General features: G+C 34.5%; 15 protein-coding genes and 1 long non-coding RNA gene across 33 annotated transcripts; 9 read left to right on the top strand and 7 right to left on the bottom strand.

The window, feature by feature from the left end:
* Positions 1–6,499: 6,499 nt before the first annotated feature.
* On the top strand, positions 6,500–13,320 carry LOC142547294 (U-box domain-containing protein 52-like). Its single transcript, XM_075655510.1, has 9 exons — positions 6,500–6,907; positions 7,320–7,433; positions 8,121–8,242; positions 8,330–8,538; positions 8,631–8,697; positions 8,939–9,236; positions 9,681–9,782; positions 9,921–10,349; positions 10,623–13,320. Exons 1-9 carry the CDS (start codon positions 6,776–6,778, stop codon positions 11,469–11,471), a joined length of 2,322 nt encoding a protein of 773 aa, XP_075511625.1. The 5' UTR covers positions 6,500–6,775; the 3' UTR covers positions 11,472–13,320.
* On the bottom strand, positions 12,867–15,253 carry LOC142545673 (pentatricopeptide repeat-containing protein At3g42630-like). 2 transcript variants are annotated; one of them, XR_012820317.1, is made up of 4 exons: positions 15,097–15,253; positions 14,408–14,539; positions 13,073–14,326; positions 12,867–12,968 (listed from the first exon to the last, which is right to left on the bottom strand). XR_012820317.1 is itself a non-coding variant. In XM_075652996.1 (3 exons), exons 1-3 carry the CDS (start codon positions 15,199–15,201, stop codon positions 13,385–13,387), a joined length of 1,179 nt encoding a protein of 392 aa, XP_075509111.1. In that variant the 5' UTR covers positions 15,202–15,253; the 3' UTR covers positions 12,867–13,384. The 2 variants fall into 2 exon arrangements, 1 of the variants encoding a protein (XP_075509111.1); XM_075652996.1 differs by having other exon boundaries at positions 12,867–14,326.
* A 3,512-nt stretch (positions 15,254–18,765) lies between these two features.
* Positions 18,766–21,873, top strand: LOC142545674 (FCS-Like Zinc finger 13-like). The gene is made up of 2 exons (XM_075652997.1): positions 18,766–19,672; positions 21,563–21,873. The coding sequence occupies exons 1-2, from the start codon at positions 19,116–19,118 to the stop codon at positions 21,720–21,722; spliced, it is 717 nt and encodes a 238-aa protein (XP_075509112.1). The 5' UTR covers positions 18,766–19,115; the 3' UTR covers positions 21,723–21,873.
* A 610-nt stretch (positions 21,874–22,483) lies between these two features.
* LOC142545675 (protein FAR1-RELATED SEQUENCE 9-like) lies at positions 22,484–25,149 on the top strand. 2 transcript variants are annotated; one of them, XM_075652998.1, is made up of 3 exons: positions 22,484–22,657; positions 23,073–24,585; positions 24,770–25,149. In XM_075652998.1, exons 1-3 carry the CDS (start codon positions 22,542–22,544, stop codon positions 24,935–24,937), a joined length of 1,797 nt encoding a protein of 598 aa, XP_075509113.1. In that variant the 5' UTR covers positions 22,484–22,541; the 3' UTR covers positions 24,938–25,149. The 2 variants fall into 2 exon arrangements, with proteins under 2 accessions (XP_075509113.1, XP_075509114.1); XM_075652999.1 differs by having other exon boundaries at positions 23,079–24,585.
* Positions 25,150–25,561: 412 nt separating this feature from the next.
* Positions 25,562–29,372, bottom strand: LOC142547305 (sodium transporter HKT1-like). The gene is given in 5 exon segments (XM_075655525.1): positions 25,562–25,970; positions 26,450–26,674; positions 27,948–27,963; positions 28,118–28,898; positions 28,900–29,372. Coding segments are annotated over 5 exon segments (1,677 nt in total). The 5' UTR covers positions 29,356–29,372; the 3' UTR covers positions 25,562–25,771.
* A 3,998-nt stretch (positions 29,373–33,370) lies between these two features.
* LOC142545678 (protein NUCLEOLAR FACTOR 1) lies at positions 33,371–50,687 on the top strand. 2 transcript variants are annotated; one of them, XM_075653005.1, is made up of 25 exons: positions 33,371–33,736; positions 33,845–33,935; positions 34,054–34,195; positions 34,500–34,627; positions 35,060–35,246; positions 36,025–36,157; positions 36,730–36,853; positions 43,047–43,147; positions 43,355–43,486; positions 43,699–43,779; positions 44,608–44,795; positions 45,304–45,373; positions 45,564–45,623; positions 45,727–45,765; positions 45,867–45,955; positions 46,281–46,345; positions 47,096–47,142; positions 47,465–47,524; positions 47,827–47,898; positions 48,187–48,216; positions 48,301–48,395; positions 48,548–48,653; positions 49,596–49,658; positions 49,745–49,816; positions 50,160–50,687. In XM_075653005.1, the coding sequence occupies exons 3-25, from the start codon at positions 34,074–34,076 to the stop codon at positions 50,232–50,234; spliced, it is 2,139 nt and encodes a 712-aa protein (XP_075509120.1). In that variant the 5' UTR covers positions 33,371–33,736; positions 33,845–33,935; positions 34,054–34,073; the 3' UTR covers positions 50,235–50,687. The 2 variants fall into 2 exon arrangements, with proteins under 2 accessions (XP_075509120.1, XP_075509119.1); XM_075653004.1 differs by having other exon boundaries at positions 33,376–33,736; positions 36,013–36,157.
* An 836-nt stretch (positions 50,688–51,523) lies between these two features.
* On the top strand, positions 51,524–52,522 carry LOC142547316 (large ribosomal subunit protein P3z-like; the record flags this gene model as incomplete). The annotated part of the gene is made up of 2 exons (XM_075655557.1): positions 51,524–51,694; positions 52,136–52,522. Coding segments are annotated over 2 exons (345 nt in total), but the record flags the coding sequence as incomplete, so codon positions are not given.
* Positions 52,523–52,699: 177 nt separating this feature from the next.
* LOC142545676 (pumilio homolog 6, chloroplastic-like) lies at positions 52,700–59,781 on the bottom strand. Of its 4 annotated transcripts, none has more exons than XM_075653003.1 (11): positions 59,554–59,781; positions 59,024–59,272; positions 57,469–58,102; positions 55,666–56,975; positions 55,450–55,591; positions 55,258–55,365; positions 54,956–55,168; positions 54,736–54,846; positions 53,988–54,182; positions 53,344–53,515; positions 52,700–53,016 (listed from the first exon to the last, which is right to left on the bottom strand). In XM_075653003.1, exons 3-11 carry the CDS (start codon positions 58,039–58,041, stop codon positions 52,994–52,996), a joined length of 2,847 nt encoding a protein of 948 aa, XP_075509118.1. In that variant the 5' UTR covers positions 58,042–58,102; positions 59,024–59,272; positions 59,554–59,781; the 3' UTR covers positions 52,700–52,993. The 4 variants fall into 4 exon arrangements, with proteins under 4 accessions (XP_075509118.1, XP_075509117.1, XP_075509116.1 ...); XM_075653002.1 differs by having other exon boundaries at positions 59,534–59,781; XM_075653001.1 differs by lacking the exon at positions 59,024–59,272 and having other exon boundaries at positions 59,554–59,780.
* Positions 59,782–62,013: 2,232 nt separating this feature from the next.
* On the top strand, positions 62,014–66,262 carry LOC142545680 (mitochondrial outer membrane import complex protein METAXIN). Its single transcript, XM_075653012.1, has 6 exons — positions 62,014–62,325; positions 63,139–63,473; positions 63,605–63,681; positions 63,758–63,818; positions 64,987–65,146; positions 65,827–66,262. The coding sequence occupies exons 1-6, from the start codon at positions 62,163–62,165 to the stop codon at positions 66,009–66,011; spliced, it is 981 nt and encodes a 326-aa protein (XP_075509127.1). The 5' UTR covers positions 62,014–62,162; the 3' UTR covers positions 66,012–66,262.
* Positions 66,263–66,383: 121 nt separating this feature from the next.
* LOC142545679 (uncharacterized) lies at positions 66,384–70,794 on the bottom strand. Of its 5 annotated transcripts, none has more exons than XM_075653007.1 (5): positions 70,679–70,794; positions 68,292–69,527; positions 67,807–68,015; positions 67,459–67,682; positions 66,384–67,194 (listed from the first exon to the last, which is right to left on the bottom strand). In XM_075653007.1, the coding sequence occupies exons 2-5, from the start codon at positions 69,394–69,396 to the stop codon at positions 66,456–66,458; spliced, it is 2,277 nt and encodes a 758-aa protein (XP_075509122.1). In that variant the 5' UTR covers positions 69,397–69,527; positions 70,679–70,794; the 3' UTR covers positions 66,384–66,455. The 5 variants fall into 5 exon arrangements, with proteins under 5 accessions (XP_075509122.1, XP_075509125.1, XP_075509126.1 ...); XM_075653010.1 differs by lacking the exon at positions 70,679–70,794 and adding an exon at positions 70,545–70,672; XM_075653011.1 differs by lacking the exon at positions 70,679–70,794 and adding an exon at positions 70,406–70,544.
* Positions 70,795–74,843: 4,049 nt separating this feature from the next.
* LOC142545681 (glycosyltransferase BC10-like) lies at positions 74,844–79,591 on the top strand. 7 transcript variants are annotated; one of them, XM_075653015.1, is made up of 12 exons: positions 74,844–75,057; positions 75,186–75,324; positions 75,836–76,528; positions 76,977–77,075; positions 77,160–77,260; positions 77,375–77,446; positions 77,681–77,771; positions 77,903–77,983; positions 78,559–78,618; positions 78,704–78,826; positions 79,141–79,179; positions 79,261–79,591. In XM_075653015.1, exons 3-12 carry the CDS (start codon positions 76,175–76,177, stop codon positions 79,387–79,389), a joined length of 1,149 nt encoding a protein of 382 aa, XP_075509130.1. In that variant the 5' UTR covers positions 74,844–75,057; positions 75,186–75,324; positions 75,836–76,174; the 3' UTR covers positions 79,390–79,591. The 7 variants fall into 7 exon arrangements, with proteins under 7 accessions (XP_075509130.1, XP_075509132.1, XP_075509128.1 ...); XM_075653017.1 differs by having other exon boundaries at positions 75,186–75,238; XM_075653013.1 differs by lacking the exon at positions 75,186–75,324.
* Positions 79,592–80,758: 1,167 nt separating this feature from the next.
* Positions 80,759–84,312, bottom strand: LOC142545683 (oxysterol-binding protein-related protein 4C-like). The gene is made up of 7 exons (XM_075653021.1): positions 84,161–84,312; positions 82,371–82,529; positions 82,015–82,260; positions 81,841–81,937; positions 81,400–81,691; positions 81,198–81,300; positions 80,759–81,101 (listed from the first exon to the last, which is right to left on the bottom strand). Exons 1-7 carry the CDS (start codon positions 84,161–84,163, stop codon positions 80,847–80,849), a joined length of 1,155 nt encoding a protein of 384 aa, XP_075509136.1. The 5' UTR covers positions 84,164–84,312; the 3' UTR covers positions 80,759–80,846.
* A 7,578-nt stretch (positions 84,313–91,890) lies between these two features.
* On the top strand, positions 91,891–97,060 carry LOC142545684 (RNA-binding KH domain-containing protein PEPPER-like). The gene is made up of 8 exons (XM_075653022.1): positions 91,891–92,074; positions 92,250–92,332; positions 92,884–93,317; positions 94,836–95,094; positions 95,549–95,697; positions 95,769–96,020; positions 96,134–96,328; positions 96,621–97,060. Exons 3-8 carry the CDS (start codon positions 92,961–92,963, stop codon positions 96,795–96,797), a joined length of 1,389 nt encoding a protein of 462 aa, XP_075509137.1. The 5' UTR covers positions 91,891–92,074; positions 92,250–92,332; positions 92,884–92,960; the 3' UTR covers positions 96,798–97,060.
* Positions 97,061–98,528: 1,468 nt separating this feature from the next.
* Positions 98,529–109,889, bottom strand: LOC142545685 (protein TRANSPARENT TESTA 9-like). 2 transcript variants are annotated; one of them, XM_075653023.1, is made up of 21 exons: positions 109,681–109,889; positions 109,453–109,504; positions 109,256–109,332; positions 109,017–109,150; positions 108,837–108,933; positions 108,646–108,703; positions 108,056–108,164; positions 107,843–107,966; positions 107,577–107,763; positions 107,144–107,469; positions 106,454–106,542; positions 106,077–106,147; positions 105,443–105,550; positions 104,958–105,023; positions 100,922–101,059; positions 100,470–100,575; positions 100,316–100,387; positions 100,127–100,185; positions 99,769–99,928; positions 99,439–99,605; positions 98,529–99,244 (listed from the first exon to the last, which is right to left on the bottom strand). In XM_075653023.1, the coding sequence occupies exons 1-21, from the start codon at positions 109,731–109,733 to the stop codon at positions 98,945–98,947; spliced, it is 2,553 nt and encodes an 850-aa protein (XP_075509138.1). In that variant the 5' UTR covers positions 109,734–109,889; the 3' UTR covers positions 98,529–98,944. The 2 variants fall into 2 exon arrangements, with proteins under 2 accessions (XP_075509138.1, XP_075509139.1); XM_075653024.1 differs by lacking the exons at positions 109,453–109,504; positions 109,681–109,889 and having other exon boundaries at positions 109,012–109,150; positions 109,256–109,333.
* On the top strand, positions 101,570–103,950 carry LOC142545686 (uncharacterized). The gene is made up of 2 exons (XR_012820318.1): positions 101,570–102,252; positions 102,293–103,950. It is a non-coding gene; the product is annotated as an uncharacterized LOC142545686 (long non-coding RNA).
* A 4,253-nt stretch (positions 109,890–114,142) lies between the features above and the next one.
* Positions 114,143–115,807, bottom strand: LOC142544604 (large ribosomal subunit protein uL30x-like). Its single transcript, XM_075651636.1, has 4 exons — positions 115,310–115,807; positions 114,559–114,638; positions 114,349–114,451; positions 114,143–114,262 (listed from the first exon to the last, which is right to left on the bottom strand). The coding sequence occupies exons 1-4, from the start codon at positions 115,448–115,450 to the stop codon at positions 114,230–114,232; spliced, it is 357 nt and encodes a 118-aa protein (XP_075507751.1). The 5' UTR covers positions 115,451–115,807; the 3' UTR covers positions 114,143–114,229.
* Between the last annotated feature and the right edge of the window lie 1,210 nt (positions 115,808–117,017).

Consider the following 117,017-nt stretch of genomic DNA (forward strand, 5'->3'; position numbering starts at 1 on the left):
GTCTTTGATTTGAAGACCTCCTGAAATGATTTTGCATCCGTCGGTTTTTATCTTTTTAGCTCTTCTTTTGTACTCGGCAATTGGTTCGTCATCTTGAATCTCTATTTCATCTTCATCTTCATGGATCTTCATGTTTCTTTTTATGTTGAATTCATTTGATATTTCTATCTTTGGTGGTACATTGCTTTGTTTAGTTGACTTGATAATCTTCCGATATCTTCGTTTCCTGATATTGACATTTGTTGTTGGATATTTTTCATGTATCTCATTAGCTTCTGCCACAATCTTTAACATTCCATCATGTTTTTTCACTGAATTATCCGACTTGAACAAGAATGTGTGGAGCTTGGAGCTTGGTTGATTTAGCAAATTTTTATATGGGTTATTTGGTAAATTCTGCATTGCAAAATTTTGTTGTTAGATGCAAAATCTAAATATTCTATTTATGTAGATATAAAATCATTTGTTTGTTTTATCTTATACTTGGTTATGAATTTGAATGAAATCTTCAACAGAACATCCAACAAAATATGTTGCAACTTTTCCAAATAATGTTATTCTTGCAGTCTCATTCACATCTTCAATTGTGATTGTTATTCTGTACCTGTAACATAAAGAAGTAAAGTAGTGATCATCTCTTTTTGTTATTGTATGTGGTCTAAAACTTGAGTTGGGTATTTGTATTTTTTATTACCTTGGAATGATGGTAATTGGATAGATTATGCAATTGGTACAACTTACTTTGTTGGTTTTTGTAGCAGCTTGGAAACAATGATCACATGCTTCATTCATACCATGGAGTAGCTTTGTTTTAGATTTTTTTATCTTGCTCCGTATCAAATAGTAGTTGTTCTATGTAAATACGCGTGAAACTAAATCTGGGCGATCTTGAGCAACTTGACCAACAAAAAGATTGTCTTTAATTTCTTTCCATTCTGGATTACAAGTCATCGTAATAAACAAATCTGGCTTCCCAAACGATTTTACCAAAGCAATCGCATCAAGATACCTCTTACGCATATCTCTAGGCCCTCCAATAAATGATGCAGGAAGAACAACACGGTGTCCGATTTCACTTCCACGAGTTTCTCCATTAACAACACTATCAACTATTCCTTGATACATTTCGGCTCGGATCTCTGATTGATTTCGTCGATGGTAGTCAAGTCGTGTTGTTTCCAACTTGATGTACATATCAACAACAAACTGTTGCAACAATCTTCCACCATACAACAAAACAAACATATCAGTATCTCGAATCTGTAACTTATAACAGTAATACTCCCTGCACGACACCATCCCATCATTTTTCCCATGGACGGCTGCAATGCAAAGTGGGGAAAAAATCAATATCCCATTAAAAAAATAACAGAGAAACAAACTATATTAAGATATTATAAGATGAAAATAAATACAAAAATATATATCAAGAAAATAAAAGCAAAGAAATCTCACCGCGTGTTTCACCAACGACAACCTCGGAAAAAGAAGAAACATTTGAATTTGGCATAACATCAATGACAACATCTCCAGAGGCTAAATCATTACTAATTTTAGGGATATACTGATGCCAACCACTATCACCATACGGGAAAAACAACGGATACTGCAATGGATCATAACATCCAAAATAATGCATTATTTGATGCATTAGCCCATCATTTCCGTGCACGACTATATCTCGATCGTAAGGAATATTCACACTATCATTACCTTCGAACCAAATAGCTGCAACTTGATCTGCAGATGGAGAATTATAACACCTTTGATCAACAAGCACATTCTTACAAATATGCAATCTTAGGCCTCTACTCGTACGATATTGATTTATCCTTTTTAGAAGCTGAGCATATGGGTTAACCTTTAATAAATCCATTAACAACAACATGATGCCCTCATCGACATCTGATACATCAACAACAGACATTCTGTTATGCAACTCATTATCGCTATCCCAGAAATAGAGTTGGAAATATTTGGGTCCGTCTTTTAATGGGACAAGAGGAGGCAATGAATGAAACACTTGGCCCGATACATGAAATGTATACACGCCATGATTCGACGAAGCTAAATTCTTATCAAGTCGAGCAACGAAAGAAGTAAACGCAAATAGACTGTTATAAAGGCGGATTTTTCGACGGAACAAAAGAGCAGAAGGAGTCGACACGTCTTTAAACAAGTCGATAAGAATTGTCGGAGCAACCGGTAAAGCCAGCCTAATCTTGCCAGAAGCACAGCAGAACGATGGAGGTTCGTAAGAAAACCTCCGAGCACCACAAAAAATACAACATGACATGGGCGCAAATACATGTAAGAAGTCCAAGTCCACCTCATTGACTGTCGAGAAGAAGATAATTTAATCAAGAGTCGAAGAATAGGTAGAATTGATATGCATACATCTTTTACATTGGTCCAATCCCTTATTTTCATAAAATAAAAATCTCGCCAAATCAGTTTGCATTTTTTAAATTGTTTTATTCACTTATATTTTTTTTATCTAATAAATAAGTTTTAAACCTCGACATATAAATTTATAATTTTTTATTTTCTGTTTTGTTAAATATAAACATTTTTGTATTATTTGTAAAAAAACTAAGATTATGAAAAATATAATTAATACATAAATTGTAAAAATATGTCCGAAACCTCAGTTAGCATAATTTTTTGTATTATTTATTTTAATAAAAGAATGTATAACACTATTACTATTATTTGTAAGGTATTTTCACAAAACGAATTAATTTTATAAATAATATTATTACATATTGATTCGAATCATTAGTTATTGAACAAATACTTTGATATATTGCCAAATAAATATTTCATATCTCGGCTATTGAATTTAAAAGTTTAGTAATTAGTAAATATGTGCTTCTATAGATCCAATCATTTTTTTCATTTCAATTTAAAATTGATATAAATATGGAATAAATGAAATATAAATGTTTCATTTTACAATTTATAAAAGCCAAATGTTTTTTTAATAATTAATATTATTATTTATGGATTCGAATCATTAATTGTTGAAGAAATATTTTGATATATTGCAAAATAAAAATTTCATATATCGGCTATTGAATTTAAAAGTTTAGTAATTAGTAATTAGTAATTATGTGTTTCCTGTAGATGCAGACATTTTTTTTTCCCATTTCAATTTAAAAGTGATAAAATTATGGAATAAATGAATTCTAAATTTTTCATTTTACATTTAACAAAATCCAAAAGTTTTTTTATCCGTACTTTTATGAATATAATATATTTTATGGCAGGAAAAATAAGTCTGTGCAAATAAAGATAACCAATGAATATAACTTAAAAGTCACACGAAGCACCGAAAATAGCGAATGAAATGAACAACATTAATAGATGACCAACAAGATCCAAACAGAATAAAACTTAGAGACCACAAAAGTACACAACGAGAAGAACAAAAAAATATCTATATAAATAGACGAGGAACAAGAGTGAACTCACAATGGGGCAGACAACCAAAACCAAGTTGCGGCAGAAGACGTGGATGGGCTGCAAGGAGAAAAAATCAAACAGAGAAAGAAACATCTGCCATGTAAGAAATAGAAGACCGAACGTGACGAGGGGAAAAAGAAACAAAGAAACAATAGACGGAGCGGGGATTAAAGATTCTCACTCGAAGGAGATGTAACTGGAACGCGAGAAAGCTCATGCTCGTGGGTATTCCTAGTAGAAGCAGAAAACATAACTGTAGCAAACAACAGAAAAACCCGTAGAGACAAGCATAGACACAGAAGGAAATTACCTTGTTACAAAACTGGAGACAAGACTCGATCTTCTTCCACGAGCCATCAAAATTGTAGACAGAAAATGTTAGCGAAATAGAACACCAAAGTGCATGAAAATGAGTGAAGAGGCAGTAGTCATGCACGAGCCATCAAAATTGTAGACAGAAAATGTTAGCGAAATAGATGCACGAGCCATCAAAATTGTAACGAAATAGAACACCAAAGTGCATGAAAATGAGTGAAGAGGCAGTAGTCATGCCATGAAAGTGAGTGAAAGAGTAATAAATAATTAGTCAATGGCAGGGCCGTACCTCCTGTGAGGCGAGAGAGGCCATCGCCTCAGGGCCCGACCCTCACAGGGGCCCAAAAAAAAAATCGTAAGTCTCATATTGTTGAGGCATGCACTTAAATAGTATGTGCAATGGACATTTAAAAAAAAAAAATTGGACATTGATCAATTGAAAACATGATTAAATATGATTATTATGTTCATTGTGGATTTACTCAAATTATGTAGAGGCCAAACAATAAATTTACACGGCTCGTTAATTAAATTTTTAAAAATTTTGTATGCATAAAATGGTAATGTTTATCCAATATATTTATTATTTTATCTTGTGTCAACTCATGTGTTAAACTTTTATACTTTACTTGTCGATTATTTGGCCTCTTTTCTTGAATTTATGTAGTTGGACCCATTTCAAAAAATAAAACACAAAAAATTGTGATACTTACCTATTTTACATATCTTTATTTTCTATTTTTTTGAATAAAATATAATATTTATTATTTAAAACAAATCATATATTTTTACAATAATGGTTCATTATATTTATCATTTTGTTATTTTGATAGTTTATATTGAAAAATTTCAATTTTGGCAACATATCTTACAATTTTTGCCAATTTCAGTCTTTTTTCAATATAATTGTTCATATGATACTGCATTACATTAGAGTCATGTTGATGTTGTGGCGCAAGAAGAAAAAAATCGCAAAGAGATAAATATATAACTCGTAAATTATATTTTCCTTATATCTATTGTTTGGTTATTTTTAATTTGCAAAATGAGCTTTATTGTTATTTATCACAACAAGATATTGTCTCAGGCCCTGTGAACCACAGGTACGGCTCTGGTCAATGGATTAATAATTAACTAATTACATAATAGGGAGACAAAAGGTCATTAAAGTACAATTTTAATAAGAATAAGGACAATAGAGTAAATTAGTCAATGGATTAATAATTGACTAATCACACAAGAGGAAGACAAAGTGTTATTAAAGTACAATTTTTAATAAGGATAAGGACAATAGAGTAAACTCACAATTCAATCTATATAATATAGATATATTAATTATTATTGGATTTAACAAATTTTTTATAATTAATTTGATTAGATAGGTATAATATGATATTTGTAAAAATTAATAATGAAACATACTGTAATTTAAAATAATTATATATTGTAATTTGTTTATTATATTTAAATGAATGTCATATCACAAGTGTAAAAATAAACAAAGAATTAAACTATGATTTTGAAATGAATTAAAAAAAATAAAACAAAACAAAACAAATCATATTGGCTCTAGAATAAGTTTCTTGTGAGACGATCTCACGAATCTTTATATGTGAGACACGTCAACCCTACTGATATTCGCAATAAAAAGTAATACCTCTTAGCATAAAAAATAATATTTTTCATGGATGACCCAAATAAGATATCTGTCTCACAAAATACGACCTGTGAGACCGTCTCACACAAATTTTTGCATTGGCTCTATTATGCTCAAATTTAATAGATGGGAAAACAAATGTGTGTGTGTTTATATGCTGGACTAAAATTTTAATGTATGGACAAATATATTAAGCCACAATACATATTTATATGCCTAAATTACACCAAAGAATTTTTTACAAAATAAAAAGATTGTGCAAACACACAGTATATGTATCAAGATATTAGTATTTAATAAAAAGTGAATGATTGGTTTCTAAAAGTGATATTTTATTAATTATATATTATATTTATCCCATTTTACTTTTAGCCTAGATGACCATTTTATTTATATCTTAGTATATAATCACTTCGTATCTTCAAAATCCAACCACAAGTTCCAGCCATTCATTTTGTTCTCTTGTAACAACAATACTTTGTGGTCAATAAATTCGTTTTCTTGTTAAAATTAAATTATATATATTAATGGAAAATCTCTTAAAAAAAATTTTGTTGATCTTGGTGAGTTTAAAGGTGATTTTTACCAATCATCCTCCGTACAATTAAATTTCTGAAGTGCCCGAATTTAACAATTGGCTCATAATAACGTTTTTAGAATAAACTCAAATACTTATTATATTCATATTTAAAACCATAAAAATAAATATTCTATACTGAAGTCGAACCAAAATAATTTGGGTATTTCATAACTTGCAAACTAGGGATTAATTTAACATACTTATTAAATAATAACAAAATTACCCAAAAAAAAAAAAAACTTATTTATAAGCTCAAGTTATATACTGAATTATTGCCAAATGGATTCAGAAATTAACTAAATTCAAATTAAATGAATCAACTTGAACTCAAACTTAAAATATAATTGTGCTAGCTCGAAATACAAAATATTAGTAGTATTTGCATAAATTCGGTCCCAAAATGTAATAAAGAAATTCCTACGCTTTCTAATGCCAGCCTCTCATGCACTGCGGGTCAAAGGAGAAGATCAAAGGTAATATTTTCAATATAATAATGGTCACAGGATCATTATAAAACCCTGTTTATTCGGAACAAAACAAAACCCGATGAATTATTATCTGCCAAAACCCACCACAAATAAATAAATAAAATCGAAATGGGGGTTTTCATTAATTTGAGGATACGTAGTACCCTCTCCAAAGTCCAATGCAAAGATTTTTCCGAATTCTCAGCATATAATTAGCACAATAGAGAGCTTCAAATTCTTGCTCCAATAATTCAAATACAAATATATGAAGAGGGAACAAATCAAGAAATTATGGTGGTAGTTGCTATAGACAAGGACAAAGGAAGCCAAGGTGCATTGAAATGGGCAGTCGATAATCTCTTGTCCAAAGGGAAAAGTGTAACCCTGCTCCATGTCAAGCTCAAGCACCCTGCTTCACGTAATGTTCTCTACATTCATTTTCTCCTCATGCAGAAACAAACTCAAAATTTTAATCGAGGGGGAGAATCGCTCTATTTTTTATCTTTATAAATAAAAGGGTCCTGCTAGTCCATCCCCGCATGCATGCATCTTTTCTATCGCTGGCATAGAGGCAAGGCGAGCTTAGGGGCGACGGAAAAACAGGATTTCACCCCCTCTTTATACTATTAAAGTCTTTAATTTTTAGTTTCGACCGTCTCAATAAATTTCTAATTCCGACAATCAAAATACACACTTTTTCAGAAGAAAGATTATTGTCTAATCCTCCAAGAAAATATTTACAGGGAAGAATGTTATGCAGTAATTTCATGATGATATTCATCGAGTATTCATGCTATAGTTTCTCTGACAATAATTTCATTGCGGATACACAGAGGGAAGTTTCTCAGGGAACGGGGATGCTTCAAAAGTATCTAAGGGTACCTTGCCGATTGATGGCCAAACCAAGGAGCTCTTCTATCCTTTTCGTTGCTTCTGCACCCGCAAGAATGTAAGGCATTCCATGCAACATGTTCATAATTCTGACTGCTTTTCCTCAAAGGCTTCCATTGTATACCCAAAAGACGAGTAATCAATAGGGGAAAGGGTGGTCAGATCGATCAATTTCAGATCACAAATTCAATTGCCTGTTCACAAAGTCTATGTTGTATCACGATCTTACAAAAACAACATATAATTAGCCTAGGAGTGTTAAGCGTAGGTAACTAAATAAGGGCATCATAATCGTTTCACAACTTAACACGCAATGAAAAATATCCACGCTAAGGTATGCATATGCACAAGTTTTGTCCTCGAAAGGTTCTAAAATAGCTAATGATTGACCTTGATCCGACAACTCACAAAATTTTGCTACAATTGCTTTTTAGATACCCAATTATACTGAATGTTAACCTATAAAAAATAATTATTATGTGTACTATATATTATATAATTATTATGTAGAAAGGTAATTGTGTTTGTGAACTCAGATTCGAAAGTCAAACTCATGGTATGAGCTCACGAAAATATTCCCAAGTTGGGTTCGGGAACCAGTCTTGAGCCAAGGTCATGAGATCGAGTACTGCTTATTGACACCCCTAGTCAAGCAAATTTAGAAAGCAATTCACCTAGTGTATCATAAACTTAAGTTTGTCAAATGTAATTCCAATCACTTAATATTAATTCTATGTGCAAACAGATACGAGTCAATGAAGTTGCAGTAGAAGACATCGATGTGTCCCGAGCCCTCATCGATTATGTCAACAACAACTTGATTGAGAATTTGGTTGTCGGTTCCACGGTTAAGAATGGTTTTATGAGGTGATAAATCTAGCTAATCTATTATCATCAAAACTAAACGATAATTTACAGACATAACGAAAGAAAACTTATAAATTTCGTTAACAGAAGATTCAAGATTGTTGATATCCCAGGCAATGTGTCCAAAGGGGCACCTGAATTTTGCAATGTTTACGTCATTTCCAAGGGAAAGATATCATCGGTCAGGTCAGCCTCCCTCCTCGTCCCGACAGAATCTCCATCTCAAGCGCAGAACCAAGTTAATCCACAATCTGGTTCAACCGGCGCAAATTTCATGCAAAATAACAACGCACGAGGTATGATTTAGACATTTGGTAAACTTACCTGTTCAGAGTCTTACTGACGTTTTGTCCTGGATAAAGAAAACCAAACTGTATCGTGTCTGTAGGAAATATCGTCGATAGACGGCTGCCGTTGGCATCCAAGACATCAATGGATGAGATTGACACGATCGAGTAAGATGTCAATGACAAGTCAGAAGAAGCTGTTCGTTTACGAAAAGGGGAAATCTAGTAAATTTAATAAAGATGTTAACTTTATTTATTGAGGAAGGACGACTCTTATAATAAGAAAAAATATCATGAAATCTGAATTTTTTTTCATTTCATATGCGTACAAAGAAATGCATGCTTTTTAGAACAGGATGAAAAGCAACACAATATCTCAAGGAACTAACACACGCTGTTACTAATACAGGTCACCATTTACTAGAGGAAATGCTTCAAACAGATCTTACGGAGATAATGCGACGCTTGATACGGACACATCATTTGTGAGCTCTGGTAGGCCAAGCACCGAGCGCATGGTTCACACACTAGATCCAGAAATGTCTATGGCCTCCCGTCTGTCAAACAGCTCAGATACAGAAAACCGATCGAGTTTTGGATCTCCATTCTCTAATGCCATGTCATCGGATGCAAATTACAGCTTTGGAATCTTGTCATCGAGTTCATATGAAAGTGGAAACTATTCATGGTCAGGATCCCAAACCCTGGTATGTATACAAGCAACATAAACAGGTGTTGAATTCGTTATTTACAAGAAAAACTAAGAATCTCAAATATTATATTTGTTATCTTCAAAAAAACGATAAAATTGATTTTATGTCCCATTCGCAACATATTTCCTTTTGAAGCATCTCCAATACAACACACAGTTTTCTTTCCATATACAATGATCCTTTGTAGACTCTTTCAAAATTATGTTCTATTACCATGTCACTTTTCCCTAACTATATTCCAAAATTTTGCCTAATATCAAAGGAAACATTCCCTAGGAACTGACAAGGTCTTAAAGTTTTTTTTAGATGACTCGGAGAATATTATAGAAAATTCGATCTAGATGGCCAGTGGCTACCTTATATGTTGTACGCTGTTAGTCAAGAATATACAATGTACAACATGCATAAAAGTTCACATCAAGTATTCCAAAAATGCAGGATGATGTAGAAGCAGAGATGGCTAGGCTCAAGCTGGAACTCAAACAGACAATGGATATGTACAGCACAGCCTGCAAGGAAGCTCTTTGTGCAAAACAGAAAGTATGGTTCACCATCCAAAATATTTAAACTTTTTAATGAAGTAATATGAAGTCACAAAAAATGAAACTTAAGAGCAAAATGGAACATTTAAAATTGAAGTATATACCGCTCATGTATGTGAATTCTGTATCTGTGTAGGCACTGGAGCTTAACCGCTGGAAAATGGAAGAACGACAGAAACTTGACGAGGCCCGACTAGCTGAGGAAGCAGCATTGGCAATGGCAGAGAAGGAAAAAGAAAAGTGCAGGGCAGCTATTGAGAAAGCCGAAACTGCTCAAAGAATAGCTGAACTTGAAGCACACAAAAGAATGAATGCTGAAATGAAAGCAGTCAAAGAAGCAGAGGAGAAGAAGAAAGTGCTGCAAAAGTTAGCACATGGTGATGCTCGATATCGGAAATACACAATAGAGGAGATTGAAGCGGCCACAGAGTACTTCTCGCAAACTCGTAAAATAGGGGAAGGCGGGTATGGTCCAGTGTACAAGTGTTACCTTGATCATACGCCGGTGGCCATAAAAGTTCTTCGTCCAGATGCAGCACAAGGAAGATCGCAGTTCCAGCAAGAGGTATGAAACTCTATATGAAAAAAGTAACCTGTCACAACTGCTTTAGAATAGTTTTAACCTTTGAACACACATAATCCAATCAGATTAATGGAATAAAAGCCATTATCTTTTGCATGGAAATAGCTGGTCGTATTGTTTCTTAAGCAAGTCTATAAATACAATGCCTCCCACAAGACTTGGCACGATTAATGTGGTCGCAAAAGATGACAAACTTCACTGAAATAAAGTGGGCCATAGTTCTTATGTCTAGCATTCTTCAAACCCTCAATGCAGGTTGAAGTTCTGAGCTGCATCCGACATCCCAACATGGTTCTTCTCCTTGGAGCATGCCCTGAGTATGGCTGCTTAGTCTATGAATACATGGCTAACGGTAGCTTGGACGACTGTCTCTTCAGGCGAGGAAACAATCCAGTGCTCTCTTGGCAACTGAGATTCCGAATAGCTGCAGAAATTGGCACAGGCCTCCTTTTCCTCCACCAGACCAAGCCAGAGCCACTAGTACATAGAGACCTAAAACCAGGAAACATTTTGCTAGACAGAAACTTCGTGAGCAAGATCAGTGATGTTGGCTTGGCAAGGCTTGTTCCTCCTTCAGTAGCTGACAATGCCACACAATATCTCATGACTTCAACAGCTGGAACTTTTTGCTACATAGATCCTGAATATCAGCAAACTGGCATGCTCGGAATAAAGTCTGACATCTACTCGTTTGGTGTAATGCTTCTTCAAATAATAACAGCCAGATCCCCGATGGGTTTGACTCATCACATTGAGAGGGCTATCGAAAGGGGAACTTTTGCTGACGTGCTTGACCAAGCAGTTACGGATTGGCCAGTAGAAGAGGCCATGAATTTCGCAAAGCTAGCCCTTAAATGCACAGAATTGAGGCGTAAAGATAGACCAGATCTTGGAACTGTGATTTTGCCCGAGCTTGAGAGGTTAAGAACTCTTGCTGAAGAAAGTATGCCTAACATTGCACAAATTCCTAGTCGAAAGACCTCACCAAATCACAGCCAGTATCAATCTCAAGTGAGTTTGCAGTTTAATATAAGATTTTTTTTCACCGAAAACTCCCACTATAATAAAGTAGAGTGCGACACTGTGAACTGTGCAAACACATAGATTGTTGTTATCAACTTTTTGCAGGTCAGTGAATATCAAATAATTTCCACCGGTTACGATGATAGAAAAGAAGGTTCAGTCGCAGAAATAGAAAGCACAAAGAGTTGATAAGCCACGGGATCCATTCCAGACAAATCAAGTGTCGACAAATTACTCATGATTTAAATGGTTGCTTGGGAGGGAAATAAATCAAAATACTAAACAAAGCTGACGATGAAGGTTACTAATTCAATTTCATCTTATTCTTCAGGGCATCATCCTGAAATTTAGTTAAATCCTTTTTGCATTTGTTTAACAAGTCTATAAACTAATTTTCTCAACAGCGTATGAGCAAGCACTGATGGTTTATGGATTTATCTTAGTTGTTAAACTAAAACAATATGTTGGTAATACAACATTATGGTATAAATAAATAATGTGCATTCTTCAAGAGTCTATGGCTTTATCTTGTTTTGATTCTTCATGAGTTTTCATTCTTAATATGCAGTAAAAATAATATGCTTGTAATACCCTAAGGTTTCCTATTTTACTTTCATCACAAGTTGCCCTTGTATTCTAGCTCAAAGATAAAAGTTAAATGGAATGCTTGTTATTTAAAAAGCAGACCAAAACTATGATCTTTGTATCGAGGCCCTATTTCACAATTTAGTAGGACAAAAGTTCTGGTGGCAGGGTGTTGACATAAGGGAAGATTCCGTGACACTGACACAGTAACATAAACTGACAGCAACTGCATAATTTTGTCCTGTTGCTACAAGAAGTAATGAAACCATTTAATAAAATAATGGAAGAGTTAATTTAAAAAATGACCTAGGTCAAACTTTTTTCTATATATAATCTTCATCGACTAAAAACACAACTCTACCAGATGGACCATGTTACTTTTGATAGACAGAGGTCATTTAAAAATAATAATAATAATTGACCGAGGTCATTTTTAATATTAATCCCATAACCGAAGGACCTTTATGGAACAAAGAAGAAGAAAATCATAGAAAATTAGATAAATAATAATACTGACATTTTTTTGTTTTAGGTCGAAAATTTACACATACAATTTACACAGAGAGTAAAGTGCGTGCATGTTTAACATGTATTACCCAATGAGCCCAACATGCATGTCCTCAAAAGTCAAAATTAATGGCGAAAGGAAACCATGGGTAATACAGAGGCGGAAAGAAATACAAAATAAAGTAGCAAAGGGTAAACTCACAGGTCAACCATACCAACCAAGATGATCATCCCATTTTATTGGTGTTAACTGTACAACCGTCTCTTTACATGGTGATCTACAAGAACATAAAGACTTCTGATGTGCTTCTTTTGAATGCATAAGTACACTATTTTAGTAAAAAGAAAAAAAAAAGGAAACCAACAATTAACTGCCAGCATCTCTTTTTGAAATCCTGTTTCTTTCCCTTAAATGTTAAACCACCATCCACTTTCGAAGAAAATACGCACAAGCTGATATGTTCCATTTCTGAAATGTCTACCCAACTAAAGATTTCACACAGCATCAAATGCTGGTGAGTTCAGGAAGTTTAATCATAGAAATGCTATAAAACCAGTGGAATTAATCTTGAAAAGGAAATTAAAAATACAATCTATTAGGTCTGATTTGTCCAGCATCGCGATTAACCTCAAACAAACTCTAAAAGTTCACTCTGGCGATAACTCCTCTCCACAGCAAAACACCGCATGGTTGCTTGGGCCCATCCTGTCTGATTATGACCAAAATTCTCCACATAGGATACATGGTTCAAAAAACTCGCATGTCTTGCATCCACGACGTGGCAATGTTATGAACTGCTTGTTCACCAAGAGTATAAGCAATAATAAAGAGGTGCTAGTTCTCCTCAGAAAGTTTATTTATCAAAGTTTCCTATCAAAGATACAGGTCAATCGTCAAGTTATTAGTAATTCCAAAATATTTGATTACTCCGGAACCTTTTCTTAAGATAAATATCAATTAGCTTTTTGTAAGTCCAATCCTTTTTTTTAACATTCCCCAAAAATAACTCAGAAGTGGAATGAAAGTCGCTTTTTCCCATTGCCTCAAAAACAAGTGGATCGGTCAATACTGAAACAGAACTGTTCCAATTCAATTTGCTAAATGCGAATTTCAAATTTCTTGCTAGTCTCCTGTCCATGTATGCATCCACAACACAACCGTAAGTCACCAAATCAGGAGCCACTGATTCATGAGTCATGTGTTCAAGACTCAGATGCAGGTCCCAAAGTAAAGACATTTTTGAGAAAGCCAGAGCTCTAATATTAAAGGTATTGAGATCAGGTCTGAATCCCGCCTCCACCATCCTCACAAACCCCCTTTGAAGGCTTTTCATTTTAAAATCTGCGGCGTAGGATAGTAATAACAGGTTCCAAATAAGATTACCAACATCTCTCCTACTAAGACCTACATCCTGCAGAAATTTGCCTAAAGCGTAAAACTTATTTTCCTTGATATAAGCAAATGAAATGGCCCTGATCCCTTCTCCCTCTAAAAGAATTCGTGACCTCTTGAGACGGCCATAAGCAACTTCCATCTCAGCCAGAGTACCAAAAGAGCTGTAATACAATACATAAGCATTTCCAGTGGCGGAATCAACAGAATATCCCAGGGAAACCATCTCTTTAATCATGAGCTCCATGCACTCTAGCTGTCCCCTCTTCCCAAAACAAGAGATAATCTGTCTAAAGATATCATGTAAAAGTTCAGCATCGTTCAGCTGCATAAGACGCAGAATTCTGGTAATCATATCAAAATCTCCTATGCTACCACAAATACTGATTATATTTGAAACTGATTGAGCGTCAGGCACAACCTCACTCTTCAATACTTCATCCCAAACCACCTGTGCTTTAGTAAACGAATCATTATTTATGGTCATAATACATTAGTAAAGATGATAGGTTAGATAAGCAGATGATAGCACCTTTAGTTTCTCAGCAGGAACAAGTTTTCCTGAACCCTTAGGCAATCCTTCCACCCTTAGTTTTTGTTTTGGTGGTTCATAGTTCCAAGCATCACACAAATCGGTATATTTCTCATCTTTTCCATGCATACTCTGTTAAATTCATACGGAGAATATTCCATTCAACATATGAACACAAAAAACTGCAGTAAAAGTTAAGAGGCACGTAATATAGCACTTGAGCAGCCATGATCATTGCGCTTCTAGTTCACCCTTTCCCAATTTTCTTAACCGACTCATGCTTATCATCCTGTTAACCACGTGATAATGCGATGATGGCAAAATAATTTTTTGGGCTCAAAAAAATTTCCGAAATTATTTCTTCACAACAAACAATGCGAATTAAATCCCTTGATTTCACTTCACCGCCAGATTTACTTTCAATATAATTACAGCCAATTTGATCCAAACAATTAACCAAAACCAGCTCATTTGTCCCAGAAGATAGAAACTAATGTAGACGAATTCTCTTAACTCAAAACACAAAAAGCAAAAACACGTCAAACCCACTCAAATTAAAGCACAAATAAACAAAAAACAAGCCAATAACGAAGTTCCATATAGAAGCACAGTCCAACACACGCAAAGCAGGAAAGTGACGAATGTTTAATTTTAAGAAAAGATTCGACAAATAACGAAATAAATCATACCATAGGAAGCAAAGAGTGGTTTCTGACTCCATTTTTCATGGGAAAACGCTGAAAATCCTTTGGTCCGAGCATCTTCATGGGAGGGTGTAATTGCAAAAATTCCATTTTTGCTGCGAAGATTGAATGCTTACTGGACCTTATTAAAATCGATATGTTTGGGTCTCTTGTGTAACTTTTTAGGCCCAAGGACAGAATGCAAACGAGAGCCGTTAAAATAGGCTAACGGGATGGGCGGTCCGGCTCGTTATTTGGGTGGGTCGAGAAATTTCAATCTAACCAAGCCAACCCAATTCGACGGGTCTAGAAGGCCAATCCATCAAAACTGAGCATTTAATTTTTAACCCAACCCGACTATTTGACAAGCCAGGTCAACTCGATGAATCTATTTAACTATTTTGATGTCTCTAGAGTTAGCCAATTGATTATAATAACAAAAAATTAAAAAAAAAATTATCCAAGTAATAGATTTTATGCTATATCTAATACTCATTCTATTATCAAAATACATTGACTTTTTTCTCCCTGGGTAAAACATTTTCCACTGATTTAAAATCATTGTAAAGTTGAACAGAAAATCATTCCTTAAGAAAACAACACGACATTTCTCAAATATTTTTGTGCGAATTAATTTTGATATTGCCACTCAAAAATAAAATTAATGAATTTTTAAAAAAAATAATATTATTTAAACAAAATTAAGTTACAATTTATGAAGCGGATTTTTTATTGATAAAATATTTGGCAAAAACTTGTGTGAGACGGTCTCATGGATTATATTTTGTGATACAGCTGTCTTATTTGGCTCATCCATGAAATAAGTAATATTTTGTAATAATAAAATAAATAGAAAATATCTTGGCAAAAACTTGTGTGAAATATATAATATGGAGATAAGCAATATCTTGTGATAATAAAATAAATAGAAAATGATAGTTAATATAGTTTTTGATTTAATTGATTTGATTGATTAAATTTGAGATAATATGATATTAACATTTTGTCATTGTTGAAAATATTAACAATATTAATAATATTATGTATTAAGCGTAATATCGTAATTTTATATTAATGATTTGATTGATGTGAAATAAATTATTACGAATTTGATTGATGTGAAATAAATAATACTTGTACAAAACAAGTGATATGATATGACTATTTATATTAGTACTTACAAGTACTTGAACCAAACAGTACCTAAGAGTATTACTTTTTATTGTGAATATCGGTAAGATTGACACGTCTTACAGATAAATATTCGTGAGACCGTCTCACAATAGACCTACTCAAATATCTTTTATTGATAGCGGGTTTATAATAGTTTAGTACTTTCGGATAATTATTTTTAGAAAGCGTGTGTATTTTGTTAAGTTTAGGTAAAGAAATTAAGTAATAATAATAATAATAATAATGGAATTTTAAGGGAAAAAAAAGTACAAATTGTTAGGAATTTTTTGACGTGAACGTTATGGGTTTTAATTGTTTTTTTTAATATTTAATTATCGTGGCCATTTATAAATATCACAATATTATGTGGTCTATAGTATTTTAACCTAAATCACTGATAATGTTTTTATGAATATTTTAATTTAAATACATAATATACTAAAGAAAAATTTCAAAACCAACTGAAATTGCATTCCCTGTTTGTATTTAGATGTTAAAATTTTGTAATATTGAGAGGGGAAACACTGCAGAACTGGACAACTGAAATATTTAATAGCAGTGGAGCTTTCAATTCAACCTTATATACAAAAGCTATAGTATTTCCAAATGTTATATTTATACACCCCAAAATCAAAAGGGGTCCAGCAATTTAGAACCACAAATTTATTGAGAAACACTAAAAACTAAATGTAAATATGATTGCATGACAATAATTTTAAACCAGAAATAACGATACACTATCATCTATATTTACTTTATGCACATGACTGATTTAACACCATTTGTCGTATGATTTTTACTTTTTTTAGAACATGGTCTTTTAATGTGAGTTTAGAATCCATTAATCGAAGAGATGCCTAAAGTCAATTTATGGGTATTTGATGTTGAATGTTTGCCACTCTAGTGACAAACGACATAAGCATGGGGGACCTCTTCTTTTGGCATAATTCATTAATTTAGAGGGGAGGAAAAAGGACTAATGTATCCAATTTTCGTGGCTCAATAAATACCCAACACTTTATAATTAAAAGCCATACTCATGTCATCACACTAGTTTCTAATTATGATTTTCAGTTTCTTTCTGCTTTTTTTTAGTCTAGATCAGAAAATATAGAGTTTTCGGATGAATTCTTAAACATTAACGAATGTTTCTATAATTTCCATCAAGATTTTCAACTCCGATTTTTGTAGTCAAAAGATCAAATATGAGATCGAGCTTGTTGCCCAACAGCCTACTCCTCCCTCCTTTAGGTGGTAGGATCGAGTTACCCAAAGAAGAGACGATGCATTGAACAAAGTGAAAAATACTGGTGACTATTTTACAAATATGACATGAACCTTAAGACATTATCCTAAGGAAATGATCGGATAAAAAAAAAAACTGCGTGAATATGTTCTTGGTGTCACCATTTCTCCCATTGAAAAGTTATACTCATCCGTATGAATAGGTTTCTTGTTTTGTAAGCCTCTGGCTTTTTGTACATAGCCTTATGACATGGCACAAGGAAAATGCCCATTCTCTTCTTGCTTTATGATAGCTACCATAGTTTAAAAGTTGTTGATTCGAGAAAAATAATAAAAATTTCACCATTCAAAGCACTGACCTAACTATTAAGCCAACCAACTTTAAATTTTAAATAATAATTTTCAATATTTAGCTAGGGATTGCTCATAAATCCCATACCAATGTTTTCACAGCTCGAAAAATTAAAATTACATCTAGAATTTGGGGAAAAAATATGAATTTCATCAAATAACATTGTTACTTAATTTTCAATGTGGACAGTGGAGACATCCAACAATTTTTAATTTGCTAATAACAAATAAGTTGAATAATTTAAATAGTAGACACTAATTTTCTTTCACCAATAATCATGTCTTATACTTTTAGGCTACGTTTGGTTGCCTTGATTAGGCAGTTTATTTTTTTTAACCCACCTAATCTTATGTTTGGTACGTTTTTTATTTAACCAAGTCAATCCCTCCTATGAATGATTATGTTATATTAGGTGGGTTAAAATAATCACTACTCACCTCCTAGGATTATTTATCATACTCTTAATCCATCATATTTTTTCAATTTTACCCTTCTCCTGAATCCAAACTCACCACCAATTCCCTCCACCGACCGTCGGACAGCAACCCCCCTCGCTCGCCGCAGCCCGCCGACCACCCCCTCCGCCTGTCGGCCGACCACCATCGTCGCCGACCGACGCAAAAGTGAAAGGAAAATTTTGTCAATTCTTCAAAAAATTATTAATTATCTTATTCTTTACCATCATATCAAACAAAATATTATTTTATCATTATATATTATATTTCTAATTCAATCATTTTTTTATCATTTATAGCTTTAGAGTTGCTTTGAATTAATAATGGAATGCAATTATATATAATATATATAGATTCATAAAAAGTTCACACTTAATTCGAAACAACGTATTATTTTAAAAAAAGAATTAAGTTCACAAACACGAGATAACTTGGTATTAGAAGTAACTTACCCATTACATCAATGCCATTGAGGCTGCTCGAATTCTCTCCATTCACCCTTAAAGTTTGCAATTTTTTGGAGAGAGAAGCAGACGAGGCTAAGATTCATCCATGGTGGTCTTCTTCTTCTTTCCCTTTCCCCGCCCTTTCTCTCCCCACGTAATTTAACAACCCGTAAGTGGGCATAATCCTGTGTATTTTCACCTCAATATCCCAAGGAAAATATTAATTATTCAAGTTTTGTCGGTAATGTCACAGTCCCCGTGTGTGTACCAGAAATACATGAGAGTATAGACAAAAGAACCCACGAAGATCACAAATTTTCTCCCATTTTTGAGCTTGTGCTTCAGTGCGGAAGAATGGTTGAAATAGAATGGAAAAAGAAGAAGATGCTATCTGTAAATTTCTCCTTTCTTAAACTTACTGAACACTACGGCTTCACGAAACAGACCAATGCATATAGATCTCCGATTAACTTTAAGGAGCCAAACGGAGCCGTGGGACTTGGTATTCTTGCAGCCCTCGAACAGCAACATGATGAAGATCCGATCTTTAGGAGTGCGTTTCTTGCAATCTCCCCAAAATCATTAAAATACCCAATCACGGTACATGAAAAGGTTGATAAGAAGCTTAGCGTGGAGGAAACGGAGTTGTGTGAGGAGTACACTTGTCTGATAACTCATGAGGGTGAGAATCTGATAAGGAAAAGGGAATATTTTTATGCTGGTTCTGTGGGAAATAATGATGGTTTTCACGGGGTTTCTGCTGTTAATGGAAATGGTGATGGTTTTGAAGTGTTCTCTGATTCTTCAGTCGGTTTTGGAAGTGAAATGGCCACCTATTGGACCTCAGATTTTCTAACTTCTTGCTTTCTTTGCAAGAAGTTCCTTCACGGCTTGGATATTTTTATGTACAGGTAAAAAAAAATTTATTCAGAATTTATCGATGTTTGGATTTGAGTAATTGTTTATTGAATGGGTTGAAGGTGATTGTATTTTATTTGGATTTTGTATGTTCTCGATATAGTATATTGTACTGCCATCGATGATCTCGAACTCATGAGACTTCGAAGCTGAAATTTTAATGATTTCCATTTTTTTGAATGTTTATGGAATCCTGTGCTAAATTTGATGTATCCAGTTAGTTTGCGCTCTATATTTTTAGCCACTGAACAAATTTTAACATCTAATAATTGATATTGTACCTGGCGGGATCCCAAGAACGTAGAAAACATGGAGTTTTCTAAATTTTTATGTAATTTATGTCTAGCCATAGTAGAATACTCAGAGATTTGGCAAATCTTGATGATATTATATTTTTCATTTTAATAGTATAATATTCTTAATCTGTATTCTTTTAAATAATATCTTATGTTTATCTTAATGGCATCCGTTGACCACAACTATAATTATTTTATGGACTAAATTAAAATGATCTAACAAGGTGAAAGTAGGTAGATGCATTTTTTATCATTTGAATCTTCTCCCGATCTTTGTCTTATTGTTACACTTTGTTTTTTCGTTTAAAGTGTCCATTGGGTAACTGGGTTAAGTAATAGTAATCTTTTATCTGCTGCTCTGGGTGCAACGCTGGTCTGTCATTTGATTCGGAGATCTCACTAGCTTTGTTAATGGGGTTCTTGAATTAGTTTTGCGATGTCTTGCTAAGGATCGAACAGGGAAGGTTGTTGTGTTATGTATTTCCCACTATTACCAATATAACAATACTTGTTCTAACCTGCTACTTTTCAGTAATGATCAGAATATCTCTTGTGCGTTAAACTGAGGTTGCTAGTCATAACTGATTTCAGATTCTTTAGTTTTATAAATTTCTCAATACCTGGAAACCATGGTATATGATCTCCCATTCACGGAGATATGGTCCGATGATTGCTATAATGGTCAAAATGTAGCCTTCTTGATCTTAATGCTTGGGACGATCTGGATATTTCAATTGGCTATAAGTGTCTTTTGCTTTCAAAAAAGAACTTTTGAAAAGCATTGGAGTATACCCTCAGTATTATCCGTGGGAATGAGATATGGTCTTTTGAGTTCGCCATTGGAAACTTCTAGGTCTCAAATTTGGCCAAATGAAATATCTAAGTAAACATTGAACCCCTTAGTATCGATCATTTTTCGGTTTTTTAACAAGGGAAACTACTTTCATTTTATTTTACTGCCATGTCATCGTACGTGGCTTGTGCATTTGGACCAGAAGCAAGCCTCGTGCCACCCCTTGTTTTAATTTTATAATGCTATCAAAATAAGTATCTTGTTAGATAGTCTTGTCGTTTTATTTGATTTTGGTAGGTTTTTAGTCTTAGTTTAGAAAACTAGACATCTTTGTTCTAATCTATTAATATGTCATTTCCTGTTTTGCTTGTGAATGTGGAATACCCTTATTTGTTGCTGAAGGGAATGCATAGATGATATGTTTTTGAGTGCTTTCTAAGATGGTGGATTTCTTCACGATTACACGGGAATTGTATCGTTCATTCTCCCAAATGTGTCTTCCTTCGACATAATAATCGCATCTTAAGTTACTCTTGCTCGAAAAGTCTTGATCTTGTATAGTAAGGCTAACTTACCGCAGAAGTTACCACATTTCTTATAATCACCAGTTTCTACGGAAGTTACCTCATTTCTTAGAATCACCGATTTCTACCTGCACCAGTAGAATCTCATGTTCTTGGGGAAATATTACTCTCAAACTATGATATCATTTTGTCTACCCGTGAAAATAATGCCATGCGATTATATTTTCCACTGACTTTTTTATTTGACATCGTTTGCTGGCGATGTCGCAGAGGGGAGAAGGCCTTCTGTAGCGCAGAGTGTCGGTGCAAGCAAATCTCGATTGATGAACAGAAAGAGAAATGTCACACCGAGGCGAGGAAGCCCATAGAGTGCTCTGCTTCAGCTGGCTCGGGTGCGTCACAGTTCATTGCTGGTGTTGCTGCAGCTTGAGTAGCAGCCATGTTCATGCATATGTATTGTGGCACTTAATAAGAGCAGTGAAGGCTAAACTTATTGAAGAATGTACTTGAGAGCGCATACCACTTTTCTGGCACTTAATAAGTAGCCATGCTCAGCCATCTTGCTTTTATTGAATATAACATTGTTTTATTTTTTTTTTTAAAAAAAAGATTGTACCGTAAAAAAAAAAAATTGGTTCCAACATTGATGCTTATAATTTGTAACTAAAAATTAGAAATGAATTATGGATTTTAATAAATCCAAAATGGACTGTATAGTTATTTAAATTGCTCCATAGAAACTTAGGCGCATGGCACATATGACCAAATATACTTGTAGATTTAAGCTAAAGTATTTATAATCACAATAAATCTATAGTTATTTTACCTGCTTTAAATATAGATTACTTGTTTTTCGCATTTACAATATTTTTCGTATATATTTAATATTTATGTAAAATAAATATATTTAATTTTTATTCCATTTGTTTGGGAAAAAATGTATGGATGGTGTAGTTGTAGACGGGCTATTTTATTTTTGAATAGGTCTCTTGTGAGACGATGTCACGAATATTTATTTGTAAAATGAGTGAACCCTACCAATATTCACAATAAAGATTAATATTTTTAACATAAAAAATAATATTTTTTTACGAATAATTCAAATAAAAAATTGGTATCTCCAATGTCCCGTTGTAAACAGTAGTAGAAATACAGTTGGTATAATGGAGACAAAATTGGATGTGGAATAAGAATTGCAGCAAACGACGACACGTCCGCATCCGCCACCGCCGCCCTCGCTCTGTATTGGATGTGGTATAAGAATTGCTGCAAACGACGACACGTCCGCATCCGCCGCCGCCGCCCTCGCTCTGTATATCTTCTCCGATCGATTCACGGTTGCTGCTGGATTTCTTCAAAGTGCCTGTGAGATAACTTTTACTTATATTTGGATCCCTTTCTTCTTCATAAATTTGCAATTTCCGGAAATTGCATTTGAACAATGGCTTAAGTAAATTTATTTTAACTTTTTTTCCGTATTTGCGTTAAGCAGCTTTAGTTTTGTCCTAACCTTGTCTGGAGTCGGATTTTGTTCTTATAATTTTCGTAGTGCATGGTGTTGCTGTTTGTTTCTTATTTTAATCTCTTAGGTTTACAATTTATTGATATCCAATATCTACTATGAAAGCTGAAGTATTTCTGTACTGACTACTGCCAAAGATTTTGTGAATTTTCAAAACAATTTAATTGGGGTTAAAATAATAGGGATTATTGATGGCGGTATTCTATCACTCCAGAAGCAATGCTTTTGAAACGTTTTAATGACTTAACATCTCTGTAGTTGCAGATGCTTCCGGTATAGATTAAAAATGCACGACAGTATTAACAAGCAAGCAAATATCGGGGCTTGGCTTCGATATGTGTCTGATTATATGAAAAGAATGCAGGCTGCGAGTCCATCTTTCTTTCATGCATTTCAGGGTGATAGTGGAAATGTTTTTTGGACTGATGCAGCTTTCCAAGCAAATTATACCAATTTTGGGGATACAGTCAGAATTGATACATCATACAGGGCTAACCGCTTGAAGTTGCCGTTTGTCACTTTCACTGGCATAAATCATCATGCTCAACCTGTTCTCTTTGGATGTGGGTTGCTTCTGAATGAGTCTGGAAACACGTTTATTTGGCTCCTTCAAACATGGCTGCAAGCAATGTCTGGGCGCAGCAGCCCTGTTTCAGTCACTACCGACCCTGATCAACTTGTACAGATGGCTGTGGCACATGTTCTTCCTGATGCACACCATCGATTTTGTAGATGGAGCTTATTAAGTCAGACACAGGAGAAGTTAGCTCATGTATATCAAACAAATCCTACTTTTGATATCGAGTTCAAGAACTGCATCAATGAAGCCAGCACAGTTGAGGAGTTTGAGTCCTGTTGGGCAGCCCTTGTGGACAGATACTTTCTTATGGATAACGAATGGCTTCAGTCTCTGTACAGGATTCGTGATCAGTGGATCCCTGTTTATATGAGAGGTGTGTTTTTTGGGGAATTGTTCCCAGGGGAGCACAATGGCGGCACAAGTTTGTTTTTCGATGGGTTTGTGAGTAACACCACTAACACTGTACAGCTGTTAATGAAACAGTATGAAAAAGCCATCTCAAGTTGGCAAGAGAAGGAATTGAAAGAAGAGTTTGATACTTCTAATGCTGCACCAGTTTTGAAAACACCATCCCCCATGGAAAAACAGGCCGCTAATCTTTATACCAGCAGGGTATTCATTAAATTTCAAGAGGAATTGGTGGAGACTCTTGCTAATCCTGCTACTATGATTGATGGCTCTACTGTAGCGACATCATATAGGGTATCCAAATTTGGTGAAGAGCACAAAGCTCACACAGTTAGATTCAATTTATTCGAAATGAAAGCTACCTGTACCTGTCGAATGCTTGAATTTTCTGGTATCATTTGTAGGCATGTTCTGTCAGTATTCAGAGCAAAAAATGTTCTTACCCTCCCTTCTGACTATGTTCTGAAACGTTGGACAAAAAATGCAAAGACAAATGGTGGTTTGTCCACGAGTGATAATGTAGCAATGTTGCCTAACAATGATCGAGAATCTATAACTACTCGACGTGATAATTTACTCCAAGAGGCTATGAGATATATAGAAGAAGGTGCAAAATCTATACATAGTTATAACATGGCGATGAGTGCTCTGCAAGAGGCTTCAAAAAGAGTCGCTGCTGTCGAGAGTAAAAATTCCGGATCCATGCAGAGCACTGATGCAGCAGATGAAGAGAATCTGGAGACGCATGCCATTGAGAATCAATCTGCAGCACCTTTATCCAAGGTTGGATATTTTAGACTACGTTTTTTGGATAGTAGGAATAGGTTAGAAGGACTCGGCTTCAGTTTCGTTCCACTGATTAATTTATACTAAACTTTAGTTCTGTAAAGTTGAAGCCTCGTCTAATTATATAATTGCCTAATATTCACCAAATGTTTGTGATCCTTGTCGTGCAAACGTTTTGCAGGAAGAGAAGGAGAAAAAAATTCAAGAATTGACCTCTGCACTGGAGAGCACAAATCAGAGGTCCGAAGTGTATCGTGCGATTCTAATCGCGCTTTTTAAAGACATGGAAGACCAGAATCTAAAGCTCTCAATTAAAGTCCAGAATGCACGGCTCACATTAAAAGAGTAAACGTGACCTGAGGTCAGTAGTTGTGTGTTCATCTTGTTTTAATCGGCAGATGATGAAAATTTCATTCTACCCTTGGGGACTCAGGGTTCCCAAGCGAATATAGTTCACTTCTTAAAATATTGTAAATGTACTTGGATATTATGAAATAAAAGGAAATAATGGGTGAAAGCCATGACAGGCGAAAATTCCTCTAAACCCATATTTTGTGCCAACTATTTCTTTTTCCCGGTCAAACTTTGCTTTGATCTGTGGCTTATTTTAAGTCATGGTAAATTGTCTTGATTTTCATTTCATGCCGATTCAGCTCGTATCAGAATATAGTTGTTTCAAAATTGAATTAAGAAAAGAAAAACATGAGAAGATAAAAAATTTACTGTAATAAAAAACAAGATCTTTAAATAATTCGTGAGCTGTTTTTTATGCGATCATCACAATTTGGTATAGAATTCTAAACTTGAATATACGGGATTAAAACGGTAACAAAAAAATGACATCACACAGCCAAAAAACACGGATTGTTCTATGCTACACATGGACTATATCTCCCATATGATTTGTAAGTTTGGATTAACATACACGTCAATTTTCATAAAATTAACGTGATCTAATGATATTGAAATAGTACAAGAAATATTCTAATTATAGCATAAATTAACCCAATAAACATCACCTCTATACTCATTAATTAGCTGACCATATTATTTACACGAGCTATATAGCATATATATCCAACAATTTTCAGGCCCAAAGTGCAAATTGTATTTATTGCATAGATGAGCATGCTCCAAATCATCTAACTCGAACTTCTGGCAAGATTATTTATTTTCCACGGGGTCATGAAAATTTCCAACCTCTGCCACCTTTTTTATTTAATTTCTTCAGTCTTCCGTAGAACATAACGACAATTAATATTAGTTTTCCCCCATCACTCCATCTTCCTACGAATCCATAAGTTGCATTCTTACAACTTCTGTCGGGGTTTATCTGCTTCTCACAACTATACCCAGTCGAGAATCCCACATTCCCATACGCACTGTGAAAAAATAATAATAAATAATTCGTTGTATGTGATTTAATGCTTTCAAAACTTAATATTGTAACATATGTTTTTTGGTAAATTTTATGTTACCTTAGGGCATTACTCCAATGATGTGTCTAAATATCTATAGCGTGCAGAGCACATACGTTGCATATGCATAGAATATAAATATCATTTAAAATTACAAGTTATTTTTGTAAATTTGATTTAATTATAATACATTTTATTTCATCTTAAAATAATGAGAAAATGGTTAGGATAATAAAACAGTGGGAGAGAATGTGAGAAGTTTTTGAGGGTTTTTACTTTTTTGCACCTTAATTATTAAATATTTTGGAAGAATGATAAGAGTAAATTTGAACATCTATTAAATTAAAATGACCAAATATAGTTTCTCTAATAGGATTACATATTATAATATAGTAAGGATTATTAAATATTAGTAGTATTATTCAGTTCGTAATCGTAATTACCTTGTCACTTCGAAGACAATGTTGAAGACATTAAAGTTGAGAGGATCCCTTTTAATCTTCTCTCTTTCCGTGACACAAATAGAGAAAACAAATATGGCCAAATAAATGAGAGGCGACAACATTATCCGCTCCCAAAATCCATCAAATCTTTTTCTTCTTGGATTTCCTCCTCCATTTTTAGGTGCTTCTTCGACTGGTACAAATCTTGCATATGGTGGGAGGTACCTGTATAAAATTTACATTAGTTAAGATAAAATTATGCAAACACTTTGTTACTAAATTTATTAATAAAAAAATAAGACAAATTGATCGTCTGATTTTATCTATTTTAGATTTTGGTAATGAGTAAGTATCTTGTGAGACGGTCTTACGAATCTTTATCTGTGAAACGAGTCAATCCTGCCGATAGATATTCACAATAAAAAGTAATACTCTTAGTATAAAAAGTAATATTTTTTCGTGAATGACCCAAATAAGATATTCGTCTCACAAAATATGACCCGTGAAATCGTCTCACACAAGTTTTTGTCTTTAGTCATTTAGATAGTCAAAATTAGGTCTTATTTAGTAAATTGTTGACAAAATTGTTAAATATGGGTTCATGTATCGGTGAATTTCTAATGTCATGTCAACGTTCTAATGAAATGGAACTACAACACAAAAAAAAAAAAAAATATTGTTAAATCACTGCATCAAGACCCGATACACGTTACTGATTAACTATTTTCATTAAATTAAATAGCGAATGATTATATGCTTATTTACAAATTATATAATTCTGTCCCCGTCTGTCCAACATAGCTCTTTGGTCAAAAATATCAATGAAATATCTACGGATTGGACTTTATAAATTTTTTTATTTTAGCTATCAAAATTGAACTTCTTTTTTTAATACGATATTTGTCTATTGTTAAGAAAAGAGATTCAAGAGTATTGAAAAGTTAATGCCTTGCGTACTTCTTAGATAGAAATTGGAGGATATGACAAGTTTCGAGATTACAAGTAAAATCTAAAAATAATTTTATTTGAGAATGTCTACGGCTCATACTTTCCTTACTTGAAAGGGCCCTTGATTGATACGACCAATTTTAAAAACTAAATTTAACTAAAATCAGACGAGTGGAAGACTCAGCATTTTCTAAAAGTAAGCAAGGTGACTTTCACTTAAGAAGCTAGTAGCATCTATAAGCTGCGTGGAATATTAAATATACTTATCCAACTTTAATTTGATTTTATTTTTGTCACATCATAGATGTTAGTAAGAAAAATCTCACTCAAAAATATATATTGAGCACGAGGAACGATTTACTATTTTTTTAAAAAAATATTTTAATATATATTTGTTTCAATGTGATTTCAACTATTTATATTATCAAAATTCAGCATAGATCAGTTATCTTTATTATTTTTGTAATTTTAATCATCTTTTTTATGTGAAACTGGTCTAAACGCATATGCAACGCCTGACTCCAATATGACGATGTATCTAATATCACACTTTCGATTAAAAAGAACTATAATTTCAAAAATCGAAAGATACATGATTAAGATTAAAATTAAATTAAACAATACAGAGAGCTAAAATCACAAAACAACGTAAATGTGAAACAAAAATTGCAGTTTTCAAAAAAAATATATGTTAAAAAAACTTACATCATTGTCAGAAACAGCAGCAACGTAACATGCCTGGAGAAACTGCAGAAAGATCAAACACGGATAGCCCAGTATGCCTTGAATTTACCACTTGGAAGAAAGAACCCACAATTTTCTCATAGAAACTTAGACCTCCGACAACCTCGGAATTCCATTGTAAACAGCAAAACACAATCATCTGCATCACTAAGAACCCTAGAAGACTGATTGCCAAATACACAGAGTCCACCCCCGACATCAGATGTTCATACCCCAACTCTCTATAATTCTTTAACATGAACTTAAATTCTTCTTTTCTTGTAGCTTTTTGCAATAAAAACACCAAGAAACGCAGACAAGCAGCGTATAGCGTGTTCCCTAATAGCATAAAAGGGATCAAGAGCAGTGACAAGCCAGAGTTCTTCTTGAAAATAATCATGTTTTCGTTGTCGGGGAGGAACCTCAACCCACAGTTTGAGAATGTGGAAACTATGGTGAAGAAAGAAAAAGTTGAAATGTTTAGGCCCTTTTGGTTAAGCACTTGTTTGGCAGATGGGGTTAGACTTAAATAGACGGCGATTGAAGTGATGCCCACTGCATGGATTACTATGAGGTAAGAAGAAACTACGTAGGACAGAACTTTTATGGATTTCCGCTTCCAAACTTGATTTTCCTCCGTGGATTCAGCCTGAAAATATTCGGGTTTATATTTACAGGTACACGATGTTTCTTGGTCGAATTGATCAGTGCAAGTAGGTAAACCTAGCTCAATTTGATCAGATATAGACTGATCGATGTTTGGGTTTGAAGAGCTAGAATAAGATTCTGTACTGCCTGTAATGGCGGAATATTCCTTTCTGGCTAATCTTGGCTTTCTTCATTTGAAGTTCAAGATATGAAACGAAAACTTCACCGCCAGTGAACATTAAAATGGTCAAAACTATGAGTTGCGCATTTGAGAAAACCTCCATTTCTAGAGTTGATATGCTTGAAACTGTAACAGCAGACACATCAGTGAAGAAAAGATCAAGATTTTGAGGTCTGAACGTGGTGATACTTTTAGGTTTTGACACCTTTAAAACCAAGAAACCAAGTGAAGAAGATGAGAGGAAGTAGAAAAGTTCAATCCAGAATGGGTTGATTTTAAACATGAGAATGTGGATAAGATACAGTATTAAATCAAGAACAGAGTTATACAGCCACACTAGATTTCCCCACAAACATTTTTTGATGTATCCCTCTATTTCTTTACGACAATCGCCAAAATTCTTCATTTTGCTAAAGCAGATTGTGTGTGAAAATTATTTCTTGAAAACATCTTGTGAATTTATATTCACCTTATATAGGCCCCTCGGGGATGTTGGGAAGAGGACACGCGTTTCTCTTGATAGAAAAAGTGAAAAAAAAAAAAAAGAGTAAAGAATTCTATGTTTTACGGATATGATATTTTTATTCACACACTAATTCTAACCAAACTAGAACATGGAGTATCAACCAACTAAACCGACTAATTTTGAATCATTCTTCAACAGGGGAAGCAAATTGTGATAGGGTGTAGACATGACATTTTAAGTTCGTTTCGTGGAAACGGTGGGGTTAATAACAGACTTGATCTTTCGTTTCAAAATCAGTAATCTAGTTTCAGAAAATTAACTCCTTGCCAATCACTGGATTGGTTAAATCCATGTGTTTTTATGGGGTTCATCTCAATTCAATGGTCTTCCTACATATGGAGAAGTTGCTCCCCGATATAAGAATCAAATTTCCTACATATGGAGAAGTTCTCCCATCAATATTGGAATTAAACCTAGCTAGAAATATATTTTGATATTAATTTTTTTTAAAAAAGTTCTAATTTTAGTTTCTGTTGATAACGAAGCCACTTGTGCACTATAATTAATGTCATGATACACGTGAGTGGTGAGCGATCACACTCATCATAAAACTAAATCTTATATATATATATATATATAGTTTTATATATTGATCGTCCATTGTGTTCATCTACACGTCCATCAATTAGGTGACCCTCATATATTAAATGTGATAAAACACATACAAATTATGCATCTAATAGATTAGTGATACATCATTGGTGAGCACAACTGTGCGAACAATTTATCAAAACATATATATATATGTATAAAGAGAGAAACCTTCAATAATTTGTAAAATCATATTAAAATTTATTAAAACATTACTTCTAAATTTACGAATCTATTTTCATTCAAAACTAGAATGGACGGTGGGCGTGGGCGGGGAAGTGAATATTATATTCTAAAATCTTTATAGTTTGCCCCCACGGGATCTTAATTAACATTAATTTGACAATTAGAAGATGTTCATAGTCAAAATTCCAGTGCTCCACATCTTATATGTTGATCAACGTGTAAATACGGGCATCATCAATATCCAACCCTTGGTCCATCCTCAGCCATAATGTAAACAAATTAACATATGTTTTATAAAATGTAAAAAAAAATCATATTATTTGTCATGTGGATCGAATATAATTGGTCAAAGTTTTGTATTTAATATATATGCAAGAGTAGATCGATCGATACGTGTTCATTAAATGATATGATATCTCTTAATTATATGTTACACTACATATTGGATGAATCGGGATTAATAGCTAAAGCAACCTAATTGTATAAACATGTGTTTGCCATGCTACCGATTATTAATAAGTCTAAAACTGATCTTAAGTATATATTAATTAATTTGGATCTCTAAAAGATATTAATATTTTGCTTAAATTGATTTTAATTAATAATAATTTATTTTATTGAAAACTAAATTAGGTTAATAAAGTTTTATGTTTATCATGACATGCGTTTATGTTCGTGGAATATTTATCATGCATGCTTTAGACAATATTGTCAAGTCCTGTCAAATATAATTGTGTTATTTAATAATGCACAAATTAATATTTGTCGTCGTGTATATAACAAAATAATTACAAATCTCACAAAAAAAAAAAAGCAACTTTGCGCAGTTAGCACTAGTATTGATTATAATGTTTGTTTCTGATTTTGGAATGTGTACTGTCCAACTTTAGTTTTAGTTTCATATATTTCATTTTTTCGTAATTTTAATTTTTCATGAGAAATACTGATTTAATAATGCACACATCAGTATTATGTCAGAGTCACGAAAATACTATGCATATATGTCACATTAGCATCACGTCGAAAAGATGACTAAAATTACAAAAAAAAAATTAATTGCAAAAAAATATACAAACTTTTAATTTTTAAGTTACATCACCATAAACAAAATTGATAGGTACAAATCACCGTTGGTGTGAATATTTCATCATAACAAAAAAAGTGAAGTAAATTAAGTGTGTGAAAATGGTAAAGTTTTGATAAAAATTTGAAGGGTATAAAAATTTGTTTTAATAGGTTAAAATGAGACATAAAACCATCACAAAAACGATACATTTACCTTATTATTGTTTTTAGAGAATGGAAAATGACCTCCCAATTTCCCAAATATATAACCATGTTTTGGGAAGAAAAAAATTTATTGGAGAAGGTCGAATATTTATACACTCGTAACAAGTCCACTTCAATATTCTAAAATTTCTTGTATTCGAGTTCGTCTTTTTACCCTAAAAATAAAGTATATATTATATTATGTTGATGTTAATATTATCTTTAGTTTATGTAAGACCAAACGGTTGACGTTTTATCAAAAATTATAGTTGGTGGTGACAGTGCAACTCTAATATTTTAAACTATACAATAACTCAAACAACACGTTTCAATTGTTCTACCAAGCAAAAAGAATTACTGCACTCCAACAATCTATATCTCAGTAATTATAGTTTTTGCAATCAATGAGAATCAGATATGTGATATTGACTCTGATATCAATTGTATGACCGAACGTTTTTCGTTTTATCAAAAGATATAGTTGGTGGTAACGATGCAACTCTAATATTTTAAACTATAAATTAACTCAAACACCACGTTTCGATTTATCCGTTAAACAAAGACAATTATTACAGGGCTGGTCGAACAAATTTTTTGTGATAAGATGGATAGTTGAGAATCAAATCTTATAAGTTCTATGTTCTTTATTTTATCTCACTTGAGAACCTAATACCACTTTCTTCAAACGTGCCCTCAATCTAACCATCTCAGCCACACATCTATCTCCCGTTTGCTTCAAATCAAATGGAATTAAACGTTATAAAGTTTTATACATCATCCCAAATTTGGTAACATAAATCATGCAAAACATGTAGGGATTCTAATGGAAAAATTCAAGGGTTTTGCTAGTACTTCACCCTAAAAAGAAAGGGATATAAATTTCATTTAAATTTAATACTTTAATCGGTAAACAATTTTTTTGGCTTAATCTTTCCATATATGAATTGCTTGCATTAAAGAATTAATTAGTTGACTAAGGGAGAAAATTACATATCTGCAATTTATAAGCTAGCTTGCCCTCAACATATGGCACGTTAGTCACAATTACTAATTATATTAACAAAATTATTTTGAAATTCGCATATTTATATTAATAATAATATTCTGATCTAATAGAAATGATAACTAAAAAAATCCTGATAACAATAATAAAAATAATGATAATTATACGATAATGCCTCAGTTTTTAATTGGAATGATTTTTTTTTTCAAAAAAAATAAATTGGAATGGTTTATGACATAACTAAGAAATTAAAACAGGACACTTTAAAGAAATAACATTTAGAGAAGTACTCAAAGTGTGTTGTATACTTGTATGTGAAAAATTGTATTAAAAAAATACATTTCATGTGTCTGGTTGGATAAAAGATTTGTCTAAAAAAATTAATATGCAAGATAGTATAATAGGAGTTTTTTTTTTAAATCATTTAATAATTATTTTTTGTACCCATATATATTTTTCAACAGCCTGCAACTGACAAAAAAAGTTCACACAAATACTCTGACGAGAATTTTTCACCCGTCAATTCTGTGAGAGTGATATCGGATCCGATTTAATTCATGAAAAAAAATAAATTTTATGCTAAAAGTATTATTTTTAATTTTAAATATGGATCAGATTAACTTGTTTCACAAAAATAGATATGTGAAACGATCACATGAAACTTGCTCAAAAGTTTAATAATGTACTAGTTCACTAAAAGTTAAATTTACCCCACCATAATTTTAGAAACATAAAATTCTGGCAATGGATCAATTTTTTCGTGATTTGATAATAATATCAATTAAATATTGTATTTGATAAACGAACCACAAATTTGGGCCTGCGGTGTGTCACACTGTTTTGTGAATGCTCGGCCTAGTTTAAAATGGTTGAATATTAGGGAAGCCCAACCTTGTGGCCAAGCCCAGTGTTCTTATTTATATATTCAACAATCTTTGAACCGAGCAGAGACGCTCCCGCCGGTGGCCTTTTTTCAAGCAACGGAAGCGGTTGGCGGCGGTTCAGAAACTGGTCTCTGTGTTTATATTTTAGGTTGTCGCAGGCTTCGGTGATCAGCGTCGGTGTTTTTATAGGCAAAGCGGCTGCCGCTATTCAGCCTTCCCACATAAGCGAATATGAAGAGTAATTTTAAAAAAAGCGCCGCTCTAAAACGCCACACCGGCCGGTTGCCGAAAGGCGATAAAGTTAAAAAATTTGACGTGAAGAGAAGCGGTGAGTGCTTACACATTTATACTGGCAGGTGTCGAATGTCTTATGTGTTTTGTATGAATAGTAGTTGGATGAGAAAATTACTTTAATCGAAAGCAATTGTGAAACTAGGGTTTAAGAGACCCCATAAAGCAGGCGTTTTTGTTGAGAGAAAAATATGTGGAAAAGAAAAGTAGCACCGACGAGGACAGGGTCGAATCAGGCAAGTTTATTGACGTTGAATGTGATTATTTTTCAAACGTAAATGCAGTATCTTGATTTTTGTCGTGTGTTTCTATGTTGAGTAGGATCATTATGTCTATTATCTTTCTTGAATGTAGGGGAGTTCTATGAAAAGCCCATGAATGGTGCCTCTTCCGAGGAGGAAGCAGAAGTTGTACATAGAGAGTCAACTACTTATGACGATTTGTTGAAGAGACTGGGGTCTCGAAATGAATCTGTGGCAAATGCTTTCAGAAGAAGGTGGTTCACTTAATACGTCGCAAATTTTTAGTTTTGGGCAGTCTTATGTAGGTTATGTACTGTATGTTAATCAATTGGTTTGATTGTAGGTTCTGTTTGTGAATTTGGATTTTCTCTTAGAGATTTGGGCTTCATAATGGAGCGTGTGGACTGAAAATCTAATTACATAAGAATATAAATGGCATTTTCTTTCTGTTGCTTCATGGAGTTTATATTTCTCAAAATTGCATGACAAGGACCAAAAGCTAAATAGTTAAAAAAGCAATTATGATTGGTTTGATTGGATGCTTTTATGCATTGCTAGGCAAAGAGAAGAACACGGGGAAAGTGAGACAGATGAAGAAGCTGGCAGTGATCCTGATTCTCAGAGTGATGCTGTTGAGAATGATGATGATCTGGAATCTCTGAGTGAGGCTGATGAAAGGGATGATGGTAAGGACAATTCTAACTTTTATAAAACTGTCTAGACATTTTCAAGGATTATTTTCTAAAGAATTGAAAAAAACAATTTTTTGGATTATGGGCATATCAGTTTATTTACAATATAAAATAATCTTGACTAATTAGTTCATATAGGCTGCTCCCTCTTCGACGGCCTTCTTGATAACTTGTTATGGACAAGGACCTAATATGCAATTAAGCCTAGTAGATATGCTATCCCCTACAAAAGTTACTATTTTTTTTTATTTATCAACACTTTTAGCGTTGAGAGAAACTCTCGATTCCTACTATCTTCTACGGAACACCAAAAGGACTTTCTATAGAAGTTGGAAAGGCATTAGCTATTCTTTGGACAACACAATCCTAGGTTAGTATAAATACATGCGTCTGTTGGACTAATCTTTATTCATCTCTTGAATCTAGGAGATAATAATGAGTCCCCTAGGAGCCATACTATTGCAAATGCCCCAAAAGGAACTGGAATTTACAGCAGTATGAAACTGAGGGAAGACATGGAACAAGATGATTCGGATGCACTGTTTGATTCGGATGAAGAATCTGACTCGGTATTGAATGATCAACCCCTTTCAGAAGCATGCATGACGACAAGGTTTTCTGAAGTTTATTTTTATGCTGCTCTTTGAATGATTAAATGGTCATCATGAAATGGTGCCACTGGTGTATCCCTGGGTAGAGGGAACCTAATGCGTAATGATTATGCATGTTTGACCTTTGAGATTCTGTCTTTGTCAAATATTTGCATTAGATCTCTTTCAGGCTGTTTTGTAGAACCATTGAGGCTCGAGCCAAGTGGGAAATTGATAATTGTAAATCATTCTTATATTAATTTATTTAACTAATCCTTTATGAAGCCATAAAAAATGGAGTTCAGTTGATGCCTGCTTGTACTGAGACTTTTCCTTCATGCAGAGACTGAATATTGTTTAATGCTTTCTTTATTTTGAAGGCAATTTGTTCTTCGATTTAAGGCTTTTTGAAAGGAATCAACTTTCATTCACCCTAAAAATTAACTATGTCTCACCATCAGTATTTCGTCCTGGGTAAATTTATGGGTAGCTGTTCTTTGACAATCCTTTAGCATTTTGTCAGCTCTACCTTGCACGAGCCTGCACCTGATCTCGTGTTGAAATCCAGTGCTTAAGAAACATGAATATGTTTAGTGTTTTAGGTTACAGAATATACGCTGTACTTGATAGAAGCTTTTTGTTTCGTGATATTGTCACCAATTCTTTTTTAAGAATCCCAAGGACGTTCTCCGTTAAATCTCATTGATGTTTTCCCATATATTCATATTGGCACACTATTTTCCATGTAATTCAATTTTGAAATTATTAACTTGTAGTTTTTACCTGTAGTACTTTTGACAGTCATATAAACTACAAATTATCATCAAGAGAGGTTGACGAATTGTTAAAAACAAAATGGAGCTACACATGGAAGATGCCTGCTCTCACCATGAAAAATTGCAATTGGAGAGGAACAGGAGAGTGTTGTATCAAGGTTGCTTCTTGTATCATTTTCTCTTGTATCTTTGCATTGGGATTTGACTATTGTTATTCAAGTTTCACCATTATCACTTCTTTTGAATTCTATAGTTGTTTGGTTATAGTTTATTTCCATCACCTTGCGTAGGGTAGATTTAAAAATAGTAAATTCTGTTTAAAATGTCTTTTATATATTTAGGATTTTAAAAGGCATACGAACTGGTCATTTGGTATTTATGACGCCACCATACACTGGTAAAAAGGGTAGTGCACCTGAAAAAAGAATAAGAGACGCTCAACTTAAAACAAGATTATTTTGATTCATCACTAAACATTTACTGGAGCTAAATGCAGTTGTTTCACATATTTCCCATATCTGTCTAAATTGTATGTGGTTGATCAAATTCGGCTCCTGAATAACAGATTGTAACTACTGTCACTTCTTTTATTTTGAATAAATTATCTGAGTGATATTATTTTGGTTCAATTTTCGCTCAGACAATGGCCATAATGGTTTAATTTATTGGTAATTTTTCAAAAAAGGATTAAGACTGATCTGAATCGTGTATTTTGACAATATGCTTATAGGATTTGGACATGACTTCTTCTTATAGCCTCAAGACAAAACTATACAAGAATTGGATGGAAATTTTCAAGGCTTCTGGAAGCAGTGAATTTCATCAGTCTAAGCAGAAAATGTTTTTCTCTTTATGTGAGTACATCAATCAACTTGTCATTGATCCCATATTTTAACTTTTTGTATGATTACCATATCTTGCTTTCAGTAATTTTCTATTTTCTATGCAAATGATTACAAGGAGATAATAATTACTTTTCTTTTCATTATTTCTCTTGGTTTTTATTATAATTCTTTTCCGGCTACATCATGGGTAGATTGCTGCAGATTTACCCAGTGTTTTGAACTATGCTTACTCCCTCAAGTTTAAAAATGAAAATAAAAATCTGATCATCCTCTAGTTATATTCCGTTAGGCTGCAGTTGAAACTGTCTATGCCATTCACTTCACTTTCGGAGAAACTTCCGAGAAACATTTCTGAAACAGTACTATCCGGCAGAGGTCAGATTGCAGAAGTTAAGTGACTTTGAAAATCTTACTCAAGCTCCAGACATGTCAGTAATGGAGTACACGTCTCAGTTTAATGCCCTTGGATCTTATGCTCCGGCCATTATGGCGGACGAAGTTTTGAAGCTGCACCGCTTCAAGAGAGGATTAAACAGTAGAATCCAGTCAGCCTTAGCAGTTTATCAGCCCGCCAATTTTGCAGATCTTATGGGCGCAGCTATCCGAGTTGAAACCGACATCCGCCGCAGGGAGCGAGAGAATAAGAACAAGCGACCCCATGCCGGTCAGTCTTCTCAGGGCGGTCAGAAGTTCAGAAAGCCAAACCAATCAGGCGGACCTTCCTCAGGGCAAACCTCAGCGGCCAACCATCAAGGACCCAAGCCATGCCCGAAGTGCGGTTTCAGACACCCCGGGGAATGTCGAAGAGCCAGTGGTGCGTGCTTCGGATGTGGGAAAGCAGGGCACAGGATCGCAGATTGTCCTACGGCCGCCAACCAAGCAGCTGGGCCCAACAAGGGAACTGGGCCGAATGTGGGAGCTAACCCCAACAAACCAAAGGAGAATAAGCCTAATGCCAGGGTGTTCGCTATGAACCAAGAAGAGGCAGACGACGCCAATGAAGTCGTATCAGGTACCATCTTACTTCAAAAAGTACCTGCTTATGCATTGTTTGACTGTGGTGCTACACACTCTTTTGTGTCTAAAATGTTTGCTAAGAAAGTAGGATTTAAGCCCGAATCTCTAACTGAACCTTTTCGGATAGCCACACCTACGAGTAAGACCATAGAAACTCATAAAATTCACAAGGATTGTAAGATCGGTATCGCTAATCAGACTTTCAGTGCCGACTTGATACAATTGGTTATGGTCGATTTTGACATCATTCTAGGGATGGACCGGTTAGCCAAAAACCATGCAATAGTGGACTGTAAAGGGAAAAGAGTTAAGCTCCGAACCCCAAATCAGGCAGAGATCGTGTATCATGGTAAATCCAAGGAACGAAAATCACTCCTTTCCGCTTCCCAGGCATGGAAGGCCATGAAATCCGGAGAAGACATCTACCTAGCAATGATCAACGAAGTGCAAAGAGAAGTCGAAATGAGGATAGAAGACATCCCAATAGTATGTGAGTTCCCGGATGTTTTCCCAGAAGAACTCCCAGGGACAGTTCCGGACCGCGAAGTTGAGTTCGAAATTAATCTGGTTCCTGGTGCAGCACCAATCTCTAAAGCACCTTACAAGATGGCGCCAGCTGAACTCAAGGAGCTAAAAGAGCAACTCCAAGAATTGCTGGACAAAAAGCAAATTCGACCTAGTGTGTCCCCATGGGGAGCTCCAGTACTCTTCGTAAAGAAGAAAGACAGTAGTATGAGATTGTGCATCGATTACAGAGAATTGAACAAGATCACAATCAAGAACAGGTACCCTCTACCTCGGATAGACGATCTGTTTGATCAGCTTAAAGGAGCCGCCATCTTTTCTAAATTGGATCTGAGGACTGGATACCACCAACTGAAGGTCAAGGCTGAAGATATCTCCAAAACAGCTTTTCGGACAAGATATGGGCATTATGAGTTCACAGTGATGCCTTTTGGGTTGACTAATGTGCCTGCAGCCTTTATGGACCTAATGAACAGAGTGTTCAAACCATTTCTGGACCGGTTCGTAGTGGTATTTATTGATGACATCCTCATTTATTCTCCCAACGAGGAAGAACATGAAGAGCACCTCCGCCTTGCACTACAGACACTGAGGGAGAAAGAGCTATATGCTAAGTTTAAGAAATGTGAGTTCTGGCTTAAGAGTGTATCCTTTTTAGGACATGTGATCTCGGAAGCAGGAGTATCAGTGGATCCCAAGAAAGTTGAGGCAATTACAGAGTGGCCAAAACCTAAGAAGGCCACAGACATCAGGAGCTTTCTTGGACTGGCAGGTTATTACAGGAAGTTCGTCGAAGGTTTTTCTTCCATAGCTATACCACTGACTAAGTTCACTCAGAAGAATTTCAAGTTCATCTGGGACGAAGGTTGCGAGAAAAGTTTTCAGACATTGAAAGAAAAACTTGCATCCACGCCAGTGCTAATCTTACCTACTGAAGATAAGGAATTCACCATCTACAGTGACGCATCTAAGGAAGGTCTGGGATGCGTACTCATGCAAGAGGGAAGAGTGATTGCCTATGCGTCAAGGCAGTTGAAACCGCACGAAAAGAACTACCCTACGCATGATCTTGAGTTAGCAGCAGTTGTCTTTGCCTTAAAAATCTGGAGGCACTATCTCTATGGTGCCAAGTGCGAAATTTTCACAGATCACCAGAGTCTCAAGTACTTGTTCACCCAAAAAGAACTAAACATGAGGCAAAGGCGATGGATCGAACTATTGAAGGATTACGACTTGACTATAAGTTACCATCCAGGTAAAGCGAACAAAGTGGTCGATGCTCTGCGTCGGAAAAATGGAGGCAAGATCACTCTAGCTTCACTCTCCGCCCAGCCATGTCTGCAGGAGACCGTCAAGTTAAATCAGGACTGAGACCCCGAGCTAAAGAAACTTAAGGAACAAGTCAAAAACGGGAAGTCTCAAGATCTACAAATTGATGACAAGGGAGTCGTTTGGATGAATGGACGACTGTGCGTACCGAACAACGATAACCTTCGCCAAGAAATACTATCAGAAGCACACAAGTCCAAGTTTTTAGCCCATCCAGGCAGTACAAAAATGTACAGAGACCTTAAGAGGAATTTTTGGTGGAACGGAATGAAAAGAGATGTGGCAGTATTCGTCTCTAAGTGTCAGGTTTGTCAACAGGTCAAAGCAGAGCATCAGCGACCCGGAGGATTATGGCAACCGTTGGAGATACCTGAGTGGAAGTGGGACCATATCTCCATGGACTTTGTGGTAGGATTGCCAAAGTCAAGGCAAGGTCAGGACGGAATATGGGTAATTGTAGATAGACTTACAAAATCTGCACACTTCCTACCCGTCCGTATGAACTACAATCTGGGCAAATTAGCTACACTGTACATGGACAGACTTCATGGAGTACCAGTGAGCATCATGTCTGACAGAGACCCAAGGTTCGTCTCGCGCTTTTGGAAGAGCTTTCAAGAGGCCATGGGAACGAAAGTAACCCTAAGTACGACCTATCATCCTCAAACCGATGGACAAACGGAGAGAACCATCCAAACTCTGGAAGATATGCTGCGAGCATGCACTCTTGAATTCAGTAGCAATTGGAGCACTCATCTACCTTTAATTGAGTTTGCTTACAACAACAACTATCACAGCAGCATCGGAATGGCCCCATACGAAGCTCTTTATGGAAGGAAATGTCGATCACCACTTTATTGGGATGAAGTGGGAGAAAAAGCAGTAGTAGGACCCGAGCTCGTACAGATAACAGTAGACAAGGTTACAGTAGTCCGAGAGAAACTCAAGGCAGCTCAAGACCGACAAAAGAGTTGGGCAGATCTGAAAAGAAGGCCAGTGGAATTCAACGTTGGCGAGAAGGCCTACGTGAAAGTGTCGCCTATGAAAGGAGTTGTCCGATTCAGTAAAGCCGGGAAGCTAAACCCCCGTTATGTAGGACCCTTTGAAATTTTGGAAAAAGTAGGCACACTGGCATACAGATTGGCGCTGCCGCCAAACATGTCTAGAATTCATAATGTTTTCCACGTGTCCCAACTACGGAAATACATCTCGGATCCAAGCCACGTGTTGGAAGTAGAACCGCTCATAATCGAAAGTAACTTGGGAGAAGAGCTGAAGTACGAAGAAGTTCCCATTAGAGTCGTGGACACCAAAGACCAAGTACTAAGGCGACGAATCATTCCCTACGTCAAGGTGCAATGGTCTAACCACACTGAAAGAGAAGCCACATGGGAGCTGGAAGAAAGGATGAGGAACCAATACCCTTACCTCTTCATAGAACTAGTCAACCCAAGTTTCGATGACGAAACTTCCCATAAGGAGGGAGGGATGTAAAATCCAGGATTTTAGATTTTATCATGATAATATTTTGTACCAAGATTTGAGAGATTTTCGGAATTTGTGATGTGGCATTTTTTTGGAACTCAAGAATTTAAATAATATCCTGTATATTTTTTTCGGAATTTGAGATATGCAGAATTTTACCAGATATAGATCTAAGATTTGATATACCTGGATAAAGATTTAAGCAAGAAGATAACCCAATCTTGGAACTAAAAATCTTGAGGATTTTATCATGGGATTTTCGAAAATAATATTGAAAGAATATCAGGGAATTTTCGAAAATCATAGATAAAGGGAAAAATTTACACGATAAATGCAGCTTGGGAAAGATTTAACTACCAGGATTTTAGGAAAATAATCAAAATCTTATTTGGGAAAAATACTACTAAATTTCGGGTTTAAGTCAGCAAATTTGTGGGATTTAAGAAATATAATTTTTATTATTTTAGGAAATAAAAAGTCTACCGAATATTGGGAATTAGACACAAAAGTTGAAACTTTGCAGGCTGGGCAAAGCATAAATTTCGAAATTTATCCTTGGGATACATACATGAATTTCGAAATTTAGGTCTAGGATAAAGAATAAAATTTAGATTTGATCACGATTTTGGATGGAGATTTGATTCAAGTTTAAACGCGCGGATGACATCTATCGAGATAGCAGCCAACCCCTATAAATAGGAGGGCCTATAACTCGAAAATTCACATCATTTTCTACTCCAGTTTTTCGAGTTTCTCTCCTAGTTTTCTTAGGATTTTCGAGAGCTTGCTCTCTCAGTGTGCGAAGAAGCGAAGCGCTGCTGCAGTCCAACCCCGAAGCTAGGGTTCGAAATTCCAGTGCAGGAATTCCCTCTATTCACGTTTCCTACGATATCTAAGGTAAGTGGGCTTGTTTTAAATGTGTAATTTCGGTGTATGCATTTTCGTATTTTCGAAATTTCGGTCGAGTACAATTATTCTTCTACCCCTTCTGGCTACGATTTGTGCATGAGTTTTATGTTGACACTGTGAGGATTCAACTTGATATGGGAAGGAATCCCAACTATGATATGACCCTCATACGGTGGGGATATAACCGATTCGGCCTCGCCCCCTTAGAGGAATAAAAATTAGGGACTGACGTCAGTAAACCATTGAAAGTAGAGGAATCTCAGTGTCAGGTCAAGGATACGAATGTGGTATGAGTCAATTTATGCATGGTGTGTGTGTGTACGTATTTCGAATTTTATATGCATGTTGTTGTGTACTCGAACGGCCCCCACTTGCTGAGTATTTCCCAAAATACTCACCCCTTACAACCTTCCCAGATAAATCCGAAGATAAAACAGAAGAACAGGTTGAGGGAGAAGAGTCGGATCAATTTTGGGGCTGGGTGAAATTATTTAAATTTCGAGAATTTTGCTGCAAGGATTTAAGAATTTTAGTAGGTTTATTTTAATTGTAAACGCTTCCGCAATTTATTCAATTTATTCAGTTGTAAAGACAATGGTTGTTTTTGCGAATTTATGAAATAAACTGGTTTCGGTTTATACTGTGCTACGAGGCTGGTTGTTTTTCGATTGTGTGATTGATGAACAACGCCGGTGTCAAATCCCGAGTTTCGGGGCGTGACATTTAAGTGGTATCATGCCATTCACTTCACTTTCGGAGAAAGTATTCATGTGGTGTTGCTACTTGTGATGGTTTTTCTTCCCTTGTCTTATTTGTGGGATGACTTTGAGAGTGGAGAATAGCATTAGTGGGCTGGGAAATTTCCAGTTAAGACTTCTCTGCATAGATAGCTTCTGTCTGTAACTAACTTATTTATGGTGTTATTTGCTTTATCTAGGCAATAGCTATTGTGATATAATGCACCACAACAAGAAGCCCTTTTATCTCAAAGGTTTGGAGGAAGATTCAAATATCATGGATGGTTACCTCATTCACTCTGTATGTACACAAACCAAATTTTTCCAGGTTTTCTTGAACATGCTTACATTTTTGTCAATCTCGGTTTCAGTATGGGTAATCCTTTTGTTACAAGAGTCTTCATTTTGTCTTTGTGTGTTCTCTCTTTTACATGGTTTGCCGATGTCCTTCCTTCATTTGCTCATTTACCAATGGTTCACTGATAAGTGAAGTTATCATGTTATGCAGTTGAATCATGTCCTTAGAAGTAGAGATCTTATGTCGAAAAATGATAGAAAATTGGCTAAGAATCAAGAAAACGTGGAGGGAAAAGACCTTAATGCTGAAGCTTACCTCGATCGTGGGTTTACACGTCCAAAGGTATTTCCTGGTTTTTCTCTTTTTTTTTTGTCAAGTTTAAATCAAGTAAACATTTAGTCTTACCAATTACCCCGAAAGCCTTTGTAAAAAAAAACATTCCACTTAGGCATGCGGTGTTCGTGTCTATGTCCTCTTTGACTCCCCATACATCTTATGTATAGATTCTTTTGTTTATTGATTCAATGTGATCACACACTTTGTTGGAAATTCAGGTTTTGATCCTTTTGCCCCTAGCAGGGATTGCACGACGCGTGATCAAGAAGTTGATCCAGTTGACTCCACCTAAGCTTAAGGTATTCATATTTTACTTGCATTATGTCACGAGGAATTGAGGGATACATGATATGTAACTCCCAAGTCAATTGTTGCTGTTATCAGAAAGAGAACATGTTTATTTTGCTGCTAAATAACCACCTCGACGAATGTAGGGAGATGGAGACTTTTGTATTTTGCTAGAGCTAAGTTACCATCCCCATAGTTTAAATTTAAATATGAAAAGCATCCTTATCACTTGGGGCTTGAGAATGTATTAGCATTTATCTTTGTTCCTTGTTTGTCACATTTCAAAATTGAGATACATACACTCTAAAAAATATCCAACTTTTGATTTTTCTACATATTAGAATAATACCCAATATAAAATTAAAAGGGTTTTGAGCTCTTGAAAATTGGTTTCTTAACAGTTTTAAGGCAGTCTAAACATCTTCTATGTCATGTACTTGATGCATCTGGAGGAATTAGATCAGCACCAAATTATGATTCAGTATTTAAATGTGGTCGCTTTAGTTTACTTTGTAATGGTGCCTTTTTGTATCAGACTTCTGTTTTTGGCAGTCTTTGACTGATCATGAGTTTATTTGCTGCTTATGCTTTATGATCAATTTCATATATAATATCTCATGCTATTGGGCTGAAGTTTAGATACATATTCTGTAATTTATTTATTTTTTTGAAATTGATACATATGCTTTTTATTTGTTGTACTAGATATTCCCCATTTTTATACTTGGTAGAATTATGTGACACTTCTCGCTGAGATATCAGTTTGATGATAATTCAGATTTCAATGATATAGTTTTATGCAAATAATTTAGTAAGTTTTGGTTCTTTGTTATTATCAGGATAAGGTCGAAAACATTCAGCGCTTTTATGAGGAGTTTGGTTCCGGAATAACCAAGGACAAGGATGATCAGAATGACTCAGAAAATACAAAAACCAAAATGTCCACAAAACCTTCTGATTTCGAAGCCTTGCTTGGTAGAGATAATAACAACGATCACTTTATGATAGGTGTTAAGTTTACCAAAAGGTAGGAGTCTCACTTTTGACTACTCTCCGTATGGAAGCTGAATTATGTATCAGTTGCAAGAGCTTTATAGCAGTGCTGCTCTGTCTCTTTAACTTGTTGCATTGATAAGTTATGTTAGTTATATTACTCGTTTATGATGCATTTCTCAAATTACACTCTTCCCCCATTCAGTGGGATTGGCCGTAGTCATAAATAGAGCACTCCTGATGTAATTCCAGCCGTTGTTTTATAGTAAGCGTTGATAAAAAAAATTATCTTTCATTGATACAAATTTTTCTTACTGTTGATAGGCTCATGAGTTTTGATTTGAAAGTTGCCTATACATGAAGAGAGCAATTGATGCATTTGTGGCATACTTGCACCTCAGTACTTAACATTCTCCATTTGACTAATATTTGAAAATTGACCAACATTCATGTGAAAACAACTTATTTTTTTTGGCGTACCGAACAATATTCAGTAATACTTGTATGTCGCTACATTAACTACAATTTTATCCTATTTGTAGGGGTATAAAGCTGTATGGTGATTTCTATACTTCGGACATTCTTGTTGCTTCTCCTCTGGGCTTGATCACCGTAAGCCTTTCCCCATTTACACTTTATTAATAGATCATATAGAACTTATCTGATCTTACACCTTTGTCAAAGCTGCACCAGTTTAAAAATTGTAGTTTTGCATGTTTTGAGTTTTAAATGCTTTCTGGTTTTGGTTTTTGTAATTGCATAGGATGTAATTGACTTTGATTATTGAATTATTCTGCTGCAGAAAATTGGGGAGACTGAAGTCAACAAAGAAAAAGATGTTGATTATCTTTCTTCTATAGAGGTGGTGCTATCATTTCCAAACTATGTGTGACTGTAATATGGTCGTCAGAATGATTTAATGTCTATCTTTTGCTTATTGGTGGAGAATGTTTTTTATGTCACAGATCTTAATCATTGACCATGCAGATGTCATGTTAATGCAGGTGGGTGGACTATAATAGAAAGTCCCTTTGTGGTCTTTTTATCATGATGAATTGCACTGATGATTTTATTTTTTCTCTATGTATATCTTAAAATTTTCCAGAACTGGTCCCATGTGAAGGCTGTTGTCGAACAATTGAACCAATTACCATCAAAACAGCGTGGAACAGACATTATGCGCATAAGACCATGGTATGCTTTTGAGCTGCTCTTTTGTTTGGTCATTTGGAACTCTTGGTCTGCATTCTTTTATTTGTTTTGGGGAAATATAATCCTTCAGGTAATGGATATCTCTTCAGCGCTTCTTTTCTCTCATTGCAATGGTACAAACCTTGGTTATGCACCAGGAAAATGTTGGTTTCTTAATTGCATTTAAGCGCATGTATATTTTATCTACATAACAGAGGTGATAAAACAGTTATAGGGTGTGGATGAGACACTGGTTGCTATTTTTTTTATTCCTTATTAAGAGATTTCTTGGTGATTTTGTTGTTTTATTCCAATATGTGATTCTCAGGTATCTAGATGGGCAAGCACGCTTCTATCGGCAGACAATAATTTTGTCTTCTCATATAAACCCAGGTATTCAAGTTCATAAATATTAGTTTTATTGTTTCAGAACTGTTCGCTGACCGACATGGACACAGCCAGAAAAGTTTTAATACAATAGAATTCTTCAAGTTGCTCTATTAATTAGTTTCAATACAGCGGTAGTATTTTCTCTGATCTTGTCCTCGTCTATGCTTGGTGTACTTTTTCCTTCCTGTTACTCGCTTTATTGACATGCCTTATTAAAGGTGCTCGAGGGGATAATGTGATAGGATTTAAATATCTTAGAAAATTTCATACTTATGATCAAGTATAATGCCTTATTAAAGGTGCTCGAGGGGATAATGTGATAGGATTTAAATATCTTAGAAAATTTCATACTTATGATCAAGTATAACCTTACAAACTATTGAATAAGAACAAAAAAATTATTGATTAGTTTGTTAGCCGAAATGAATGGCTATTATCTTGCATTCACCGTGTATTTTATTATTTATATATTTAACATATTCTCACAAAAGCACCTTGCACCTGTAAACCACACCAAAATTGGAGCTTCACGGTCAAGGTTAGCTCTTCATCGATGGGCCGAACATTGGCTCATGTAAAGGTGCAAGGCTGAGCTAGGTACATCCTTGTAGAATTTCAACATCTACGGTTTAAATATAGTTTATTTTCAATGCAAATCTAGGTATATTAGTGTGCCACTTTATCTGTTGGCTTCTATATGATATTGCCTGAATGACCATTTTGTTCTACCTTCCTTACCTATCACTGTTACAGATTTTAATGCGCTGTTCCATCAGCATTGCTTCAACTACCAGGGAAAGGTACGCTCTTTACCTCTTGAAACATTTATGTTCTAATTCTTGATGCATGTATCTACATTTCTCTGGCATGAATTTGAAATTTGTGTCTGCACTGATAATATCTTGTTTGGAAAAGATATACACTATCTCTACCTGCATATCTTTTGTGTCCCAGGAGTGCTAGTTATCGTGATATCAAACATTTTTTTGTCCAAACTTGTTTTAACATTAGTTTCTTGTTACCTGTAGATCAACATTTTTATATAATAAGAATTTTCAATATGGCGAATGTTACAATCTAAAATTTGTAACCAAGCATTTGTTTGAAAAAATATCTTTTTAGGTGAAACTGGAGTGCAAGTATAGGGGTGTGCTTCCAAAAATATTAACTAAAGTTCAGCAGGTAAGTTTCTCCTACAGTCCTATGACATTGACGTTCTCAAATTGGCTTAAGAGTTTAATACTTCAGATGTGATAAGAACAAATAATACTCTTATTGTTCTGACTGAACTTGCCTACACTCCTTACGCCATTTAAACTTACCTAACGGCTTTATATTCTTGTATGTGTATACGTAAATGTAATTTTTCCAGATAAACATTTGATGTTAATCTAGTATTTTGGTTTGTGAGATTGGTTAGTGATTAAAGAGGCCCTGTTTACTACTTTGGACTCTTGTAATTTGTGATTTATTTATTTTTACAGATTTACGAACGTTTTGATACAGAATCTATTACAGGAGCTGATGATTCTCGTCTTGAATATTTTTCTAAAAAGGTTAGACACGTCATCTGTTTATTTCAGTTTTATGCGGTAGAATCACAAGCAATGTCCTTGCGTGACAAAACCAAATTTGATAGGATTCCCTGGCATTTAAGAAGCAGAATTTTACCATTACGGGATTAAAACCTTTCCAGAGTTGTTAAACTTGAAGTTCCATCATATCCTTAAGATTTATCAACACAGTATTAGCAAATTTGGCTTGAATCTAGCCATTCCTGTATATCTTACACTTTTTCCCCATTTGTGTTCAAATGTGATTGATGCAGTTTAGTAATTTTGCAGGTCTTCCCCAAAATAAAAGATTCTGTTCAGGTGATATGAGGCTTAGCAAGTTATTGGTCACGTGCTTTTGAAATTTACCAAAAAAGTGACTTTTGTGAATGTTTTTCGATGCAGCATGGAGTTATGATATTTGTTAGCTCTTACTTCGAATTTGTCCGACTCCGGAATTATTTAAAGTCACAAGCTGCATCCTTCTGCTTGTTTGGAGAGTAAGAAACTTTCGTTTTCTCTCCTTAAATTCCTTGTGACACATACTTGCAATCCGTGCATTCTTTTATTTGAGTGATTTACAGTTCTCCTTACAATTTACATGGGGACTTTCGTTGGAAATCACTTGAATTATTTTCTTCGATTTATATAGGTACATAAAGCCGAATGATATATCTCATGTACGGGGACAGTTTTTCAGAGGAGAGAAGAGAATCATGCTCTACACTGAGAGATCCCACTTCTACTACCGATATAAGGTAGTTCTCATTTGCCCGTTAATATGACTCTTTTTAGTTGATTTCCACCTTAGGTTTTTCTTCCACATTATCTGACTTGGAAATTTTAGGAAGTCTGTGCATATACCACTGACCTAGTGTGCCAGAATTAAATATTGAAATGAAAATCTTTAGATGTAGCCTCTTGAGCCACCTAGAAAACCAGATCTTCTAATATTACGAAGTTTTAGATCTAAAAATGAACTAGAAACCAGTATTAAATCTAAAAAGGGAGCTAGAAACCTGTCTGTATAAACCGAAGGTTTTGACACGTGTCATCTAGATATATATATCAAATCGCAACAGAACTGACAGTGCCTTCAGGGCTGATAATTGAGAATATTTCCATGCTCAGCACTTCAAAACATTAAGATGATACATATATTTTCTTGACATCATAAATTGTGCATGTTTTTTATAAATTCATGGATACTAGTATTTCGAACTTTGAAGTGAAGTGCAATGTCTCTTGTTTGTAAACTCCAGAATATTTACTAACATTTCTGCATTCGCATGCAACACAACAATGATTTTGTCGTCCATCGTGGTGGAACACTTGGATTTGGGATACCTGACTGGAGGATTATTAATCAGCCACTTGATTTACTGTCATTTCAGGCATTAGTTTTTTTTTACTGAGAATGACTTGTATACTTTTTTCCCCATCCTCGACAAGAATTCTGTCTCTGCCACATCGAACATGGGAGTCTCTCTCTCTTCATCTAAACACACTGCTGGAGGTCATGATGGTGTAGTTTTTTAGTTGAGGTTTCTTGAGTGATTTCGATTTGGTCGAATCTCGAAAGTGGCATTTGGCGTGTGAATTTTTTGGTCAACCTCTATTTTCCTATCCGTTTTCCTTTTCTTATCCCCAAGAGAACATTTTCCTCACTTTCCTTTCATTGTGTTTTTCCCATCAAGTAGATACGAGGCGTAAAGAATTTATTAATCTATTCCCTCCCGGAGAGGAAAGAGTTTTACCCCGAGGTGAAAAATGCTACAAAATTATTCGATATTTTCCATTATATTTACTTATGGTATTTACGTTGATGTTATATTGGCTTCTGCTGCAGATTGTTAATTTCCTCGAACCCTCAGCCGACATGACCTGCACCATCTTGTTTTCTCGTTTGGATTATCTACGGGTACAATTCTTGCTGTTTATCGCTGTTCCGAGATATTTTCTCAGTCAGTCCTTGTTCTTAGCATTCTACGATTCAATCTCTTTGTCGGCCTCTGTTGTCGATATAAAAAATGTTAAAACTTGGATCTTCCTTGTTTTTGTATCCTGAAAACATTCTTCTTGTTACTTATATGCCAGATAACATTATGCCTAGATCATATCTGCAATTGACTATTTATTATTACTTGTGCAAGGGCAAGTATTAGTACTGGTTTTCACCTATTTGTAGTCACCTAAAATCTAAAGATCCGGAAGATATTATAAAGAGTCACCAAGAGTTTAACTTGATTTTTTGCAACGCGTAGCTCGAGAGAGTTGTTGGTTCTACCGCGGCAAAGAGGATGGTCGACTCGGATAAAGGCGTGTTTGTTTTCGCATGAGCAAAGTTTCCATGTTTGACGCCAACAGATGGAAAGGGTTTTCGAACATGTAAAACAGACAGGAGTCTCAAGAAAACACTGGACGATGTATCCAATGGCGTATTTCACGCACAAAACAACGAGTTTTAAAGCCTTGAACCTGCAGAGTTTCAAGAAATATTTCTTCTGTCTCCTTATTTACCTGATAATTTGATGCTATTATAATTTTCACACGATTAATTTATACATTACTCGTTGTTCGTTATTATCCCTCTCCTGTTTGAAAATCTTGTTCAAATTTCATTATTTACCTCAATTCGATCATTTTAATCTAAGGAGTGACTAGAAAGGTTATCTACTTGTATCCGTGACATTTTTTTTGTCGCAAGTTTTTATCTCTCTGTCATTAATTTTTGGGTCAACTGTATATCTTTTAAGAACATTATGGAATAGAAATTCATTGAATTTTACTATTGTCGAGTTTCAGAATCAGGGTTTCTCTCGAAGAGAATACTGTAATTATGTATCGGAAGATGTTCTTCAACCAATTAGATTGATTTTGCTTTACATCAATTGTTTTTTTATATTTATATTTCATTCATGTACTTGTGAGTAATTCTAAAAATTTTACTATTTCTTCATTCAACCAGCTCTATTTGTCGGGATACAACAAATTTTAATTAAGAGAAAATTTTACAAAGTTTATGAGTTTTTAAAATTTGTTAACAAATTTTTTTTAAATAGCTTGTTAACTGTCAAAATAAATTGTTGTTTTATGGTTTATAAATTGTTTGAAAAAAAATAAGAACGACTTTCTAAAAGATCTGAGTTTAACATTTATTTTTCCAAAATATTCGTTGCATATTTTTTAAAATCTCCATTATGTTCTTCAAGAATTTTAACAATTTTTTTATCAAGTTTGTTTGAACAAATTAAAGATACTGTTAAATAATTATTTTTAATTTTCCCAAAAAAATTTCATCTTTCTAAATTATAAATATAAAATAGCTTTAGTTTTTTAATATAAATTAAAATTTTATTTTTTTCTCAACTAGCTCTATTGGTCTCAATACAACAAATCTTAACTAAATCAAGTATTTCAAAAAAATTTATTCTAAAAAAAATAAAATAAATTATTTAAAAAATAAATATATAATTTATATACATATAATATTCATATATTATATTATACACAAATATGCGTACACTTACACCAATATATATAAAGAATATGAAACGAGAGACGTTTATGATTATCAAACCCTAATCAAATGATACCTAAAAATCAAATATAATAAAATTTAAACTTTAAATCTGGTACCGCGTGGTCGGCCAAGCAGCTCAACGGGGAACTTGAGGCTTCAGCGGACTGCACTTTCACTCTCCAGCGTAAGCTGGTTCAAGCCGCTCTCTCCGCCGACTCCTCCGGCGGCGTCCAATCTTCTTTCTCCTATGTCACTCCTTCTTCGGCCGTTTTCCAGGTTTCTTTGGCAGTAGATTTGATTACCGTTTGCCAACTATAGATGTACACTTAAAGATATGGCTTTTACCTACCAGTAAATTGAAATTATTGTATGGTTTTCTGGTTTGTTAAGTTTTGTATCGGATAATTGCTAAAATCTTTAGTTGCAGTGTAAATTTCGAGGTTTAGAATGCAAAATGTCAATGATAAATCTGTTTTGTGTGGGAGATTGTAGGAAGATGAAAATTAAGGAGAAAATTGAAGAATTATGTGTGGGAGATTTTAGCAGATGGAAATTATGTTGGAAGAATGTGATGAATCCCCTTTATTCCGGTCGTTGTTCTGTTGGGAGATATATTGGCTTATGTCCAAACATCGATAGTAGTTGTTTTTCTATTTTCCGCACTTCCCTTCTAAGTGTTAATATAACCGTCTAATTACCAAGTTTATGAACTATCAGGTGATTATCCGCGGCGGCGGTGGAGGCGGCGGCGCTGCATTTGTTGGTGGTGGTGGAGCCTCTGCCCCTGCTGCTTCTGGTGGTGGTGCAGCTGCTGAGGCACCTCCGGCTGAGGGAAAGAAAGAAGAGAAGGAAGAAAGCGATGATGACATGGGATTCTCACTTTTTGATTAGGTCCAGCTTCACAACTTGGCTACAGCTATGTGGTGTTATTCTTGCCTATGTTTCGATGGTGTTATACGAAAATTTAAGTTTCGAGTCATTCTATTACGGGGTGCTGATTTTTCTTTCATACTTTTTATGCAGTGTATGATATGTTCCATGTTTGTGTTACATTTAGGAAACCCACTTTTGTCTGCGGAGCAAAGTATTTTTCTGGATTGCCTACTTTGAGATTTGTTTAATGACGGTGAACTAAGACGATGATGAACTAATAAATTATTAAGCTGAAAAAAGCACTCATAGAGTTCGGAAGAAGAAAAAATTATTATTCTGACATGGCATTCTCGAGCCTCGCCTTATTTACACGGCACTAAAAAGAAAAGGGAAAAGTGTGAGAAACAGTTGTAAGAAGAAAAATATAGTCGCAATTCCAAATATATTTTTAGCAAGAAGTGGTAAATGAGAAGAAACGTAACCTACGTCCTGCAGAATCTAACAGCCCAATAAACACAAATGGGGCAGAACTTCTTTGTACGTTTTCTATTACTTTACATGTGCAAGCAATCCAAAGCAGAAAGCTTCTGTGGCGGATTGTTAGCAGACCCCGGTACAACATGAGTGAGCATCACTCGTTGGAAGTTTGCAAGCCACACAGCAAGTACAATCGGTCTTAGGTCTAAAGACCGCCCCAGGTGCCTACGGTTGTGATGATTGAATTTCTGAAGGAACGCGAGGAAAGTGTAGTTAATGGCAAAAATATAAACAAAAATTATGTCAAAATCCACAAGTTCAACATATCATTTGAAGTTTCCCTCCTTTTTAAAGGCAAAATGCCAAGTACTGAAAAACTTGGAATGGGCCATCTTCTTCATAGGAGTAAATGATGAGAAACAGCTCCTTCATCAGCAAGAAACGCGAAAATTGAAACATGGTATTCATTACAAGAGAACCAGAACAAAATCGCACGATGAGAGGGGTCATTTAGGATATCTAAATCTGAATAAAGTAAGAAGAAAATGCAGCATAAAGCAAAAAATAACACTTGCCTTCTCCATATGCCTGCTCCAATCGCGTGACTATGTGTTTTCCATAGGTATATTTTTTCAAAGCAGTAAGATGATTTCTTATTATACCAAGCAATAGTTCTCTCTGATCACTGGTGCATTTTTGTAGAATCTTTTGGATGACATAATTCGCGTATTGGTCCTTCATCATTACCTACAGAAGCAAAAAATGAAATCATGGTAGCAACTGCATTGGGGAAAACAGCAGAGTCCTAGAGTGGGAGTTGACAATATAAGTACAATTAAGCTTTGCATTTTTGCATTGAAAATTTGTGCTTAAAAGGTCTCAATGGCCATTGCATAACCACCCGATAACGCTACTTGAAGTTACAAAGAAACTTTATTTATCGTAGCGATTGCCCACAAGGTACATAACATTCTTAGACGTGAAATTTTATTTAAATTAAATGATCCAAGCACAAAATGCAAATTTTGTATTCGTGTTCTTTTCGGTCGGAAGAAAACTGATAGTGGTAACATATAAGATGATTTTAGTCCAATCCAAAACTAGCAAAAATGCCAGTCAAGAATGTTGAATTAACTGATGTGAAATACCAGAAATTTTCATTATGGTAAACAGCTAGATCAGCTATAGATCAATAATTTCGAGCTTTAGATTGGCATACCAATATATTATCATTCTTATCACCATGACCCACGATCTCCTTTATCAGCAAGTCCCTCGACACAGAATCACCATACTCCAAACATTTTTCAATGACATTTGACGCAAATTTATGCTGGCTTAGCTGTACTATAGATCCAGATAATTTTTCAATGATCTCACTCCGTTCACGAGGGATTCCCCTTGCCAGAACATGCTGTCATTTGTCAAAAAAATATCAGTATCCCAGTAAATGGATGAATTAACACGTCATGAGATGTTTGTGGGCTTATAAGGTGCACTATATTGTTAGTTAAACCTTTTAAATAACAAATCATAAGTTTCTAAAGTAAAGGTAAAAATTAATAATCATAATAAGAGAGTCCAACGTATTTGAAGATGTAGGAACTTTCTTTTGTTTGACGTGTACATAAAAAGACTGCTGTTAAAAAATAGTTTTAAGCTCTTGAATTTAATTGCTATCGGTAAAAATTAAGATACAGTCTCGTATGTTCCAAAAAACAACGGAGAACCTTGTTGGAGAAAATAATAAGATCTAGAATCTCAGATGTTCCAAAAAACAACCTCTAAATCCTCTACGAGCCTAAAGATTAATAAGCTTAACCAAATAAATAGTCTTGAAATGTGCTTCTATATAGCTAACTTTAGTACTCTCTAAAAAGCCCAAACGGATTAAGTAAAAATAGATGGAGGACATGGGAAGATGAAGAAATAATGCTAAACCGCAAAAACCTGGAGGAGAAATCAACCTGTGTGACATAGTTGCCGTACTGGTCCTGAGCAAGAGCGCACACTGACTCCAAAATCTCACTTACTATGAACTGAATTTGTAACTCATCATTGCAATGCTCTAGGACCCTCTTTCATTAAAAATAAATGATAAAAGTCTTGATTATTGTTAATAGAAACAAAGTGAACTACTGAAAGGTCAACCAGAGAATACCCCGTGTGTTGAAAATGCAAAATTACCTGAATGACACGGCAACCATAAGGATGCATTGAAAGTGTGGCAACTTGACCACGAAAAGAAGAAATAATGAAATGAATATTATCAGCCGGGATACTCTCAATACATTTTTGTATTACATGGTTTCCATTTTGATCACGGACACATCTCATAACATGTCCATCAAGCTCTTTGGTGAGCCTCACCTTTTGAGCTAAATCAATTACTTCAAATGCCTATGACAGAATTCAACAAAAGAACAAAAATAGATTTCCAAATGATCAAGTGATCAAGAGCATTCATGGACTAAAAGTAGAATATTCACCTTCTGAATTACACGACACCCATACATCTGTAAACTCAATGGTAAAATTTGACCTTCCAATTGATTTGCAAGGTCTTCCTTTTGCCCCAGGCTACCATATTCAAAAAGCTGTACCAAAATAACATGGAAAAAAAATCCTCCATGACAATTGATAGACAATAAGAAGAAGCATTTATTAATCAGAGACCATACCTTTTGTATAACATAGTTGCCAAAAACATCTGTCATTAGTTTGGAAGCAAGAGGAACAACTTCCTTGAAGACCGTTTCTTTCTCTTCAAGACTACAGTGTTCCAACTTCTGCTGAATGAATCTACTTCCATGTTGATCAACACTGAAATAAAGTATCATATATCATGAGTAATTGATACCATAAGCAAAGGAAAAATAAGGTCAGCGATAACTTACCTAAATTCACCAATATGCCCAACTATATCAGACAGCTCAAATCTCTGACCCTTGCCCAATTTCAGCTCTTCAAGAAAAGAATTAGAACTCATACCATTCCAGCTCTGATTTTGCAGCCCATAAGTTTTGCTGATGTTGCCATGGAAAGTGTGATGAGTCGTGCTATTTCTCCCCCCAGAAAAATTGGGCCCTACCACAGGTTTTATTGAAACAATCGGACTAACAATAGATGCAGAAGGAAATTGGAATCTGCTCCCAGTATTAAAGCTGTTATAGCCTATACTAGTTGAATGTTGAGGTTTCTGGTCATTCGGGAAACCACTAAGAGCTGCACCCTTTTTGAAGTCACAAGAATTCACTTGGCTCACTGCAGCATCATTTCTAGGTGCTTGATGATCAAACCGACCGTATGCGCCATAGGAATTTCGTAACTGCTGCTGAAAATACTGCATATGATAGGGATCAACAGATGGAGGCTGCATGGTAACTCCAACTTGTCCATAATATTTTGGTAGATTTTGCATATCATAAGCATGTGCATTCCCTCCATCTGAAACTCCAGGATTGGGAAAAGAGGCACTATCAAAAGCCAGAGGAAAAGTACCGTGAGAGGGATATCCAGAAAGATATGATGGAAGAAAAGCAGAGTTGATAGTATATCCACCCATGCTATATTGTGGGGTGAAGTAGCCAGATGACTGCATATTCTGATAAAATGTACTCTGTGGAGTCATAAACGGTGTAGGAGCTGGTGGGGTGTAAAATGAAGGTGTGAATCCGGATGACTGAAGTGTTGGTTGCACTTCTCCTGTTGAAACACTCGAAGAACCATAGTGAAACTGGTTCAAGCTCCCATATGGATGAGTTGTTCCAGGATAATTCATCTGAGAGAAAGGGCCCGAAACTCGAGAAATATTGCTTTCTTGCAGAGCTACTGCCATTTGGGACACATAATTTTGGGGAATGTGTTGCTCTTTGTTAAATTTGTTATTGTTCAAGTTCAAAGTGTCACCAACTCCAGCTGCTGAGGAGTCATCCTTTAAATCAACTTTGCCAGCACTGAAGTCCCGTCCAACTAAAGGAGGACAAAGTACTATGCCGCTTTCATCATCCAATGATAAGCTTAAAACACCCACTGTAAGAGGGTCCGGTTGTGAGACCTGGCTCATATAATCTAAGATGGGTGCATCTATACCATCAGAAACAGAATGATTATGCAGTACATGCAAGTTGGCATCAGCAACCTTTTCCCCCATAGATTTATGACCATACTGATCTTGAGAAGGGGATGAAGTTTGGCCCGTATCTTCCTGCATTTGACTCTTTTTTGTTACAATTTTAACAGAGGCGTGCAAAACATTCAGGAATCTAACACCACCAAATCAGGTAATAACTTAAGTGGTTGTAGTTAAAGCAAGGGCCGAGTGGGTATTTACTAATTATCTAAAAAAAGACGATATTAGAGATATGGTTCTTCCACGGTAGAAAATATAAGTGTTCTAAAATCTGCTGCCTATATCTCTAATATATAATCGGCTGCCTAGGTGACTCGAAATCTGCCTAGGTGGCTCGAAATCCGCATTATAGGCAGATTTCGAGCCACCTAGGCAGCCGATTAATGCGGCGAAGGCTAAAGGTGTGGCTTTTGTAAAAAATAGGGTGGTGGCCGGACTAGGTGGTCTTTGGCGGCGTTTTTTATAACACTGGAAAATACATGCAGAAAAATCATAGATATTCTTGGAAAAATAAATACTGTGCCTCAAGCATATATTCCTTTGTATTTACGTAAATTAAAAATGTTACCTGCGTCGAGTTGAATAAGTCATTATGGAAACCCAATGAAGCAGATTTATCAACAGATGTAGATGCACTCCGTTCAGAAGACTTATCATCCTCAGACTCTTCCTCATGAGAAGGAAGGGTATTCATCGGAATGTTGCTGTGAGGAATCATATTTCGATTGTTGCCAGCAGAACCACGACGGTGAAATAGATGACGACTCTCTGATTTTAAAGGCCTGCTGATTCTTCGATCCAAAATGACATCAGAACCATGGTAAGGAAAAGGTAGATCAGCATCAGTCTCACAGTTTCTATTAGAGGGGCCTGGATATAAATCAAGACTCAAGGTGGAATTCCTGAGGGAGAAGATATTTTCAATTGCCGCCATAGAACCTTCCATGCTTGGTGGTGCACTTTCACTCCGGCTAGGTATCATATCCTTCTCAAGGCTTTGAAACTTTCGATCTTTCAAGAACAAACTAAAATCTTCAATTGCCAGCTTTGCAGATGACGATGATCCATAACTATTAGACTGCTTACGAGGGGGCCATTTTTCTGTCCCTTCCAATATCCTAATGGGGCTTTCAGTTGCCATAAAAGTAAGGATGATTGTGCCTTTTATGATCTTATCACTGGCACGGTGTCCAAATATCCTTCTGAGAACCATAGAAGTTTCGGTTTAGTACATATTCAAATTTATGACTCAAAAAAGCTTGGCTAACGGACAAAATATACCATTTAAAAGAAATAGTGCATATAGTAAGTACACAAGTGACAAGTCACACAATTCCATGTCATGAGCTAGAAATGAGGATAAAAAAACGATTTCATGAGTTAGAAATAAGGATAAAAAAACGGTTTGTAACCGCGAAAAAGAGTTTTAGTTCAAACTAAAAAACTATTAGCAGTGAGAACAGATTTCTCCAACACCGTTTATGAAAGTTAATACTACAAAATCTTGCTTAGGCTTTTTTTAGGAGTTAACGTATCCTGAATCCAGAAAAAACCATTTAGTTCAACCCTCTTAGAGCATTCACTAACCTTCCTAGACCAATACAAATTGTCGGCGGTTGAGCAGGGTTATTAAGCTACAATACCTTATTCTGCCATGTGTTTTGGAGATAGTATGATCTTATTAAAATTTAAGCACATACTCCTTGGAAGAACATTTGGTTTCAATAAATAGATTCAGAATGATTTTGCAACAATTACTGCCCCGCATTAAATGTCACTCTCACATTAATTAATTTATATCTGTGAGAAAAGGCTAAATTCATACGTCCGCCACCCATAGCAAATTATAGCAAGTGCAAAATTTCAGATCGCCAGTATCTGTTAGGTCAAAGGCTCTCATTACTCGCTAACAGGACTACTTTGAGTATAACTTTTTACACATGAGAAAGGGGCTTTATAAACAAATACAAGTCCTTACTAAATATATTTTTTATATTTTAAAATTGCTTAAAATATTACGTCAAATATTTCATTCATACTTTAATCACTTCTTAACCAGGTGAAGAAGAGAGTCGCTGGTAATCTTGTTCCTTCTAATGCTTATATGGCATAAAACTAATTACCTCTCCCCTCTACTTATTTTCTATCAAACAAATGTTGGATCAATCAACACGAAGCATCGAAATCTTTCAAATCGTTTCCTGTCAGATTTTAGACACCATAAACAGCTGGCTATCTCTATCAAATTTAAACATCAGCACTTGGTTGACTATAACAATTCACATTCGATCAGAACAAAAACTTCAGGGTTCTTTTATTCTTGAGATAGCACAAGCTTTCATGGCAGCGATATGAAAATTACGTCCCCAATCCTACGTTAGCAAAGCAAGAAACCAATACATCTACTCAAAAATAATTGAAATCCAAAAATTATGCACGCAAACAAAGTCAACTGTTAAGCAAAACATGTCATGAAACCACAGACATGGTAAAATCAAAAAAGATCCAGTCTTTTGAAGCTTTGTGCAAAAAAAATGGTAGACTGAATACATTTCTTGTAAAACCCTAACCAAAGCAGCATTCAAGAAATGAAATTTTACACAAAAGTCAAGAAACCCAACAAAAATTCTTACCCGTAAAATCTGTTACGTACCAGGATTCACAGTTCAAAACCTTTGATTCTCTTTCAAAGACAGAGAAAGAGTGAGGGAAAGGGAGTAGAGAGAACCTTGGGAGGTCTTGGGGGTTTGACAAGCGAGTGCGAAGCTTATACTGTAGACAAATACAAATTGGTGGATTTTGCTTAAAGTAGTCAAAATTTGCTAGTTCCAGAGGAGGTTGATTCTTGGCATTTTATTTGTAAGATAAGATATGGAATGTACATACGTCATTAGCAACACAGTTCCTTGTAAAGCGTACGAGAAGTTTAGTCTGCGGTTGTTCACAAATGGGCACACGAGACACTTTACCTTTATATCACATCCATGTTGGCTGAGGCACTCTTGCTCACCAAGAATCATTTGAATTTTACAGGTTCTTATATCTATATTTTTGATAAAACCAAGTATTTATTCTGTTTATTTGGTATTCTATAGATCTATATAGCAGACATGAATGGTTGCTTTTAAGTGTTAATTATGTTGTGTTTTTTGATTGAATGATGATCATAGTTAAGATAAGATGTTCAATTGCGACCTTAAAACATATATTTTAGTTTAGTAAACTGATAATATGATATCGATAACATATTCCTTTTATCAATGTGTGAGCATGCTTGAACAATAGTGTAATACCGTAAACTATGTATATGTGAAAAATGATTCAATTAACTGCGTAATAAATTAATTTCATTGATTAGGTTGAAATAAAGATACATATGTAATAGACTTAACCAAAAGATGTCATTTGCAACAAAATCGGTTCACTAGCTAGACTTGTGACGTCTCCGTTTGGCCCTTTTTTTTTATTTATCAAGATTTCCAAAAATCTTATTGAAACTACATTTTAAAACATAAAAATAAAAGAATAACACTGGATATGAAAAAAAAATTTATTATTATTGATATGCCAGCGTCTGATTTTTTTACATAAAATAATATGGACTTTGATCATCTGTTGTGGTTGAAAACACATTTTCTAAATATCTGATAATTTTTCAAATTTATTTAATAATGTGTTAGGTAGACAAGGTGACTGAATCTTCTGCTATGTTAAAAACATCGTGCACTTTTTACAGAGATCCAAATCCAAAATCATATGCCCCTTCAAATCTGTTATATTTTGTATCAATGATAAGCCACCAATGTGCTCTTCCGCTGTAGGAGTGAGTGGATGCTTTCTGCATACCTAGCGGGAACTACCAATTACTCGACATGTACATGTCTTATTTTCTTTTGACAGATGGGCATGTCTTATTTTAGCGTGTCCAATTTTTATTTTTTTTAGGGATTATCTGTGGGATCAAATATTGTATAGAAAAACCAACACTTTTTTAATAATAAATGGGATTTATTAGGAAATTTAACCGATGATACAAATGCAAAAAATAAATTAATAAATTATTTTTGTTAATTTAATGACTACAGATGAAATAGGCAAAGTTAAATTTAAATTGACTATTGCTTGATATATGTATAAATATATAGGGATAACTTAAAAAATATATTTAAAATTTAACTTTATCTTATGCATAAGAATAAAATATTATTGCCTTTCTGAGTCACGTGTCACGAAAATAGTTTATAAATATCATTAAGGATATAAAAAAGTAAACTCTATAGAATATTACATTTCGAGAATAAAGTTTGGTAAAAACTTGTGTGAGACGATCTCACTTATCATATTTTGTGAGACAGATATCTTATTTAGGTCATTCATGAAAAATTGTTATTTTTTATGCTAAATGTATTACTTTTTATTGTGAATATCGGTAGGGTTGACCCGTCTCACAGATAAAGATTCGTGAAACCGTACCTACTTATAAAATTTTTGCCTAAAATTCCCACCACGTCGCTAAATTTTTATACAAAAACTTTATGACAACAACTTGTGTGAGACGGTCTCACAGGTCGTAGTTTGTGAGACGGATCTCTTATTTAGGTCATCCATGAAAAAATATTATTTTTTATGCTAAAAGCATTATTTTTTATTATGAATATTGGTAGAGTTGACTCGTCTCACAAATAAATATTCGTAAGATCGTCTCAAAAAAAATTACTCAAAATTATCATATCAAGATATAATAATTAACTCCTAAATTACCTCACTTATTCAATAATATTGAATTGTGATTTATATTTTTTTTAAACACACGTGGAAATTTTATTTTTTCGGAAAAAATATTTTTTTGGATCCAATATCTATTTTGGAGTTTTGATACGACTAATTTTTCAAATTTTGATTTTGAAGTACTAACTTTGAGTAGTTTCATCTTTGTGAATATCAGCGTGACTTTAGAAATTATTGACTAATTCAATATTTTATCATCAATTAGATTAAAATAGTGGAAAATAAAAATTTGGTTACAAAAATCGAAATTTGATAATTTAATGAATGAAAAGTCAAGATTGAACAAATTATTCGACTAGAAAAATCTTCCCCAACCATAAAATGAACAATTTTGTTATCCAAAAAATTTGGTCGTGCGAATCTTGCTAGGGTTTAAATTTAAAACCCCCAATCTAAATCAATTTCTTCTACCACAATCCATCCAATGCCATATAATCCAACAGACTTAGAAATTGCGCTCATAATTTGAATTTAATGGAGGATGACAGAGGAGATGGCGAGAAGCTGACGCTGGTGGCGAGGAAGCCCAGTTTCGGGCTGCCCACCGCGTGTCCGACATGTCTGCCGGTTTACATTTATCTTAGATTTGCACAGATCCCCTTTAATTTGGAATTCAATCTCATTTACCCTGATTCTGGTAACAAGTTTCTCATGTTGCAAAGTTTGTGCATTAATATGTCTGCTTGATTATCTACACTATTGGATTGGTCCTTTTTCTAATAAGCTGGAAATTGTCATCAAGAACTAGTTTATAGTCTATTGTTCTTTGATACAGTCTTGCAGCTGGCTCGTCGAGGAGGCACAAATTAATAAAGCCATAAAGTTTTTAAGATGGTTATAAGCCAATTTGGTGGTGTTAGGATATAAACTTTATAATTACTGTAGAACATTTTTCATCATTGACACGATCATCCTTCAAGATCACTAAGTTCTTGAAATTGGAGATCATAAGCACTATTTTTGAGCTAGTGTTTTCTTTGTTGCTCTAAAGAATCGAACGAGGAAAGAAGGATGAAGAAATGAAGGGAGAATAGCATATCCAAAGGACAGAATAAGGATGGGGAAGTAAATGAAGGTAGAAATGGTATTAAATGTTGCATTTAACCAACTCCACAGTCACGCATTTCATTTTGCTACTACTGAACAGCAAAAACTGGCCACCACTGGTTTCAGAGTATAGATGCCCAAATGTTGCCAACTTTTCACAAATTGGCCAACGTCACCATCCTCCAATCTTAAGACCTGTTTAAATAGCGCTCCATGAACTAGCCTGCTGCAGGACTGTTTCAAATTTCTTCTATACATGGCATCACATGTAATGTTGTTTTCTCTGTCACATTGCGCTAAAAAATGATAGTATTCTTTAACTTGTGTTGCTGATGTACCAGAGCAAGTACTTTTCGATTGTTCTGGAATTTGACTAGGTTGCCAATCATTGTGTTTCTACCAGATCAAATACCTTTCATTGAATCCGGTGATTACGTAGCTTACAATAATGAGAAGGGTGGAGTAATCCAAAATTTAAAGGAAGATGGCATCGCGGATTTGGACTCTGAGGTTCGTGGGATACCTGAGTGGGTGTCAATGAGGGCAATGGTTGAGTCATGGCTTGCCGATGCAGTCATGTATGAGCTCTGGGTTGGATCTGATGGTAAATCAGCAAGCAAGATTTATTACTCTGATCTCCCATGGCCAATAGGAAAAGTTTTGTATTATAAGCAAGTTCGCATTGTCAAACAACTACTCGGGATAAGATCCGATAATGCTGAAAGAAGAGAAGAAGTGGTATTTTGGTTACATTTATATGGTGTTAATTAATCCTTTTACAATTTTATTGGTTGGCCAAAAGTTTATATCTGAATCTGTCTGATTGATTCTGGTAACTAGTTTTTCTGTTCATGCTATTTTCCTGGCAGATCTACAGTAGAGCAACCCTGGCTTATGGTGCTTTATCATATAGATTGGGGGAACAGTCCCTTTTCTTTGAAAACAGGTCATTTACGAAATGATGTTATCAGAGGTTTTTGTTGTATTTATGAATGCTGCCTAAAGCATTATTTTTTACACAGGCCAACAAGTTTGGATGCATTTTTCCTTGGACATGTCCTTTTTACGGTTTATGCATTACCCGTGAGTACTAGTAATTTCATTTTATTTATTATTCTGTTTGACTTATCCTCGTTGCCGAGTTGTGCATGCAGGGTGGTGATTTTCACGAGTTTTAGGACCGTCATGTACTTCTCTTTATAGCCACGTTACCTGTTCCAACTTACTTTTATTTCAGAAAACTTAGATATTTAAGATTAAGCAAGATATTTTGAAACTCCCTTTCCTCAAGTGTAAGGAAAGAGATTGAATCAGACAGGTTCCTACTATGCTATTGGGCTTAATTAAACTAAAGAGTTGTTTGATCGGCTTGATATGCTCTCACGGGTTGCTTCTCTATGTTTGGTGTTTGGTATCATATCAATTTTGTCTGTGAGCATAAGTATAGTCGGCCGTTGAATAAAAGAAGGAAACATGTTCGCATCTAGGGTCTTTAAGGTATTGGATTGGGCACCAGATTTATGCTTCTTTCTTGTCGTTTTTCCCTCTCATTGTGACATCAAGCTTCATTCATGAAATTTGTCACAATCTTCAAGAGTTTTGCTTGTTAAGCCAAAGCTACCAAGTTCTTTCAGTTTCGCCTTGAAAATTGTACCCAATCACCCTTTCTCCGTTTCCAAACAGGGTGGATGTTTAGAGATTATAGATAAGAATGGTTTGAATTAAGAAATCAAGGCTCTGAAATTGCTAAATATGGTCCTGGGCTAGTTAAATTATTTCCCAAGTTTTTTGTTGAACTCTTCGAAAAGTGAACTACGAGCAGATTATATATTGACAAAAAAAATTGTTTTAAGTTTTAAATTAACCTGTTTAATTTTACTCAATGATTTTTCATTTGTCAAGATTATAGAGATTCAGTCTTTTAATCCTCTAGAAGCATGCTGGCTGTGTCAGTTCAGGAAATTTTGAGATATTTTGTTTTTTATTGTTATGAAGACCCAGAAAAGATCAAGTTGCCAAAAGCAGGTTTAGATGCTATATCAATGATTTCGTCACTAGAAAAGTAATCACCTTTATTTTATTTCAACAAGTTCTTGATATGTTCATCCATTTTTTAATCATATTGTTTGTTTTTTACGTTATTAATGCATTTTATGTTACTGATATTGAAACATTGACTTCAATATTTAATGGAAAATGAACTCTTGAATTATTCAAATAGAATATCTATCTTATTTTTCTCGACCTGTAGGAATCATCAGTTCTAAGAAGCAAGCTCTTGGATCACACCAATCTCATAAATTATGCTGAGAATCTTAAGATGCGGTATTTAGATGCCAGTCCATCTTCTTCATCGATTCCCCAGGGAGATCTCTCTTCTTCTTCTTCTAGGCAAAAGCCTTCATATTGGAGTGAGTAATTCTCACCTATGTTGCTATTGGTCCTGAAATTATGCAATTAACCATTACCTCTGTCAAAATATAAAGACTTGGTACGGCATCATATGTATGATGGCATTCGAAATTATACTAAAACAGTGTCCACAATGTTTTGAAGAGTCGAACACTAGATTTAAGATTTAGGTTTTGGATTCGAATCACATCATCTGTGATTGCATAAAAAAATTAATTTTAAAAATTACTAAAGCAACCATACGATCAAGTCTTTGACGAATTGCTCCCAATCATGATGATTGTGGATAAAGAATATTTGATGATCAATATGTTCCACCCCAATTTAATGGCATTTTGTACTTAAAAAAAGAGCAGTTTCGGCATTTAGATCTTGCTTGTTTCACGTGACTTCACTGCTCTAACATGCTTCATGGACTCCCGAGCCTTCGACAGTTAGAGATCATTCCTTAAAAAATCGGCCAGTAGCTTTACATTGATGGCTCAGAAAGAAGACATCTATGAGGATCATGTAAAATAATCGCTAGTGCTGTGGCAACAATTAAACGTGTATTATCGAAGTGAGAATTTGAATTGCATTTCTTTTAATGAACTTTCTCTACTCTGGCTGCCAATGCTATTTAATTTTCTGCGTTTGGCTTTTATCTCTGCTTAAGGTAAAATTTTCTTCTTTACTAAAGGTTCAAAACCAAAGAGCAAACCTAAGAAGGAAAAGACACAGGAAGAGAAAAAGTTCAGGAGAAGGGCTAAATATTTTCTGGCTACTCAACTCGTAGCAGTGTTAGTTTTCCTGTCCATCTTTGGAGGACATGATGATTCTGAAGTAGAGCTTGAAGACGACAATGTTGGGTTGCACTCTGACTAGGAATACACTCACTATTTACAATTTTGTGAGGTTTAACGAGTCCTTTTCATTTTGTTCCCGTTTCCATTGCATGCGATTTTTAAAATCTGCATTCGTGCAATAAAGATATTTAGAATTTGGTTGAAGGATTTGTTATGTTTTTTAACCACCGAGAGATGGTGGCTTTTCAAATTTTAGCAACTGGATTTTTCCTTCTGCCTGTACGCTGGTCACTGGATCAAGAATTGGATTTACCGTTTTTTATTGCTGCAGTTTTGCTGATTAGGGATTTGATAATAAATGAACTGAAATTGAGGATGTGACTGGTATGTAACCAAATATTCATATTTTTCCTCTCTAGGAACAGAATAAAGTTTAAGATACACTGTCATCTATTTCTCCACTTCTACGCAAGAAAAAATATAATTTACATGGGTTTCTAACTAAACTACCTACCAAAACTGACTATTTTGCGATCCCCCGTGAACCCTCCTTCATGATCTGTGTAGAATCTTCCCATTTCTTCACCAAATCCGCATATCCCTCGGCTGAACTGACAGCAAACTCTGTTAAAGAACTCACAGAAACTGACATTCCAGCACACACCACTCTTATGGCAACCTCGGCCATTTTTTCTGCCGTCATAACTTCATCTTCAAAATGATCTGCTTCCACCATCTCCATTTTGTTCCCCACAAACTCCCCTCGAAACCTTCTCGATCCACCTGAGTTTCGACCCGAATTTTCCTTCATCTGTTGTGCATATAAGGAGCCAACCCCTGCTGCAAAAAAGTCAAGTCCATCGAGCACGGGTACTTCATGGACCCCATCTAATAATTTTGACCATTGGATGCATGTTCTGAATATTGGTGGGGCAGATGGTAAGGATTCTTGAGGGGGAAATGGTGGTTTTGATGAGTCAGGATCTGCTCTAATGCAACGTAGGAGCCAGGATGTGAGCGCGTGGACATATGATCGTTGAGAAACAATCCATGAGTCGAAGCAGGATCTCCAGTTTCTGAGCTCAGTCTCGAGGTTAGCTGCTGAACAGGCTAGCTTGTGTGGTTCGGAGGGTGACATTATTGTGTATTTTTTTGTTCTCGAAAGCTTTGAAGGCGTTCCAGCTAGTAAAATCTTGGCTTCATCTAGTGTACGTTTCTGCAGCTGATGGCATTCGGCCATCATCTCCCACATCCTTGTTAACCTGTTAGAATTAGTCTGATATATAAGCAGTCAAATCAAAGATAATTACTTTATCGTTAGAAGGGTAGTAAAATTTTCGGTTAAAGAACCATGAGTGACTACAGATAAAACTTTTAAACAACTAATAGGAGAGAAACCTTTCAACTTTTATGGTATATCCTCCTGACGTGCTGATGAAACTATGCTGAACGAAACACTTCGTTTAAACGCTTAATTAAATAGAAACTCGGTATAAGAAAGGGGATTTTTTCTTTTTCAAACTTACCCTCGCATTAATTCTAATATCTGAGGCTCCAGCTCTTCATCTCTTAAAGTTTCAATCCTCTTTGCGATAGCTTCAACTGAGTGTATTGAAACTTTTATTTGAGTGTGCAAATTTTTAATGCCAGCTCGTGTTTTATCTACAAAAGAAGGGTCTTCTCCCCTCACATCTTGATTCCTGAGCTGTGCACACTTCTTTTCATATGCTAGTCGAACACGTTCACCAGCCTGGTTAGATTCAAACAGAATGGCTAAATGACTTGATATCAAATAAGTCAATATTTAGTGAGATATTTGATAGTTCATGGAATCCATGGCAGAGGAAGTAGGATCACCAGATTAGGGAACATACTCTAACTTCTTGGTAAAGTTTCTTTTCCCAAGCATATAATCTATCGAGGGTGGATTGGTGACTCCCATAAAACATGCAAGATTCCTCAGAATGGTTGCTAATACTTTCAGAAGCTTCATTGTTACTTGAAGTAGTGGCTAAAAATCTTGATGACGATGAACGAGATGAAGCAGACCTAAATAAAACTACCGGATTCAACATTTTCAATGCTGCAGCAAAACAAATGAGAGATCATATAAATAAAATGTTCAAGGATTGTTGAATCATATAGGCTTGACGTTAATGATTGAAGAGCTTGTGGACAAGAAAGCTAAAGGTGCTTCGATATGCATTAACATTTATCCTTAATGGAATTTCAAAAGCCAAAGGGGTGGTTGGGATGGGGAGGCGAGGTAGGCAGGGTGATTAAATGGATTTTGGGAAGGGCTAAACTTCAATTTAGAAAGAGTTCCTTTAAAATTTCATAATTCAGTCAAAGACTAGACCTGTGAGATCATTTGTTGATGAGGAGTATTGAGCCTGGCTGGCCTCCAAAATGGAATACATCTCCTTAGCTGCATTACAAGCTGCCGTGAACTGATCTTCAAGATCCTTAATAACTTCTGCCATGCTTGTTGGTCTTTTGTTCACATAAACAGTAAATCCAGGCATTTCTTGTTTTGATCCACCACCATCAACAACAGTGGTTTCTTTGCTACTAATTCGGTCAACATTTTGAGTATTTTCTACTTCCAGGCTTTGATGTTCCGGGGATTGTGATTCTCGCATATTCTTCTTTACTTCAGGATCATCTGCTTCACTATCATCATCACTATCCTCACTACTGTCAACATCTTCTATTACCACTTCCTCTCTGTCAAAACCCATACCAACCTCACCCCACTCTTTTTTTGTATATACTTTATCATCAATCTCCTCTTGTTCGGTTTCCTCTTCTAATTCAGGAATACCTTCCTCTTCCCTAACTTGCCGTAACCCATCATTTTCATCGTCAAGAAATGTCTGATCAAGGCTACTTCTCGCGGGATAGCCATAGTAATCTAACGAAGAAAAGGGGTTCCAGAAGAAATCCCATTGGGGCGTTTGAGGTGATGGAGGATAGTTAGGCTGATTGTTAGGCGAGTAATGGAAGATTGAAGAATTCATGGGAGAGGATTGCATTTGAAAAATGCTGTCCATTCCAAACCTAGGAACAGCGGAATAAGCTTCAACTCTGAAAGTTTCTGAATTCTGAGGGAGCCTCTCCTCGACAGAAATAGAAGGATTTCCACCAGGCCGGTAGTAGTTGATTCTGTAAGACATGTTTGATTTAGGTTTAAAGGGCGTTGTCGAGATGAAACCAGGGCTTTTCTTCTTTACAGGAGCGCTATAAGGTGGTGTTGTGAATGAGTCTAGCAGAAACTCACGAGGCTCGTCTACCTCAATATATTCGCGAAGTGCAACAGAAACTCTTTTCATGGATTGTATATACGCAATGTGGCCCAAAGCAAATTTCAATCTTTGCTCAACTGCTTGTTTGATGAACTTCTTTCGATCTTTACAGAGCTGGACAGCCTCTTCATCGTCCAACTTCGATATAGAACATCCCATATTTCTTCAATTTTTTCGCTTTCGATTCTGTGAATGGCTTCTATGAATTTTTCAGGCTTGAATCGAAATGAAATTAACATTCAAGGAGGCTTGCTTGTTGTTCCCACTAGATTCATAAAGAAGTCTCGTGTCTACAAAAGAGAAAAATATTACCATTCGTTAGCGCATAAAGCCACTGAACATTAGAACAAGAAAATTCCTTAATTTGATCCCAAGTCAAGAGAGGACTCATAAACAGCGGGATTCATCTTCACCTTTAACTTACTAAAATAAAAACATCAGCTTTCGGATATAAAATACAGGTATTCCAAAACAGAAAAAGTAAACATTCTTGCGCTCACATTAGTAAAAATCCCAAGATATTCTACTGCCGAGCAACGGCAGCTGAAAGACATTTATTAGGGAAAATCTCAGAAATGTTGAGCAAAAATTTCAAAATTTTCCGGCTCCTCCCCTAGCAAGAAGGGAGAAACTTGTGGGAGTTTTTGCAACCTCTGAAATCACTTTTTTTAGACCCCCTTAGACTAGAGTAATAAAAATAGAAACATCAATTTGTATTTAGCTACCTTGATAGGATGGAAAGAAGATAGCAAAAAAGGCAACTGTTAGACCATTAGAGTGAAAGTTGAATTTAAAATAAAATGGAAAAATAATTTAATTATAAATTCCCAAGTTAAATCTTTTTTAAAAAGCTAGAACAGCAAAAAATGAATTGTCTAAAGCAACTCTTGAAGAGAGTCCCTACTTTGAAACATGATAAATCACCAATTGGTTCGCACACATAAAACGGTAAGAAACAAATGTTCGTGTTGGTTCTTGAAAACAGATATTGATAGAAAGAACAAAATATAAACAAAAAAATCATGAATCGTAGATTCAAAAAATCTAAAAACAAAGCAAAATCTGAAAACTTAGTGAAATGGGGAAACAAAAAATTCTGCTTGAAGAATAAAGGGCTCCACTCAATTCAGCATGCATCCAAAATTCTATAAATAGTTAAACTACACACCAGCTTTCCCTGAAATAGCAAAAACCCAATAAATCTTCACCGCTCAGCTCATGTAAACAAGCCCAGAAAAGGCACAATGAACAGAATTCACAGCATACAAAAGTTTATGACCACAGAGAAAAATAAAAAAAAACAGAACCTCTTCCAAGAAACCAGATTTCACAACTTCCCTGTTTATTCTGACAGATTAAAACACTTGTCACAACTAAAACAAATTGGGAAAAGAAACTGGGTTTCTTTGAAAATGTGAATGGAATGAAAGTTTATTCCTACCTGAATGCAAAGATTGTTGGTTGCTGCTTGATCACAGTTGTCTTGTGAGAGAGAGAGACGATGTGGGGGAAAAAGCAACGGTCAAAAAAATATTTTTTTTTTAAAGTGAAATGAAAAAGAGATGAAAATAAAGCAAAATAAAGGTTTCACGTTGGAAAATCAAAGAGAATAAAGGGGTAGCATAATCTTACGCCTACTTCATTGCCCTCGCTGTTGCAGAAAAATTTCGAATATGCCACTCATTTCGGGTCAATAGGTGGAGTGACCCGTTGGTGGACGGGTCGGTTGTGAACTAACATTCCCATCCAGTCTTTTGGTTGGTAGTGGACCAGTCGAGGCAGAAATGCGATATAGTGTTATATATATATATATATATATATATATATATATAATTTTTATATGATATATATTTCTCTTTTATAATTATGTGAGCACTGCTGAGTTGTCATTTACTGATTGAATATATAATTTCGATATGTTTCATCACGTCCGATTATCTAATAGGTTAGTGACGCCTAAGTGGTACTCATATAAATGAGCAAATTAAATGTGTAATATATCAAAACTATATATATAGACACACACTAACTTCCAAAACACACACATTAATAATTTTAAAGTTAACAATAAAATTTAGTATTGTAAAAAAACAAATGATAGTTAAAATAATTCAATAAAGGATAAAATAGGTAGAAAATTATGATAAGTTTTAAAATTGTGAAAAATCACAACGTAATCTACTATGTTTTTCATCTTCCTTATTTTTATAACCGTTTTGGAAGTCTACTTAAAAACATCAAATTTGGTTTTTATAATAATTTCTCGCTTTATTAAATAGTTCGAGATATATCAGATATGATGTATAAAATATATTAGACAAAAACTTGTGTGGAACAGTCTCACATGCAGTATTTTGTGAGACGGATCTCTTATTTAGGTCATCCATGAAAAAATATTACTTTTTATGCTAAGAGTGTTACTTTTTATTGTGAATATCGGTATGATTGACATGTCTTACAGATAAAGATTCGTGAGACCGTCTCACAAGAGACCTACTCAAAATAATATACATATATATATATATATGTATATATATGGAGGAAACAACAGGATCGAACGAATCTTTACCGATACACCCGACTGATAATCTGGTTGAACCACTTATTTGATTTGCTTAAATGCCGAATTAGATGGAGTAATTAAAAAAGTGCAAAGAGAAAACATAAAAGATGCAATGAAGAAGCAAAAGATAATATGGGCCCATCGAGAGGCCCATTAAATAACCATCTTGACGAAATCACCCTTCACTCAACGCTCGTATATCGATATTGCCATCATATCGCACGGTAATTGGCGTGCCAAGATTCACCCCGCGTTTTTTCTGTTTTTGGGGATATATCATTTTCATATTAAATGTATTTCTATTTTATAAATAAAATAAATGTGATTCTGAATATAAAATGAAAAGTAAATAATAATAATAATAATAATCGGAGCTTAGATAATTATTAATGTTACTCCTTTAACGTAGGAATTTTAAAAATATACAATATTTTAGGCATAACAAATAAATACTAAAATTAAGTATTTTGTAAGGGTCTTTCACTTAATATATAACTTTTGACACGCGATTTGTACGTATATATTAAATTTTGTGTGATCCGAATAGGATAGTTGAGTCGGTGTAATGAGCAAGAACAAGTATTTTAATACTTTTTTAAAAAATGATAGTTTAAAAATTATCAGAACAATTATCTTAATATTTAATTATTTACGTTATATTTCTGCATGCATATGCAAGTTAGCGTTTTATTCACAATTGTTCAACTGTAAGAATTTCATAAATATTTTTCCTTCAAAAAAAGGAAAGAAACAAATTATGACTAGAATTAAATGGTATGTTGTGTTAGGATTGAGGTGCTATTTGAATGAAGAGTAGGTCTCTTGTGAGACGATCTCACGAATCTTTATCTGTGAGACGAGTCAACCATACCGATTTTCACAATAAAAAGTAATACTCTTAGCATAAAAAGTAATACTTTCTTATGGATGACTCAAATAAAATATCATTATCACAAAATACGATCCGTGAGATTGTCGCACACAAGTTTTTGCTTTGAATTAATAACGATTTTCAAGTCCAGATGCATTTTCTTATCTACTTAGCTTCTTTGAATAAATTGAATTTAAATAAATTCCAAATTCATTAGGCAAAAGTTTATAGTACCTAAGACATAACTTTCATTTGAAAAACATTATTTATTTTATATATATAAAAACAAAAAAAATCTACCACTTTCATATTTAAAATAAAACAATAAATAAACAGTAACAATGCTGGTTTATTCAAACTTAAGATTTAGCTAAAACATGATTTTGGGCTTATATTATATAATTTTAAATATAATCAAATATTTTTTTACAACAATTAATTAGGCCTTATATATGGTAAAAAAAATTAATACATAAAATTCAATTTGTATTTAAAATTTTAAATTCAATTTTAATGTTTCGAAAAAATCTAAAATTTTGGTTTAAATATGTTATTATTGCATAAAATGACTAAAAAGTGATGGTTTCGTGAAGATTAAAAAGATATTTTTACTATATAAAAAATAAGTGTAAATATTCAGTCATCGAACTGACAATTTTTTTTATAAAACCAGACAAATCGAATAAAAGGCTAATTATTAATATTTTCGGAAAAAAATTAATTTTAAAATTTTCAAAAAAAAAACTTAAAAAATTTACTATAAAAATTACATTTTAGTAGTTAAGAAAACTACTTTTTACTTCCATTTATATGGGATAATAAATTTTTATTAAACAGATTTAATGATAATTTAAAACCATAGGGCCTAGGCCCAAAACTTAAATACCAAGACTTTGGCAGAGGGCATAAATACAACGAGGGTGTTGTATTTTATTTTAACTCGTTCAACTTTTTTATTTTGTTTTTACATTCCACTCCTTTAAAAAAAGAAATACACATTTGAAAATCTAAACGTAATATTTTTTTTAAAATTATTTTTCATAGTTTCCAATAAATGAATAGTCAAAAGGAAAAAAAAAAGTATTCGCTGCATTTAAACCCATCTTTTAATGTTTTCAGTCCCAAAAAAAGAAAAATCCATTTTGGTAGTTATCCGAGAGAAGACTCGGAAAAACTTTAATAGAAATTATTATTATCATTACCTAAAAGAAGAGTTCTAACCTAAGAAGCAATTGACATGTTGGTATAAATTCTGTACGTATAGGCATAGCACCTTGCAGAATTAAGACAAGTTACCATCCATAGAAAAATTCAAGAAATTTTGTGTTGTACTACATTAGAATCTGAATATATTTTAAAGATGAATTAAATAATCACAACCAATGAGTGAGTTTGTATATAAAAGTCGTAACTTAAAAAAACACTTAAATAAGTTCAACATTTTTAAATGCCTAGATTTTGACGTTTGAATAAATGTTAAAAAAAAATTTGTTTTATTTTTTTAAAAAATCAGAAGTCAAAACCAAAAAGTCGTAAATTTTAACTTCTAAAAAAACATTTTATAAAACGATTTTTGTCATAATTCAAGATTACAAATTTCACCTTCTTAAAAAATTTAACTAATAGTTTTGCATTATCATTTAAATTTAAAATTATAAATAGTCTATATATACAACATCATCATAATCTATACTATTCTATACTATTTTATTAACATTGAGACACTTAAAGTACCTAACTTTGGTATCATGGTCTGTTTTAATAATTATATATATTAATAAAATGTTAAAATTTTTATGTAAGTTATATATATATTTAAAGGAAACACCGCCGGAAGCAGGGGGTTAGGCAGACCCCTACCTGTATATAACATCAAAACAAAGATACAAGATAAAACCTAACGAGAGGAGGACTAGACCAAGATAGAGTCATTGTTTCATGAGATTTAGTTTATATGTAATTTAGCGGATAGAGTCATTGTTTTATGAGATTTAAGTTATAGTAGGTTACAGTATAGTTCATCACTATTTTTTATAATTATATTTTGATACTTGTTTAAATATAAATAAAACGAATTGTTGCGTCGTTGGAGTAGTCATTATTAATATTTATTACGTAAGTCGCTTGGTACGAAAGTGTTGGGAGTGGCAGAAACTCATAAATTATTAAATTCTAACACCGTTATAAATGTTTTTATTTCTTATTTTTGGAGATTTTCGAACGAAGAAATGTTGTTCGACGCCATACACGCTCTGTTATTATTGGATGCGCCCTAGATCTCGGACACGCATGCTATAACTATAATTGTTGTATATATACGTAGCTTCTTTTCTAAGATTCTAATCGTTGATTCCTCTCTCGACGTCGTACTGTTCGGTCCACTTAGGTAATAGATTTCCGAAGAAATGCGTGCATTATGTGTTCTCCCGCATTGGATTCATTGTTGTTTTCTTTTTATTTGTGTGGCTTTGCTGTATTTTGACGATATGATTTTATGTTTGGTGAATGCGTCAGAGGATTGAAATTGTGAAGAGGATTGAAGATGTTGGCCTGCTTCATGAGAATCGGTCTTGTAGTTTTTCCCTCCGAAGTATTGAACCTTTATTCGGTTGTGGTCTTGTTGCTTAAACGGCGGTCGGTTTGTAAAATTTGAGTAGGCCAACAATATTTTTTTTCCCTTACTTTCTGTTTTTTGTATTATTATATCGCTACAATGTAATTCATTTTTTTTTCCTGGCGACCCCTTTTCGTCGTGTTCTTAAAGCTAAATTCTTTGCAGTGGATTCAAAGCTCGAGGATTCATGTAAAACAAGAACACTGTCGGATTTCTCCCTTTATTGCTATAATATTTTCTCGATTTGAGAAGCCAGCCTTGGTTTCATCTATAAATTAGCAAGTTTCAGTTATTGCTACATTGTTAATATGAAAATTGGGCTCTCGTTTTTTTGAGTGAATTTTCGAGGCGATGGGATTTTGCAATTGAGTAAATATATATTTGAACAGATGTTCATTTTTAATGCTGTAGCTGACTTAACCTGCTTCTCGTACTTCATTTCTCTTGTCCGATATCATGTCATATTTTTGTTATTATTTTTGTAACCAATTCTCAGTGTTAGGTGTTTTTCAAATATGTCTATTAAGTGAACTATTTGATCTTCTTGCAGCCGGTGAGAGTCTCCGCACACCTGTTTGCTCTGCAGGCTCAAATGCAAGCTAGATCCTGTCGTTTGGGGTTTATGTAAGGGAGAAAGTTTAGGAATCCAAGGTGCATTTTAAACTTTACATCTGGAAAGAGTCAACGCACACCTGTCTGCTTTGTAGGCTAGAAACATGGTAGATCCTTTCATTCGGGTTTCGCATTAGAGAGAGATTCCTGATACAGAGATGCATTTTGGACTTTGAGGCAAATAATTGAGAAGAGATCAAATCATTTGTAAGAACCAAGTTGTGATGCAGCCTTGCTAGAGGAAATCGGCTGCGTGGCTGCGTGTCATTTGGGAGTAATGAAAGACCTACAGATATTGTATGCACCTCGCCAGCGTGGTCACTTAAAGAAGCCAACATGGATAATCATTTTGATTTCTTTAGTCAGCTTGTTCTTAGTTTGCGCTTATGTGTATCCATCCCAGAGTTCTTCAGCGTGTTTTATATTCTCATCTCAGAGTTGCAAGGCACTACAAAGTTGGTTTCCACCTGCGCCTACTAGAGAACTCACTGATGATGAAATTGCTTCTCAAGTTGTCATTAGAGATATTCTGAATATGGCCTCTAAAATGTCAGCTAATCCCAAAATTGCCTTCTTGTTTTTGACACCAGGCGCTTTACCTTTTGAGAAGCTGTGGGACAAATTTTTCCAGGTAATACAAGTTTATTAATGTTGAAAGATGAATTTCAAAACCATATGTCTGACACCAACTACTTGTATCAAACTTTGCTCAAACTTATTGGGAGAAATAAGATTGGTCGGATACCAAAGAGAGTCACTTTAATAGGTTAAGTCTGAAAGATGAACGGGAGGTAGATTGTTATATGTCATGTCACTGGTCAAAGTCTTTTAAAATGTTGAGGAAGCCCCATGGTAGTCCAAAAGTTGCACTTCATCCTGGAAACTAAAGCACAACATTCCTAATGAAAATAGATGGTACATAAGCAACCATTTGGGTAATAGTGTTGGTGAAAATGAGATAATATTTTCATATTTATTTTATTAAAATCATTTGTGATTTTCTGCATGCATTTGAATGGTATAATTTTTGGTATATGAAAGATTTCTGTTTTCCCCTTAAATTTTGCTTCATTTGTTAGGGCCATGAAGGTAGATTCTCTGTATACGTGCACGCATCCAAGGATAAACCTGTGCATTTTAGTCGTTATTTTATGAACCGCGAAATTCGTAGCGATAAGGTTTGTAAAACTCTTTGGTTGCTCCAATGAATTTTTTTACTGCAACAGACCATGATTAATCTATCCATTTTTATATTACTGCAGGTAATGTGGGGCAAAATTTCAATGGTTGATGCAGAAAGGAGGCTTTTAGCTAATGCTCTTAAAGATCCAGACAACCAACAATTCGTTCTACTTTCCGACAGGTCGTGTCATTATAATTCCCTTTATGTTCTTAATTTTTCCTTTACTTTGGTAACTCGTATAATATAATTATACAAGTAGTCAAAGTACTAACTAAATAATTTCCCGGACTGCAGCTGCATACCGCTTCGTGATTTTTATTATGTGTACAATTATCTCATGTACACAAATACTAGCTTCGTGGATTGGTAAGTCTCCTGTGCTTTATTCTCTCCCTTTTGTGGAAAGCTTCTCTGATGCAGATAGTAGTTCCTGATTGTGTAGGTTTATTTCAGGAAATAGTCAACAGTTGAGCTTTGTATGGATTGATAGATTACCAAGTATAAGCTTCACAAAATTATAAGCATAATAAGCATATTATTCAAAGTAATTGCCTTTTGTAAATAGATTTTAATGTCTGGTATTGATCTTGTTTTCTGCAGCTTTGAGGATCCTGGTCCACATGGAAGTGGTCGGTATTCGGAACAAATGTTACCTGAAGTTAAGAAGAAATACTTTCGAAAGGGTGCACAGGTGTTTTTTGTTATTTAAACAGTTTGTATGTTTGTATTAAGATTAATCTAGCTAGTTACAGCCTACTCGAATTTATTTTATTTTTAAAAAAAATTATTGTAGTAATATGCTTTCGGTGCTACACAATGCAGTGGTTCACAATGAAGCGGAAGCATGCTCTTATAATCATGGCTGACAGTCTTTACTATACAAAATTCAGGGATTATTGCAGGGTGATTATATTTAATTTAAATTTCAACTTTCCTTTGTTTCACCATAGTTCAAGGTTTTTTATTTTTAACTTTGTTGGTTTATACTCTGATCTTTTACTATTAACGATTTTATTCAGATTTCAGACGTCAAACATGACATTTATTGATTGGTTGAGGAAGGTGTTTACACTAACTGGCAGATTCTATGGTTCCCAAAAATGAAAAGTCCTCATGGGTTTCCATCTGTTGTTTTCTTATCCCCGAATATTTTTGGATTTAATGTATTGTTGCGTTGCTTACTCTTCGTTGTTCTTGCAAAGGAGATATATTTGTAATATTTGTTTGTAGATATCTTGTTGTTTTCTAGTGCTACTCTAAGGATAAATGCAGGTTGCCTAAGCTTTTGTTGGGTGATATTTTTCAATTGCTATAGAAACTTTTGAGCTCAATTTTATTGTGTTAGTTCAACCCCTGGACATCACCTGGATCTTGTTTAGAGCAAACTCTTCCGTATTTTGAGAAATTCTATCAACATTTAGCATACTGTCGCATTTCACTAAACCTCTACTGCCATATTTTTCTCGTTTATTCAACAGCCAGGAATGGATGGTCGCAACTGCTATTCTGATGAACACTATTTGCCTACTTTTTTGCACGTGAGAACTGATAGACCTTCCACTTATCTAAGATTAAGATGCCCACAGCGCTCCCCCTTTAATAAATTTGATTGTTTTCTTTCAGATGGTTGATCCATCTGGAATCGCAAATTGGTCCGTAACACATGTTGATTGGTCAGAAATGAAGTGGCATCCGAAATCATACCTATCTAAGGATGTCACATACGAGCTGATAAGAAATCTAACTGTATGGCTGCTCTTTTTAATTTTCATCCGTTTTGTCTATAGCTTCATTTTTCTTCCAATGTTACAAACTTTTGAATGGCTGTTCGGTCCTAATGTGTGTATCATTGATTTTGCACATGTTTTTCAATTTTGAAGGAGCAGAATCACTGAAAAATGGAGAGAAATTTCTGACATTGATAATCTTTCTTGCCTGGGTATTACTTGGATAACTTTCAAAATCAGATTTTTGTATAGCAGAATTGTTTATTCGTATCTAATTAAATCTGTAAGTTAGCTAATGAATATGAAACTGACACTTCCCAACTATTTTTTCAGTCGATTGTTGACAGCGTTCATGTTACTAGTGACACAAAGGTCAGTACCTTTCTTTTACATAGTAAGTTAAAGTTGTATTGATTAAGCATGCAGATGAAATTTTGTTATCCTGCACCGCAGAGAGAGATTCAGATTCGACCTTGCATGTGGAATGGAAGACAACGATCCTGTTTTTTGTTCGCAAGGAAATTTTTACCCGAAACTCTGGAAAAATTACTAGAACTTTTTCCCAGATATACATCTATTTGAATTGGTCGAGTCAAGAGGCTGAACTCTCATGTAGCGTCTGATATGAAGCAAAGATGAATTCTTTTCGGGCAAATGATAGAGTGAATACGGGACTCAAAACGAAGCTGACGCTGATAAATGGCCAGCATTGTGTCTGTGGGGGGTGATTTCATGCATAACCTTGCATCGGGCAACTCTAAAACATGGAGGCATACAGCATCCGGGCGATGGGTAACTTTGTAGAAAGTTTGATTACGACGCGACAAATGTACCCGGCTGGCCCACCCTTGTAAAAAGGCTGATTGAATTTTGGTTTCTTTTTGTTTTTTGGTAAAGGAGTATTTTTGGAACACCTGAAACTTCATTCTGGTTGCTGCGAGTAAACTAACCTCCCTTCTAAAAATTTGAATGCTTCAAATTACTTGGTACATTTTGATTTTTGAGGTTATCTCGTAGTTTGTGTTGTGTTTTTTTATAATAAATATTCTTTTTTTTTTTGTCAATAAATATTCTTTTGAATGAACTGAAGAATATAACGTTCGACACATTGATTAAATTGTTTAATTATATTTTTACTCAATTTATATGAGTCGGATTATTTCTTCTTTGTTTGACCGTTGTTTAAAAAATGTGATCCGATGAATAAAATGTGCATGCATTAAGTTCAATTTTTCAGTTATAAAATCCTTAACAAACCCTATTACATCCTCGTAACTTCCTTCACAATACATACGACCAAACACAAGTAATATAATTAAACTGTAAATCCCATCAAGATCAAGCCATGGCAGCAACATCCCACAACGGACTTCCAAAATCCATGGCCAAGATCATCCTCATGTATTATGTCGCGACCCTTTTCTCCATCACAGAGGCAGCGCCTGACAATCCAGGCTCCGTCGACAACTGCATGGAGTCACTCTTCAATACTTCCAGGGGGCCTGAGTTTATGATGAGGCGCATGATTTGCAGGGATCTCTTGCGCTCCATCGCCATCACTTTCAGGGTCACCGGAAAATTCCCGCCTTAATACATAAAAGCGCTCAAAAAATTGCCCAAGTTCAGGGAGGATCAGGCGGCGTTGAAAAAATTTATCTGCGGCCTCTCTCCTAATGAAACTGCACTCAAGAACTATGGATGCGAAAAGGATGACAGTAAAATTAACTTGTAATAAATGGAAGCGTTTCGTGGTTGCGATGTTTTAATAATTAATCGGAACTTAGGAAGTAAAAACTGTCCCACGTTTTTATCAAATTCGTCACTACCCATCACATGTTTATTTTATTTCTCATATATCAGTCAAAATAACATTCTATATAAAGAACTCAGGCTTGTGGATTATTTTAGTGCATAACATTGGATTTGTACTTGGATGTATATAAGCGGGGGCTTCTTGGAATAGACAATAATATCGATAAATTGCAGGAAAAGATCGGATTAATGTTGAAGTACAGCCTTCCTTGGACAGAAATGTTTGATTAGGGAGTACAAATAATAGGCGCTGGGGTAACAAATTTTTGTTTTGGTAAACAATCCCACCCGTTTTCTTTACTGTAAGATACCGTGAAATGCTTAGGGACCCAATCTTCGTGTGCGGATTGTCTTTCCTTGGCAAGCTCTCGTTGCCTCTCTTCGATGTCTGTCTTTGCTTCCATCGCTTTCTCCCAGTTCTTTTGAATGATATTTCGGCCCACTTCTGCCCACACCGCAGTCGATTCAGTTGGCAAAACGGCCTAGATACCGTATGGTTAAAGGCATATGTGAAAAACGATGTGATAACATAGTGCTCGAACAAATATTTAATTAAGTTTCATGTGAAATTTTCATACCTTTGCATCTTTGACAATGGGAGTCTGCAGCCTGGAAATTGCCTCACTTGCATTATATATAACCGTGGTTTTTCTGTTCGAAACGTCCTTAATGCTAACAATGCTGCATGTATTACACAAAGAACAAACCGAAGAAGAATAAGTGTGCAATAGTACATCTGGTCATCAAGAAAATCAAATTTCTGTCTAAATTTCATTTTACCTATCCCAATGGCCACTGATTTCATAAATAGTCTCCAAGGAAGATGAACTGAAGATCTTCCCTCTGATCGACCTATGCATGGATGCTCGAGGCAGAAACGTGACGCCACGATAACATAATTCAGCTTCAAAGCCATTTTCTTGGCATTGGATTTTAACATTCCCCAACCAGTCCACGCCAGGCAGAGGTAAAAACTTTATCACGAGTTTGGGAGAGTTCATCGTGTAAGTTTCTTTCTTATCTATGAGCTTCAACACTCGCTTCCCATGCACTTCGGTTTCAATACGACTGCCTGATACTCGAAGTTTTAACAGACATGATCATTAATTCAACAAGGGAAAAGTCTAGGTACTTCTGATTAAGGAATAAAGCGGCAACGTGTATGTAATTCTTGATAGAAAATTCGCTTCTCACGACGTGAAATTTAAGTGGGTAATATACCGTTAAACTTGGCAACAGGAGAATGACACCATAGCAGTTCGATGTTTTCTGTTTCATCCGTTGCATGAAGCGCAGCCACCGGTGGATGATGAGATACCTATTGGAATTTTAATTTGAAATTTTCACTGTTCAGAAGTTGCACATGCACAAGTCATTAATTTGTCTGGAAAGTACCTGTTCGAGAAACACGTTCAACGAGCCCCTGGAGACATGGTGAGTTTCTCCGAGAATGGGATTGTAGGGAGCCACGCCGAACGCCAAGGGGCGTAGGGTGGATATGCTCCAAGCGACGACGGATATGAACCGGTTGAGGGGGCTTTTCTCATTGTTGCACTTGCTTAACATGTCAGAGCTAATGCAGTACACTGATTCACCGTAGCATTGTAGCTGTGACTTTGGAATGTTGAATATGGGTGGAAGCTGGATTTTTGTGTTGATTAATATTACTTTCTATGTATTTATTATTTGCAACTCTTGTAATATTTATACATGAAAATTAAAACCCGTGTATTTAGATTTGAATTACTTGCCTGAAGGCGGGTGAGATCGGATCCTGGCCGTACAGTGTTCAAAAGGCTTAGAATGCGTTGGAGAATGTTCGGAGCTCTGTAACTGGAGTTTGATTCCTCCCCCTCCAGTGACAATGGTGCAGTTAGTAACGGTTTTGACCCAAACTCGCCTTCTGTCACCTGAACTTTCAGAATTAGTGGAAAATTATGTAAAGCGTGTGAAGTAATTGCAACTAAAGATGTAAATCTAAGACTAAAATTTGACTCGGAAAAAAATAAATCCAATCACATAACATCTTTAGATGTGACTAGAGTTGGAACAATACTTCACCTAACCTGATCACGCTTTATAAAATTCTCTTCTTTATGGGGATCTAAATTGCGTCACAGCACAAAAAAACCAAAGGGAAAAAATTAAAATTAGTTAAAGTTAGGTTTCAAAAATATATATGTTTTTATTAAAAGTGTGCTATTATTGGCTTCTACTTTATGGAAAAATTAGGTGACAGCCCTTTTTAATTTTTTGAAACAATCGTTACAATGGGCTAGCAAGGACGTTGGTAATAATATACTTGAATAACAAAATTTAATAATTTTGTTATTATTACAGTTGACGTTTTTAAGTGACGTACGTACTACGGTGGAGATAGAGAACAATTTTTCTCAAGAATTTGGAGTTTCGTGAAAAAAAATCCGAAACGAGGGTGGAGATATTCGATTTTTTCGAGTTTGGGTTAGGGTTCGAGGATTTTTAAAAATTCCTGAAATAGTTCGGAGTGGATATAAGATTACTATCATCATTCATGAACCCGCTCCGAAAGTAATACCGATAATAAAATAATAATAATATTATTTTTTAAAATATTAATATTATTAATATTATCACTAATAATAATAGATAATAATAAATTTTGGTTTGAGACGGGATAAAAAGTTGATCTCTGCGATTCTGACCCCGAACCCGAAAAAACAGGGATGGAGATGGGTATGGGCGGTTTATTTCATCCTATTCATGTGGGCATTGTCCCATGATAGGATGGACGGCCAGGATTTGTCCATGCATATATAGGACCCTCTTTTTTTTTTTGAAATTGTATGTATAGCAAGATCTTACCCGTTGAAATGAAGTGATGGTAGTGCTCACATAGCTATGATCTCATTAACAGGTATGGGCCGCCCCATTGCCATCCTTAGGTGGAGACATATTTTCAAATTTTAAGAGGTGGATATATATATGTATGTATGTATGTACAGATAGATACATGGGAACGTATCTCATAGATACCGTTTGATAATGCGGCCGGCGAAAGTCAGCACCCAATTGTAGAAACCAAGACTCGGAAGCAACGAAGAGTGAAGACGGCAAAACTATAGTCGTCTAACAATTCAATAGAATAATTAAATGCAGTTGATAAATTTACATGCATGACTAATCACTTTTGACGACAAAATCCACAATTAAATTAAATACATACAAAAATATATATTTATTTATGCTGAAATATGTAAATTAAGTAAGCCTACTTCGATTTTACGCAAAAACTCATGAAAATGCAAGGAGTGGACGGACATTTCAAGAAGATAGTTAAGGTTATGTACGTCAAATATTTCTCTCCACACCGATTGTTTCCCGGCGTAATCTGACGTACGCCGGAAAACCAAATAAACAATTAAGTTTTGAGAATCTAGAAACTGTATTTAATGAGTATTTTATACTATTCAATTCACATATTGAGCAAGAAGCTAGTGTGTGTGTGTGTGTGTGTGTGTGTGTGCGCCAATTAGAAAGAAATAGAGAGATGGAAGGTTACCATTGGAGGAGAGGAGACTAGGGAAAACTTGGAGTTGAACGAGGAAGAAAGGGGGAGAGAAAATGAGACGAGGATTTACGCGTTATTGCGTTGTGTATATATAATAAAATGATCAAGGAACTAAAAGGCTTTGTAGGAAATGATCAAGGAATTAAAAGGCTTTGTTAAAGTTGTTTCCTATTTATTTTAGTGGAAAAAACGTCTTCCATTTGAAGTTACACTGCATGGAACCTTTTGGGACAATCATATTCTATTTTCTTTTTTTTTGAATAAATGTTTTTTTTTTCATGTTTTTGGGGAAAAAAAGGACCAAATTCATATATTTGTGTTTATTGTTTCTATACTTTCAAATTGAATTTTTTTTCTCTCCAAAAAAAAAAAATTTAAATAATTAAATTTGAGGGTTGAAAAAGTCAGAATTATCAACTATAGCCTAGAAATCAACAGCTACGGGTTTCTTTCGATCAAGAAAAAATCCCCAACTCTTTCAATTGTAGATGCCTTTTGGTTGAGGGCTCCTATCAGTTCATTCAATTACATTGATCAAGACCCTCGATCACATTTAGAACCATATTCAGCCAAAATACATTCATTCTTCCAATTTCAAGAAAATACAATGGTTGAAAATTTAGTTGTCGATCGAGAAGGTTTAGCAATTAGGATACCATCAAAATATTTATTGTGGTAAGCGAAAAATATATATATAAAAAAAACTTGTGTATTTTGCTGTTAATTGGGATCTAAGTTACATCTCCTCATCAAAACTCAAATTGACTTGTTAATTAGAAAAAAAAATGGGCAGGACCCCAATTGAAGAATAAGTCGACACCTAGCTTAATTAAAGAAGCTACATATAATGACTGCCTCCGTACGAGTTTCATATTGAAAACACTCTACGTGATTAGCTCAGGTCCATATTTGTGTTATTGTTATTATTATTATTATTAAGTTTTAATTTTTAATTTGGAAGGAAATATTTAAATAGCTAAATTTTAATTTTATAATAAAGTTTAAATCATATACCTATTTATTCTGTTAAATATTATAAATATAAATATAAAATATGTGACATTTAATTTAGACACTAATAATAATCTGTCGACATTTCTATCTCAAGTGTGGTATTATCTAATTCTGCCTCGTGTGTGTTTGTGTGTGTGTTAGGTTAATTTTTATTTATAAATAATTTTTTCTAAAAATTTCAAATAATTTACATCTTATATTTTCAATATATTAAGTTATCTAATCTTATCTTGAATGAGGAATTTGCTCCTGATTTACAAGTTAATTCGATAGTCAAATTAAGTGCATTTCGTTATTTAAATGAGTAAAATATATTGTCATTTCTTTTGTATTATTATTATTATTATTATTATTATTATTTTGTTTATGGTTCAATTCACAGGCACACGTTAGTGGTTGATTGGATTTTGGGCCCATACTTGTAAATTTAATGCTAGTTTTTTTATTTATTTATTTATTTTAGTCATATGTTTAACAACACATATACAAGAATTATAAATGGAGATATAGTATAGTATATTTAAATTGCATGATTAAAATGACCGACTGTCAATTTTCAAATTAATTTTTTTAATAATTATTTTCTAAAAATCAATTTTATTTCCTACGAATTTTTATTTTTTTGCCAAAAAAAAGTATTTTTTATATGTCACAATTCTGTACATGTTAATCTAATAAGTTTAATCTAACTTTTTAGTAATCAATTATCATTAAAAAAACATTTTATCCTATATTTTGACAAGAAAGGTAGATGTTCCACAACGTTGTTTTATGGATGAGAAAAGCATTGCTTCCCTTACGACCCCTTATTGGACGACCCATACCTAATGTATATGTACCCACATATATATATATATATATATATATAAATTAATGAGAGAAAAAACCGTAATTTTAAATATTTCAAGAAAAAAAGGAATAAATAATAATATATACAACTTGTCGGCTTTGTTCATGTTACTCACATGTTAATGTTCTGATTCACTCAACACATGATATTTATGTTGAGTTGATGAATAATAATCAATTATTCAATCATAATGTACAAATTAATAGCTATGATTCATCATTCAACACACATATCATATATTGAGTTGATGAATAACAATCAATCATTCAATCATGATCTACGAATGAACAATCATGATCAATCACTCAACATACATGTCATATATGACTCGATGACATCGGAGTTGATAAAAACATCATCAATTTAGATTGCATCAACCGAACTCAACTTCTCAACCATATTTTTAAATGCAAGTTTTACAAAATGTTGGATTGCATTAAATTTTCTTATGTTTCAACTAGTCCATCCATTAGACCTCTTCTCCATTCCCTGTCCCTTTTGTCTCCGTCGTTTTTCAAATATAATAAAATCTACTATCTTCAATTTCGTTCGATGCACGTAACTCGATCTATATTTTGAATCAAATATACTATTTTTAACATAAAAATTAATACATTTTTATATGTCGAGTCAGATAAAAAATCAATCTCATAAAATTGACTTGTCAAACAATACTCTTGTGATTCAAATCACACAAATTATATAAATTTTGTAAATAAAGTTTAAGATCTAAATCAAAATTTTAAATTCGCGATTAATGATTTATTCGTACTTTATTGTCGAAAAGCTAACTGCAGTTATGTTACAGTAAATAGAACTGTCAGCTTTAAGTCTTCTTGCATATTTCTTGCACTGATATAGTGATATTAATCTAACATTGTTTATTGGATAAATCAAATTATATTTCAGTCTTTATTATAAAATATTGGTCGCTCTAATTTATTTTGTAATTTTTTGAGTGGGTTCATTGTTCAACTATATTAGTTTATCAATTTTTTTAAAAAAAATTATGGGCAAAAAATTGTAATAAAGTGGAGTTGAGTTGGCTCAATGGACGGCATTTATTAGATATATATAATTTGGATAAGATAATTTTATCCGGGAACAAACCGACTACAAATTAATATTTCAAAATTTAGGGAGATTTCAGAAAATATAATTAATAAAGAAAGTGATTAAAATCTTAAATTTATAAATTGTGAATAAATGAGAAAAATAAAAAGTGGATGGTGTTTGAAAATAAAAATAAAATTTTGAATTTTTTAAGTAATGTTTGATAAATAAATTATTGTAATATTAGTTTTTTTTTAACATATTAAAAATACTCTTAATTGGATAACATATTTATTTCCCTCTTCAAAATTATTCAGGTAAGAGTGTACAAAGATTTTAATTTATTTACCAAAATATCATGATCAAGAGTATGTCTCTTATGAGACGTTCTCACGAATATTTATCTGTGAGACGTGTCAACCCTACTGATATATTTACAATAAAAAATAATACTCTTAACATAAAAAATAATATTTTTCCATGGAAGACCCAAAATAAGAGATTCATATCACAAAATACGACATGTGAGACCGTCTCACATAAGTTTTTGCCCATGATCAAAATCGCCATAAAACAAACTTTGAGATTTTTAAGTTAATCAGAAGGTAATACAAATCACAAAATTGTTTTTAAGTGATTACTGAAAATTTAGTTGCAAATATTCTTTTAATATTATCCTGTTTTATATAATCATGTCTTAATTTAGAGTTTATAGTAGACTTAATTTGTAGCTTTACTAAAAAAACTGGTAAGATTTTAAAATAACCTTATAGTTTTTTGAAAGTATTTTTAAAACTTTGTTAAAAACATACGCGGTAATATTTTTTTATAAACTACTAAAATAATATTATATCTATTTTAAAAAGGTAGAATTATATTAATTTATTTTTTAAGAGCATTCAAGAAATATTTATAATTAACCAAAGAAACCACAAAGACTATCCTAATATCTCAAAGCTTATAAATGATTTAATTGTCTTCAGAAAATAAATAAGGTTAGTCAATCCAGCTTTGAGTGATTATTCAAATAGTAGGTCTTTTGTGAGACGATCTCGCGAATCTTTATCTGTGAGACGGGTCAACCCTACCTATATTCACAATAAAAATAATTCTCTAAGCATAAAAAGTAATATTTTTTCATGGATAACTCAAATAAGAGATCTGTCTCATAAAATACGACCCGTGAGACCGCCTCACACAAGTTTTTGTCTTATTGAAATCAAACTTTTTCATTTGTGACACATATTCGTGACACATGACACGAATAATGATTTAATATGTAAATATGTTGAATCAATACAAATATATATCATTATGATTTGTAAATCCAATCATTTGAATTTGATGAAGTATTTGAAAAGAGAATTTGAAATAGCTTTTAGTTAAGACGAATTTAAATTCCACAATAACTCTAAAATAATTAATCGAGATTTGAGACTCAAAAATAATTAATCAGCATCTGAATCTATTAGCTTTTAGATTTACCATAATAAACCAATAATATAATTTTATAGAATCCGAGGGAAACGTCAAATAAAACAAATATATATATATATAAACGTTTCATTCTTCACATCAAACGGCGCCTGAATGTTGTTATCAGTTAACTTATAACAAAGAGAGAATCATTAGATAATCCTAAACCACCATAACAACAACGAAGAGGCATGCTGATAAATGAAAGAAGACAAAAACTTGTGTGAGAAGATCTCACATGTCATATTCTGTGAGACGAATATCTTATTTGAGTTATCAATGAAAAAATATTATTTTTTTATGCTAAAAAATATTACTTTTAATGTGAATATCGGTAGGATTGATCCGTCTAATATATAAAGATTCGTGATATCGTCTCACAAGAGACCTATTTATGAGAGAAAAATAGAGCACCAAGAGATGAGACTGTCAAAACTCAAACCTATCGAGAGCCAACCTTATCCCCAATCCGAAACTACATGTTACATTATATATTATCGAATCACAAAGCAGTCTACCATAGTTTTATTACATAATAACTAAGAAAAAAAAACTTATAAAATGAGAAGAAATCACGAACTCCCACCCCCCCTCATTCCAATAATCACCTCTCCCACTTACATAATAATCTTTTGGTACTTTACGAATCAATTGGCCCCAAAACAAAAATCTATCGGTAGAATCCCATCGCCACCACCGGGATTCTGACTTTATGCCCTCTGCTCCCTTTGAGCCAAACCTCGCCAAAGCTGTATGTTCCTGTTACTGATCGAACTGAAAGAGTGACACAGAATTTCCGGGATGTACCAGGTCTAAGAGTCATTGCTGGAGGCCATGTTTCGATGGCTACTGCTGGAGCCATTCTTGCGGTGATCATGTATGTTTCTTCCCCAGCGACATTTGTAACAGTACGTGTAACCGTTTGAGTTCCCACCAGATGGGATATCATGATCGAGGGTGAGTTGAGATTGATGGACGGTTGAGAGTGTAGTTGCAGGGGGTATGAGTGTAGTTGGTGATCTCATGCTTGTCGATACCAGGTGTGGCGCATAAGAAGCCCAGGTAGTCCTCGTATCCTATATTTGAAACTGAGGTGAGCAGAATTTTAAAAGATGACAGCCTCTTTACGTAACATTTTACGAAACGATTATCAGCAAACAAACTCTCCAGCAACCCTTGGTTGAGCATAGCTAAGCACTATCAAAGACTTGGGTAAAAATGAATTTTGACTCCCGTTCAACGAATGAAAGCTCATTTTAACTAGAACATGATATATAGTTCAACCACCTGATCTCTTTTGATCGATAAAATGGTTGAAGAGGAAGTACGTTGCTTACCTGCGTCAAAGATCAGTCCAGGAATGAGAATGAGTATCACGAATGAGAACCAAGAGCAAAGTCGATTTAGAGCGAAAAAGACAAATTTTGTGGGCAAACTCAATAATGTTATTGAAGGTGCAAGAATATTTAAAATAACGATTCACAATTCAAAAATTGAAATCAAGCTGAAGAGAAAGCTTTTGCTTTCCCGAAGGCTTAGCTAATTCAATAAGTGAAAAGATGAGAAAACAGTAATAGTTACCATTGACTTGCTAATATCGGTAATGAGGATCCCAGGGTGTCCAAGTGGAACAGGATCAAATTTGGTCCCAGGAGAGGCATTTTCGACTGCTAGCACAAATCCAGCTGCTCCAAGACTCTTTGCTGTCTCGGAAACTCTCTCGATTGAAGCAGTGCCAACAACAAAATTAAAAGAATATCCACAGAGAAGAATCTTCCCCTGCACTAAATTTCTGTTCAGTGGTTCAGGCCGCTGGCAATCTGAAGGACTATACTTGGCGACTGATGAATCTAGCATCACATCATTAGCAGCAACCAAGGTGAATGTCTTATTTGCGGGTTGCAGCTAAAGTAGCAGGGGAACAAAAACATCCAAAATAAATAAATAGATTGATAGAAACCGGCAATAATCACTTGAAGGACACTTAAATCAATGGATGATAGATAGTGTACAGTACGATGGTTAAAATTGAGTCAAGTTTGATGATAATTTCATGCAAAAGTAACATTAAATAAACGAGCCAGAATTCTTCGTGATGAAAAATATACGAGGGCCATCCACACTTGAGTAAAAACTGATTTATGTAAATGTCCGAAAAGCAAGAAACGAGGGATGAAATTTTCTCTACTCTCTTCAACCAGAAACCTTGAAAGCTGGATTGAAGTTGCATCTTCAAAGTTGCTCACGTTTTACCACTTTGTTTCTCCTTCCTATATCTTACTGCTTCTTACTCGCCTCATTAAGTTCTCCGATCTATTATTTTTTAAAAAAAATAAAAAATCTAAAGACTTCAGAAATGAAATATCCCTACTTTCAAGCGAATGGGTGATCAAATCCAAGACAACTATGAGTCAAAAAAATATGTGAATTTGTACTATACTTACACAGGGAGAAAACACTTGCTAAATTAAAGGCGTTGAACTTACATGATCACAATTTATGTTACACGTGAATTATTTTCGAGAACAAATGAACTACCGACAAAATTCAACTATTCTAATTTTCACTCCTTTATCTATCGCGTATAAAATTTGGCATACTTAGCCAAAAGCAATGTTCTAAAAAATGATAAGCAATGTCTAAGCGGTTTTTTTACACTTAAATATCCAATTCTTCTTATTTTTCTCCAAAAACTAATATATATCATATTCAAACTCAAAATCAATGATAAGAGCTTTTCGTAATTTTTCCATCTGATATTCATGTTCGGGGATAGTTATTATTATTTGAACATTAATAAAGCAAAAGGCTCGGATAATAACTATTCTTTGGTGAATCTTTTATACTAATTCCAAAATTGTTTTCACATTTTAGTTTTAGTTCATACAATTTGTTTTTGAACTTGATTTTTTTCAGGAAACAGAAAAAATATTATTTTTTTCCGCAGATCTTATCGTTATAAAATTTCATTTATTTAATTGTTATTTGTTTATGCATGTACGCGTAGTGTAATAGAGTGCACTTGAATTTTCACATTTTAAAGTTATAAAAAATAAACTTATTATTTTATTTTTTGAAATATTATTCTAGGGGTGGAAAAGACTCGAACACGAGCCATTACAAGGGGATAATCTTGTTGAATCTCATGTTCTTTTTTACTATATTATTAAAGTTGAATAGTACTCTATAATTATTAATTGGTCTCTTAGTATGTTTTTCAATATACCAAAAATACCCCGTTCTTCTGTTCCCCTGTAGCTGTAAAACACTTGAGCATTAATCTCACATAAAACACACACAAAATAAGCATGGTTGTTCTCTCCTCCCGGAAAACTCGACCCCGATTAGAAAAACCCACCTCCGGCGGTCTATCTTTCACTTCAAAGAGAAAGCCACCCCCACCCATAGCATAAAGGCTCCTACAGACAATTTTTCAATTCTTTCGAAGAAAAACCTGCACAAATCATCACAGAATACCAGCAGATCCTATTATCGTAATAAGTGACGTTCAGGTGAGAAACTCTTTAACAAAACCATATTTTCTTATTTAATTCATGTCGGTTGCTTATATTTTTCAATTAATTGTTTCATCCGTTAATTTGTCATTTAAAATTTAAGCAGAAACTGAATTATAGTGACGAATTGGGCGGGTTTTTCCTTCTAAAGAAATTGAACAATTGTATGTAGGAGAACTGGTTGCGTATTTATGATCTAGGTGGAGGTGGTTTTTTCTTTGAAGTAGAAGACGCTCTGCAACGATCGATCAGGAGGTGGGTTTTTCTTCCAAGGTTTTGTTTGGTTATAACAATCCAATCTCATCGAATGTGATTGTAATTTTATGTATTGATTATTTGACTTATTAACTATTTACCGTATTCAATCAAATTATTAAATACAAAATTACAATATTATCTTTCATGTCTTTATTTTCATTTTTATTATTTATTTTAAAAATAAAAAATATATAATTTTGTCGTTTTATCTCAAATTTAATCAATCAAACTAAATATATTATTATTTTCTCAATAATAATTCATATCCAAGTCAAATATTTCAGTAATCATGATATTATTTATATATACAATATCATCAAATTTCATCAACACAAGAATATACGCACCATAACATATTATAATATTTTAGCATAAAGTTTCAAAAATAGATCAAAATTTTTTATAGGGTACTTTTTTCCTATAAAAATCATTTATATATATATATATATTTGAAAATGCGAAACTCATTGAAAACAATAGCAATTTTAATATATATGAACTTAATTTTTTAAAAGAGCAATATATATACTAATCGCATGTCTATAAAGGTGTCTGCCATTTCCGCTGCATATTAAAACCCAATTTCCGGCCGCCAGTTCACCTTCAAAACCCTAACCGTCTCAGAATGGCTTCCAGTCAATCGACAGCAATCAACGGCGCTGCCACCGAAGAAGCGGCCGAAAACATAGAGGAGCTTACAGTCGAAGAAGAAACCGAAAACTTTGATGGTGAGGAAGACACTTCAACTGAGGCAACGGATGCCGTGGAAGGTCCGGGATTGGATGAAAAGGAGAAAGAATTAGCCGAATTGAAGGCGAAGTGGCCTGGATGGCCGGGTTATTCGGTATTTAGGGTAGTGGTGCCAGTGCTGAAGGTGGGCGGTATTATTGGGCGGAAAGGAGATATCATTAAGAAGCTCGTTGAGGATACGCGAGCTAGAATTCGTATTCTCGATGGACCTGCCACCTCTCCCGATCGCATTGTAATGTCCTCTAAACTCCCTCTCTGTACTCGAACGCTGAAATAAATGTGAATGCAGTCATTTTTTGGCATATTTGGTTTTTATCTCTATTGGTTTTGTGAATCGGTAAATTTGGGGCCTTTCTGATCCATGGGGATCATTTCATTTCTGTTCTGATTCTTGTAGTAATTTGAGGATAATTTCACTTCTTTATAAGATTTTTAGTGTTTCAAAGAAATCTGGACGTTATTATTGGCACTACTTTTGGTAGTTGGGAGATTTAGTTCCCTTGCGACCCTTGTTTTCGTGCTATGAGTCTGAAATTCTTTTAAGGCTGCAATGTGCATTTAATGTAATCTATCCACTGCTTTCAATCTTATTTTGATCGTGTTCTGCAAATTACATATGACAAACTTCAGGAGAAGGGGGCATGAACAATAATTAGTAGTAGCTAAGAGCTGACCTACATAATTGTAAAGTTCCGCTTAAGAGCTTCGTTTAGTGAAGCTGTAACATGTCCTTTGTGACATTCTGAAGATACTTTTGGTTCTGTAAAGGGATTACTCTAGTGGTATAACTAATGAAGTGTTTGATGAAATATGCAAGTGACATTATTCATGGTCTCTTTACATGACAATATCCATGGCAAACAGGTGTTCAATGCGAGGAATTAATAGCTGCAAAAATATAAATTTCTCTATTATTGATAGATGGCTCATTATCATCCGAGTGCTTTCATTTATAATGTGCACGAGCAGTTTGAAATGCGAGATCTTATTTTTTCCTATCAAAATAGATAACAAATTTTTGGAATAATATTTTCCATGCTGGGTTATTACCGTTCATTCTTGGTTAACCTAGTATTTTATTCCCTGTCTAGTGGTCTTTTACAGTTTATTTTAAATTTTTTATTTAATGAAATCGAGTGTTACGTTTTCTGAATACCCGCTGATAGAATTACACATTTCTATATGTTTGAAGCATCGCCAAATGTGTTTAAAATTATCATGTTTTACCAGTTTTATCTTCTAAGACAGTTGATTATACAGGACGGCTTGTTATTTCTCTACTCATTTTAACCTCATATTTATTCATGTTGTGCGGGTAGTAAAAGCACAGTGATTTTGTAGATTTAACAAACTGTAGCAAGAAAAATTCTTCAGATGAAGAAACAGAAAGAAACTTTTCTTTTGGTGCTTCTTTTGTATCAGTATGCAAATATGGTAATCTTAGTTACTTGTTTTTGCCTTTAATTCAAGCTTTACCTGATAATGAGTTTTCATGTCGACCTATCAGTTACTTATTTCGCCCCTTATAATAAAATTCTGTTATTGTTGTGATTTGTGAATTATTTGGTGAATGAATGCACTCTGCTTGTTTGGCCAGTTTGATGGTCTGTTATTAGTGTTCTTTTCCGAAGTTTCTTTTCCCTCTTATTATTCTAGTTTCTATAATTGAAAACAACTCCACTCTATCATTGTTGGTTTTAGTTTATTTTACCAACCTAACTGACTATAGATTTGGTATCATGTTTTTCAGGTTTTGATATCTGGGAAGGAAGAACCAGAAGCAGGAGTGCCGCCAGCTATGGATGCCATAATAAGAATCTTTAAACGTGTCAACGGACTACTTGAGGATGATGGTGATGGAAAAGCCCTTGGTTCTACTGGTGCTGCATTTTGTTCGTTTCGTTTGTTGGTGGCATCGACACAGGCCATTAGTTTAATAGGAAAGCAAGGCTCTGTCATCAAGTCTATTCAAGAAAGCACTGGTGCTACCATCCGGGTGCTTTCTAGTGGTATTGTGACTTAGTTTTTCTTACGTTTATTCCTGTTGCTTTAATGATTTTTCTTATTAAGCTTCCCAAACAGTCTCTGGACTCTGATTGTTCTCAAGGATTGCATCCACAATGCACTCGTCTTGATTCTACGACTATTACTTCGGGTCCCTTAAGCTTTATGATAGGAAATATTCTTTCCTTGCACTCCATTTTATGAGCGCATAACGATTTAAAGACATGCATGACATACACAGCCTTAATTGGCAATTATGGATATTGATGTCATGGACAATCAGATAAAAAAAGATAAAATAATTTTTTTTCCTTGAAAGGATAATTTGATCTCAACTGGAAAATCTATATCCCAGTTATATCTGTGTTGGCTCTATAATCATTTTCTTATGATCAACTCCAGAAAATTTTCCACTTTACGATGAATGACACGGTACTCTATATTTTTTGTTGATTGCAGATGAATTGCCTGTTTATGCTAGTTCCGAAGAAAGGGTTGTTGATTTACAAGGAGAAGCTGTCAAAGTCCTGAAAGGCTTGGAAGCTGTGGTGGGTCATTTGAGAAAGTTTTTGGTGGATCACACAGTTCTTCCTTTATTTGAGAAGAGTGTAAGTTCCTGGTAGGTTTTGTGGTTTCTTGCGATCATGAGACTATAGTGAGAATGTTACTTCTTTTGCAGTATAATGCTCCAGCGACTCAGGAACGACAAGTAGAAGCTTGGACTGAGAAGACGTCACTGCATTCTACCCCACAAACGACGCTAGGCTCCGATTACTCTGTTTCTCTAAAGCGGGATTCACTCTTCCTTGACCGTGAAAGCCAACTGGAATCCCGTTTGAATGCGTCCAGACTTTCAGTGTATGGAGCAGATCATGGACTTGGAAATCGTTCTTCAGCAATAGGACATTCTGGTGGACCTATTGTCACTCAGGTTTGCACATGGACTTGTGAATATTACTTCTGTTTATTTAATTTTAGCACTTGGTACGCTATTTCTTGCACTATTTCTCCCTCTAACTATGCCACGTTGATTCCTTGTCGCAGGTTGCACAGACAATGCAAGTACCACTTGCTTATGCAGAGGATATAATTGGAGTTCAGGGAGCAAATATTGATTACATTAGACGCACTAGTGGTGCCATTCTTACTGTGCAAGAGAGTAGGGGACTGCCTGATGAAATCACCGTGGAGATAAAAGGCACCTCTTCACAAGTTCAAGTAGCCCAGCAACTTATTCAGGTGAGTGTCTCTTCAGTTTTTTTGTCGCCTTTTTTATTTCTCTGATCATCATCATAAACTCAGGGGTGCTTCAGCCTTCAAGTTCATGGACCAAATTAGTGATCAGAAACCAAGTTGATGTTAATGAATAGTGATGTTTGATAACAATCTGGTTTGAATATTGCGTTGAAGTAATAAAACAGTAACAAATGGAAATTACTGTTTATACAAATGGCCTCCATTCTTAATATAACTAAAGATAAAATAAAGGTTGAATTGGAGATTAATATCAATGTTACCTTATGTTATGCAGGACTTCACCAGTGGTCACAGAGAGCAACTTCCGGGGAGCTATGGCAAGCTTGAATCCAGTTTACGACATTCCTACTCTCAGTTAGGTAGCAGTTCTTACTCGTCATCGTTAAATGGGCAACCTTATTCTAGCTATGGATCATCAGGTGCTGGTGGTTATAGTAGCTTCAGGCTGTGATGTGTTAGCTCGAGTGGTCTCAATTAGGCGAAAGCTCGTACTCTTCCTCGTCTTTTGCATAATCACCATACTCCTGCTGCGGATCTTTGTGTTGGAGGTTGAGATTGCTTTATTTTATGATTTGCTCAGCCCGAGCGTGAGTTCGTTAAGTTGTTCTTTCAGATATTCTATCTATGCCACCACTAAAATGTAAAGCAGGATCGAACATGGATAAAGAGAATAGTTGTTACTTGTAGTTTGCTATATGGGTTTACTTTATATAATGCTTTTTGCAACTTCAAAAATTGGGCTAGGGTGGGGGTGCAAATAAGTGTGTTGAGTGGAGCTCTAGTAGTTATACTACTCAAGTTCGACTCGATTTGAATTTTATAAGCTCAAACTTGATCGAATATTATATTTCAAACTCGAGTTTGACTTGAGAATATCGCGTTACTCCTGCTCATATTCAAAACGAGCTCGAAAAGCTCAAAAATATTAGTAGAATGAATAGAACTCGACATCGAGCTTGAAAACTAACATAATTCAATCAACTCTACTCTCGAGTTATTTGAGTATAAATAGTTAAAAGCCGAAATTGAGCAAAGAGTGTGCTACTCGAATTCTAGTCGTGTCAAATCAAGATAATTTTGACCGAGATTCTTACCAGCAGCTTGCACCCCTAGGTTAGGGGATGACAAGTAAGCAAGACAATGTACAACGGGTTACAATTCAAATCCTGGGTTTACTGAGTAAGGCTCTCCGTTAGGCATCATTTAAACATTCAAATATAATATCAGTGTGCCGTCTGACCTATGTCAGGTTTACACAAGCTGATCAAATAATGTGTCCCTGTGAAGCACACTTTGAAAGAAGCTCTCATTTTAGCATCAATTTTGATCTCCAGTTATTCTATCAAGAGTAGGTTTCTTTCTATGAGACATGTCAACTCTACCGATATTCACAATAAAAAATAATACTCTTAACATAAAAAAACAATATTTTTTCATAAATGATCCAAATAAGAGATTCATATCACAAAATACGATCCATGAGATCATCTCTCACTAAGTTTTTATCTTCTGATCAATGGGTAAAATGAATTCAGTTTATTTATGTGCGCACGTGCGTGGGTAATAAGATGGGGAAGAGTTTTTAAACATTTTTAACATTAAACTATTATTAACGTAAAAAGTAATTAGCTTTGAATGTAAAATATAATAGAAATTTCGGATGTAATAAATTTTGATTCATACTAGCAACATATCTAACAATTTTTTTAAAAAATAGTTGCCCGATCAAATAACTTATTCTTGACATAATAAGTGACCACTATTTTTTCCCCAAAATATCATGAAGCGAACGCCCTAGGGTCAAGATCCAAATAATATTTTAAGATTTTTATAACATTTCTGTAGCCCAACACTTGAATATTATCAACACGAAGAACGAGTCAAACGCATCCTAAAACTCTTTGATCGTATTTCAGTCCAATAATGCAATAGCACTCCAGGAAGTTGGTATTCTCTTGGGCCTGTGGAAACCTAGCTCGGGTGGCTGGAGCAGCCGTCCACAAGAGAGTCCTCTAAAATTTTAATCTAGCTTTATAAATTCTATAGCCAATTTATGCAACAAATTAAATTTTCTCATTTCATTAAAATTTTTAAATCCCTGACACAAGCCATATATGCACAAAAAATTGGTATCTCAATCATTTGTAATGGAATTAAAATAATAATAGTAGAAACTTGAGGGTAAAGCAAAGTTACTTTTAGTTTCAGTTCACAACATAGAAACGAAATTAAAGAACGGGTGAAGACTTTCGGAGTACAAATATGATCAAAAGCATGCAAAACTCTTAACACTTCAACCAAATGAAAGTTGATTTGGCTCGAACATTTCCTTTCACTAGTTCAAATGTATGTATTACGACAAAACCTACAGCTGTGGTTCAAAAGGCAAAGTGGTTAAAAGGATGAATTGTGGGCAGGGAAAAGCTAAAAAATTAAAACGCGGAGCTCAAGTGGGACATGTTGATCTCGTATACACATCAAATGATTCTAACAATCGAGCATTCTACACTAAATCTGTGTACCTATAGATTTTTTTGAAAGTAATGTACAGATGGAGTTGCTGGCAATCTATAATTAACAAAGAATTAGGAGGTAATTTCAAGAAGAGTTGCCTTCTGTACATTGAAAACTTGAATTATCTAAATTTGTATCAAGTTCAAGCAAAGGTTTTAGTATACTTTCTACCTGATGGCTCTGTAAATTGGCCTCTTCAACAATCATGGATAAAGCACGCTTGCAAATCTCCTCATCTCGAAATGCCAGAGTCCACCTTCCATCTACCAAAGCTTTTGATTTCACTTTTTCGTTGTTGATATAGTTACTGGTGTCTGAGAAAGGGAATGAGGATGGTCGGATTTGAAGGTGTAACCACTTCAAATGCTTATCATCTATTCTGGGCTGTCATGGGGTAAAACATACGTCTCAAATGTTGTGATATGTGAATGAATAATCTGAAAATATACGTTGAAACTCGGATGTAGAAATTAGTTTCAAGAGTAAATTTTGTCTAGCGTAGCATGTAGCGACTGGAAACGAATCTTCCAATTTAAGTAGTTTGGTAGAAATTAATAATGCGGAAAAGCAATACTCACATTACATCCAGCTAACGGGGCTACAACTCGGACAACTCCATAACCTTGTTTCATGGGTAATTCCTCTGCAAGAACAAGCCACCCTGAGCTTCCCATAGTGACCGACAGAAAACAAAAATGGCGCTCTTTTCCCCTTTCAAATGAGATTCTACATGGCAAAGCGTCCACTGCAGAAGGTTGACAAACATTTTTAAATGACAAGTATAATATCATGTATAGATTGGTGATCTTTTACCGAGCGAGTGTCAAAATTCATGAGAACTAGAAAGCAATAAAACGACAATTGTATAAAAACAATAATAAAACAAGTAAACAAAGGTTTAAAAATACCAAGATTAATCTCGGTGCTTGGCTTGGGTCCTGGTGGATTTACACCAGAATTCTTTGCTCTAGATTCTACTGAAACTTCAGCTGCGGAGAACAGAGTAGGTTGATCTAGCAAAACTCTCCCAAGCGAGAAAATGTGGAGATGATGAAGCAGTACATATACCTGGGTAGGGGAGAAATATACTTACCGTCAAATGGAAAACATTAAAATGCATTCCATTGACAATCGAGAATTTCCTTTTTTTTTTAATATAAGAAACGAAATCGACAATTCCATGTGCATTTAGCACAGGAGAGCAGAATTATGTTCTCATAATATTTAATGGCAATGTAATAATAAAAGCTTTTTCTCGAGCACAACCTTCACAGTCTCGCACATTCTTTCACCAGCAGCAAATGATGATTCACCGGAAGTAAGCTCTGTCAACACAAGAGATGAATCATTTAAGATGACTGCTTATAAATGGAAAAACATTTAAACATGCTACGTGCAGTGTGGATAGGTATTCTAATATTTTAAATTTGCGAAAGCATGAGAGAGAGATGATACCATTGGAGACGGATTTCTGACGTGGAAAAAGTATAGACTTGGGATATTTTCGAGGAGAAGACGACTCAATAGCTACAAGAAACAACTGTGTTATCCAACATGTTTCAAAATTCATGACAAACGTTCCTCTATTAAAGCATGAAAAACAACAAACCTCTTTTGCACTTTCTCCATTCATCACAAAGAACTGTCACCAACATATCAGACCAAGTTCCTCTTGTCTCCTCTAGAACACGATTACTGCAATTGTGGAGTGAATCCTAGGCAAAAAAGACCATCTTCAATTTCCATACAGGAAACTAATATTGTCAGTAAATACAGCTTAATATGGAGCACAAACATAAATCAGAGGATTGCAGCACATTTCTTGGTTTATACTGCAACATGTTAACAAAGATCTGAAGAACAAAATGCTTGGAAATACAAATATCAACGCAACATTAATGAAAATTAACAAAAATTTAGGCACAGTCAAGAGGCTTTTAATCTCCACTAGTCATGGATCCATGAGGCAATATAAGTAAGATACTTCTCAGGTGAAACTACATCATTTAAATAAGAGTCCAGATGGCATACACAATTTGATTTCCTTCAAAAATGACTTACTTTGAGCAACCTAAGATGACTTCTGTTAAACTCTCTCTCACTATGAGGTAGCAACTGTCGCAAAAGCCAACCACCATCCCACAACGTTTCTGCAGATATCACTGACCTGCAGAAGAGACCGACCAGTGTATCGAGTACCTAAAATAAGAAATCCAGATTCTAGAACATTACTTCAACAGAGGAAAACAGAGCTATAACCGAATGAAAGGCATTCCTGATTCATGCTCATCCTCATGTACTGTACATATTGATGGGATTCAGCTTTTTACTTGCTTTATTTACCCAGTTGACATGTTTTGAGTTTTTTGCACCAAACTCCCTGTGAAATTTCGAAAATTACACTTCTCAGACATCTTAGGTCTTAATATTTTATAAAAGTTGCACGAACATCCCTGCATCAACTGAAAATCTAGCGAGCTGAAATATTTTGATGATATCTCATTGACCAGATATCAAAATGAATAGCGAACAAAACGACTAGAAAGAAAACTCAATTTTCTACAAGTCATAATTTAGGCCGGCTGGACTAATTCGGAAGTTATCTATCCTAACCGGGCACTACCGGTTATTGTATTCGTGTCATCCAGTTCAATCTAACAGAGTCCAGTTAGCATACATAACGTTCGAACTAGTCTAGCAGACCTGAAATATGAATTGTATAAAATTGAGTTTTTTTCTTAGCCGTTTTACTCGCCGGTCATTTGGATCAATGGTCTATGAGATATCATCAAAATACTTCAACTCACCAGAGTGTTCGTGCAACTTTTATAAAATGTTAAGTCTAAGATGCATATTTAATTTTCACCAGAAAAAAGTGAATTTTCTATATTTCACAGGAGGGTCTGGTACAAAAAATGTGATATGCTTTTTTATGGTTTCAGCAGTTATTTGGCCACGTAATTAAAAACACCAACATAAGAAAACATAAGTTATCACTGCCCTAGAGGAGTGCATATGCATTTGAGAAGGTCTGACTGGGCTAAAAAAAATTCCTTTGCATGTTCTCAAACAACTTTAAATCTTTGAAAGTGCATATGCATTTGAGAAAGTCTTGACTGGGCGAAAAAAATTATTGAGAGTACGTTCGCAGCACAGTCGGTCATTGCAGGTCGTTACTAGTCGAAATCCATGCACTTTCTCTTTCTATGAGCAGATAAAGTTGCATGCAAGACAACGAGATCTATTTTATCCTCGGCCCACTACTTATTCAAAAAACAAGATGATGTCCTCTTTGATTTTAGAGGAATATTTCAAATAGCCCTGCAGTGACTTACTTTGGCACTGCAACTACATTCTGAACGAGGTCATTAAAAGTCAGCATTATCGCCTAGGTTAACAGCCAAATAAGTTATTAGCAATCTTTTCGCCTAGGTTAACAGCCAAATAAGTTATTAGCAATCCTTTTGAGCTAGTTTCAATTGATTGAACCAAATAAGATAATGGGAACCAATTCCACTCTGGATTCTGTACATGAAAGTAGTGAATGAGAAAAAAACGAGTAGGAATAGGGCAAAAAAGATTAGGAGTGAGGAGTTTCCAGAACAAAATAGTTGTTCTCTAGCCAATCACGATGATATGATTACAGGCTCCCTGATACTTATCATATCTGGATACGGTACAAAAATTTCCTGAATAGAAATTAATCAAATTATAAACAACATAAAGCTAATTGAACTTATGAGCCTTTTGATATATCACCACATAGAGCACATACATCTATATTATATAAGTAACTTTCAACATGGAGGATAACCTGTGTGACTTCCTTTGATTGCTAAACCGCACCAAATTTTCTCCTCCAAAATGTCAAATTCCACATAATCTATAACATCTATCATATATTATCACAACATCCTCAAATGAAATTTCAATCCCTAACCAGATCTGAAATAAATAAATGTCAAAAATCTGAAAGTTTTCTTTGTCTACACTGCAGCTCTAAATCTATCCCAACACTCGTCAGTCGATTCCGCTAAGTTTTCGAAGATCCTTCTGTTACGTTCCAAACAAAACGATCAGAAAATACAATAGACTACCATGCTCCAAAAAATACCGCTCCTCTTACAATCATAAATTAGTTACGATCATACCGCTCCTATTGTAATAGGGAAAGACTCTGAAGAATCCCCTTCCCAAATCCTGAGGTCAATAGCACCCACCTCCACCCTAACATTGTCTAAGAACCTCACAAAGAAAAATCCCTTCTGAAGCATAGATCCTAGGATAAAGAAAAATTGGAACTATGAACATTTTCATCTAAGAACCTAATAATGGGTTGATTATGAAGCAAAGAAATCTGAAACAAGGCTGGATAATGGTCTTTAAACGAAGAAACTCCCCCCACTTGTCCTCCCAAAAACTAATTATATCCCCCCTTAATCACCGACCTCACAAGAAATGAAAAACCAGGTAAATTCGGGAGATAAATTTCCAAGAGCTTCTAAAGGTAACATTCCTAGATAATCCAACATCCCATCCATTCTCTTTTAATGACCTTTTTCCACAACGAATCCTTACCCACAGAGCAGCATCTCCGCCATTTCCTCAAAGTGCCTTATTGATCAAACAAATATTCCCAATCCCCAAGCCCTTTCTATCTTTCAGTATGTAGACATGTTCCCATGTGACCAAATGGCAATGTAAGCCTCTATCAGCTCCGTCCCATAAAAAGTCTCCCATTAACTTCTCCATAACCGCTGCCATACCTTTTGGTACTCTAAAAAGAGACATGTACATTGGAAGGGCACTCGACAACGCCGAGATCAAAGTTAATCGGCTCCCTTGATAAAAATGCTTTCTTCCAGCTAGCTAACTTCTTTAACAACTTAAACACGACGTCTTCCCAAAACTTCACTTCCGTAGAATTTCCCTCTAATGTAACCCCTAAATATTTAATAGGTCAATCCTCCCTCCTATACCCTATCTCTATAGCCAACCCTCCGAATCGACTTCTGTACTATTAATTCCCAACAACGCGCTCGTATCCAAGTTGATCTTTAAACCCGACATCTGACAAAATGAATTCAAATCTGCAACAAATTACGCAAATGTCTCTCATATTTAACAAAAAACAAATTATCATCCGCAAATTGAATATGTAATACCTCTACTTTCTCTCTAACAATTTCCAATCCCTGAACCCCGTTCCTTGCCTTCGCCTTATCCACCAATCTGCCTAGCACGTCTATAACTAGATTGAACAAGAAAGTGGATCTCCTTGCGTCAGACCTCTCTCCCCTTGAATTTGTACCTCGTTCCTTGCCTTCGCCTTATCCACCAATCTGGATAGAACTCCTGTCTAAAGATAGGGAAAATATCCGTCCAATCCCCTAAGAACAAAAATCTGTCTAATCTGCAGCAGATCGGTGTATCCCTGAAATTAGACCAAGCGTACTTAGCATTCAAAGGGGTGGATCATGCAGCTCTAGTTCATTTATCAACTTATCGAAACACAACATGTTCGCTGTTATAGATGAACAATTCAATTTTTCACTCAAGGATCTCACGACATTGAAGTCCCCTCTCAAACACCACATGTCACCACAAATTAACCTTAGCCTCGCCAATTCATCCCAAAATAATGTTCTTTCTCTTGGATTACATAGATCATACACGGCTGAAAACCACCATTTGATGTCACCATTCATTACAATTTCAATCGAAACCGAGAACTCCCCAAAAAAGTTCTACTTACACAAAAATGTAATGTATTTTATATTATAAAATAATATTATTAACTAAGAGCCACTCGTAATGACTACCTTTGATCTCCAAAATACAACATATATTTCCTTCAAATGCCCATTTCTCATAATACCTTTATTTTTATGAGAAAACAAAACATAACAAAATAAAAAAGTTCAACTACAAAATTTAGTGCGAAAAATTCATTCCAACATAATTAATTAATTATATTTTTGCAAAAAATTACTTAAATTGCGGTCATTACCATAATCTAACGTGCAAACACAGTTTAAAAGATGCAAAAAATTTAAAGCTTAAAGTGATTCGATAGATTTGCACGTCGAGTACATACCACAAACCTATGAACGCGAGGGCTAGCTTCAACCTCTGGGCATCCACATGAAACTCCATAGTGATCCTGCAGATTGAGATTGAATTAAATCACATCATGCTTTTATTAGTAACTTGCTTGAACTATGCGCATAAAATTGAACGTGCTTAACCACAAAATTAAAACAATTGAAGTTCAAAACCCGGAAATTGTAAAAGAAAACAATGCAAGTACGATATCTACAATAGTTAACAACTTTAATCAATTGCTTCAAATAACAAATCTACAATAGTTAACGACTTTAATCAATTGCTTCAAATGACAATTCATGACATTTCGCAACTTGTAAAAATGAAGTGAATAGCATTTCAAGAGGTCTACATGAGAAAATAATAGAACTTGCAATTAAATCCGATCTGCTATCACACAGATTAAAAATGTGATGTTTTCAAGGTCAGAAACATTAGGGGGTGAGCCAGCAACAGCAGATGCAAAAGAACAAGTACCCTCAACTTTTGCAGATAGAAATCAAGGCCACTACTGATGCCATCTTTGACCAGACTACTGGAAGAAAAGAGTTGTTCTTCACCAGAATCTTCCCCAACTAAGGCTCGCTGTAATCGCAAGAAAAGCAGTACTCTCCATCAATCAATGGAATTGACATAATGTTGTTTCAAACAAAAAAATGATCAGCATATAAAAAGTACACCAAAATAAACATCATAGCTTCATTTCAAAACTCTAAACAAGGATGACAAATGCCTGAATTACACAGAAATAGTGTAGAAAAAACAAGTTTCGACACAATGCAACCCTGTATTACCTTCTCTGAAAAGTATAAACAGCATTTTCTAAACTTCCTAGCCATTTTCCATGGGGGGATAGTCATTGGAAAAAGCATTCACATGGAAAAAGCATTCACTTACTTCTTACCTTCTAAAATATAAATACATATACATATATATAACTAAAGGAAGACTTTAACCTTCGCTTCTTATACAAATACCCTTTCCCTTAAAGTTTCCTTTTTAACTGCACAATGACTTCCAAATATATTTTTTATTCTTTCTATAAAACACAGTTTCATCCAATTTTCTTTTTTCCAAACAATGGCAATGAAAAAGTCTCAAGACCACATACCAGCAGCTGCTTCTTATGCTGCTTGCGTTGTGGAAGTATGCCAAGAGCATCTACCGTTGATTCATCCAGTTCTGCAGGTGCACAAATTACTTCAAAAGTCATGCTTGAATTTAAAGGCTTCCCAATGAATTTGAAATCCTTCACTTACATCATGTGGTTTTAAATTGAATGAACTTTTAGCCGATGAAAATCATAAGTTTAAATTACTGCAAAATAATCCATCATTTTTTAGTTTTCTGAAAACTTTTTACTATATCCAAAATAGTGGATTAAAATTATGTACTTAAATCAATAGGAAAACAACTCAACCCAAATATAATATAAATACATTGTATGTGAGCATCAGGTGAGCAAAACGATAAGATTTTCTATAGAACCTTTAGTCTGCAATAAGGTAGCAAGCACACTTAAAGAGCCTGAAACTTGAACATCGTTGCCACTGCTAACAAAAGAAAGCAAAGCCTCCCTGCAAGATTTGTTATAACAGTAAGAATACTTAAATTTGCACATTCTCAGGCTGTTATAAACGCAAGCTAAATGAATTAGCTTTATCTTAGCCACGAGGCATACAATTTTATGCAACTAAGCATTTTACAAATAATTTCATAATTCGTCAGAGTAATCGATTTCAAGTGAAATATTTGGATGTTACAGCCCCAAAAACTGCAACCCTAGAAGCATGTAGTCAACAAAAGAATTATGAGAAACTCAAATCAACACCAAGCTCAAGGAGGAACGTTACGGGGTGGAAGGATAACAAATAGCTGTTATATTGTTCTACTAGGTATTCTCCTAACCTTATTCGAGGTAACAGATTTCAAGCAAATAATTTATCAAATTGCTTTCTCACATCCATGGAGAAAACGGAGATCAAAAGTGGAGCTGATGTTGAAAGACATCAGCGACGACGACACCCAAGTGAAGAGCCATTTGACAATTCAACAAACTATAATAGCTAATAAATGCAAACTATAACAGCTAATATATACATGTTACATATAAGACGAAAGCTATTATAAGGAAAATACGAAATTGAATGAGATCAAGTGATCAACAGCATTAGCTACCTAGGAGTACATGATGTACTGCAATCTTGCCCCAAGGTAGTACCATTTTCTGGATGGCTTTGCGAAGAACTAGATGTTGGAATTGTAACTAGCAAACTTCCATCATCAGACTCTGAACTGTGGATATTAGCATTAGAATTTTGATAAGAGTTTGAAGAATGGTGTTCCAACTTATAACCATTGATTTTAGCCACAACATCTTCAGTGAAATTCTCTGTACGACACAGAAGAGCAGCAGCTACAGTGTTTGCCAGATCTTTGATTTTGACTATGCGCAAAATGCAACAAAGTAAATATAAAGCAGTGACAGCACCAATTCTTGTCTCCTAAATTTACATTCAGAGAATCATAATAAACATCTTTGCTATAAAAAAAAGGTAAAAAAACCTAACATGAGGTAAGGAAAACGAAAAAATGAGAAACACGAGCATACATCGACAGTTTCAATCCTCAAAGAAGGAAGAACCAACGGAAATATCAATAGCTTCAAAATGTTGTCCATTATTAATCTCCCAACATCAGGAATCCCAGCAGAGACAACATCGCTGATGTAATAGAGATTGTCCTCAATCTCATCAACTGCAGTAAGGATAGAAGATCTTGACTCTGGCCCTATATTCCTATATTTGGGAAAATATCCATTCCCGTTAATAATGAAATAAAAACCTCGATGTGAGAAAACGGTATTTCACAACTTACTTAGAAGCATCTGAAACCAAATGATTCAAATTGCTGCATTGATCTCTAAAAAATTTGATCAAGTTCAAGAAATAAATCTCATGAGGAGCCCTTGATATAAACCTATTTACAGCATCATCTCCAACTGAAAATCAACAAAATATATGGTTTATGTAGTTTTGGGTCATGTTCTACCGGTTTGCAAGTTACAGAGGCTAAAGAGCAGAGACTCACCATGATAAATATTAAGCGTTAATGCACGCACAGCAGTTTGAATCATGCTCTCTTCATGGAAAGCAAAACGTATCGCGTCAACATAGAGTGGGAAAGAAACAATCTCATCCTAAATTCAAAAAATTATAATAAACGATCAAAAGAATAGCATAACAGCAAGTTAATTATTTGTCCATTTAATGTAAAAACATTGTTCACCAAGTAGTAAGCTCCCAGCCAGGTTTGCCATAGCGTATAAAACTAGCAAAGCTAAAATGTGTGAATAAAACATCTTAAGTGTAAGCAACATTCAAAATAAAACCTTTATTATTGAAGAAGTTGTATTTTTATCCACTTTCTCAAGTCTGCTAATTTTTCATTTTGATGCTTATGATTTCCCCAATTTCATTATACATATATAAAATCTGAGAACCCAAAATATATTATGCTCCAACACAATTCTGTTCGCATGTCCAAGGAATAACGATAATCCAAACTCCCTTATAACCTAATAATCGTGCCAAAACAATTAAAAACAAAGGGGAAAAACAAAAAGCGGGTTTGATAAAAAAAATCCAGTGATGGTGATAGGATAGGCTAACGGAACTTACATCGTGCATCTTGACAAGAAGAGAAATGGTGTCCTTATTCAACTTTATGCTTATTGCCCTGTCAGTGCATAAGCAATCGAACGAAAGAATTAAAAATGTCAGAGATCCATACGGCGCGTCAATAGAAATTACAACATATTGAATTAAATAAATGACATGCACAAAAAAAAAAACTGAATTATGAAGCAAACCTTAAAAAAGATATGTAATAAGACAATAGCTCTTCATTTCGGAAGTCAAATGAATAAGTAATAAGGTAGTTCACATGTTCATTGCTAAACATATAATCTGCAAAGTTGTTCATAGAGATCATTAATCAGGGATATTTAAAAAAAAAAGCAGATTAAAAAATTTGGTTGCTCAAACCTTACATATTGAATGTTCACTTTTAAGGTTCTGGATCATAATACTCATTGTTTGCAAAAGCTGGAGTGAAACTATCACGGTTTTACTGAGTTTTAATATGCGTACAAACTCGCCCAAAACCTGCTTCTCCATAAAAAGCCTAATGAAAAAACAGAAAGGGTCATGAATTGAGTTAAAAAGAAAGTGGCCATAAGCAGTTTAAGCATTATTGGCTTATCAAATATCAAAAGCATTTGAATCCTACTCAAAAAAGGCAGCATCGTGTTGGTCACCATAAGTAATCAACTCTGCAACAGATCTCAATGCCTCAATCACAAAGTCCTGCACAAGAATCCAGATTGGAGTTCAAATGAAACATGCTCCCAAAACACGATAAAATTATAATACCCATAATGCATTGATACTCTAGCCCCCCAAGTTCCAGCAAGACAAACAAGTTACCTTGTTAACCTCGTTTACAATTTGAACTTTCATCAACTGATCGACCAAGTATCTACACACGAGATCAAGTAAATTTTAGGACTCAAAATAGTAATGCTGTGCAAAAGAAAATGAACGCACGGTACATAATTTGCACAAAAAGCTTGGGTACCACACATAACTCATTTCCTGGGAGGATTCGTACGTAGCAAGAGATAATCACCATAATTGGTACAAAATAAAAGCTACCTGAGTTCATCTAAAGAGAATCGATACCGGGATCTCCAAAAGGAAGACCACATCCTCTCAAGAGCTCGCGATCACAGCTTTTTTATTCTTCTTTGCATCAAAATTCATCCTCAACATCCCCTACATACTTCAATTAGCATATCAGTTTCCTATTATGCTTATTTTCCTGAGCAAATTATTGATTTCACCGAGCGCCTACTCTTGTCACGGGAACCTGTCCACGCGACAGACAATTTCCCTATATCGAAGCTATCGGATAGGTATTTTAGGGTTTGCGTTCGCCGAATTTTCCGCCGGTAATCGAAATCGGCGACGGGAAAGTGAAAATATACGAGAGGATTTTGGAGGCAGAGATGGCAATTCGGGAGAATATTTTGGTCGGGTTTTTAAAAAATCGAGTAGGATCCTAGACAGAGAAATTGGAGGCATGCGTAGGTGCGCTCCGGCCGAGGCCACCTGTCAAAATTTGCAATATAATTTCAAAATTATGGACATAAGTAATCAGTTATAAAAATTAAATTTCAAAAAAAATATATGATTTTAATAAAAAAATTTATATTTTTTACATAAATTAAAATTTTGATTCAAAAAAATATAAAATTTAAAAAACAATATTTGAAGATTCTAAAAATTACATAAAATAATATTTTATTTTTATTATGACTCAAATATTATATATAGTATAAAAAAATTAACGTGGATTAGAAACCAAACGGTACAGAATATTAAAGAGTTAATAAAAAGTAACTATTTTTTTAGTAATATACAACATGAATATCTTGAGTCCAGTTTTCAAATCAAACCCCCTTAATCTGTACTTACACTTAAGGTTGCTATAAAATATAAGGGTATTAGAGTAATCGATTTTGTCGTACCAATTTTTCCCCTAAAGCTTCATATTTGATATGTAAATTTCACTATATATACTCATTAGTATACCTTGCAAATCCACCATTTTCTCAGCTAACTTCTATAAGATATAATGATACATAACTTATTAATTTGTTAATTCGTCTTTTAAGTATAAAAAACTATAAAAATAAATTGATTATTTGTAAAGAAATAGAATATATAAATAACAAATAGTCTATCTTACCTCCTCGTGAAGCCGAGACCGTTTTTTATGTTCCTTTGAATCGATGGGGGCGGCGAAGATGCAAGGTGTGGACGGGGAATTACAGATGACAATTATTCTGCTAAAGCGGGCTAGCTCCTGGAGATGAACAACGATAGGATGTAATAATTATCTATGTTAATCAAATAAATTGAAACATGTGATTTTAACTGTTATGCGATTTAAAATATTTGAGTTGTGTCATTATCATCGGCTATAGCTTTTAGTAAAATGACAAGCGTTCGGTCCTATAATTGGTATCAGAACCAAAATCACGGGTTCAATTTCCATTTATTGCAGAGAGTTCAATTATTGAGAGAGATGTTGGGTGCAATAACTGTTTCTGCTTGTTAGAACAATCAAAACGTGTTGTTTGAATTGTTCTACGATTTAAAATATTTGAATTGCGCAATTATCATCAACTATAGCTTTTGGTACAATAATTCGGTCCTACAAACAACATAGCTCTTCCATAGGTGTCAGTCGACCCATACTCTGTTCAAGCAATTAACGCCATTCATTAGCCTAATGAGGATCTGGGATCAAATCTCATGTTTTAGCTCTGGAAACTCAAGCTTTTATGGAAGCTGACACCTTCATTTATCTCCGACGCATGAGAAAGACGACGAATAAAGTTCGTGAAGCTATTGTGTTATCTTTATCTTCGAGCATAAATTTTATTAATCCTTTTCTCCTAAAATATTATTATACATATTTAATATGTGTGTTATACACTGCTATTAAATTAATAGTAACTTAAAATTTTTATATACCATAATTATACTTTGTATTATCTATTCTAATTTCTTCTTATTTCGGGAAAAAAACCATCGTGTCGACTTTCAATTACGTCAACACAAATGATTGCAATAAACTAGAAACTCATGTGTTTTTTTCATTAACATTGAATAACAACTCATCTAAACATATAAATTATTGAATTGAATACGAGACATCAGCACCTAATCTCACTAACAAACTATTGATTGGAAACACAGTTGTCGTAATCTTGGGTCCTTATCGTATAATATTGTTAAATTATCACTAATTTTTGTTATCAACGTTGGAAAGTTGAGTTTAGGAATTTAAATTAAAAGTTTGAAGATAACGTGGAATACCCCCAGTGATGGAAAGTAAAATTGATTTCGTCGACCACTGGGGACATATTTCCAATATATAGTTGAAGCTCACTTTATGGTTTAGGCTTTATTTCAACGAGGTCTCGTTCTAGATAGGGTTGTCGCGCATCGATTCCGTTTATCCTCTTTTCGAGATTGAATATGATCAAATTTCGTTTTAAATTGAATTTGAGTTAAAATTATTTTTTTCGATAATCAACCAACTTTAATATTATCAAAGATAAATTTGTCGAACTTTAATATTCGAACAATAGTTCAAATAACTAGTAAATAGATTCGAATATTTTGAGTCAAACTCAAACAAATTTTTTTAAAATTTTGTTACTTCAAATCGTTACACCGCTTATTCCAGATCTAACCGTTTGCACTCCTATTTTTAGATCAAAATACAGAGAGAAATAGTACAGAGTAGTGAATAAATATTTCCGAAACTTCATTTTTTTTCTACAAACGACTTGGGTAAATTGTCTCTTTGTTCTAGTAGGTAAATAGACTTGCACTGACCCAATCCTTAACTTAGTTTTCATAATTTGCTCAAATGTGGTGGTGTTTAGGAATTTTGTTGGGAATTTTTGACATACATTATCTTAGCTGAATTTCTCGCAGATCGACTAAAATTTATTACAGTTCACTGATTAAAAAGAAGGAAAAAAGACTTATTACAGAACTCTTTTCTGGCGGCTCGACAATATTGTCAACGAGTGGCCGACACTCAACAGAGTACGTGGTACAAACACACACACACTGGCACAAATTGCTCTAAACTTGGGACTCGATCCCATTATTTTTACTACATGTAGATTTGGTTCGCATTAACGAAGTAATTCTAATGCAGGCTATTTAAGAAAGCACAAATGTGTACACGGGAATGTACTTTCGACATGTAAATAATTCGATGACCAAGAAAACAATATCCCAAACAGCAATTAAAACACAAAGAAAAAGATTTCGTTAATTTACTCATTAATCTAAAACACAGCACTCATGCATTATTAAATTGACATCCATGATCCATCCAACAGGAAGAAAGAAACAGCAGAAAAGATCATTCAAGTGAAGAGTCAGTGTGATGAACAGTTCTTGAATACGCCAACACATCTTCTGGTTCTTTCGCAGCACTTAATCCAGTACCGTCTATGTGATTGCTTTTTTTCCCATCTGGGCTTTTGGTAATAATTGATTCTCGAATAATCTCCCTGGCCAATCCGCCCAATGAATCGCCAGTTGTATTTTGTTGTTCTTGCTCCTCTGGCATGTGATCTTTCGTCTCCTTTGTATCTTCCATTATTTTCCTTTGCAAATTTTTGGTGATTTAGATAGAGACCCTTTTTGTCATTTTTGGAGGTCTGGTTTTGGGATTTATATAAGAGGAGAGAAGTTAAATATTCCTTGAGTGACACACGTACGCTTGAGGCACGTATGCACCTGGCACTTATTTGGTGGTTGGCGGTGACTTTGCAGTGTGGCTTAGATTAAATTAGCCTACACGATATTCCCCACAAAGAAAAGGAAAAAAAACTAGTGAATATCTGTACTATATATAAAAGTTGAGCAATAGGAGACAAAAATAGACATCAAATACATAAATTTCAAATGACAAAAACATTTCCCCTGCTGGGTCTGCTGCCACTAGAGATGTAAACGAACCAAATCAGTTTGTGAGCTATTCGAAGCTCGATTCGATAAAAGCTCGTTTAATGAGGCTCGTTAAGATAAACAAACCAAACTCAAGCTTTACAATATTCGGCTCGTTAGCTCGTGAACATGTTCGTTGGTAAGTTCATTAGTAATCTTTTAGATGAAAAATAATAGTTTTGATATTTGATTTATTGATTTTGTATATTATTTATGAAATATATAGAAAAATCTATTAACTTTATGTGGTTTATTTTGATGCATTTTTAATTCCTTGGAGTGTCAAGGAATTTGGTTTTGTTTCTCACTAGTATTGTTTTGGTGTAAACGATTTACATATTTTTCTAGTTAAATTTTTGTCATGAGGCATCGCACAAGTATTCATACTTGTGCATAATTTAAATCTGATGTTAATTTATTAAAGTTATATTTGTGTGTTAAATACTTAATTTCTGCTGCATGTTGTGTGCTCGTGTTAACAGCACCAGAGCACAACACTAACTTCTGATACACATATTATAATAGTTTAATTAATTTCCTGTAAGTTTATGAGTAACAATTACTTTCACACCCAAAAGTGCCTTGAGTTGGAATGGCCACAAGAAATTGTTTGCCCCTTTGAAATGGGGTCCATCTGTCATGATCTCGTGAATAAGAGATCTTATATGCAAATTATCTCATATTTAACCAACACCTATTGCAACCAAATGCAAGATAAACAAACAAATTAAAAAATATTTAACAGAGTCTCATCCTGTGAAAGATTATTCAAGATGCAACCTGCTCAATGATCGAGTTATCACTCAATGCAATTCTCTGCTTATTCACTTTTCCATAGCCACGCTTGTAGATCAACTCGCGGACACTTTTAAGGTTAGGGTACCTGAATGGTACAAGGTATTGAGAATTCACATGAAAAGTTTATTTTGAGTTTGACTCCATAAGTTTGCAATGTCTTTCCACATTTCAAATAAAAAAGCACCGTCTTACCCGTATGTAACATAAGGCTCAACTCTATGAAGCATGTTCATCATAACCTCGTTAACTTTCATAAAGACTCTATTAAAGATCTACTGCGAGTTGACAGTAAACCTCAGTTTCAATATCAGGGAAAAGGTTATGAGTAAAGAACATAAATCAAACAATATCCATGAAAAAACATTAATTGTACAAGTAACTTTGAACATGCCATGAAATCTTATTCACCTCTGAAAACATAAGCACCATAAGGTGAAATCCGATTGTACATATGTTGGGAAATTACCCCGAAGCGATGCCGACCCGATGATAATATATTGCCGAAATATTTGCGGAATAAAATAATCAACAAGGACACAAAGATTTACGTGGTTCACCCAAGATAGGCTACGTCCACGGAGCTACTGCAGATCTTTTATAACAGGAAAAATATTACAACAAGTGTATACAACAATACACTAAATATCTCACACTCCCAACCCGAGTATACCGAGAAAATAATTTCTCTAACTCACACAAAAAAAAAACTCTCTTTTTTTTTCTCTTATTTATAAAGCTTAAGAGCTTCTGGGATGATTTTACAATGCATGTTACGCACTTATTTATAGGGAAAATGATATCGTGTGAACAAAAAAGAAGCATTATTTCATTTCGGCAGCCTCCAATCAACCATTCAAATTTGACACGTTTTGGTATTAAATGCATTGGCCCTACTTTTACCTAACAACATACACCAAAAAGAAATAAAACAAACAGAAATTACCTGACACAATCGAAGAAGCTGCAAAATTTTATTGGTTCTTGGGTGCATGACATTAATTCTGTTAGATAAAAATAATGACATCATCACGAAAGGTAAACGTATAGATATACCAAATATCCAGTTTAGCTTCTGGATCGACATAAAAGCCTCATTTCAATCGGGCCTCACGCTTTAAGCAAATCAATTTCCTTTTCCTCAACAACAAAAGCACAAGCCAGAAGATCAACAATAGGTTACTTTCTATTATGCTCCAATGCTCCTAAAAATAGGGACTAATGAATTTTTACTCGATCCTCGTACTCTTTTGCATAAGTCTTGCTTTACTGCAAATCAACTTTCGGGTCTCAGATTTCATCTTCTTTGCTTCCCCGAGATCTTTGGCATTTGCAAGTGCCCATTCCTCATTCCTCTTCTGTTACTTTAAAATTGACTCGGGACAACACCGCCTTTGACTTCCTCAACCATCTTTCTATTAAAGCAAACCAAGTAAAACAAACAGAAAATCAGAAGCAATACCTATTCAGACGAGAAACCTTAAACGAGGGATTTTATGAAGTCTAATTGCAAAAGAAACAACATGTCTTCATAATTCTAAGCAACTTCCTTAGTTTCTATAAGTTTTCAGTAATCAACACCCACTACTGCAGCCATCAACTTTCAGGTCTTCAATAAAAGATTGAAAAATAACACGAATGCAAAATTTTATATAATTGTTAAATTCTCAGTGGTCGAATCTCGTGAACAAAGGGCAACTGCATTAATAAGTGTCTATATTAAGTCCTCGGATAATATAATGCTTCTAACTAGATTTCACACGTTCCCCCAAAAATGACTAAAAACTGTAAAAAGCGGAAGATTATCAAGGCATTTCTCTTTTTTTTCTAGTCTAATCGAGAGCTTCAAGAATCGAACAAAATAATCTAACAAATCAACCAAACGGAATGTGAGTAAAAAAATTGTTAGAAAGAAATTCTAACAACAGCAGCGTAAAATCGAACTTGTAAAGATAAAGCTGTATGTTTACGGTATGACTATCGTGTAAAAGAAAGCAAAACCAAACCGAAGCATGTAACGTATACAGTTTCTTTAAAACAGATTTGCCCACTCCTGTATGTGCTACGAGGTTTCAGTGGACGTCTGTTTCCCAAGATACAACGGGTAGACTAGCAGTGATCTAGTACAAAACACTACGGTAGCGAACTTAAGCAGTACCTAAACTTTATCTGCGGACGAAAGAGGAGCAGAACAAGCAGCAAGGCAATAGCAGAATGTAGTGCCCAAATTCAGTACACGTATAACCCATGCATTAATTAAATTGTTAAATATTTTATTTAAATTTAAAATGATTTTAGTGATGCATGATTTATTTAAATTGCATTAATTATATTTTGTGATGCACGTTAAGATATTTTCTCGAGTTTCATGTTCCAGGCGATTATTCGAGGCGGGATCGAGGAAAAGAGACCAGGTGACGATTTTAAACGTGGTATTTTATTTTAAGTTAAAGATTGGGCATTTTAACTCATTTATTAAGTTTTTAGCATTTTAAAGCATAATTTAATTATTAGGTGAATTTTAGAATTTTAAAACTTTTAAAAGATTAGTACATGTACTTTTTATTTTAAGTTAGAGATTTTTGTTAAAGTTAAGGGAGAGTTAGTATTTTAAAATTAGTACTAATTAATAATTAAGCAAATTTTGATCTCCC

This window comes from Primulina tabacum, chromosome 5, assembly GCF_025594145.1.
Source record: "Primulina tabacum isolate GXHZ01 chromosome 5, ASM2559414v2, whole genome shotgun sequence".
Classification (NCBI taxonomy): domain Eukaryota; kingdom Viridiplantae; phylum Streptophyta; class Magnoliopsida; order Lamiales; family Gesneriaceae; genus Primulina; species Primulina tabacum.

Bases quoted from the DNA above. Each gene is read 5' to 3' on its own strand.
- LOC142545683 (XM_075653021.1), bottom strand. The intron at 81,692-81,840 runs GTATATTACCCA...TTCGAGTATCAG, and splicing joins TCCTGTTGCCAAGTTTAACG to GCAGTCGTATTGAAACCGAA. The intron at 81,301-81,399 runs GTAAAATGAAAT...TAATACATGCAG, and splicing joins ATCAGTGGCCATTGGGATAG to CATTGTTAGCATTAAGGACG.
- LOC142547294 (XM_075655510.1), top strand. From the start codon at position 6,776: ATGGTGGTAGTTGCTATAGACAAGGACAAAGGAAGCCAAGGTGCATTG. The intron at 8,539-8,630 runs GTATGATTTAGA...TCGTGTCTGTAG, and splicing joins GCAAAATAACAACGCACGAG to GAAATATCGTCGATAGACGG. The intron at 9,237-9,680 runs GTATGTATACAA...CCAAAAATGCAG, and splicing joins GGTCAGGATCCCAAACCCTG to GATGATGTAGAAGCAGAGAT.
- LOC142545673 (XM_075652996.1), bottom strand. From the start codon at position 15,201: ATGGAATTTTTGCAATTACACCCTCCCATGAAGATGCTCGGACCAAAG. The intron at 14,540-15,096 runs GTATGATTTATT...TGAATTTAACAG, and splicing joins ACCACTCTTTGCTTCCTATG to AGTATGCATGGAAAAGATGA. The intron at 14,327-14,407 runs GTGCTATCATCT...ACTAAAGCACAG, and splicing joins TTCCTGCTGAGAAACTAAAG to GTGGTTTGGGATGAAGTATT.
- LOC142545684 (XM_075653022.1), top strand. From the start codon at position 92,961: ATGGCTTCCAGTCAATCGACAGCAATCAACGGCGCTGCCACCGAAGAA. The intron at 95,095-95,548 runs GTATTGTGACTT...TGTTGATTGCAG, and splicing joins CATCCGGGTGCTTTCTAGTG to ATGAATTGCCTGTTTATGCT. The intron at 95,698-95,768 runs GTAAGTTCCTGG...CTTCTTTTGCAG, and splicing joins TTCCTTTATTTGAGAAGAGT to TATAATGCTCCAGCGACTCA.
- LOC142545680 (XM_075653012.1), top strand. From the start codon at position 62,163: ATGGAGGATGACAGAGGAGATGGCGAGAAGCTGACGCTGGTGGCGAGG. The intron at 62,326-63,138 runs GTAACAAGTTTC...TGTTTCTACCAG, and splicing joins TCTCATTTACCCTGATTCTG to ATCAAATACCTTTCATTGAA. The intron at 63,819-64,986 runs GTGAGTACTAGT...CTCGACCTGTAG, and splicing joins TTACGGTTTATGCATTACCC to GAATCATCAGTTCTAAGAAG.
- LOC142544604 (XM_075651636.1), bottom strand. From the start codon at position 115,450: ATGTCGATCCAGAAGCTAAACTGGATATTTGGTATATCTATACGTTTA. The intron at 114,639-115,309 runs GTAATTTCTGTT...AACTCGCAGTAG, and splicing joins AGCTTCTTCGATTGTGTCAG to ATCTTTAATAGAGTCTTTAT. The intron at 114,452-114,558 runs GTAAGACGGTGC...TGTACCATTCAG, and splicing joins GAGCCTTATGTTACATACGG to GTACCCTAACCTTAAAAGTG.
- LOC142545685 (XM_075653023.1), bottom strand. From the start codon at position 109,733: ATGTGGTCTTCCTTTTGGAGATCCCGGTATCGATTCTCTTTAGATGAA. The intron at 105,551-106,076 runs GTATGTGGTCTT...TTGCGATTACAG, and splicing joins AGCATAAGAAGCAGCTGCTG to CGAGCCTTAGTTGGGGAAGA. The intron at 99,245-99,438 runs GTGAGTATTGCT...ACCCCATGACAG, and splicing joins CCCCGTTAGCTGGATGTAAT to CCCAGAATAGATGATAAGCA.
- LOC142545678 (XM_075653004.1), top strand. From the start codon at position 34,074: ATGAATGGTGCCTCTTCCGAGGAGGAAGCAGAAGTTGTACATAGAGAG. The intron at 44,796-45,303 runs GTAGGAGTCTCA...TCCTATTTGTAG, and splicing joins GGTGTTAAGTTTACCAAAAG to GGGTATAAAGCTGTATGGTG. The intron at 49,659-49,744 runs GTGAAAAATGCT...CTTCTGCTGCAG, and splicing joins GGAAAGAGTTTTACCCCGAG to ATTGTTAATTTCCTCGAACC.
- LOC142545674 (XM_075652997.1), top strand. From the start codon at position 19,116: ATGGTTGAAATAGAATGGAAAAAGAAGAAGATGCTATCTGTAAATTTC. The intron at 19,673-21,562 runs GTAAAAAAAAAT...GCGATGTCGCAG, and splicing joins TTGGATATTTTTATGTACAG to AGGGGAGAAGGCCTTCTGTA.
- LOC142545675 (XM_075652998.1), top strand. From the start codon at position 22,542: ATGTGGTATAAGAATTGCTGCAAACGACGACACGTCCGCATCCGCCGC. The intron at 22,658-23,072 runs GTGAGATAACTT...ACATCTCTGTAG, and splicing joins TGGATTTCTTCAAAGTGCCT to TTGCAGATGCTTCCGGTATA. The intron at 24,586-24,769 runs GTTGGATATTTT...AACGTTTTGCAG, and splicing joins CTGCAGCACCTTTATCCAAG to GAAGAGAAGGAGAAAAAAAT.
- LOC142545681 (XM_075653015.1), top strand. From the start codon at position 76,175: ATGAAAGACCTACAGATATTGTATGCACCTCGCCAGCGTGGTCACTTA. The intron at 77,076-77,159 runs GTTTGTAAAACT...ATATTACTGCAG, and splicing joins GCGAAATTCGTAGCGATAAG to GTAATGTGGGGCAAAATTTC. The intron at 78,827-79,140 runs GTATGGCTGCTC...CTATTTTTTCAG, and splicing joins AGCTGATAAGAAATCTAACT to TCGATTGTTGACAGCGTTCA.
- LOC142545679 (XM_075653007.1), bottom strand. From the start codon at position 69,396: ATGGGATGTTCTATATCGAAGTTGGACGATGAAGAGGCTGTCCAGCTC. The intron at 68,016-68,291 runs GTCTAGTCTTTG...GTTTTGCTGCAG, and splicing joins ATCAACAAATGATCTCACAG to CATTGAAAATGTTGAATCCG. The intron at 67,195-67,458 runs GTAAGTTTGAAA...TAATTCTAACAG, and splicing joins ATATTAGAATTAATGCGAGG to GTTAACAAGGATGTGGGAGA.
- LOC142545676 (XM_075653003.1), bottom strand. From the start codon at position 58,041: ATGGCAACTGAAAGCCCCATTAGGATATTGGAAGGGACAGAAAAATGG. The intron at 55,592-55,665 runs GTAAGTTATCGC...ACTTTATTTCAG, and splicing joins GGGCATATTGGTGAATTTAG to TGTTGATCAACATGGAAGTA. The intron at 55,169-55,257 runs GTGAATATTCTA...ATTCTGTCATAG, and splicing joins GGTGTCGTGTAATTCAGAAG to GCATTTGAAGTAATTGATTT.